Genomic DNA, 143,473 nt, shown 5'->3' on the forward strand with positions numbered 1-143,473 from the left:
TAGCTTCCTTGTAAAAGAAAGCCCACAATGGGTCATACAGCACATCTAGCATGACCACGCATATAACCCAACTTCTGCCAAAACTGTATTCTGGATAGGACCGACAGTCAGAGCACAAGCAGAGGCTTGTATGCTGCCTGTAATACAGCGGCTGTATTCTGTATTTCTGTAATACAGAAAGAACTGACACTTTGGGCTGCCGATCACCTCGCCCCAGTCCACTCGGGTGCCCTACCTGTCATTGCTGTCGCAGTTTAGGCAGGGCATTAAAAACAAGCAACAGATGCTCCCTTTTAACTCATCTCCCAAGGGAGAAAAGAATGAGACGGATTTATGGATTGAAAAGGAAAGTGTACTGTAATGAAATATTAACAGAAAAATAATACCAAGAAAAGACAACAGTAACAAGAAAACAAGGAAATATATACAATATATACACAATGCGGTATCAAGCTCCCAGGATGACCATCGCTTCACTGGCAGGCATGGGGAAAGTCCGAGACTGGAGTCAGCAACGGATGGAAACTGGAGTCCGGATCTGGTTGCACAAATGCATGAATCGGGATGAAAGGATGACAAACAGACAGAGGAGTCCTTGGATGCTGGATGTTGAAGGAAAGGTACTGACCCCTTTGATACCTCAAGCTTTTATACTGAGCATGATGAGGATGGGATGAAATACGCCAGTCAGATCCAGGTTACCAGTCCTGTCTGCCCTTCACCGTGGGTGCAACTCCTCTACGCTCTTCCGCTTCCGACCCCCCAACATGGCGCACACACAGTTACCTGACACAGGTTGTTACAGCAATAAGTATAAGCAAGAGCCTCTCCGCATAGCATCCCTGGGCATTAAGTGTAAATATAAGGTCTTAGCACTTTGGAAGCTGATACTACCTAAAAAATACGTCATTATCTTCAGAGAGTTCAGTTAGTTAGAAGAGACTTACCTGAAAAGTAGAATTACTGAAAGGAAAACTGGTTCTGTTGTACCTCAGACCAGCACACTCACACGTGGCTATACAACCTCACATTCACATAAAAAAAAAGTACCCAATTGTATTCATAGAGGCACCAGTCACATCTTCCCTTTAATACCACATGCCGAGCCACCTCCGTACAGTGCTCCTCTCGGCTCCCCTGCGTCACCCTGCACATCTCATCTCTCCGCATCTAAAAAGAGAAAAAAAAAAAACACATTACCCTGATGCAGAGCTATACCTTAATTCCAAAGATCTTGTTTCTACTTCGGAACACTGTTCAGTTAGAGCCAACTACAGCTTACCATCAAACAAACAAAAAAAAACCAGCCCACAAACATTACACCCCACACAAAGCAGCCTGAACATCTTTGAGATATTATCTCCTTCACTATCCATACACAGCCTCTCTGACTTGGCTCTGCTTATGCCAACACCCACTAATGAAACACCCACACACCCAACCTACTGAGAGCTAATCAATTCCAGATGACTACCCAACCTTTGCCTCAGCCTCAACAGATCCACATATTAACTATAGACTCTTGTCACTATTCTGCCTGCCCTGAGCTCTGCACACCTGGGCAGGGGGGTTCCAAGCCAGACGCACACACAATCACAGACCAAGACTACACAGAACACTAAAAACAACGCGCCTCAAGAATGAGAGAAAACTCCCAGCAAGAAGGATGACACCTGGATCGAAGTCACCATCAGGCAAGAAGACCTGGAGACCGTGGTGGCAATGTGAAGAGGCTCTATGGAAGCCCCTGAAACAAAGTGTAGAACCTCATCGTCTGTGATAAGAAGGGACTGTCAATGCCGATAAGATGTACACGCAGGAAGACTGGCTTCAAGACCTAAGAATAAAACGACGTAGTGAAGAAGCCCCAGTCGCGGAAGTGGGCCATCCGGAAACTTCCAAGACACAAGACCAATGCAAGCTTTAAGCTTCGAACGCAAGAAGACCAGCAGCCAAATGGTGCTATGCCCATGGGTGCAGGTGTTCGAGACCCTAGGGATGGCGCCTGAGGCACCATGCCATGCTCCTGGAGCTTAAAGACGACCTCGAGACCCAACAAAGGTCTAAGACAGAACACGGACCACACAAATGACACAACAACAGACACAGGCTGGATCCGTCCTGCCCGGGACGCACTACAATGCCAAACAGTAAGCCGCATCCCCTACGTGCCTAAAGGAAACGGCGCTCCAGCACAAACCTCTCCCTTATGCCAACTTCAAAGACACCTTTCTGCAATTCTCAACCTTGTCCCCTCTCGGGTGCCAGTCTCTCAACTTAGCTTGTCGAGGGCCAGGGGTCCGAATCCATCCTTGAGGCAGTCCACAGAAAACAGCCATCCAACATGTTCCTGCAGTCACCAGGTTCCTCCTCTTCCTCTGCAAGAGGAAAAGAAAAAACAAAGTAATCCCAAAGGCAGCCACAGCACCAGCAATAAGCATCCTGAGAGGAGATACCAACCTCTTCCACGACACCCTCAGCCTCATGAACGCCGAGGCATTCTGCTCGCCCGCTCAGCGCCAATTCCTGAGTCTGATGCTGCGGCAACAGTTATTCATGGCACCTAAGATACCAAGAAACACAACATTACCACTGTGCTACTGCCAAACCACCAGTCCCATGCTCCTCCTCAATACTATCCGGCTTGCCTTGAATGCAACAGCATAGGGCACACCAGGCTCCGACGACACCCGAACCCATCTGCAAAACCTGTCCAAGAAGGACTCATGAACCCAGCTCCCTTTTCTAGCCCTCCCCCAGTGCCAAAACTTTAGAAACCCCGTCTCTTCTCCCTGAGCTGTCAGGGAAGGAGCCCCACTTCTACCCCACAGCTCCCACCCTTTATTTGCCAGCCCGAACCCCCGGCATCAGACACTCCTCGGGAGCTGCTCTTCCCAGCCTCTCCCTGCGTCCCACCACCACCTCCTATCTTCTGTCTTCCCACAAACTCCGGGCTCTGCTACAGATCCACAGAGTCAGCGAAGCCCTGACCCGACCTACACCAGGAGCCTGACGCAAGCCACGAATGCTCCAGGGACACGGCGGAACACTACACACGGTGGGGGAAGGCAATGAGCTGCCCCACACCCTGAAAGACATTATACCTTACATCCCTGCTGCTTTCTTGAGACAAGATGCTCACCCAGTCCCTGCAAAGTAATCTCATCATCTGCCCAATTGAGATAAATTCTATTGGCGTCTTACCTGGGATAGGGCAAAGCTGGTGGAAAAAAAAACACCAAGAAAGTTCCATCTTCAATAGAGCCAGGGATTCCAGAAAAATGGCCATGCCTGGAAGAGAGAAAACCATACCCTTAAACGGTCTCACTGCCCCAAAATGCTCATTACAACGTGACTCACCTGAAAAACCACAAGGATGAAAAGTAGCATACAAGGCCGCTCTCTACTATATGTGCTGCCAAACCTCACCTGGTCCTGAAGGTCTTACCACCTCCAGCTTCTCACTTGTGATTCTCTAAATGGGATAACATCTCCACCCAAGGAGCTGAGCAGCCTCCAAAGCTGCAAGAGACTGAAGGACAGGCAGAGCTCTGACCCTGGAGACACCTGGCAGCAGAATGAGCTGCCCCAGCAGAGGCTGTGGTTTATATAGTCTGGGCCCCGCCCACCACACTTCCCACCATCCCCTGGGAAAGGGGCCTGGCTGACCTCCAGAAGGCATAGAACCTGCAAGAGGAGCAGCTGCTCCTTTCCTCACAGGCCTGAGAGGTACAGCATGCAAAACACCAAAACGGAGAAAGCGACCCTTAGAGGAAATGACAATACGTACTCTTTTATTACAACTACGTCAATTGTGTCAGCAACAGGGCCCGGTAGGTAAGTAAACTTAAACTTTTGCAGGGCATAGACAGAAAGAGAAAGACATCATCCTGACCTAAATAGGCAAGATCATTAAGCACAATAACAATATTTTTATCAAGACTCAGTGTGCTTTAGTTTCCTCGTAAGAGAAACCCCACGAGTCATACAGCATTTCTAGCTAGACAATGCATATAACCCGACTTCTGCCAGAACTGTGTTCTGGATCGGACCGACAGACAGTGCACAAGCAGAGGCTTGTACTCCGCCTGTAATGCAGTGGCTGAGAAAGAACCAAGGCTTGGGGCCGCCGCTTTCCTCGGCTGAGTCTGCTCCGGTGCCCTGTCTGTCATTGCTGTTGTGCCTTAGGCCATGCAGTAAAACAAGTGACACGTGCTCCCTTTTAACTTCTCTCCTGAGGCAGAAAAGAACAAGAGAGAGAGACTTAGGGACTGAAAGATAAACTGAACTGTAATGAAATCTTAACAGCAAAATAACACTGAGAAAAGACAACAGTAACAAGAAAACAATTAAATGTATACAGGACATACACATCCCGATACGGAACTCCCAGGATGACCGCTGCTTCACCGGCAGGCACGGGGAAAGTCTGGGACCGGACTCGGTGACAGACTGGAACCGGATTCCAGACCCGGTTGCATAAATGCACGGATCGGGGTCAAAGGACAATGAACAGACAGAGGAATCCTCAAAGGCCAGATGACAGGTACCAACCCCTTCGATCCCTCTGCTTTTATACTGAGCATGATAAGGATGGGATGCAATACCCCATCAGTCAGGTTCGGGTCACTGGTCCTGTCTTCTCTTCACCGTGGGTGCGACCCCTCTATGCTTTTCTGCTTCCGACAGGGCATATATAAAGGTTAGCTGCACTGTGCTGTTACAGCAATAAGTATAAGCAAGAGCCTCTCTGCACGGCATCCCTTCGCATTAAGTGCGAATACAAGGTCTTGGCGCTCTGAAGGTGGATACTACCTGAAAAATACGTCATTATTTTCAGAGAGTTCGGTTAGTTGTAAGAGACTTACCTGCAAAGTAAAGTGACTGAAAACAACACTCGTTCTGTTGTACATCACACCAGCACTTCTGCATATGGCTACATGAATAAGAGAAGTGGCCAAATGTATTCATGGAGCTGCCAGTCACATCTTCCCTTTAATACCTCAGGCTGACCCACCTTTGTCCTGCACTCCCATCAGCTCCCCTGCGTATCCCTGGCCACCTCATCTCTCTGCACCTGAAAAAAAAGCAACACACCAACATCAAACATTACCCTAATGCGTAGCAGTAGCTTAATTCCAAAGGTCGTCTTTCTACTTAGGAACCCTGTTCACATAAGTCCAACTACAGCCTGTCATCCAAAAAAGAGAAGCCTGCAAACATTACACCCCACACAAAGCAGGCTTACCATCTTTGAGATACTGTCCCCTTCACTAGCCACGAACACCCTCTCCAACTTGGCTCCGCTTATGCCAGCGCCCGCTAATGAAACACCCGTCCATGCAGCCTCTCGAGAGCTAATCAGTTCGAGACGACTGAGCAACGTTTGCCCGATTCTAGACAGATCCTCATATTCACTACAGACTCTCATCGTGATTCTGCCTACCCTGGATGCTACGCACCCAGGCAGGGCAGCCCCGAGCCAAACACACACAGACTGACTGTACACAGAACACTACAAACGACACGCCTCAAGGATGAGAGAAAACTCTCAGCAAGAAGGATGACACCAGGACCAAAGTCACCATCAGGCAAGACGACCTGTGGGACTGTGACAGTGACGATGTGAAGAGGCTCCACAGAACCCCCAGAAACAAAGTGTGGAACTCCACAGTTCCTGAGAAGGGATTGTCGAGCCTGACAAGATGGATGCGCAGGAAGCCTAGCTTCAAGACCTAAGAACATAAGGACGCAGGGAAGAAGTCCCAGTCACTGAAGTGGGCCATCCAGAAAGTTCCAAAATGCAAGACCGATGCACGCTTTAAGATGCTAATGCAAGAAGAGAGGCAGACAGTTGGTGCTACGCCCACAGGTGCAGGCGTTCGATACCATAAGGATGGCGCCCAATACGTATTCCGTGCTCCTGAAGCTTAAAGATGAGCTCGAGACCCAAAAAAAGGTCCAGGATGCAAGACACAGACAACACAAACAACACGACAACACACACAGGCTGGAACTACCCTGCCCAGGATGCGCTAACATCACACTGGTCAGTTAGCTACTTCATTTACCCACCCAAAGGAGACTGTGCCCAGAACAGCCCTCCCCACTACACTAACGTCAAAGACCCCATTACATAGTTGTCAGCCTTTGCCCCTCTCCGGTGCTGGTCTCTCAACTTAGCTTTTGGAGGGCTAGCATCTGATTCCATCCTTGACATAGTCCACAAAACACAACCATCCAATACATTCCTGCGGTCACCAGCTTACTCCTCTTCCTCTGCAAAAGGAAAAGAAAAAGTAATCACAAAAGCAGCCACAACACCAGCAATAAGCATCCCGAGAGGAGATGCCGACCTCCTCCACAAAACCCCTCAGCCTCCTGAACACTGACGCAGTCTGATTGCCTGCTCCACACCGATTCTAGAGTCGGATGCTGCAGCAACAGTTATTCACAGCACCTAAGATACCAACAAACACAATATTACCACTGCACTTCTGCCAAACCACCAGTCCCGTGCTCCTCCTCGATACTATCTGTCTTGCCTCAAATGCGAGAGCCTAGAGCAGACTAGATACCATTGACAACCAAACCCAGCTACAAAACTGTTTGAGAAAGACACATAAACCCACCTCCCTTTCCTAGCCATCCCCTAATGCCAAAACTTTAGAGACTCCCTCCATTTTCCTGAACTGTCAGGGAAGGAGGCCCACTGCTTCCCCACAACTCCTGCCCCCCATTTTCCAACTGCTCCTCGGGACCTGCTCTTCTGAGCCTGCCCTGTGTTTTGCAGGCACCTCCTGTCTTCTGCCTTCACAGAGACTCCAGGCTCTGCTACAGACCTGGAAAGCCAGGAAAACTATTACAGAACCTACCAGTAGCCTCCTGCAAGTTGCAAAAGGTTCAGGGCCACCGTGATACCCTGTGTGCTCTAGGGGGAAATGATGAGCCATCCCTACTGTTATATCCCTGCTGCCTTCTCAAAACAAATTTACTCAATATATAGATACATCTAAGACACTCACCCTAAATCCCACTCCCATATCTTGTAATGCACCCAATTAAGACTAATAAAAACACCAACTAACATAGCGTACATCAAAATTGGAAAAAAAATACAAAATTTTACCTTCAATGAAGTCAGAAATTATAGTAAAACACACATCACCTGCCATAAGCAAAAAAACCCCGACACATACTATTAAACCATTTAAACAAACTAAATGCTCCCTCCAAAACTAAAAATACAAAAAAAACCCCACAACATATAGCTACACTTTCTATAGCAACCACCCTTACATTGAAAAGTCTTACCTCTGATGTCTTACCTATACTAGTTTAAATGCTAAAACAAGCCTTCCCCAACAGCTGAACCAGCTCCAAAACAACACTTAAGAAGCTCCAGAGCCCTAACCCTAGAAAAGACCAGCAGCAGAATGAGCTCCTGACCTGAAGCTGTGGCTCATATACCCCAAGCCCCACCTGCGGCCCTCAGGCCCCACCCTTTACCCAGGGGACTGTGGGAAAGGTGGTGGGTGGGGCCAAACCCCAGAGGCATAAAAGCAGCTGAAGGTGCAGTAGGTGCTGTTATTCGCTTTAATTTTACTATCTATGAAGTAGTGAAGAGTAAGAATAACCCTTGCTAGAAAAAACATTATCTGCTCCTCCTTTGCAGCTACATCCATTGCATCAGCAATGTGTCCAGGTAAGCAATTTAATTATTTTTTTATGGAATGTAGATAGAAAAAATAAACATCAGACTTATCTCTATAGCCAAGTAGTTTATTCAATGCAATAACAACATTATCATTAAAACTTATGTACTTGAGTGTCCTTCAAAAAAAAAATACAAACCCAAACACAATATATTACTATGGGGTCATTCCTTATTTCTAGCCAGATCGTGTGTACTACCAAACTTCTGCCAGAACCCCTTTTTAGATGGGAGCAAATAACAAAATGGAATCTATAAGAAGATCCTCTCAAAAACATTTTCCTCTGTGAAATAAGTTATTTACTGTAAATTGCTGGCAATTTAAAGTCATATTGATAATCTCTTTTTGACTTTTTACTCAACAGCGCTACTTGAGTCCCAAAATACAGAAAGCAATAAAAAAGCATGGAAATACAAGTCATGTATTTCCTGAACCTGCATAAAGCACCCTAATTAACATCTAAGTAGCTAGAACAAAAACAAATAGTGAAAGGCAGCAAAAATCATTATAGCAGACATATTGATAGAAGTAGATGAAGGCTAAGAGGAGATCTGAGACTACGGTAGACATCTTTAGGAAGCCCAGTAGAAAGATAAAACACAGAAACCAAACACAAGGCTCAAGAGCACATAGATGACTTTGGAAAAAGTTCTCGCAGAAAGAGGTGTTATCGCATAGATTAGAGAGGTCCTGAAGGAGCCAGAGAAACTAAGTCTATCTTGGTATCCGATGAGATCAACAGGGAATTGAGCAAAGCGTGATTGTCCTCAGGGAACTGACTTTAGGCGCACCAAAATGAAGAAAGAACAGAAAGACTAGGGTTAACAGTTGCGAACTCGGGAAAGGTTCTGAAGAGAAAAAAGGGTGCAAAGTGCGCTCCAGAGCTAAAATGAGATTCTGGTGCGTAAGGGATTGTCATGGTTTTGGCTGGATTGGCCAATCAGAACAACAGATGGCCCTTCCCCCCTCTCTCCTCAGAGAGCAGAGGAAGAGAAAAGGAGATTTACGAGTTTAGAAAAAGAACTAAACTACTTCAATGAAAATAATAATAAATAAGAGAATAGTAAATAATAATAGAATAATAAAAATTAAAGAAAAAAGTATACAATATATATAAAACTGTATCCAGCTCCCAGGATGACGATTGCATCACCAGCAGACACAGGGAAAGTCCCAGACTGGAGTCAGCGATGGACAGGAGATGAATTCCACAACTAGAGTCAGGAGTGCTTGGATCGGGATCAAAGGCAGATGAACAGACAGGGTCCTCCTCAGATGTCGGCCATTGAAGGAAGAGCGAGCCAGAGCAGCATTGCCCCTTTGATCCCTCAGCTTTTATACTGAGTGTGATGCAGATGGGATAGAATACCCTGTTGGTCCGTTTTGGGTCACCTGTCCTCTCTGCTCCTCCCTGCAGGTGTGACCCCTCTATGCTTCTCCACTTCCAACCCTCTAATGGGGCAAGCAGCGAAGTTAGCTGACCATGGTTGTTATAGCAATAAGTATAAGCAAGAGCCTCTGTACGCACCATTCCTTGGTATAATCAGGTCTTATCACTCTGAGAGTGACCAGTGTCTGAACAATATGCTGTTATTTTCAGACTTTAGTCAGTTAGAAGAGGCCCAGCTAAAAAGTAAAATTACAAATCAGAAAATTGGTTCTGTTTTACCTCAAACCAGGACAGGGATGTCTCGCGAGAGCTTGGCGATGGTAGCGGATGAGTCCCCGCCCGAGAGACCGAATAAGCCTCACAGATAACAAGACAGAACTCTGAAGGGAATTTTGACAAAGTACAGATGACGTCAGGGGACAGAATAAAGACATCCTAAACATCAAAGGAGAAATTAAGGGTGCTCTGAAGAGCACAAAAAGCCAAAATCAAAAGGGAGCTGAAGTGCTGTGGAGTATAAGAAAGGACTCAGAAGACAAGGCTTTAAAAAGCGGAGGCGTTCTGAGGGGGTAGGGTAGGACAAAAGGCTCGGACACACAGCAAGGGCTTAGGAGCCTCAGGAGCGGGTATGGAAAAACTACAGATGAATGAGTGAGAGCAGAACTCAATGGAGACGCCCTCGATGGTAGGGAGAAAGATGAAGGGGTGCCACGTAGCAAAGAAACACGGGAGGCTCTGATGGAACAAAAGAGAGAGAAAGGGAGATAAAATGCTATGAGGAGCTGTGGAGTTCGAGAAAGGTCTCGGCAGGCTTAGTGAGGGTTAAAAAAAGGGACATTGAGGGGTGCTGATAGACAAAAGAAGGCTGGGGGGAGGAGTAGGAGGAACTCGGATGATCATCTGAGGGGAGTACGGATGTTCCCAGGTGGCTGGAGACGAAATACGGGAATCCTAGGTCACATAGAGAAACAAACGAGTGTGCTACATCTCAAAGATGGACCCACCTAAAATGCTACGAGATGCATGCCGGTCACTGGGAAACTCCCGAGGGGCATCGTGACTGGGAGAAGAAAAGTCCCAATGGAGCCAGAGAGACATAAAAATGACAGGGAATGTGATGATTAAATCTGGAGGGGATCTAGACTGAGTAAATGTTGCCTTGGAGGCCAGGGAACTAATAGCTGCACGGCTATAAGGAGGAGAGGACAGAAGAACAGGGTTGGGTGTCAAAGAACAGCCCAGAAGACCCTCCTGCCTACCAGTGACATTCAGACTGGAACCCCTTGCTTCCTAAACTCCTCCTCAGGGAGGAGTCTAGGTGCGGCTGGATCCAGTCTTAGCCTCCGACTGTAAAGAACGGTTCTGCACAGACTTGGTGTCTGTCACGGACTTGGTTTAATATGGCTCGAGCCGAGGGACCCCCTCAATACTTTTCCTGTGCTTTGTGAAGCCTCACAGTCTGTGACATAAGCTATTCGTGCCTGTCTTCACGTGAGAAGTGCGTGTCTCTTCTCCGATTGAATTGTTCAGCCCTTACATGTCCTCTTCGATGACTGGAGTTTTGATGCAAGTGCTTTTACCCTCTTACTTGGTTTTCTGATCTCTTCGTCCCATCTCGCACCTGTATCTCATCCTTCTGCTGACTCAGGATAGAAAGGTCCCTTTCTTAGTTTCCAAGAATTACAGTTCCCTTTCCTTTGATCATAACGGTCACTTAAATTTGTAATGTTAAGCATATGCTCTTCATTAATATTACTTATACAATTTCATTGTGTTAGTTAAGTTCCAATATATCAAATTCAAACACAACCACTATCCACCCTTCTTGGACTAAGGAGGCGTTCAGCCAAAGTTTGCTATGTTGCTAGGTTACATATTGTAGCCCAAGGCTCCGCAGGTCTAAGCAAAGCTTAGGTGTGTGACACTGTGCCACATATATGGACTTGGGAAGTCTTCTGAGGGAAGGAGAGAGGTGTGCGAAGTCCATGACAAAGCTGAATATGTGCTCATGGTAACCTCGGAGGCATCGATAGCTGTTGTGACATGATGAAAGGGTCCTGAATGGGCCATAGGGACGGAAGAAGGTACAGGGACACGAGGAGGAAAGTGGAGGGAGGGCAGTGGAATGGAGTGCAGATGTTCTCAGGAGGCTGGGGACCAAACAGAAGCATCCTAGATGGCACAGAGGGTGATAACATGGCTCTGAGGCACAAACACAGCTGAGGACGGGTTTCTGAGAGAAAGAGCTCAGACATAAAATTTTATAAGTCACAGGAATTAAGAAAATAAAAAAAAACCTGGAGAATAGAAATGGTGAACTCGAAACACTTAGAAAGAAAATAAAAAAGACAGAGGGCACTAAGGAAAGACAAGAAACAATTAAAGGCAGCAAAGGAGATAAGCGTAAACAGAAAATCTTAAAAGCGTCCATGATTAAAGGAGCAAGGAAACAAATTACAAAATAACAATGGCAAACTAAATCGGAGACGTAGAAAAAAAAATTAAAAAGCAACAGCATTAAAGACAGACAATAAATAATTTTAAAATGACAGCAAAGAGAACAAAGGTATACATAGCAAGAACACTGAAAAAGCGGTAGCCGGTAGAGTAAATAACGAGAAATATTCCAAAATAGGGACAGCGAACAAGGACAGATGTAGAAAGACCATTTTAAATGCAACAGCAGAAAGGAAAGACAAGCAATGATTCAATGAAAAGATAAGCCATAAAGACAACAAACAAGACAAAAAAAACCAAAATTTAAGAAGTGATGGGGATTGGGGAAACAAAGCAAAATAATTAGGAAACACGGACGGCAAACTGCAATGGAGATGTAGAAAGAAAATTCTAAAAAGCCTCTGCATTAAAGAAATAAGAAAACGGTTAAAAATATACCCAGTGCACCAGATAAAAATGGAAAAAAAAAAAACTTTTAAAAGCAAGGCTGATTGCACAAAGAAAGGAAAAAAATTAAAAACATAGCAAGAACGAAATAAATAAAAAAGTGTAAACGCAAAGGAGTACAAGACCGATACAGGACAGGCAAAAATTGGTACTGGCAGATTCATAAAAGTAGACAGAGAATTTTTAAAGCAAGGGGGTAAGAGAAAGACAGGAAAAATTAAAAGGTGAAAATGGCAAACTGGATAAAAGTTGATAGAAAGAAAATTTAAAAGACAAACAGATTAAGAAAACAGGGAGCAAAAAAAAAATAGGGTCAAACTGAATAAAGACAAAGAAACAAAACTGGAAAAGTAACGAAGTAGAGGACAAGCAAGAAGAATTAAAAAACACAGACAGGGATCTGGGTAAACGGAGACACACAAAAAGATTTGGAAAGCAACAGGGTACTGGCCATACAGGTAGGTAGCAAATTAAATAGCAGGAGGTGGAGTCGGACTGACAGCCGCAGAGAAAGGACACTGGAAGAGGGATGAGGGGTGGAGCAGAGGGAGTCACTAGAAATAGAGACAGGTTGCTGGGTAGAGGGAGACCTACAAATGCAATTTTCACAAGCAATAGCGAAGAAGGCAGTGTGGGAAGAATGAAATAATAGCGAATGGGGAGCTGGAAATGCAGAGGCACAGAAAGGAAATGGAGAAGGGGAGAAAGAACATGCTGGCATTAAGCAAAAGAGCAAAAAGCTTTGGGGAGCCAGAAGCCGGGACAAGCAAGGCAGCAGGCAGAGATAGAATCATAAGATCATAGAATTGCTGAGGTTGGAAGGGACCTTTAAGATCATCGAGTCCAACCTTTAACCTACCCTGACAAAAGCCACTTCTACACCATGTCCCTAAGTGCCCCATCTACCCTTTTTTTAAACACCTCCAGGGATGGTGAATCCACCACCTCCCTCAGCAGCCTATTCCAATGTTTAATAACCCTTTCAGTGAAAAAATGTTTCCTAACATCCAATCTAAACCTCCCCTGATGTAACTTGAACCCGTTTCCTCTCGTCCTATCACTTGTCACCAGGGAGAAGAGGTCAGCCCCCATCTCTCTACAACCTCCTTTCAGGTAGTTGTAGAGGGTGATAAGGTCTCCCCTCAGCCTCCTCTTCTCCAAGCTAAACAACCCCAGCTCCCTCAGTTGTTCTTCATAAGGTTTGTCTTCCAGACCCCTCACCAGCTTTGTGGCCCTTCTCTGGACACGCTCCAACACCTCAATGTCCCTCTTGTAGCGAGGGGCCCAAAACTGAACGAAGTACTCGAGGTGGGGCCTCACCAGTGCTGAGTACAAGGGGATGATCACTTCCCTAGATCAGAAGAGGCATGGCAGGGAAAGGCCTAGACATGAACAAGAGGGCACATGACTCACCCCAGCTCCTGGCATGTGTGGGAGACCTTCGCTGCTCACAGGCTTCTCTCTCTGTCCCTTCGTCCTCTGTGGTGCTGGCGGCCTGACCCTTGCCCACCTAGGAGCGGGCAGGGAGAAATGCTCTTGTCCCATGAGGCTCACATGCGCAGCCGACGAAGGCAGCGAGCTCCCGGTGCTCTGTGCTGGTGGGGCGCACTGTCAGGGATGGCTGGGAGGGATCCTTCCTCGCTGCGGGGACTGTCTGTTCCTAGCTGGAGGCACCTGCCTCTCAGAACCCCCTTCGTTTGACTCCTCAGCCAGCGCTGGCAGGCAGCTGTGCCCAGGCAGCCCACTTGGAAGGTAGAGGCCCTTGGCAAAGCAGACCTATCCCCAGGGCAGCCTTTCTTTTTAAGCCCTTGGCCCAGCCCATGCTCACCCCATGGGTCCCACCTAGGCTGCCTCAGCCCCAGCTGGAGCCTGCTGGGAAGAGGGGCCATTGCCAAAGCCCCACAGCACATCACCCCCTCCCCTGAGCCTCTCCCCGACCACCAGCTCTGCATCTTCCTCCTAGATGCTCTCCCTCCACTTTTAGGGGGAACGCTGTGTGACACACACCGCCCACCCCACAACAAGGTCTTGTTTTGACTTAGAAATGCCTTCCAGAGTAACACTACAACCTGCCGTTAAAAAAAAAAAAAACCACACACACAAAACCACAAACATTACACCCCACACAAAATGACTCTCAAACTGAGAAGATGTATGCGCAGGAAGCCTGGCTTCAAGGCCTAAGATCTTAAGGATGCAGGGAAGAAGTCCCAGTCACTGAAAATAGATGGCTAGAGAACAGAGCGCATTTAGAAACACACACACAGTGATTCAACAAAGGTAGCAGCCCACGTGACAGCGCTTCACCAGATTCCGCGGCCACGTACCCCGGGTTATTTACTGCCCATGGGCCAGGGTCAGACAAGCTGTCAGGGAGACCCTCCCCTTGAGTCATGAGGCTTGGAAAGGACCCCCTTGCTTTCTAAACTCCTTCTCGGAGAGGAGTCTAGGTGCGGCTGGATCCGATCCCTGCCCCGGCCTTGGGAACCGTTTCCCTCTAAAGGATTGTATCTGCTCCATCAATCCGTTCTATCACTCAGCTAAGATTGCAAAGTTCTGCATGCTATTAGTCACTTACCCCAGATTCTGCTGCGGCAAGGCATCTCTCAACCTCGAGGAGCAGAACCCTACATGAGCATCCCCGCTCAAGCGGAGGTGGTGGCGAACAGGCGGCTGCCGGGCAGGAAGGCTCCAAGGGCTCTTGTCCTGTCCACTAGTTGTAGAGGCAGCTAATTGACTTTTAGTCATATCAGCCTGGGAAAAAAAAAATATCTAAAGTCCCCACTCCAGACGGTGTGTTGAGTCTGTTTCCTGCGGGGAGGGGAGAAAAGGGGGAGGGGAGAAAAGGGGGTTGGGGGGGTGAGGGGGTGGGAAACGGGGGAGGAGGGCACCGCACCACCACACCGGTCAAACAAAGAACAACCAATTCGATAATTCACAATACAGTGCAGTACAATCCCAGACAGTCTAAAACAACAGTCGAAACAATGATAGACCAATGCAATGCAAGACATAACACGGGGCAGCACAAGGCAATACGCAGCCAAATTAAGAACAACCGATCAACACACCCACAATACAGTGCAGTCCTACGACAATGTTTACAGTGACCATCAAAACAATGATGGGGCAATGCAATGCATAACAATACAGGACGGTGTGATGGAACACACAACCGAAGAACTAATTCAGAAACTCACAATACAGTGCAGTACAATCCCAGACAATCTAAAATAACAAGCAAGACAACATCGTCAGGGCAATACAATGCAAGACAAAGTTATCCAGGGCGGTACAACGCCATACGCAATCAAATAAAGAACAGCCAAGGAAAGAATTCACAGTACAGTGCCATACAGTGGCAGACTATCTATCAGATGTCAGTCGAGACAACAACAGAGCAATACAACGCAAGGCATAACACGATATGGGGCACCGCAAGACACTGCACGGTCAAAGAAACAACCTATTAAAGAAGTCACAATACAGTGCAGTCCTGTGACAGAACGTATAAAATGACCTTCTAGACAATGACAGGGCAATACAACGCAAGACAAAACACGATACGGGGCAGTACAAGGCAAGACACACTCACATCAACCACCCCTTAAAAAAAACCCACAACACAGTGCGGTACCATGCCAGAATATATCACGTGGCACTCAGGACTATTATATGGCAATACAATGCCAAACACAACACAACACGGGGCAGTACAATGCAAAATGGAATTAAAGAAAAAACAACCTGTCAGAACCCCAACATACAGGGCAGCACTATCCCACGGAGCATCAGGTGGCGGTCGAGACAGTTACAGGACAACAGAATCCGAGACGTAACATTACACAGCGCAGTACAGTGCAATAGTCAGTCCAATATACAACCGACGAAGGGACCCACAATACTGTGCGTTACAACGCCAACAGATGTGAGACAGCAGGCAAGATAACGACAGAGCAATACAATGCACAACGTAAGACAATAGAGGACAGTATAATGCTAAGATGCATCAGATGGCAGTCAAAACAATGACGTGGCAACACGATTCGAGACCCAACACAAAGGCGGTAACACGGCAATACACGGTCAGAGAGAGAACACCCGGTAAAACCCCCACGATACAGATGGCTACTGTCCGAGAGCGTCTACAATGACAGTGAAGAGAACGACAGGGCAATACAATGCAAGATAGAACACCACACAGGGCACTACAATGCAATATGCAGCCAAATAAAGAACAAACGTTTAGAAAAACCGGAAGACCGAGCGGTACATACCGGAATGGTAGTCAGGGCGATTACAGGGCAATACAACGCAAGACAAAACACAACACGGGGCAGGGCGAGGCAATAGGTAGTCAGATAACGAACCGCCGATCGAAAACCCACAGACGAGTGTGCTGCAATCCCAGTCGCAGATGGCACTCGATAAAATGACTGAGCAATAGAATCCAAGACATAACATTATAGGGGGCAGTAGAATGCAATATGCAGTCAAACAGAGAACAACCCATTACAAAACTGACGAGACAGTGTACTACAATGCGAGAATATATCAGATATCAATCAAGATGGTTCCAGAGCAATACAATGCAAGACCTAACAGTATACCGGCCACTACAATCCGATACATGGTGAAATAACAAGAAAACGATTCTAGAACTGCACGGTATTGAGAATTTTTTAACACAATGGCTGAAATGACAATCCAAACAATGAAAGGGTAATACAACACAAGACATATCACTATGCGGGTCAGTACAACCCACTACCCGCTCAAATAAACAGCAAACAGATATAGGACTGCACGGGATTGAGAATTGTTTAAGAAATTCACAGTTAAATCAACAACAGCCAATTGTAGGACTGCAGCGGACTGTGAAATTTTTAAACACAAAGTCTAAAATCACAAACACGACAGTGACAGGACAATACAATGCGAGACGTAACAGCGTACATGGCAGTACAGTGCAATACACCGTCAAATAAAAAACAGCTGATGAAGGAAGTGACAATATGGTGGCGTACAATGGCAGAATAGATCAGATGACAGTCAAGACAACAACAGAGCGATACTGTGCAAGACATAACAACATACGGGGCAGTACGAGGCAATACACAGCCACATAAGAACCCATGAAAGACATCACAATACAGTCCAGTCCTAGGACAGAATCTCTGAAGTGATCGTCAAGACGAAAGGGCAATAACAATGCAAGACTTAACACCATACAGGGCCGGACAAGGCAATACGCGGTTGTGACAATCGGAGCAATTAACTTCACTCCTAAGAGAAAAGTAGAGAAACATTTAGAAACACACACACAGTGATTCAACAAAGGTAGCAGCCCACGTGACAGCGCTTCACCAGATTCCGTGGCCATGTACCCCGGATTATTTACTGCCTAGGGGCCACGGTCACACTATCTGTTAAGGAGACCCTCCCATTGAGTCACAAGGCTTGGAAAGGACCCCCTTGCTTTCTAAACTCCTCGGAGAGGAGTCTAGGTGCGGCTGGATCCGATCCTTGCCCTGGACTTGGGCAACCGTTTACCTCTAAAGGATTTTAGCTGCGCCATCAATCCGTTATATCGCTGAGCTAAATTGTAAAGTTTGGCATGCTATTAGTCACTTACCGATACTCTGTTACGGCATGGCATCTCTCAGCCTCGAAGAGCAGAACCTTAAGTGAGTGTCCCCGCTCCAGGGGAGATGCTGGCGAACAGGCCGCTGCCTTGCAAGAGAGCTCAAAGGGCTCTTGGTCTGTCCACTCGCTATATAGCAAACTAACTGACTTAGAGTGTTTTGACTCTGTTGCCAGCCATCCCACAAAGTTCAAGTGCCACTCATAGCAACTCCCGCTGGTTGTTATTGCTCGAGCAGCAGCCCGGGCGAAAAAGGGGGAAAAGGGGGGGGTCACATCGCAACAGTGGTCAAATAACAAACAACCCGTTAAAAATTTCACAATACAGTGCTGGAGACTAAAATAACTCGCAAGACAACGACAGGGCAATACAATGCAAGACCTAACGTTACACAGGGCAGTACAAGGCAACATAAAATCAAATAAAGAACAGCCAATCAAAGAATTGATGGTACAGTGCCATACAATGGTAGAATATATCAGAGGTCAGTCAACACAATGACAGAGCAATATAAGGCAAGACGTAACTCAATACGGGGCCCTACCAGGCGATACACAGTCAAAGAAACAACAGCCCATTAAAGAATTCACAATACAGTGCAGTCCTAGGACAGAATGTGTAACATGACTGTCAAGACAGTGACAGAGCAATACAATGCAAGACACAACACAATACGAGGCAGTAACAAGACAATACGCAGCCATACGAAGAACAACTGATTAAAAAACCCAGAATACATTGAAGTGTAATAGATCAGAAGGCAGTCAAGGCTAAAATGGGGCAATATAATGCCAGACGTAACACAATACAGGGCGGTACAAGGCAGTACACAGTCAAAAAACAACCACTTAAAAAACCCACAATACAGTGTGGTACGATGCCAGAATAGATCGCATAGCAGTCAAGAGCATGATAGGGCAACACGATGCAAAACCGATACTGAGCCAGGCGGAGCAATACTATTTCAAATACACAACAATATAATATGGAACCGAATTCTTACGCTTACGATGCAAGACAGTCTCAAATGGCAGTCAAGGAAATTACTGAGCGACGTAATGCAAAAACAGCACGCTGCCCGGCAATGCAATATATGGTCAGGTACAAAACAATCCGTTCCAGAAACAACATATCAAACTGTACAACTCCACAGTCTCAGATGGCAGTCAAGACATATACAGAGCAATACCATGCAAGACGTAACACAGTACAGGGCAATACGATAAAATACATAGGGTAACTTAAGAACCTGCAATACAGCGATTACAATGGCAGAGGGCCTGAGAAGGCAGTCGAGACGATTACGGGGCAATGCAACGCAAGACGAAACGCGATACGGGGCGGTACCCTGCAAAACCATCCCAGACGGCCATCGGGGAAATTACAGAGCGATATAATGCGAAAACAACGCCCTGCCCGACAACACAATATATGGTCACGTACAAAACAATCCGTTAAAGAAACAACATACGGAACAATACCGTGCGAGATGGTTTCAGATGGCAATTAAGGAAAATACAGGGTGATGCGATGGAAAACTGAAATAGCGCCAAACAATGCAATACAATTTCAAATACACAGCCTTCAAATACACAACAAAATACGTAAGGATACAATGCCAGAGTGTCTCACGTGACAGTCAAAACAGTGACAGACTGAAACGATTCAAGACGTACCGTGATACAGGGCAGAACAATGCAATACGCAGTCAAAGGAAGAACAAGAGAATAAAAAAAATCCACAATACCGTGCGGTACGATAACAGAATATATCGGACGGCTGGCAAGACAATGACAAAGCCATATGCTGCAAAACCAAAACACAGCCAGGTGACACAACAGAGGTTCAAATACACAACCATGCGATTCAAAACAAAATATGGAAGGTTACCATGCCTGATCATCTCAGATGGCAATCAAGACAATGACTAAGGGATACGACGCAAAACCGAGATACAGGCAGCCAAAGTGATACAACTTAAAGTACAGACTGATGCAATGCCAAACAAAATACAGAACTATACGATGCAACGCAGTCCGACGTGGCAGTCAAGACAATTACGGGGCGCTACGATGCGAAACCGATACGGTGTCGGGCAATGCAATACTATTTTGAATACACAAGACAACAGAAAACAAAAGATACATAAGCATACAATGCGAGACAGTCTCAGATAGCAGTCAAGGCAGTTACAGAGCAACACAACGCAAAAACAATACAGAGCCGGGCAATCCAATACAGTCAGATGCAGAACAATCCATCAAAGTAACAACATGGTGAACGGTACAACATGACAGTCTCAGATGGCTGTCAAGAAAATGACCGAGAAATACAGCACAAGACATAATGGAATACAGGCGTTACCATGCTAGACCATCTGAGACTGCAGACGAGAACACTACAGAGCAATACGATTCCAGGCTAAACACACACAAGGCAGTGTAATGCAAGATAGTTTCACATACGTTCAGGACAATTACCGCTCCACTTACATGCCTGAAGGGGACCGCTCCTGGACAGCCTGGAGTGCCACGCTAACTTTTAAATGCCTCGCTGCTATTTCCAACCCTACCCCCTCCCCTCCCTGAGGAAGCTCCGCCGCCGGTACCTCAACTTCGCTTTCTGAGAGCCGGGACTCTGGAGCCCTGCTCAACAAGAAAAAAAAGTTACCATGTATCAAATCGATTCATCCTGGAGTTGCTGGGTTTCCTCTTCATGACCTGCAAAAACAAACAAGGGAATCCCAATTTCCACAAAATGCTGCCATCAGGCACCATTGCGTCTGTCAACACTAACTTGTACTGCAATATCCCCCACATCAGATGCGCTGTACCCTTCTACTCACCTGCTCCACACAGATTCCGGATTCAGACTTTGTGGCACTCTGGTTCTGGCACCTAAGACACCTAGACACACAATATTACTGTTGAGCTTACGGGAGAGATACCACCCAAAACCCTAACATGTGCGAACCTATTACCACCTCCTGCTCCCTCACCTTGCCTGCCCATCCTCCCGAGGCGTGCAACCTGAAGGATTGCAAACCGCCTGTAAAACCCAACCAGCATGGGTTGCTTAAAACTTGCTCCATCTGAGGAAGATGCGATACTTCAGCCCACCCACCGCTGCTGACCTTGACTGACTCATCCCCATCCCCACACCCCATATCAGTCATTGCTTCAAGACTTCAAATTGAAAAGAACCAATACATATACTACTCAAAGCCACATCTTCTCTCTAATACCACATGCTGACTCACCTTCTTACATTGCTCCCCTCTCCTACGCTGCCCTGCCAAGCTTGTCCCGCTGCATCTGCAAGAACATCAGCGAAATCACCTTGAGGCAGAGCAATAAGGTCATAATAACAAAGTCTTGCACCTTTTTACAAATACCATCTAAGGTCCAAATACAACCTTACACAAAGAAAATGACAAAAAAAGTCCGCACGATAAGCAGCCATACCCTCTTCGACATGAACTCTTCTTCACTACTACTGTATTGCCTTTCCAACATGCCTCTGCTCTTCCCAAACAACAAAAATGCAAGAGCTATCCACACAACCTCCTGATGGCTACCCTGAGATGACTCTCACACCTTTGCCCCGATCTACAGGGATTCATATACTACATATAGACTCTCCACACAATTCCACCCACCCTGGATGCTACGCACCCAGGCAGGGCGGCCCCGAGCCAAACACTCACAGTTACAGACAGACGCTACAAAGAACGCTAAAAACAAAGTGCCTCAAAGACGAGAGAAAACTCTCAGCAAGAAGGATGACACCCGGATGGAAGTCACCGTCAGGCAAGAAGACCTGGAGACCATGATGGTGATGTGAAGAGGCTCTATGGAAGCCCCTGAAACAAAGTTTACAACGTCATCATCTGTGATAAGGAGGGAATGTCAAGACTGATAAGATGTATACGAAGGAAGCCTGGCTTCAAGGCCTAAGAATGTAACGACGCAGGGAAGAAATCCCAGTCGTGGAAGTGGGCCACCCGGAAACTTCCAAGACGGAAGACCGATACACGCTTTAAGCTTCTAATGCAAGAAGACCAGCAGTCGAATGGTGCTACACCCACAGGTCCGAGCGTTCGAGACCCTAAGGATGACGCCCAGCACGCCATGTCGTGCTCCTGGACCTTAAAGGTGACCTTGAGACCCAAAAAAGGTCTAAAACACAGAACACGGACCACATGAACAACACAACAACATGCACAGGCTGGAACTGCCCTGCCAGGGACACACTAGCATCATGACAAACAGTAAGCAACATCTTTTACCTGCCCAAAGGACACTGTGCCCCAGGACAGCCCCCCCCTACTACGCTAACATCAAAGATCCCATTTTGCAATTGTCCACCTCCACCCCTCTACAGCGCTTGACTGTCAACTAAGCTTTCGGAGGGCCGGGCATCTGAATCCTTCCTTGATGCAGTCCACAAAAAACAGCCACCCGATACATTCCCGCTGTCACCAGGTCCCTCCTCTTCCTCTGCAAAAGGAAAAGAAAAAGTAATCCCAAAGGCAGCCACAGCACCAGCAATAACCATCTTGAGAGGAGATACCAACCTCTTCCACACCACCCTCAGCCTCATGAACTCTGAGGCATTCTGCTTGGCTGCTCAGCGCTAATTCCAGAGTCTGACGCTGTGGCAACAGTTATTCACAGCACCTAAGATACCAAGAAACACAACATTAGCACCACACTTCTGCCAAACCACCAGTCCCGTGCCCCAGCTTGATACTATCTGGCTCGCCTCAAATGCAAGAGCCTAGAGCACACCAGGCTCCGACGACACCCAAACCCATCTGCAAAACCTGTCCGAGAAAAAATCGTGAACCCACCTCCCTTTCCTAGCCATGCCCTGAGGAGAAATAACTGGACTCCAGACGATCCAACGTGAATCAACAGAAGCCGTTTATTAAGCACAGATCATCATCTTTTATACCCTGTGTTGTAGCCGTACATGCCACTCGCTTATTTCTGATTAGCTAGTTACACTGTCCACGCGCTGTCCATGCAGTTCATTCACACATCAGATTGGTTACAAGAATTCGCATAGTAAATTGCTTAGTCATTAGCACAACATGTTTTCTACCTTCTCAGTTCCTGTTTTTCCCCATGTACTAATTCCATCTTCTACCACCTGTTTTGCCCTTAATCTAATCTCTCACAGTAGGGAGGCTGGCTCACGTAGCCATTTTCTCTCAGATACATTCCTACAATACCCCCTTTTTCTTCTTGAGCCGGACAGACCTTCTGCATGGCATTTTCTATCATGTCAGTCACTTTGTGGAGAACACACAGGGCTACCATAATCAATAATAATATAACCAACGATAGCATAAGCCCTTGCTTTAGTAAGTCTGATAACCATCCCGTTATACCCCATGAGCTTAACCAATCATCGAAACCATTTTTGACCACTTTTAATTTGGACATGTTATCCTTCAGATCCCATAACTGCTTATGAATGGATGATGAGTGGTCGGAAAGGTTCATACGATACATACCTTCAAAATCTCCACATCCATGACACTGAGCTAACAGCAAAAAATCAATAGCCGCTCGATTTTGCAACGTAGCATGCCGAATGCTATCAACATCAGTGAACAAGCTAGATATTATTTCAGTTGTAAGGTTTATCTGTTTACTTGCCCAACGCCCTATCTTATTCAACATATTTAATGCCGTTGCTGTTCCTAGCGAAGGAAGAACACTTAGCCCTATTCTTTGTCCAAGATTTGAAAATGTTATATGGTCATCACAGGATGGAGTGAAGGTATGAACTGTTCTCTTGGCTCTGTGTTTCCTGTGTGCTCTGCTCACTGTGTCTTTGGCCGTACGCAGGCCTCTGCTCGTAGATCTGCCACATCTCCCCCGTTTTTGTTTAACACCAGACCATTTATTAACAACGTCGCCATGACTTGTTCTTCTACTCGTTGTGACGCTCTTAGCGGGTTATATACTAAACACAATCAAAAACAGAATCAAAAAGAACCCTGCTAAGGCAATAAATACCCAGATTCCTAAATTTAGCCCAGAAAGCCAATTTCTTTGGATTTACCCACGAGAAATCCGTTTGTAATATTTCAAATACATTGCGGTTCATTAAGTCTTGAATCTTTAGTATTTGAGCTTTTAGCTGATCATGTAGAGGACGAATATTTTGTTGCAACAACATGTCAAAAGCACCTTGGAGATGGTGTTTAATAATTTCTCAGCCATGCAGCAACGTATCCCAGGGGAGAGATGTAACACAAAGTCTTTGAGAGTTGTACTCCCAATCACAATACAGAGAAAGACGTGGTTTTAATGCATTTTGCCCATTCCCTATCCATATTGCTGCTGTTTTATACCTTGCTCGTGTTAAATTTACACAATAAGATTGATTACAGTCTTGTATACTTGCATTTTGAGCCGAAGCAAACATACGGATGAGAAGTACAAATCATTACAGAATTTTCTTGCTTACAACTACTATTTGTTGCAGTATTGTCTGTGGTTAGCATGCACCCCCATTTAAGGTGCTTATAATACACGTTCGGTTGTTCAGGCCATTGAACAGTTCTTACAAAATGTCGCTCTACTGCTGTGGATGACAAAGACGACATGTTTAGAAAATTTAAAACATGAGTTGTTTTATACAATCACTCTTGAGGTGTCGTATCAATCATCATAGTTACTGGTTTTGAAAAGGTATGTGGCAAAAATACCCACTCTAATGCAGTCAGGCTCTTTGCGAGTGAATCATCCCACTGTCCTATCAGGGCGTAAAGTTGAAATTCTTGTAGGAAGGTGTTCAGTGCGTCTCGCAGCAGTACTAGACTATATCTTATCTTGCAACATGCTGTAATGCCTTCGGAGCTGTTGGGGTTGATGAACATAGAACTTACCGGGGGGGCAGGGGCAGACACAGTGCTTCAGGGCATCCCCTGTATCTTCAAAGTGTGCTCATGTCTCTCTCACCCTCACTCAGCTCATGTCTCTCTCCCCCTCTCTGACCCGAGACAGCCCCCTTGTATCCTGCACTGGATTGAGTGGAGAAGTACAGACTAGAGTCGCTGCATGCATGGCCAGTGCACGCAGCAAGTCCCACCAGACCCTCCTGCACTGGATTGAGTAGAAAAGTACAGGTTAGAGTCGCTGCACGCGTGGCCAGCGTATGCAGCGAGTCTCACCAAACTCATGATCCAGCTTTGCCAACAGCGGCTGTCTGATACGTGACTACATTGTTGTAATCCCTTCTTGTTATCTTCTTCTGTGAAGGTCAGGTTCTCATGGATACACACATGGTTTTTAGAGCAACATATTCTACAACTCGTACAAGGGTACGATGTAAAGCGGCACCTACAGCTAATCGTATAATGCTTATTAAACACGGCAAACAGCATACTAAACATAACAGACAAATTCCTTCCACACAGGCAATGAGTATAATTTGCTTCAACCAACCCCATCCCCAAGTCCATCCAGCAAAGAGATTTCACCCAGTGGCCTCCACAAGTTGCTGGTTCGGTCAGTGCAGTTCCTGCAACTGGGCATGGATGGACTTGGAGTGGTCACTTAGATTCATACAATAGAATCCTTTAAAATCTTGACAACCATGTCTGTGAGCTGAAAGCAAAAAATCAGTAGCAGTTCTGTTTTGCAGCGTCGCATATTAAATACTATCTACATCTAGCAATAACTCAGAAATAGCTGAACTAGTAGCATTGTTAAACTTATCCTTGGCAGCAAGAGTCCTTGTTATCAAGAATCCTTGGCAGCAAAAGAGTCCTTGTTAGCAAGAGCACATGCGGACTCCCTGTTCTTGCTGGTACTGTGCTTTGATCTTCTTCCACAACAGGCCAAGATTCTCAAGCAGCTGGATAAGGTGTCTGTGAGTCCATTACAGGCTTATGTCATCCAAATGTTTTTCTTGCCAGCACCCAAGACTGAATAACAATTGGTGTGATATATGTGTTTTCCTGCACACAGGTGTGAGTCCCTTGAGTGTATTTACAATCCTCTTTGCCGACCTTCCGTTGCTTTCCCGTAGTCCACCCCCTTGCTCAAGAGACCGCTTCTGCTGGGGTTCATTTTAGTCTCGCAGGGTATAACACAGAGCAATCTACTGAGGCATGCAATAACACATACACATATAGGAAAAAACCAAAAACATCTCTCTATGGTACTGCTTTGAATCAGGTGTCCTATTTCTCTTTTTCTGATGCTTTCTCATAATGCATATGGCATACTTTTGTGCCAACGTGGCACATTTCCCATCTAATTGTTCCTGTTTGGTTTTGTCTCCTTTACTTATTATTTCCCACAGTTTTTTCCCCAACAGCCTCCCATATTTCTGGTTTAAAAGCTGTCTGGGGCTCTGGTGCGAATCCGTTCTCTCTGCACCAGATTAACAACCTTCGGAGCATACGCTCATTGTATTTCACCCATCTCTTAGAGAGGATATGCAGGAGAAGTCTTAATATAGCCCCTTCTTCTTTTGTTACTTGTTGCCCCATCTCCTGCCCCGGCTGCTCACCTCTCTCTGGGTGCCCGTGGCCACGTTGTTTCTTTCCTCTATTCCAGATTGCCACCCAATCTGCCCAGTCTCAGTCCAGCTGAGCCATCCTCCAGCTGGTGGATCTCCTTCTGGGTCTTCCGCCCCTCGCGTTCCGTTGCTCAAGCCAAGCGCCGATCGGTATCACGTCGGGGTCACCATCTGAGGAGAAATAACTGGACTCCAGACGATCCAATGTGAATCAACAGAAGCCGTTTATTAAGCACAGATCATCTTTTATACCCTGTGTTGTAGCCGTACATGCCACTCGCTTATTTCTGATTAGCTAGTTACACTGTCCACGCGCTGTCCATGCAGTTCATTCACACATCAGATTGGTTACAAGAATTCGCATAGTAAATTGCTTAGTCATTAGCACAACATGTTTTCTACCTTCTCAGTTCCTGTTTTTCCCCATGTACTAATTCCATCTTCTACCACCTGTTTTGCCCTTAATCTAATCTCTCACAGTAGGGAGGCTGGCTCACGTAGCCATTTTCTCTCAGATACATTCCTACAATACCCGACTTCTGCCAGAACCACGTTCTGAATAGGACCGACAGACAGAGTGCAAGCAGAGGCTTGTGCACCACCTGTAATACAGCAGCTGAGAATGAACCAATGCTCTAGGTCGCCGCTCTCCTCGGCCAAGTCTCTTCCGGTGCCCTATCTGTCATTGCTGTTGCAGCTCAGGCTGGGCATTAAACCAAGTGACAGATATTCTCTTTTAACTTCTCTCCTGAGGAAGGAAAGAAAGAACATGAGGGAGACTTAGGAGCTGGAAAAGAAACTGAACTCTTTCATAATGAAATGTAAAGAGAAAAGTAATACCAAGGAGAGACAACAGGAAAAAATAAAATAGGTAAAATATATACACAACCCAGTATCGAGCTCCCAGGATGCCCATTGCTTCACCAGCAGGCACGGGCAAAGTCCAAGAACGGACTTGCCAATGGATTGGAACTGGATTCTGGATCTGGTTGCATGAATGCACAGATCGGGATTGAAGGATGTCAAACAGACAGCAGAGTCCTCGGACGCCAGCCGTTGAAGGAAAGGTACCGACCCCTTTGATCCATCTGCTTTTATACTGAGCATGATGATGATGGGATGCAATACCCCATCAGTCAGATCCCATCTACTCTTCACCATGGGTGCGACCCCTCTATGCTTTTCTGCTTCCAACCCATCAACAGGGCATACATAAAAGTTACCAGAGCTGCACTGTTACAGCAATAAGTATAAGCAAGAGCCTCTCCGCATAGCATCCCTGGGCATTAAGTGTAAATATATGCTCTTAGCAATCTGGAAGCGGATACTACCTGAAGACGTCATTATCGTCAGCCAGTTCAGTTAGTTGGAAGAGACTTACCTGAAAAGTAGAATTACTGAAAGGAAAACTGGTTCTGTTGTACCTCAGTCCAGCACAGTAGCACATGGCTACGCAACCTTACTTTCACATGAAAAGAAGTAGTGCCCAATTGTATTCATGGAGCCACCAGTCAGATCTTCCCTTTAATACCTCATGCCAAGCCACCTCCGTACGGCGCTCCTCTCGGTTCCCCTGAGTCACTCTGCCCATCTCATCCTTCTGCTTCTAAAAAAACCAAACAAACAATATCAAACATTACCCTAATGCGGAGCAGTAGCTTAATTCCAAAGATCTTCTTTCTACTTAGAAACACTGTTCAACTAGGGTCAACAGCAGCCTGCCATCAAAAAAAAAAAAAACCAGCCCACAAACATTACACCCCACACAAAGCAGCCTGAACATCTTTGAGATATTATCTCCTTCACTATCCATAAACAGCCTCTCTGACTTGGCTCTGCTTATGCCAACACCCACTAATGAAACACCCATGCACCCAACCTACTGAGAGCTAATCAATTCCAGATGACTACCCAACCTTTGCCTCAGTCTCAACAGATCCACATATTAACTATAGACTCTTGTCACTATTCTGCCTGCCTTGAGCTCTGCACACCTGGGCAGGGGGGTTCCGAGCCAGACACACACACACACAATCAGAGACCAAGACTACACAGAACACTAAAAACAACACGCCTCAAGAATGAGAGAAAACTCCCAGCAAGAAGGATGACACCTGGATTGAAGTCACCATCAGGCAAGAAGACCTGGAAACCACGGTGGTGAAGAGGCTCTATGGAAGCCCCTGAAACAAAGTTTACAACATCATCATCTGTGATAAGGAGGGACTGTCAAGACTGCTAAGATGTATGCGCAGGAAGACTGGCTTCAAGACCTAAGAATGTAATGATGTAGGGAAGAAGCCCCAGTCGCAGAAGTGGGCTGTCCTGAAGCTTCCAAGACACAAGACCGAAGCATGCTTTAAGCTTCGAACGCAAGAAGACCAGCAGCCGAATGGTGCTATGCGCAGGGGTGCAAGCATTCGAGACCCTAGGGAGGGTGCCTGAGGCGCCACGCTGTGCTTCTGGAGCTTAAAAGATGACCTCGCGACCCAAGAAAGGTCTAAGACGCAGAACATGGACCACACGAACAACATGACAACTGACACAGGCTGGAACTGCCCTGCCCGGGATGTGCTAGCATCACGCTGAACAGTAAGCCACATCCTTTACCTGCCCAAAGGAGACAGTGCCCCAGGAGAAGCCCTCGCCCCTACGCTAACTTCAAAGACCCCTTTCAGCAACTGTCAACCTCATCCCCTTGGCCCCTCTCGGGCACCAGTGTCTCAACTTAGCTTGTGGATGGCCAGGGGTCAGAAACCATCCTTGACACAATCCACAAAAAACAGCCATCTGATATCTTCCTGCAGTCATCAGCTTCCTCCTCTTCCTCTGCAAGGAAAAAAAAAAACATGAATCCCCAAAGCAACCACAGCATCAGCAATAAGCATCTTGAGAGGAGATGCCAACCTCTTCCACAATACCCACATCCTCCCAAACGCCATGGCCTTCCGCTCGCCTGCTCCACACTGATTCTGGAGGCTAAAGCTGCAGTGACAATTATTTATGGCACCTAAGATACCAAGAAACACAACATTACCAATGCGCTTATGTGAAATCACCAGTTCTGTGCTCATCCTCGCTACTATTGGGCTCACCTCAAATGTGAGAGACTAGAACAGACCAGATGTCATCAACGCCCAAACCCAACTGCAAAACTTGTCTAAGACAGAATCGTGAACCTGCCTCCCTTTCCCAGCCATCCCCCAGCGCCAAAACTTTAGAAACCCCTTCTCTTCTCCTGAGCCATCAAAGAAAGGACCCCACTTCTTCCTGACAGCTCCTGCCCTCCATTGGCTGGCTTGAGCCCCTGCATCAGTCATTCCTTGGGAGCTGCTCTTCCAAGCCCTGCCCTGTGTTCAGCAGTCACCTCCTATCTTGTGTATTACTACAGACTCCAGGCTCTGCTACAAATCCATGAAATCAGTGAAGCCCTGATATGATCTACCAGGGGCCTGCCACAAGCCAGAACAGCTCTAGGGCCACTATGATACTCTGCATACCACCAGGGAAGACAATGAGCTGTCCCATACCCTGGAAGGCAACATGCCTTACATCCCTACCGCTTCCTCAAAGTGCTAAAATACAATCTATATACACATACAAGACATTCATCTTAACTCCCACTCAATAATCTCATAACTGGACCAATTAAGGCTAATAAAAACAATTACTAAAAGAGTGTTGTACAAAACTAGAAAGAAAACAGAATTCTATCTTCAACAAAGTGAGGAATTACAGTAAGATGCACAGCACCTGGAATAACAAAAAAAAGACATACTATTAAACCACCTAGCCACACTAAACACTCATTGCAAAACCACTGTTCTGAAAAAAAAAAACACACAAGAAAAGTAACATACAAGTCCATTTTCTACTATACATGGCATTAAGCCTTACATTAGTTGAAAAGTCTTACCTCTAATTTCTTACCTATACTAGTCTTAATATTAAAAGAGAGCTACTGAAACAGCTGAAAAAGCTCCAATGCTGCACTTTACTCAACAAACCACAGACCCCCTCACCCTGGAAAAGCCCAGCAACACAATGAGCTCCTGACCCAACACTGTGGCTCATATACCCCGGGCCCCGCCCACTGCCCTTCCCACAATCCTCTGGGTAAAGGGCGGGGCCAACCCCACAGAAGCATAAAAGTGCCCAGAGGAGCAGCATGTTTTGTTATTTGCCTTAAGTTTACAATGTGTGAGGTGGCAAAGGAGAAGAGTGACCTTTACTGGAAGAAGAGATACCTGCTGTTTTACTACAACTCTATCTATTATATCAACAACATGACCAGGTAGGCAATTAGATTGGTTTTTTTGTGGAACATAGATAGAAAAAAAACACCACAATTTATGTACTGGAGTATCATTAAAAAAAAAAATGCCAGCATACTACTATGGGCTTATTCTTTGTTTCTAGTAAGACCATGTGTGTTACTGAGCTTCTGCCAGAACTGTATTCTGGATGGGACTGAATGACAAAACAGAATCAGATTCTATGAGAAAACATTCTCAACAATATCTTCCTCTGCAAAATAAGTTATTTACTCTAAATTAGCAGCAATTTTGAGTCATATAGATGATCTCTTTTTGACTTAATTAATCAACAGTGCTACTTCAGTCACAAAACACAGAAAGCAACAAAAAAGCATGGAAATATAAGTAATGTACCTGAAACTGCATAAAGTACGTTAATTAACGTCTAAGTAGCTAGAACAAAAATAAGTTGTAAAAGGCAACAAAAATAATCATGGCAGACATATTGATAAAAGTAGATAAAGGCTAAGAAAAGATCTGAGCCTATGACAGACATTGTTAGGGTACCAGATACAAAATAGAAACATAATATAATGCAGAAACCAAACAGACTGCTCTAGAGCACAGAGATGATTTTGGAAAAGGCTCTGGCAGAATGAGAGGCCTTGTCAGAGAGATTAGAGAGGTCCCGAAGGGGCCAGAGAAACCAAAGATGTCTTGGGATATGATGAGCTCAAAAGGGAATCAAGCAAAATATGGTTGCCCTCGGAACGGACTGCAAGTGCACCAAAAAGATGAGAGGACCAAAAGACTGATGGGGTTAATGGTTGCACACTCTGGAAAGGTTCTGAGGGGAAAAGAGGGGTTCAAAGTGCCCTCAGGGACTAAAATAGGGCTCTGGGGCATAGGGGATGTCTCATGAGAGCTCGGTGATGGGAGTGGGAGAGTACCAGTAAGCCTCAGAGATAACAAGGCAGAACTCTGAAGGGGATTTTGGCAAAGTACAGATGATGTTAGGGGGCTGGGGACAGAATGAAGGCATCCTAAACAGCAAAGAGGAAGTTAAGGGCACTTTGAAGAGCGCAAAAAAAAAAAAACCAAAATCAAAAGGGAGCTGAAGTGCTGACAGTGCTGTGGGGTATGAGAAAGGACTCGGAGGACACAGCTTTAGAAAGCAGGGGCATTATGAGGGGGCAGGGTAGGAAAAGAAGGCTCAGAGACGCAGCGAGGGCTTAGGAGTCTTGGGAGGGGGTCTGGGCAAACTACATGAATGAATGAGAGAGGAACTGAACGGAGATGCCCTTGATGGCAGAGAGAAACATGACGGGGTGCCATGTAGCAAAGAAAGACAAGAGGCTCTCAGGGAACAAGAGACATAGGGAGGTAAAATGCTAGGAGAGGCTGTGGAGTTTGAGGAAGGTCTTGGGAAGCTTAGTGAGGGTGGAGAGGCGTCGAGCGGGGCGGGTAGACAAAAGAAGGCTGGGGAGGACAAGGAGGAACTCGGATGATCATCTGAGGGGAGTATGGATGTTCCCATGCGGCTGGGGACTGAACATAGGAATCCTAGGTAGCATAGAGGAACAAATGACAGCTCTACGACTCAAAGATGGACCCACCTAAAATGCTACGAGATGGATGTGGAGGGCCAGGAAACTCCTGGGGGGCATCGTGACCAGGAGAAGAAAAGTCCCGATGGAGCCAGAGAGACAGAAAAATGATAGGAAGCATGATGATTAAATCCAGGGGGAATCTGAACTGAGTAAATGTTGCCTTGGAGGCCAGGGAACTAATAGAGGCAGGGCTAGAAGGAGAAGAAGACAGAAGAATGGGGCTGGGTGTTGAAGAAGAGCCCGGGAAGACCCTCCTGACAAGCAGTGAGGTTCAGACTGGACTCCCTTGCTTTCTAAACTCCTTCTCGGAGAGGAGTCTGGGTGCGGCTGGATCCAGTCTTAGCCTCCAACTGTAAAGGACAATTCAGACCTGGGTTCTGTCACAGAGTCGGTTTAATACAGCTTGAGCTGGGTACCTCGGAAGAGGGACCCCCTCAATATTTTTCCTGTGCTTTGTAAAGCCTCAAAATCTATGACATAAGCAGTTTGTGCCCCTGTTCACGTGACAAGCGTGTGTCTCATCTCTGATAAAATTGTTCAGCCATTACGTGTCCTCTTTGATGACTGGAGTTTTGGTGCAAATGCTTTTACCTTCTGACCTGGTTTTGTGACCTCTTTGTCACATCTGCACCTGTATTTTATCCTCCTTCTGCTGACTTGGGATAGCATGGTCCCTTTTTTCATTTCCAAGAATTAGAGTTCCCTTTCCTTTGATCATAACGGTCACCGTAGTTCATAATGTTAAGCATATAATCTTCCTTGATGTTACTTATACAATTTCATTGTGTTAGTTAAGTTACAATGTATCAAAGTAAAACAAAACTACTATCCATCCTTCTAGGACTAAGAAGGAGTTCAGCCAGTTTGCTATGTTGCTGGGTTACATCTTGCAGGTAACGCTTCGCCAGTCTAGGTGCTTATGCTAAGCAAAACTTCAGTGTCGGACACCGGCTCACAGATATGGAGTCGGGAAGCCTTCTGAGGGAAGGAGAGGGGTGTGCGAGGTCCACGACAAAGATGATGATGTACTGAGGGCAACCCTGAAGGCATCTATAGCGGTTGTGACACCATGAGAGGGGTTCTGAATGGGCCAGAGAGACCAAAGAAGGTACAGGGACATGAGGAGGAAGTCCGGGGGGGATTGCAACGGAGTACAGACGTCCTCAGGAGGCCGGGGACCAAATGGAAGCATCCTAGGTGGTGCAGAGGATGATAGGAGGGCTCTGAGGCACAAATAAACCTGAGGACGGGTTTCTGAGGGAAAGAGCTCAAACATAATTTTGTAAGTAACAGGGATTAAGAAAATAAGGAAAAAAATTAAAAAATAGAAACAGTGAACTCAAAACGTGTAGAAAGAAAATCAAAAACCAGAATGTGCTAAGGAACGACAAGAAATAATTAAAACTGAAGACGGCAAAGGAGATAAATGTAGACAGAAAATCTTAAGAGCATCCATGATTAAAGAAGCAAGGAAACAAATTACAAAATAACAATGGCAAACTAAATCGGAGATGTAGAAGGAAAAATTAAAAAGCAACAGCACTAAGGAAAGACAATAAATAATTTTAAAATGACAGCAAAGGGAACAAAAGTAGGCATAGTAAGAACAGTTAAAAAGTGCTAGCTGGTAGGGTAAATAAAGAGAAATATTACAAAATAGGGATGGCGAACAAAAACAGATGTAGAAAGAAATTTTTAAATGCGATGGCAGTAAGAAAAGACAAGAAATAATTAAAAGAAAAGATAAGCAATAAAGATAAACAGGATAAAAGTAAGGAATTTAAGAAGTGATGGGGACTGGGGAAACAAAAGGAAATAACTAGGAAATATGGAATGCAAAGTGTAATGGAGATGTAGAAAGAAAATTCTAAAAAGGCTCTGCATTAATGAAATAAAAAAATTAAAAATATACACAGTGAATGAGATAAAAGTGGACAGAAAGAACCTTTTAAAAGCAAGAGTGGTTATGGAAAGAAAGGAAAAAAAGATAAAAACATAGGGACAGCAAACTAAAAAATGTTTACAGGCAACGAAGTACAAAACCAATGCAGAACAAAGAAAAATCAGTATTGGCAGCTTCCTAAAAGTAGACAGAGAATTTTTAAAGTGAGGTGGTAAGAGAAAGGCAGGAAAAATTAAAAGGTGAGGATGGCAAACTGGATAAAAGTTGACATAGTAAGAAAATTTAAAAACCAAACAGATCAAGAAAAGAGGGAGAAAAAAAATAGGGTCAGCAACCTGAATAAATAAAGACAATGAAACAAAATTTTAAAAGTAACAAAGTAGAGGACAGGCAAAAAGAATTAAAAAACACAGACAGGGACCTGGGTAAGTGGAGACACAGAAAGAAAATTTGGAAAGCAACGGGGCACTGGCCATACAGGTAGTTAGAAAGTTAAATAGCAGGAGATAGAGTTGGACCAACAGCCACAGACAGAGGACAGTGGAAGAGGGATGGGGGGGTGGAGCAGAGGGAGTCACTGGAAATAGAGATGGGTCACTGGGTAGAGGGAGACCTACAAATGCAATTTTCACAAGCAATAGTGAAGAAGGCAGTGTGGGAAGAATGAAATAATAGCAGATAGGGAGCTGGGAAGGCAGAGGCACAGAAAGGAAATGGAGAAGGGGACGGAGTACAGGGTGGCATTGGCAGAAGAGCAAAAACTTTTGGGGAGCCAGAGTCTAGGACAGGCAAGGACACGGGCAGAGATCACGAGAAGCATGGCAGGGAAGGGCCTGGACACACATGAGAGGGCATGTGACTCACCACAGCTCCTGGCGCAGGTGGGAGACTTTATGGCCCAGAGGCATCTCTCTCTGCCCCTTGCTCCTCAGTGGTGCTGGCAGCCTGACCCTTGCCTGCCTAGGAGTCTGTGGTGGGTGCCTCGATGCTCTTCTCCCATGAGGCATCCCAGAGGCATGGTGGCTCACACATGCAGACGACAGAGGCAGCGAGCTCCTGGCGCTCTGTGCTGGTGGTGCGCTCCGTCAGGGATGGCTGGGAGGGATCCTTCCTTGCCGTGGGAACCGTCTGTGCCTTGCTGGAGGCACATGCCTGTGGAACCCACTTTGTGTCACTCTTCAGCCAGCTCCAGCAGGCAGCCATGGCCAGGCAGGCCCCTCAGCACAGCAGAGCCAGCTGCGACCTCAGCCTCACTGGCTGAACCTGAGCCTGGCCCAGCCCAGCCCATCCTCCCCTCATGGGTCTCACCTGGGCTGCCTCAGCCCCAGCTGGAGCCCACTGGGAAGAGAGGCCATTGCCAAAGCCCCACAGCACATCACCCCCTCCCCTGAGCCTGTCCCCAGCAATGAGCTCTGCACCCTGGGGGCAGCAAGTGCCTCCAGGGGCGCAGAGGAGGCAGGAAGTGTTTATTCCTTAACATGCCCAAGAAATCCCAGCAGTGAGTTGGCTACAAGGCTCAATGCCCAAAGGCGGCAGGACAGAGGGACAAAAGGGAAGAAAAAAGCAAAAAAACCACGAGAGATAGAGAAAAAAATGAGACAGATGGGGACCAGGGGAGAGAGGTGGAAGTAACCAGCAGGATAAGAAGAGACAACACACAGGAGCAGGGGAAAAGAAATATGGTCAAGAAATACAAAATAGAAACAGGGACCCTGGCAGAAGTACACATTGAAAGAAAATTTTGAGAAGCGACAGGGTACAAGAAACATAAGCAAAAAAATGACAGGCAGATGCAGAAAAAAAATGAAAAAAGTTACAGTGTGCTGAAAATAGAGGGGAGAATTGGGAATTATAGGCAGGGAGATGGCTAGGAGGAGATATAGACACAAAATTTTGAAAGGCATAGGATATGAGAATCCTACCGAAGACTTAAAAGATAGGTATGCAGAAGTGCATAGAAAGAGATCGAGGAAGAGAATTATGAAAAGCGACAGGGTACAAGAACATGGGAAATAAATTAAAATTAATTTGGGGAGACAGAGAGAGGGAAAAGTAGCAAGAAAATTTTAGAAACAAACTGGGTTCAACAAACCTAAGCAAGAATTTAAGAGAAAGGGATGGAAAGAGAGAAATAAAGTTTCAAAAGAAATTGGGTAAAAGAAACATAGTCAAGTATTAAAAGACAAGGACACAAAGCTTAATAGAAGTAATCTGTGGTGGATTGACCTTGGCTGGCCCCTGGGTACCCACCCAGCCTCTCTATCATTGCCCTTCCTCAAAAAGACAAGGGGAGAAGTTAAAATGAAAAAGCTTGTAGGTTGAGACAAGGACAAAGAGATCGCTCATAGTCACAAAAACAACAGACTCAACTTGGGGAAATTCACTTATTGTCAATCAAATAAGAAATAAGAACAAATTTTTAAAAAAAACACCTTCCCACCACCCCTCTCTTTTTCTGGGATCATCTTCACTCACGACTTCTCTACATCGTACCCCCAGACAATGGAGGTGTCAGGGAGTCAGGATTGTGGTCAGTTCATCTCACATTGTCTCTGCTGCTCCTTCCTCCTCGCACTCTTTTTCCGCTCCAACAGCGGGGCCGCCACGTGTTGCAGGGACTCTCTGCTCCACTCCTGGCCAGTGTTGCTGATGGGCTCAGCTTTGACCAGCGGCAGGTCCCTCTCTGAGCTGGCTGTGCCCAACATGGGGGGAGCTTCTGGTGTCTTCTCACAGAACCCACCCCTGCCCGCCACAACTCAGCCAGCAAAACCTTGTCACTTAAACCCAATGCAACAGCAATCTGCTACAGGGCAGAGAAGGGTGGGCGGTGAAAAAACAGGGAAAGGGAGCCACAGGGGAAAGAAAACAGCTATGGGCTACGGATCAGACAGGAGGAAGCAACAGGGAGCGAGACAGAGAGAGAACCATGAAGGCAAAAATTGGCTATGGGACAGATCTTTTAATACAATAACATCCTTTATATAATATAGTAGATAGAGGTTTTTATTTTGAACTCCTTTTTATATACATACACCCATATTTTTCAATATGTATAAAAATGAGAAATTGTTCTTTATTTCAATGCCTCATACCCATATATACAGGTTTTATTGTTTTTTTTAAACACACATTCCCCACATGAATTTTCAGGCATTTTTTGGGCTGTGAACTGCCTCTTTTAGGGGGAACCCCATGTGACACACGCACACCCTCAAAAAGGTCTCGTTTTGCCTTAGAAGTACCATCATCTGGAGTACAATTACAGCCTGACATTAAAAAAAAAAAAAAAAAAAAACAAACACACAACATACAAACACTACACCCCACACAAAGCAGCCTTAACATCTTCCTGATGCAGTCTGCTTCACTACTGCTGAACAGCCCCTCCCACATAGCTCCGCTCATCCCAAAACAACCCCATTAATTAAAGAGCTGCCCACACAACCTGCTGATGGCTACTTGATGGGAGTTGACTGTACCACCTTTGCCTCAACAATCTAGGTAGATCAACAAACTAACCATAGACTCCTATTGATGTTCCACCTACCCCAGAGTTTACATGACCGGGCAGAGCAGCTCCGAGCCAAACACACACAAGCACAGACCGACATTACACAGAACACTACAAACAATGCACCTCACAAATGAGGGAAAACTCTCAGCAAGAAGGATGACACCAACATAAGCGACTGTTGGGCAAGAAGACCTGCAAGACCACAATGGTGACACGAGAAGGCTCTAGGGAAACCCCAAGAAATGAGTACAATGTAATGGTCCGGGACAACAAGTGACTCAAACTGAGATGTACGTGCAGGAAGCCTGGCTCCAAGACCTAAGAACTTAAGGATGCAGGGAAGAAGTCCCAGTCACTGAAAATGGATGGCTAGAGAACAGAGCTGCTCATGCAGCCAGGAACAATGCTGCAGTTGAGGACCACTCAGAAACTTCCGAGATGCAAGGCCGATCCACTGTTTAAGCTTATAATGCAAGAAAAGTGGGGCCTGACTGGGGCAGTGCCAATGAGTTCTGGCATTCAAGACTCTTGGGATGGTGTCTGAAGTACAGGCTGTGCTCCTCAAGTGTAAAGAGAGCATCGAGACCCAAGGAAGGTTTAGGACACAGAAGACAGACCACACAAACAACACAACAGATGCAGGCTGGAACCACCCTGCCCGGCTCATGCTAGCATTGTGCTGAAGACTAACCCGCTCCCTTTACCTGCTCAAAGGGGATGGCTCCAGGACAGCCCTCTGCCCTTCTCTAACTTTAAGAGGCCTCCCTGCAAATCACAAACTTCTCCCTTTCCAGCCCCTCCCCAGCCCTGGCCACTCAACTTAGCTTTCAGAGCGCTGGAGGTCTTAAATCCGATGTCGACAGAAAAAAAAAAACAGCACATCGACTATCTGGGACATTCCTGTAGTCACCAGGTTCATCATCATCTACAATTAAAGAAAACCAAACAGTGACAGCAAGAAGTTTCAGAGAGGCCACCGCCAACCTCTTCCACAATTTCCCCTTCCTCAAAAGCGCAATGGGATTCCACTCACCTGCTCCTTCCAGAGTCAAATGCTGTGGCCATCATTGCTTGAGATACCAAGAAACAAAATTACTGTTGCACATGTGAGAAATCACCAGCCACAAGCTCCTCCTCACTGCTGCCTCGGCTCACCTCTAATGCTCACCCACTTCCAAAGATGGCTCACAGGGCACCTGCAAAACCAGAAGATAAATAATTAACCAGGTTGCCGTATAATACTTCGCTATTAAGACACCAATATAGCCCACAACCGCCTCACCTTCTCAGCACGCTCATCAGCATGCGGCTTAGTCCCTCTGAGCCTGCATCCTGCACCTGAAAAAAAAAAGCCAACCAAAAGACATATGCTGACATACTGCCCGACACCTCAGCCTGCCTACAGCCATTCCTGTCTCCTACTCCTTTACCCTGGCCTCTCGCCCACCTGCCCTCCATGGTTTTGGGCTGCTGCTTTGAGGCTTACAGACTACCTGTAAAACAGACACAAAGGACACTAAAAACTTCACCCACAATATAACATCTGAGAAGAATTGCTGCTTCAGCCCGCTATTCATTGACCACCTTGCCCGAGAGTCACATCCGGTGCCAATATCCTGCTTTACTCATCACTTCATACCTTCAAAATGAAAAAAAAAAAAAAAAAAAAAAACCACACCCACACCCCACCACCAAGCCATAATATAATGATATAGCCACCAGTCACATCTTCCCTCCAGCACCGTGAACTGACCCACCTTCTTACAGGGTCCCGCTTGCCTTCTCCATGACTCTTTGGTGCACATCTTGTCCCTCTGCATCTGAAAAAATTAGTAAACAAGTCACCCAGATGCTGATCAGTAGCTGAACAATTCCAGGGGTCTTGTTTCCATTTAGGAATATCATCTAGGCTCCAACTACAACCTGCCATTAAAAAAAATTGGACCCAACATTAATCCCCACACATACAAGCCTTAACACCTTCAATCTGCTTCACTACTGCCAAACAGGCCCTCCCAGGAGGCTCCAATCATCCCCATAACACACTATGGAAATGACTGTCCCTGCCAATGGCTGCTTGATCCCAGATGACTGTACAACCTTTGGCTAAACAGTCTTGGCAGATCAACATATTACCCATAGACTCTTATTGCTGTTCCACCTACCCCTGACTCTACACCCCCAGGCAGGGCAACTCCACGCCAAACACACCCACGTGCAGCCCAACACCACACAGCACTATAGACAACAACGTGACTCCAAGATGAGAGAAAACTCTCCACAAGAAGAATGACTTTCAGACAAGAGATGCTGTTGGGCAAGAAGACCAATGGCCACAGCACGGACGTGAGGAGGCTCTGTGGCAAAGTCATAAAAATCATAAAAGAGTCAAATGTAACAGCCCATTCCAAGAAGTTCCTGTCAAAATGGAGATGACATATGTGCAGGAAGCCTGGCTTCAAGACCTGAGAATGTAAGGATGCAGGGAAGAAATCCCAGTTCATAAAAGCAGATGGCTAGAGCTGCTATAGCTCAGAGAACAGAGCTGCTCATGCAGCCACGAACAATGCTGCAGAAGAGGACCATCTAGAAACTTCCAAGAGGCAAGTCCGATCTGCACTTTAAAATTGTTATGCAAGAAGTGCCCATTGGGTGCTCTGCCAATTAGCACAGGCATTCGAGACTCTACAGGGGCTGCCCAAGGCACATGCTGTGCCCCTTGAGTGCAAAGAGAAACGGGGATATCAAAACCTAAGGAAAGTCCAAGACACAGAAGACAGCACACAAACTACACAACAACAGACACAGGCCAGAACTGCCCTGCCAGCACACACTAGCTTTTTGCTGAAGAGTAACCCACTCCCTTTACCTACTCAGAGGACACTCCTCCTGGATAGCCTTCTGCTCTACCCTGACTTGAAAACTCCTCCCTGAAACTGTCAACCTTGGCCCCCCCTCCAGTGCCTGTGCCTCTACTTAGCTTTCAGACAGCCAGGGGTCTGAATTCATCCTTGACAAAAAACCCACAACAAACAGCTAACTGATGTGTTCCTGCAGTCACCAAGTTCCTCTTCAACTGTAAAACAAAAAGAAACCATGGCTCCAGCAGTGACCACCCTGATAGTAGAGGCCAACCTCTTCTACAGCACCCTCATCCTCAGAGGTGCCATGGCAATCCGCTCACCTGTTTCACGCCGATTCTAGAGTCAGAGGCTGCAGCAGCAATTATTTATGACATTTATGTGAATATGTAATATATAATATGTAATATATTTATGTCATATGTAAATATGAATATTTATGCATTTCTGTGAAATCACCAGTCCCATGCTCCTCCTCAATACTATCCAGCTCACCTCAAATGCAAGGGACTAGAACAGACCAGACCCTCTTGACACCCAAAATCCAAATGCAAAACCGATATGATAAAGACTGATGAACCTGCCTCCATTTCCTAGCCAACCCCCAGCACCAAAACTTTTAGAAACCTCTTCTCCTCAACTGTCAGGGAAGGACCCCCACTTCTTCTTGACAGCTCCCATTCTATATTTGCAACCCTGAAACCCCTGTGTCAGCCACTCCTCAGGAGCTGCTCTTCTGAGCCATGCCCTGTGTTCAGCAGGCACCTCCTATCTTCTGTCTTCCCACGGACTCTGGGCTCTGCTATAGACCCACAAAATAAGTAATGCCCTGACACAATCTACGAGGGGCCTGCTGCAAGCTGCAAAAACTCTAGGGACACCACGGCACTCTTTGGGCAATGGGGAAAGGTGATGAGCCATGCCATACCCTGAATGACACTATGCCTTACATCCCTGCTGCTTTCTTGAGAAGTGCTAAAGTACAATATGCAGATGCATACAAAATGCTCACCCTAACCCAAACAATATAATCTCATCATCAACCCAATTAAGAGAAACAAGATCAGCAACTCACACAGCATACTGCAAAACCAGTGGAAAAAACCTCTGGCCCATCTTCAATAAAGTTAGGAATTCTAGGAAAATGCAGCACTCCTAGAATACAGGAAAGCACACTATTAAACCATCTGGGCATCCCCTAAACACTCATCACAAAGTTACTGACCTGAAAAAAAGGAAACAAAAAAGCTGCATACCAGTCAACTTTCTACTATACAGGTGGCAGGATATGTACTGGTCCTGAAGGTCTTAGCTCAGCCTTCTTACCTCTGCCTCCCTAAACACCAAAACATGCCTGCCCCAAAGCTGCAGACAAGTGAAGGACCAGCAGAGCACCAACCCCAGAGGAGCCCAGCAGCAGAACAAGCTCCTGAGCCGAGCCTGTGGCTCATACACCCCGGGCCCCGCCCACTGCCATCGGGCCCCGCCCACCGCCCTTCCCACAGTCCCCTGGAGAAAGGGGCGGGGCCAACCCCCCCCCCCGAAGACAAAGAGGTGGCCACAGGGGTAGGAGCTCCTTTTCTTATGCCTTAAGTTCCCAGCAGGCAAAGCAACAGTCATTTTTATTTCTATTGGGCACTTGCCTCTGGTGATTCTCTTACCGCTTTTGTTTAAGTTCTGTCTACTTGTTGCTGTAGAGAAGAGAGTTCTGCAGGCGTCACTTTATTTTTGCGATCTTCAGATATTTTTGTGGTTAATTGGTAATCATGTTTTATGGTTTTAGAAGAGTGCTGGAAGCAGGTGATTTCCAGAAGACTGATGAGCACTTCCTGGATCCTAGAGGACTAAATCGCCATGGAGACGCGTGTCGCCAGACTGCGGGATGTCCTGGAGGACTTAAAGTGCCATAGAGAGGCGCGTCAGTGGACTGAGGGGCGTAGTGGAGAACTAAAGTGCCATGGAGAGGCATGTCGGCTGACTGAGGGGCGTCCTGGAGGATTAAAGTGCCATAGGGAGGCGCGTGGGAGGACTGAGAGGGTTCCTGGAGGACTAAAGTGCTATAGAGACGAGCGTGGGAGGACTGAGCGGGCACTTCTGGGCTCCTGGAGGACTAAAGTGCCGTGGAGACGAGCGTCAGCCGACTGAGGGGCGTCCTGGAGGACTAAAGTGCCATAGAGAGGCGCGTCGGCTGACTGAGCGCCGTCCTGGAGGACTAAAGTGCCATAGAGAGGCGCGTCGGCTGACTGAGGGGCGTCCTGGAGGATTAAAGTGCCATAGAGAGGCGCGTCGGCTGACTGAGCGGCGTCCTGGAGGACTAAAGTGCCATAGAGAGGCGCGTCGGCTGACTGAGCGGCGTCCTGGAGGACCAAAGTGCCATAGAGAGGCGCGTCGGCTGACTGCGCGGCGTCCTGGAGGACCAAAGTGCCATAGAGAGGCGCGTCGGCTGACTGCGCGGCGTCCTGGAGGACCAAAGTGCCATAGAGAGGCGCGTCGGCTGACTGCGCGGCGTCCTGGAGGACCAAAGTGCCATAGAGAGGCGCGTCGGCTGACTGAGCGCCGTCCTGGAGGACCAAAGTGCCATAGAGAGGCGCGTCGGCTGACTGCGCGGCGTCCTGGAGGACCAAAGTGCCATAGAGAGGCGCGTCGGCTGACTGAGCGCCGTCCTGGAGGACCAAAGTGCCATAGAGAGGCGCGTCGGCAGACTGAGCGCCGTCCTGGAGGACCAAAGTGCCATAGAGAGGCGCGTCGGCTGACTGAGGGGCGTCCTGGAGGACCAAAGTGCCATAGAGAGGCGCGTCGGCTGACTGAGCGCCGTCCTGGAGGACCAAAGTGCCATAGAGAGGCGCGTCGGCTGACTGCGCGGCGTCCTGGAGGACTAAAGTGCCATAGAGAGGCGCGTCGGCTGACTGCGCGGCGTCCTGGAGGACTAAAGTGCCATAGAGAGGCGCGTCGGCTGACTGCGCGGCGTCCTGGAGGACTAAAGTGCCATAGAGAGGCGCGTCGGCTGACTGCGCGGCGTCTTGGAGGACTAAAGTGCCATAGAGAGGCGCGTCGGCTGACTGCGCGGCATCCTGGAGGACTAAAGTGCCATAGAGAGGCGCGTCGGCTGACTGAGCGGCACCTCGGAGGACTAAAGTGCCATAGAGAGGCGCGTCGGCTGACTGCGCGGCGTCCTGGAGGACTAAAGTGCCATAGAGAGGCGCGTCGGCTGACTGAGCGGCACCTCGGAGGACTAAAGTGCCATAGAGAGGCGCGTCGGCGGACTGAGGGGCTATGGAAATGGACAGCAGGAGAACTGCCGGGCACAGACGGGGGCGCGGTAACGCGTAATAGCCGCCACTGGAGCGCCGACGGCCGCTCTCGACGCCGGGCGGGCTGCACCGATCGCGCTCCAGGTGGCGCGGAGCTCGACGGAGTCCCGGCGGTCCTGGTTCGCCCTCCGGCCGCCGCGCTCTCGAGACCGGCGCCGGAACGGCCCCCGCGAAGCCGCGCATGCGCACGAGCTGCGGAACCAACGCACAGCGCCGCCGGGGCGGGTCCAAGGCGAGCCGGAGGCGCGGCCACAGCGCACGGAGGAGCGCACACCTGCAGGACCAGCCTTCAGCCGCCGGGCGGCAGCACCCCTTAGTTATTTACACATTATCTATTTAGGGAATTTGTATCACCTGTTATACTTATGTAGAAAATCTGCTTAGATTTTAACATTTATGATACAGAATATCTATTTAGACTGTCTGCTTACACATCTATTTTTACACTAATATCTTTTTATAAATACATTTTTTAAAATATTTTTATTTCTAGGATCTTTTATATAACACAAGCACAGAATCATAGAATCCTTAGACATAGAGGTTTTTATTTTGAAGTTATTTTACATACATAATATTATTTCTCAGTATATATATTTCTCATATATAAATGAGAGATTGTTCTCTATTTCAGTGCCTCATGCCCATAGTTACAGGTTTTCACATTTTTTTAACGCATTCCAAGATTTTCAGACGTTTTGGGGCTGTGAACCACCTCGTTTGGGAGACCCAAACCCCAGTGATGTTGCAGTGTCCCAAATGACACCATCACCCCCCGAGACACACACACAGACAGACACCCTTCTATTCCCCCCCAAAAAAGCCCCAAAACGCCCAGACCCAGGGCTGGCCCCTTCCCCTCGGGGCGAGGGGCTCCGCCACCGGCTGCAAACCTGGCCTGGGGCATCTCTCGAGCAGCACGAGACACCTACAACGAGGCACCTGGAAAACAAAAATCCCCAGTTATAGCTCAGTATCTTAAAAAATAGCCCGGAAGAGAGTAGAGGAATTCCATCAGAGGGACAGGACAGGAGCTGAGCTACAGGAGGATTCTGGGGAAACAGCTCAGCTCCAAACACAGCACAGCCTGCAAAAGCCAGCGCCAGCTCAACTCTTGAAGTCAGGATTAAAGCTAACCGATGCCATTTTGAACACGTTCTTAGCGTAACAGTAAGCCTTCTCACTGGTGTTGGGAAATGCCTTGTCCCTTCCCTTTCGGTGAAAAGGTGTGCGTTAGGTTTATATACACCGAATAAAAATACTTACGCTATAAAAGTATTTGACTTTCTTCAGGCACTGATTTCACTTCCACAGCTGGGAATTGATACCATAACACTATCTCTCTCCAAAATACATAGTTATAATTGGACTACAAGGTTTTTTGTGTGCTACGCAACGAGGAGGGACATCTGGCCAGCAGCACTGCCTGAGAGAGATGCTACTGGGCTGCTGAGGAAACACGCCACTGAAAGCCAGACAGAAATAAAGTACTTTAGAGCATGCTGTGTAAATATCAGGGGTAAAAAAATCCGTTACATTCAGTTCCCTCTTTTTAAAGCTTTAGAGCAAATACCTGGGGCACCTTGTGGCACTTCATCTCTCTTTCCCTCTCTCTCATCCCATCCGAGCCCCCATTGGTCTCTGCTCCGCAGCTCCTTTATCCTCCTCTCTGCATCCAGGGGGTCCCCGCTCGCTTCCTCGCTCATCTCTCCTTTGCCGAGATGCTGTCAGGCTCCAGCGCTCCCAGAGCATCTGGCAGGAGCTGGTGTCCCCTGGGAGGGGGAAGCAGGTGTAATGGGGGTCCCAGTGGGATGTGGGGGGTACCGGGGGGGACTCCAATGGATCCCAGAGGGTTCTGGGGTGTCCTGGGGGGGACTCAGGGGATTCTGGTGTGTTCTGGGGGGTGTGTGTGGGAGGGTCCCAGGGGGAATGTGGGGGGTTCCAGAAGGCTCCAGGGAGTCTTGGGGGAACACGACAGGTCCCAGGGGGATCCTGGAGGGCCCTGGGGGGGCTCTCAGGGGGTGGGGTCCCAGAGGGACGTGGCAGATACCAGCAGGTGCTCCAGGGGGTCCCAGAGGGCTCTGGCGTGTCCTGGGGGGCTCCAGGGGGGATCTGTGGGGTCCTGGAGGGGGTGTGGGAAGGTCCTAGAGGGGTCCTGGGGGGGAATGTGGGGGATCCCAGAAGACTCCAGGGAACCCTGGGGGGAACATGAGAGGTCATAGATGGTCCCAGATAGTCCCAGAGGCGTCCTGGGATAAGATGAAGCAGGACATCCCACAGAGCTCTTGTGGGGGGGGCAGGGTGTCCCAGGAGATTCTAGGGGGTCTCAGGGGGATCCTGGGGGGGGTGGGGGATCCCAGAGGGTATCAGAGAGCTCCGGAGGGGTCCCAGCATCCCCATACCTGTGACATGGACGGCGACGGCACAGGCCCCCAAGGAACAACTGGTGAGGGGGCAGCCTGCGCTGGGGGGGGGAAACATGCCAGTGATGGGGGACACTCCCTTGAAGATCCTGGGGGGGTGTGAGAGGGTCCCAGGGCATCCTAGACGGCTCTAAGGGAGTTCTCCGGTGGCGTGGGGGCTCCCAGGGGCACGTGGGGCATGCCATGGAGGAGTCCAGGAGCTCCCAGTGGGGAATGGGGGGTCCCAGGAGGGTCCTAGCGGGCTCTGGGGTGTCCTGAGGGGGTGTGGATGGGTCCCAGGGGGAAGGTGAGAGGGTTTCAGGGTGCTCCAGGGAGTCCCGGGGGTGAATGTGGGGGTTCCCAGGCCCCAGAGAGTCCTGGGGGAATATGAGGGGTCCATGGGGTCCTGGAGGGCTCCGGAGGAAAGGTGCAGGAGGGTCCCAGGAGGCTCCAGGGGATCCTGGAAGGCACTGGGGGCGCTCTCGGGAGGTGCGGGGGGTCCCAACAGGATGTGAGGGGTAGTGGTGGGGGCGCTCCAGGGGGATCCTAGAAGTCTCTGGGGCGTCCTGGCAGCAATGTGTGGAGTGCCGGAGAGGGTGTGTGAGGGTCCCAGGGGGCTACAGGGAGTGCTGGGGGAATGTGGGGAGTCCCATGAGGGTCCCAGAGAGTCCTGAGGGAAGACAAAGGGTCCCAGGGGGTCCTGGAGGACTCTGAGGGGCTCTCATGGGGTTGGGGGGAGGTCGCAGAAGCGTCCCAGGGGGATGTGGGCGATACCAGGGGTGGGCTCCAGTGGGTCCCAGAGCGCTCTGGGGGGCTCCAGGGGATCCTGGAAGGCTTGGAGGGGTCCCAGAAGTTTCCAGGGAGCCCTGGGGGGAACATGAGGGAAACCAGAAGATCCTGGGAGGCTCTCCGGGGGTGCAGGGGGTCCCACAGGGATGTGGGGGGTACCGGGGGAGCTCTCAGAAGGCTCTGTGGGGCCCGGGGGGGCTCAAGGAGGTCCTGAAGGGTGCGGAGAAGGGTCCCAGGGGTCCTGGAGGCCTCTGGGGGGCTCTCAAGGGGTAAGAGGGTGCTCCTACGACAGTCCAGGGGGACATGGGGGGTACTGGGGAGGAGCTCCAGGGGGTCCCAGAGGGCTCTGGCGTGTCCTGGGGGGCTCCAGGGGGGATCTGTGGGGTCCTGGAGGGGGTGTGGGAAGGTCCTAGAGGGGTCCTGCGGGGGAATGTGGGGGATCCCAGAAGGCTCCAGGGAACCCTGGGGGGAACATGAGAGGTCCTAGACGGTCCCAGATAGTCCCAGAAGCGTCCTGGGAAAAGATGAAGCAGGACATCCCGCAGAGCTCTTGTGGGGGCAGCAGGGGTACCAGAAGATTCTAGGGGGTCTCAGGGGGATCCTGGGGGGGTTGGGGGATCCCAGGGGATATCAGAGGGCTCTGGGGGGTCCCAGACTGTCTCAGAGAGCTCCGGAGGGGTCCCAGCATCCCCATACCTGTGACATGGATGGCGACGGCACAGGCCCCTGAGGAACAACTGGTGAGGGGGCAGCCTGCGCTGGGGGGGGAAACATGCCAGTCATGGGGGACATTCCCTTGAAGTCAAAGACAATGACCTCGAAGAAGGTGCTGAGCCTCTCGCAGACCTTCCAGTACAGCTCACTGTACGACTCCTTGTCCTGCAGGATGGGACAGAGTGGAGGGTCACGGGGACCCCCAAACACTGGAGAATGCCTCGACCTTCCCCTTCCACCCCCAGCCCTGCTCCCCATCACCCCTCAGCCTGTACCCCTCTCCCCCTCACAGCCCCTCTCCAACTCAGCAGCCACTTCAGGCCACAGCCCCCTTCCCCAAACTCAGGGCTCCCCCAGCACAGTCACCCACCCACCCAGCCACCCCCTCAGACCTTCCCGTTTGCCCCCAATACACTTTCAGGACCCCCGTCCCCACTGTCCGGGCCCCCTCAGCCCCCCTGTTCCCCCAGCCCCCCTCAAGGTCCCCCCTCACCCCTCGGGGCCCCCTCGGCCCCCCAGGTCCCCCTCAGTCCCCTCACTCCCCCCCATAGTTCCCCCTTCCCCAGAAAGTCCCTTCAGCCCCCCCCATCATCCCTTATTCCCCATCGGGGACCCCTCGGCACCCCGCAGCCCCTCTCAAGGCCTCCCCATTACCCTCAGGACCCCTGCCTCACCCCAGCCACTCCCCAGGGACAACTCAGCGCCCCCGTTCCCGCTCAGAACACCCGTGTCCCCCCACCACCCCTCGGGGTCCCCCCAGCCCCTCCGCTCCCCACAGCTTCCCTCAAGTCCGACCTTCAGCCCCCACAATCCCCTGGGGGATCCCCCCGAGCCCCACCAATTATCCCTCAGGGTCCCCTCAAGCCCCCCACCGCTGCCTGCCACGTTCCCCACCGCCCTCGGCTCACCTTCACGCAATCCAGCTACCTCATAACGCGTTCACGGGGGCCAAGCAGGGCAGACCAGACCGAGCGGCCACGCCAACCAAGCTGTGCGGCACCACGGGCGGTGCACACGCAGTACACCCCTACGGCACAAAGCGTCGCGCATGCGCAGTGCAGCCGTACGGCACTGGGGGCGCGCATGCGCAATATAGCTGTACGGCGGAAAGCATCGCGCATGCGCAGTGCATCCATACGGCACTAGGGAGCGCCATGCGCCGTACAGTTTACGGCACTAGGGGGCGCACATGTGCAGTGCAGCTGTACGGTGAAACGTCGCGCATGCGCAGTGCAGCTGTACAGCACTAGGGAGCGCACATGCGCAGTACAGCTACGGCGGAAACGTCGCGCATGCGCAGTGCAGGTCTACGGCACAGGGGGCGCGCATGCGCCTTACAGCTGTATGGCGCAGAGCGTCGCGCATGCGTGGTACAGCCCCACTGCACTAGGCGCGCGCATGCCAGTACAGCTTTACGGCACTAGGGGGCGCGCATTCTCTTGCCACTTTTGATTTCTACCCAGTTGTTGCTGTGGAGAAGAGTTATGCGGGGGTCACTTTATTTTTGTGATCTTCAGATATTTTTGTGTTTAACTATTAATCGTGTTTTATGGTTTCGGAAGAGTGCTAAAAGCATATGATTTCCAGAAGACTGACAAGCATTTACGGCCTCCTGGAGCGCTAAAGTGCCATAGAGACGCACATTGGAGGACTGAGAGAGCACTTCCGGCCCCCTGGAAGACTAAAGTGCTATCGAGACACGCATCGGAGGACTGAGGGGGCACTTCCAGGGCCCTGAAGGACCGCCTTGCCATGGAGATGGACACCCGTAAAACTGACGGCGCAGTAACGCCTAACAGCCGATACTGCACCGCATACGGCCGCTCTGGAGGCCGGCCGGGCGGCACCGAACACGCTCCAGGTAGCGCGGATCTCGCCGGAGTCCCAGCGGTCTTGGATCGCCCTCTGGCTGCCGCTCTCTGGAGACTCTCACCGCACCGGCCTCCGCGACGACGCGCACGAGCTGCGGCAGCAACGCACAGCGCCACCGCGGGCGGGGACCACGGCGCGCCGAGGGCGTGGCCACTGCGCGCGGGAGGCCGGGCCATAGCGCACGCGCCCCTCCTGGGAGGAACCCCACATAACCCCCACATCCCCCACTCACCTGCTCCTCCGCCGACCCATCGCATCCCTGCCCCGGTGATGTCACAGTGTCCCCAATAACACCATCGCCCCGCAGACACACACACACACACACACACACACGTTTCCCCTTTTTTTATTCCCCCCCAAAAGAGGAACACAACGCCCAGACCCAGGGCTGGCCCCTTCCCCTCAGTGGGGCTCCGCCACCAGCTGCAAACCTGGGCTGGGGCATCTCTCGAGCAGCACGAGACACCTACAACGAGGCACCTGGAAAACAAAAATCCCCAGTTAGAGTTCAGCGTGCTAAAAAAGTAACGCAGAAGAGAAGAGAGTAGAGGAATTCCCTCAGACCGAGGGACGGGACAGCAGCTGAGCTACAGGAGGATTCTAGAGAAACGCCTCAGCTCCAAATAAAGCACAGCCTTCTAAAGCCAGCGCCAGCTCAACTCTTAAAGTCAGGATTAAGGCTAATCGATGCCATTTGAAACACATTCTTAGCGTAAAGGCAAACCCTCCGGCTGGCGCTGGGAAATGCCTGGCCCCTTCCTCCCAGCACGGCCGCAGGGAGATCCATCACCCTGCATGCAGGGCGGCAGGACCGAGCTGGGCCATAACCAGAATCCATGCTGACGGAGCCACCGCCGCAGCTACAGCCCTCGCGCTGCTGCCGCCGCTCACCTCGCTCGCAGGGTCGATGCAGCTAAGGGGGACGGGTCAAACCCTGAAGAGCCAAAGAAGCAATAAAGAAAAAAGCTCAGTCATTTGCTCCATGCTGAAAGGGTGTGCCTATGTTTATATACGCTCTTTAAAAATAGTCTAAAAGTATTTCACTTTCCTGTGGCACTAGTTCAACTTGCACCGCTGTGAACTGATACCATTAAACTACCGCTCTCCAAAATACACAGTTGTCATTTGACTGCAGGTTTTTTTGGGTGTTACACAAGGAGGAGGGACATCTGGCCAGCAGCACTGCTCGACAGAGATGCTACCAGGGAAACATGCCACTGAAAGCCAGACAGAAATAAAGTACCTCAGAGCACTCTGTCATAATGGCGGGGAAAACCCGGTAACATTCAGTCGCCTCTCTTTTTAAACCTTTAGAACCGACACCTAAACGGTTCGCTCCGCCTCATAAAGTGTATGCTACAGCTATTGGGCAGTTGCGCTTTAAACAATGCGAGTCAGTGGGTAAATTATACAACGTTACCTTTTTTGGTTTTTAAGTTTAATTTTGCATAGAAAAATCAGCAACATAAAACCCCCAAATGGTTTTACTTTTGAGGGTCGGGGGGGGAAATCAAATCCCTGGTGCCGCAATCCATCAGGCTACCAAAAAGCACCGGCAGATGGGCGAATGCTTTTGGCCGCATGACATGCTCCGGAACAGACCTTACGTTGTTTTTAGTGTTTTCTTGAAATATTTCATACAAAAACTATAGAAGGAGAGCTGACAAAGCCTTCCTGTTAACTTCAAAGTCCACACTTAGGAAAAAAGCATATGCGCATCGCAGACGTACCTCATACTCACAGAGCACTCCAGATCCTTTCTGTCTGTCCTGCACTGTCACGGCACAACAAAAGGGCAACCACGGAGAAACGCTGCCAGTTGACATTCTGCTGAGAGAGGGGAAAAAAACCAAAACAAAATAAAACTTTGAGCACAAAGCTGGGTAGGAATCTAAAACTTCCTTCTTTCGCGAAGGTTTGCAAAGACTACGGCTGAGTGGAGGAAAAAGTATTCGACACCCTCTCTGGCACAGTTGTTGATACGGGTTACTAGATCTTTGCATTTTTTTGACAACCCTGACTTTTTTGACTCACTGGCAGATTTAGTTGCACTAGAGCCACTTTCCCAGGTACCCTGGGGCTCTTAAGTCGCTTTCCTGGAGACTTCATCCTCAAAAACACCTTATTTCTCTCTCCCAGGGCTGGGACAAAAACACCAAACCTCCAGCGACTGCTCCCACACCAAAGGTGCCAGGAGGCAAAGTGGTGGCTTGTCCTCGCTGTCCCTTGGCAGAGCTTTCATCGCCCCAAAAAACCTTGGGGCTCCACGCTTTCCTGGGGAATTCATCCATTCCCCCCCCCCCCAAAAAAAAAAAAATTTTTTTTCCCGTGCGGGGAATAATTTTTCCCTTCTGTCCGCACTCAGGCAACTCCCCGGGCTGACGGAAAACACACACCACTGAAAGCCAGACAGAAATGCAGAACTTCAGGGGATGCAAAGTATCAGAGGAAAATAGCCCGTTACATTCAGTCACCTCTCATTTTAAACAAGTACGACAAATACCTAACTGCTTCCGTACGCCTTATAAAACATACGCCACAGCTATTCGGCAGTGGCAGGTTAAACAACGTGAGTCAGTTTGTAAGTTATACAACTGTAGCTTTTTTTTTTTTAAAAAAAGTTTCATTTAGCATAGAAAAATCAGCGAGATAAGAGATCCCCCCCAAAATGGTTTTACTCTCGAGGGTTGGGGTGAAAATCAAATCCCTGGTGCCGCGATCCATCAGGGTACCAAAAAGCACCAGCAGATGGGCGAATGCTTTTGGCCGTGCTGAACACGCGGAGGAACAGGGTTTTATGACGTCTCAACTGTAACAACCGAGAACACAAATGCCAGCAAAGACAGCACAAAGTCTCGGTGCTCGTGACTTCTCCTGCCCAGCGCTTCATCTGTGACGACCTGCTCTGATGAGAACTTCACAGAAAGGCAACTGCTTTGAGCGAGAAACGTTTCCATTTAGGAAAATCTCTTTCCAGCCAACGTCAAAATGACACACCGTAGGTTATGGACAAAGGACATGATGGAAGCAACAACTCACCAAAACCACATCAGGACTCGCCGTCACTAGTTACGACGCTGCTGGTGCTTCATGGGAACGCCTGGAAAACATGCAGAAGCGAGACACCGCTTTGTCCCAGTTTGTCCACGTCTCTCCTTTGACCTCGATCGCCTTTAGGACAGATGCCAGTATCTCAGTAAGGTTTCTCGACTCCTGTTATAAGATAACCTAAAGACTTATTGACTGAAAAAGCATAAAGCTTTTATCGTGAACACAGAATCTGCTTCTCCTGAACATCTGAACTCTTACGAACAGTTTCTTCCCCCTTTTAGTACACAGGTTTTTTCACGGCATCGCTTAACGGTAAGCACACAGAAAGAGAAGACTGTGCTTTCAGGAAGAGAAAATAAACGCAGGGAAGCAAGCCTTGCATGGGCGTAACATGCTCCGGAACAGACCCTATACTCTTTTTAGTGTTTTCTTAAACTATTTCATACAAAAACCATAGAAGGAGAGCCGACAAAGCCTTCACATTTACTTCAAAGTCCAAACTACAAGGACCTTCCGTTCCTTCCCGGTATCACCAGCACTTTTACGCAGGCGAGTCGCTTCATCGCTCCTCTAAAATTATTCAAACGAAAGCTGTAGCCACAAAAGAGGAGTGACAAAGAAACGGAGACGTCGGGTAGCAAGAGAGCTCGGCAGGCTGACACCTGAGGTCAACAGTGCACTCTGTTTTTGAAAGCACACGCACCCCCACCCCAGAAAACAAGCAGACAGACAAAAACCCCAGGGCTTCATGTCTTTTCTGGCTGCCGGAGCTCATCCCTGTCTCAGCGTATCATCTCATCAGAGCACCAAGCGCAGGCAATCTGCAGCCCAAGGACATTTGCATGTGACAAATACATGTTCAGAAATAGCCTGGATCTCTAAGAGCGGTGTCATTTTTCTGGCTGAAGAATCGTAACTCAATTTTAGTCTCTGGCACGGTCCGGAGGAAACTAATGAACTTTTAAACATAACCTCTCCCTGGTGACAAAAAAACGTGTTAGAGACTGAAAAAGAAACTAAGGATGATTCAGAGCTCCCACCCATGAGGAAGCTGCGGGGACATTAGCGAAAGGGAAGACCGACAGCAGCAACATCCAGTGAAGTTTGGCTTTCATTCTGACCACGTACTTAAGAGACCCTCCAAGTCCACACCTCAAGTCCTAGGAAGGACCAGTCCTCTCCTGGAATGACAAACTTTTTCTGCTTAAAAGTCCAAGACTGGAGGCTCCATGGAACAATGCAGACTGAGCCACAGAAAAACACACCCTCCACAGTCAAGCAACAATAATAAAAAAGAATAAAAATCAAGCAACGCATCGGCTTCCATCACATTTCAGTCGGTACATTTCTACTGGCACCTAGGTGCTCAAACATGAACTAGACTGACACCACAGACTAGCCCAAATTGAGTTACACGTAGGAAAAGAAAAGGCTATTTCCCACTTGCCCCTGGAACCAATAGGAACACACAGAAGAGAAACACTTGACCCTAACAAAGGTAACAGGCAGCTCTTAATTTATCCCAGCTGAAAGTTCAGGCTTTGACCCCAAAGGAAACCATTCATAACTACCAAGGGCCCTGCTCAGGCAGGAGGCACACTCTGTTCATTGCAACTCCTCCTCAGCTTCTCTGCGCTGGCAGCAAATGTGCCTTTTCTGCGGCTTTGATGGGGAGTATCTGTAGCGTCCCTGAACTCGCAAATGTTTCTCCCCGCTCCCCCAGCCCAGTGTGTGCCGTTACCTGAGCAGCAAGAGGAATCAGCCATGCGGGATTCTCTTGCCATGCCGCAGAAGGTGATCCTGGGAAAAGAGGAGGCGAGAAATAAGCCCCCTGGTTTGTCCCACCCAGCCAACGGGGATGAGCCGGGGGACCCCCCGCACCCCACCTCTGCCCTTGGGAGTGGGGCCAGGACGGACCCTCCGCACAGAGAGAGAGGGCCTGGCATGGATTTCATCTCAAGCCCTCTCCCTGAGCCCAAAGCCACACAACTCCCCCTCTTTCTGAGCCCCCAAACCAGACACGTGAGCCCATTTGCCAGTCCCAGAAGGAGGAGACCTGGTCTCTGTGTGGGGCCCCAAACCAGCCCCCGCTCTCCGCTTCCTCCCCGCCTCTGCAGTCCCCCTGGGCGACGCTGAGGGAGCACAGCCACCCCACAGCCTGGCACCCTGAGGACCCACAGGCACTTTGGGGGAGGGGGAGCACTGGGGACCTATGGGGGGGCCGACCCTGTGTCCCTGTGGGGCAGCACCGGCACGGCCCAGGCACAACTTTCTTACTGCCCTGCCGGGCTTTATTTCTCTGGCATCGCCGGCACCACACCCCAAACCCCCCAGGCCAAAGGGACCCTGTGGGGTCTGTGGATATTGTCTACCTAGACTTTCAAAAAGCATTTGGCACTGTTCCCCATAGAATTCTCATGGAAAAACTGGCTGTTCATGGCCTGGATGAGCATACGATCTCCTGGATCAAGCACTGGCTGGATGGGCAGTCCCAAAGAGTGGTGGTCAATGGAGTTAAATCCAGCTGGCGGCCGGTCACAAGTGATGTTCTTCACGGCTCAGTGTTGGGACCATTTCTGTTTAACATCTTTATTGATGATCTTGATAAAGACATAGAGTGTATCATCAGCAAGTTTGCAGATGACACGAAGCTAAGCGGGAGTGTTGATCTGCATGAGGACAGGGAGGCTCTACAGAGAGACTTGGATAGATTGGATCAACAGGCCAATGCTAACGGAATGAGCTTTAACAAGGCCAAGTACCAGGTCCTGCACTTGGGCCACAACAACCCCATGCAGCGCTACAGGCTTGGGGAAGTGTGGCTGGAGAGCTGCCTGGCAGAAAAGGACCTGGGGCTTCTAATTGACAAGCGCCTGAACATGAGCCAGCAGTGTGCCCAGTGCCATCCTGGCTTGTATTAGAAATGGTGTGACCAGCAGAAGCAGGGAGGTGACTGTCCCCCTGTACTCAGCACTGGTGAGGCCACACCTTGAGTATTGTGTCCAGTTTTGGGCACCTCAATACAAGGGAGATATCGAGGTGCTGGAGCGAGTGCAGAGGAGGGCAACGAAGCTGGTGAAGGGCCTGGAGAATAAATCTTATAAGGAGCGATGGAAGGAGATGGGACTGTTTAGTTTGAGGAAGAGGAGGCTGAGGGGAGACCTCCTCACTCTCTACAACTACTTGAAAGGACATTGTAGAGAGGTTGGTGCTGGTCTCTTCTCACAGGTAATTAGCAATAGAACAAGAGGGAATGGCTTCAAGCTGCAACGGGGAGGTTTAGACTGGACATTAGGAAAAAGGTCTCCACAGAAAGAGTGGTTAGACACTGGAATAGGCTGCCTCCTGACTGGAGGTGGTGCAGTCACCATCCCTGAATGTGTTTAAGAGTCATTTAGACGTGGTGTTAGGGGATATGGTGTAGGGGAGAACTTTGTAGAGTGGGGTTGATGGTTGGACTCGATGATCCCAAGCGTCTTTTCCAATCTAAATGATTCTATGACCCCGCGGGGAGCCGGGCCCAACCACCTCCCTCCGACCCGACAATGTCCCCCCCCAGGCCCTCTGTTTGCCTAGCCCCGCACAGGGCCCTCCCAGTCCGTATCCCCCCCATCACCCCTCGTGTCCGCCTTAGGGGTCCCCCGCAGCCCCCCGCTCACCTTCACGCGGTCCAGCTGCCTCACGACATGCTCGCGGGGGCCCCGCGGGCCCGGACCGATTGAGCGCGCGCGCCCGCCCGCCGGGCCCCGCTTTCCGCCCAGACCACGTGCCTCCGACTTCGAGCCGACCGCCATTTTCCCCCGGCCGCCTCCGCTTCTGGAGCACTCAGGACGGGCCGGGCCCGTCCCGCCCCGCCCCGCCCACGGCGCACGCCCATGGGTCACCGCCCCGCCGCCCGCCCCCACCTTCTTGGGCCGCGCCGCTCCGTTGGCCCGTCGCCGCCGTCAATCCTCAGCGCGCCCCACCTCCGGCGGGGCGATCCGACCAATGGAAGCGCAGCGAGACGATCCGACCAATGGGAGCGCGGTGCCCGCACTCTGATTGGCCCACCCTCGCGCCCATCCGCCCGGGAGCGGTTGCCATGGTGAAGACGCCCCGCCGGCGGGGAATTCACCCAAACCCGGCTTTTTCTCCTTAAAAACTTTATAGAGTTGTGTACGACAGCAGGAAATAAACCCGCGGCGTGCCCCCCCCGCAGCGCTCCCTGGGGTCCAGCACTTCGCGGGCGAGCTGGGCTCCCGCAGCTCGGAGGGAGGAACCGACCGCTGCGGCTGTATGTGGGCCTGCACCTGCGCGGCGGGGCGGCAGGCCGTGTCGGGGAGGGCCGGGAGGCGGGGTCAAGGGGAGCGGGAGGCGGAGCTGAGGGGGACGGAAGAGGAGGGCGGAGAGGCGGGGCCGAGGGGGCAGCAGGCCTCTCTCCAGATGCAGTACCGGCTTTTGGTCGAAAAGTGGTGAGCTGGGACGACCAGTACCCCCAGTGCACAGCGGTGCTGCGCTGGCTGCCGTGTCCTTGCGGCCACAATCCGCTACCGCAGGCGAGAGGCCGCGGTGCGGTGCTGCGGGCTGTGGGGCGCGCATGCGCACTTACAGTGCTGTATCTACACACACACACACTTAGAGAATACAGATTATCTATTTAGACTTCTGTAGAACATCTGGTACGAGTTAGATCTATTTAGACTTCAATATTAACAGTTACTATATAGAACGTCTAATTAGACTAGCTATCTGTTTAGACATATATTTTGACACTTGAATAGCTCTTTATAAATAAATGTTTCGAAAATCTTTTTGCAGTCTAAACTCCTTTATATCATATAGAATCAGAGCATCTTTAGAGAGAGAGGTTTTTATTTTGAACTAATTTTAGATACAGAAATGAATATTATTTTTCAATAGCTATAAAAAGGAGAGCTCGTTCTCTATTTCAGTGCTGTGCACCCAGACTTAACAGGTTTTAACATTTTTTAACCACACCGCGCCCCACCCCCGTCGAGGCGATCCGACCAATAGTAATGCGGCAAGACGATCCGACCAATGGGAGCGCGGCACCCACGCTCTGATTGGTCCGTCCTCCCGCCTATCCGCCCGGGAGCGGTTGCCATGGTGAAGACGCCCCGTCGGGGGCGGGGCGGCCGTCGCCGTGGCAACGGGGCCGGGCGGCCGTGCCCGCCGGCGGAGAATTCACCCAAACCCGGCTTTTTCTCCTTAAAACCTTTATAGAGTTGCGTGCGACAGCACGAAATAAACCCGTGGCGTGGACCCCCGCAGCGCTTCCTGGGGTCCGGTATTTCGAGGGCGGGCCGGGCCCAGCCGCCCCGCTCCGAGCCCAGCGCGGCCCGGCCTCCCCCCGCCCCAACAGCCCCCGGCCCTGGCGGCGGCAGCAACCGGGGCCCTTCCCCGCCCCTGCGGGCACCGGGACCCTCCCGCCGCCGCCGGAGCCCCCGGGCCGCCGTTGCCCGACCCGCGCTGGGAACAGCCCGGCCCCAGCGAGGAGCAGCTGAGCCAGGCGGGGCCGCCCCTGCTCCCCCCGGCCGGGCACGGGCTCGGTCCCGAAACCCCCGCAGCGACGCCGGGGCAGCGCTCGGCCCGGGGCCGCTGCCGCCCTCGCCGACCCCAGCAGGGCAGAGCCCGGACCCACCCACCGAGGCTCCGGCCAGGGGATCCCACAGCGCGGCTCCCGCGGCCGCAGCGGAACGGAACTCCGCCACCAGCCTCGCCGCGGCTCTGCTGGGCACCGCGGGCAGCCCGGCCCCGCCCCGCGCCGCCCGTAATTGGCAGCGCAGCGGGGAGGGGGACAGAGGGGTAAAAACCTGCTGTGCTTTGGGCTAGGCTGGGCACTGAACAAACGAGAGCTGCTCTCTTTAACCTCTCTCCCCTCCCAGAAGATAAGGGAGACAGAATAACAAAGACAGAGCATTATGGGTCGAGAAGAAACTAAACTACTTTAATGAAATATTATCAGTAAACATAAAATATGATCATAGTAATAAGGAAAAAAAGGAAAAAATACAATATATGCAAAACCAGCATCACAGTCCTCCTTGGACAGCAGCCATTGAAGGAAGAGGCTGACCCGTTGGTCTCTCAGCTTTTATACTGAGCACGATGCCCATGGGATGCAATACCCCTGTGGTCAGCTTTGGGTCACCTCTGCCTTCGTCGGCCCCCACTGAGTACCTCCCTACCAGCAGCTACCTGCACCTGCCCCAGGCCCCTCAGATCAACCCCCACCACTCCTATGTATCTCCCCTGTGCTTTACCCCCAGCCCTGCCCTACACATGCCCTCAGGCCTGCCCCATAACCCCCCCTCGCAGCACCTCCCAGCCCTACCCCATACATCCCCATGGCATTTGGCCTTACTGAACCTCACACCATTGGCCTTGTCTCATTGATCCAGCCTGTCCAGGTTCCTCTGTAGAGCCTTCCTACTCTCCAGCAGATCAACGCTCCTGCCCACCTCGGTGTCCTCTGCAAACTGACTGAGGGTGCACTCGATCCCCTTCTCCGGGTCATCAATAGAGACATTAAACAGAACCAGCCCCAGCACCAAGCCATGGGAAACACCACTGTGACTGGCCACCAACTGGACTGAACTCCATTCACCACCACATACGCCCATCCACGCCCCGGGCAGCCAGTTTCTCCAGGAGAATGCTGTGGGAAACTGTGCCAAAGGCTTTACTAAAGTCTACGTAGACAACATCCACAGCCTTCCCCTCTTCCGAGCTCTTCAACTCAGCTGTACTTACTCTAAAAAGTAAGTACTGCATATAGTTCATATGCATATATGATAAAACAAAAGAAACTAGAAACAACAAAAGCAAAGCTAAGCCAAATACAGTCAATGGTACCTACAGGGTAGGAATGGATCACTTAATCCTCAGTGCTGCCCTTGGGAGACAAAACCAACAAGCAGTTTCTAACAGAAGTTACTTTAGTCCAGGCTGTAACTCCGTCTTCTGTAGAAGTTTCTGGCAATATCATCGTTTCCCTTAATTGACTCTAATGTCATGTTATATGAGATTAAAGTATATTCAAGGGCTAGCTTGCTGCTGTCGGCACAGCATTTGGGTTTTTTCTGAGGTAATGGGCCAGGCTTTGGGGAGGGTTCTGGAGTTGGTCAAAGTTAGGGCAGAGTATGGAACGTTTCAGTGTTGGGGCTGGGTGTGGGATCACTGAGGGCTTTGTACAGGATTTATAGATGGCTTCAGAACTTTTAGGGGCTGTTTTGGTGGCTGGGGGAGAAGCATGCAAGGCGGAAGGACGGGAGTTGCCTCAGGGGGTCAGGGTAAGAGTTCCATCCCAGAAGGTCCTACAGGTGGCTGCCTGGGCAGGGAGGGTGCCCTGGGAGACCCAGTGCTACAGGCAGCTCATGTGGGGCACAAGGGGCTGGGGGAGGCTCAGAGAGGCACCCGTGGTCCCTGAGGGGTGGCAGGGAGGCCTCCAGGCACCTGAAGCTGGGTGGAGGAATCCATTTTAGCCTGTCTTCCTGCTTCCCCAGTAACAGCTCTCTGGTAGCTCTCTTAGAGTTGCATTTATCATGCCCAACTCAAAATATCCTTAAATCTGTTCCACCCACCTGTTTCAAACTTCCTTGCAACTTACCAGCAGCCTCGGGCCAGTGTGACCCAGCAGCATCATCCTGCTCCAGGACCTGCCCTGCTCCCATGTGCATCTCCCGGGGGCTGAGCGCACACACCAGCGGCTGCCAAGATGCCACCAGGGCCCTCAGGGCAGGACACGGCCCGGCAAAGCCTCCCCTCATTGTGCTCCCGGCAGCGTGTGCGTCGCGGCCCCTGCTGTGCCACCTCCAGCAACCAGGAGACATCCACAGCTACTGCAGCATCTTGCTTGCCTCAGCAATGTCTGTGGGCCCCTGGCATCCACGGGGAGCTGAACCGTGCCAGAACAGGCTCGTGAGGCACCAACAGCACAGGAGAAGATGCTGAGGTAGTGGCTGCGAGAAACAGGCAGAAAAGGGCACCCTCGCAGCACCGCACCAGTCCGGCCCTGGCACATGCAATGCAGCGACTCACACATACGGTGCTGGAGATGACTGTACCTGCCACCGGACCGCAGGAGCAGTGAGCCACTGGCTCTGCCTGGTGGCCATTGAGGGAGAGCCATGCCGGGAGAGCCATGCCCAGCATCGTGCCACAGGGCACCGAGGAAAGCACTTCTTCACAGCTTTGGACAGAAAAAGCCAATGTCAAAGTAGCATTGCTTTTGGAGGAGGGATTGTAGAAGCTCAAGTTTTATATAAAACCAAAGAAAAATAAGCCCTTGGTACAAATAAGTAACAAAATTCACGTAATAGACAACTGTGTTATTTATCTACAATAGTCAACAATACAAAGAAATTAGATATAAAAGGTTTCTTGGTCGAAAGCTTACTGTGCATTTGGAACATCTATCCCTTTATCATAAGAGTAATCAAATAGAAAGAAAGTAAGTGTAAAGCTTTCCAGCTTTCAAGAGCTGCCATGATCATAAAAATGAATAAAAACCCCCAAACTATCAAGTTCGTTCTCCAGAACAGATATTTGAATAAAACAAAGACTTATGAAAAAAAAAACAACTATGCTCCAGCAACAATCATATTTGCTATAGGGAGCATCAGGATAAAAAAAAAATGCAGCAGATATTTAAACCTTTCCTTACATTACCTGTATGTTTTGAAGAAGTTTGTCTCTGGGAGAAGTGATATCAGTTTGCAGATACTATCTAAGGAAACAGAAAGAGGCAGGGGAAAAAAGAAATATCTCACAGACGGGATAATTTTGTATTCACTGTACTGTGCAGTGACCGAGAAAAATGTTCCTGAAGATGAAAAACAAACTCCCTCCCCAGAGTGCGCCCTGAAGCCTGAACATCACCAGGAAATATTTATACCCCTGGGTTTTCCCCCTGGCTCTGATGTTCTCAGTTGGTATTTCTCTGAGGGAGAGGGAGGCTCTCATGAAGATACTTCATGCTGCCATGCTCTGAGAAGTCAGAAACAACATGATTGTCCCCCCTCAGCAACCACTTCGTAGTTAAGAGTCCTTCAATTCCCACTGGTCCACGTGCATGGATACGAGAAGTACTAATTCCCACTTCAGCACCTGCAGGAAACACACAAGATAAAGGCAGTTAGTCCTCAGAACATGGTCACTTCATACTACGCAGTTTTGCACCTTTATGTAAAAACAGCTGCCTGCCTTTCAACGACCCGTCTTTCTCTGCTCCTCGCCAAATGCCAGAAGTTATGTTTGCCTGTTCTGATTTAAAAGCTAGAGAAACTTAACTATTACATTATAAATTGTAATGTTTATACTTCTGGCTGTTACAGAGTTACTTTTACAGAGAAAGATGCAAGACAGGTATCTCTTAGACTTGTTTCCTAAGGGTTTAATTTTTTATTTAAAAAAAAAAGCGCTAAATTAGTCAAGCCTTTTTTTATCATTTTGAGGAGATATTGCAAGACCCTAACTCGAATTTTTTAATCACATAGAACACTGAATGTTCCAGCTGACACAGTAATAACCTGTTATAGAGATTTCCGATTTTCTGCCTCAGGAAAGAATGCTTCCCTTGACTTCTGCAATTCACAGCAGGCGCACCTGTTTGTTAAAGCAACTGATACTCAGTTTGGTTCCTGCCTTTCATTCCTCAACACTGCAGGGCTGGCACACTGGGCAGAGCTGTCTGCCCAGCAGGAACAAAGCATGGCATTCTTCACAGCATCATTAGAAAGATAAACAAAAGAAACACTGTTCACCGGTTTCACACCCTGTGTTGCATTGTTCTATCGTTACATGCAATGCAACATACTTTATTCTGATTGAATAGCGCTTCCAAGGATCCAAAACATCTTTGCTCCCTTCTGCTAAATTAATCTACACAGTCTGTATAGCAGTATTAGCTAGTTCTGGCAGAAAAGAATTATCAAACTATCTGCTGTTTCACATGGATGAAAGGTCTAGGCTCCAACTTTTGCTACTTTACCTTTCCTGAAAACCTTACATTAGACAGTAAGATCAGAGACTAATCCTATCTTCCAGGATTCAGACTGCTATGCTTTTCTCACAAGAGCAAATCACATCCCTGCAGTGTTTTCTCTCTTACCAAGTCCAAATCTATAGCCGTCAGAGAATCGGGTACTGGCATTCCAGAAAACACAAGCACTGTCCACATGCTGGAGGAAGAACTCTGCTGTTTTCTCTGGGAAAGAGGCAGAGAGAAAAATAAAATCCAGTACATACAGAACGATCATGCACTCCAATAAACATAACATAATGCAGTGAACAGATAGAACAATACCACTCTCACATGCACCTTACCAGACAGTGTTTAAACAGCCTGTGCTAAGACATGTTCATTTACACCTTCTTCCCAGTATGCTTACGAAGTAGACACAGCTGCAAATGCTACAAGTAGCTTGCAAAGATAAGAAGAATGGAAAAAGATGTCTAATTCTAAATACATCCAGTCTAGAACCTGCAAATGGGGATAGGTGTATGACTGGGGAGAAAGAACAGCTTCCCCAAATATTATTTTGCTGTCAAACTGAGAACATTAAACTACAGAGTCAGCTCTCCGTTAGCCTCAAACATGGAATTATTCTAGATAATGAAAAATCCTAAACTAAATTGCTATTGGAGCTAAAATTTGGGAAATGCAATGCAGAAATACCACACGGAATCAGTTTAACACAGAACATGCAAGACCTGAGCAAGCTCAAGCAGAGATATGCAAGTCTTAGTCCTCTGGAGTACCCAGTTCTCTTTAAGGCTGTGAGCTGCAGGTCAGTCGCCCTCAGCAACAAGATGAACACTGAACATCAGCTCTATTTCCAGTACACTCCCCAGCAAATCACTAGTGCACCAGGTCCTGTGGCAGTAGGTCATGGTACCAAATGCATGCCTTTTAGTGACGCTCATTTAAGCTCGGCAGGCAGTACAGAAACAGAGGCCTGCTTGACTCACACACTGATCAACCGCAGCCGAACACTACCTCACTGCGGCTGATTCTCGGCAGTTCCAGGCTGGGTCTGAGGGTCAGCCTTTGGCTGGGCGCAGCTCTAGCCAGGCTGTGACTCAGCAGTGCTCAAACTGCGGGCAGTACAGGTGCTCGGGATGGGAGCTGCACAAAGGAGCACAAGTTCACAACTAAGAGGCAAGTAACTGGGAATTGAGATAAATGTAGCTTTTATACTAGGGATGCAGAAGTGGGAAGTAAAGGACTGGGAGAGATAGGGGGAAATCATCTGTGGTCCTTGCTTGCAAGATATAAAAATGACACAGGAAGACAAAGTGGATAAAGTACGATCTTCCCTACAATCCCTATTCCCTCCAATGAGTTACTATAGAAGCTCACCTCATCAGCCTTTAGAGGCCTAAGGACAACTCCAGGATGCAGGAGGTGTTCCTGCAAACCCCTCTGATGCAGCATGTCTGCACAACACAGGAACACAAAGCAATCTGCCTGGCAAGAGCACATGCATCAGCCATTGGCCAATTGCTGGAGCACATTCCTTAACGTCCCGGAATAAGGGCCACACAATACGTTTTTCCTGAGCTAAACAGGACTGTAGGCACATTTAGTTCATAGGCCTCCAGCTGGCTATGCCTACTACAGACCCAAGAGAAGAATAACTACTGCAATACACTAACACCAAGAATTGTCAGTCAAACCAAACCAGTAGCTTAAAGAAGCAGATGGATCACTAACCATTCTCTGTGATGATAACATCTGTATGAGAACTTCCATACTTGTGGATGTGTTCAACAGCCTCTTGGACACTGTCCACCACCTCAATGCAGCACTCCAGGTCCCCATATTCTGTGCGGAGAGATTTCACCTCTGAAGGGCTGAACGTCAAGTAAGACGCAAACTTTGGGCCAGCGTGAATCTTCACCTGCAATACCAGAAACATTTTGTGCTGCTGACCATACCAATGCCTTCCAGGTGAAACTGAGGCTTCTTGTACTCTTTCTGGGATGGTGTTATTTTTCTTCATAGCAGTCCCTATGGTGCTATGTTTGGACTTGTGATTCAAACAGTGACGAACATACACTGATGTTTTGGCTGTTGCTGAACAGCGCTCGCACAGCATCAAGGCTTTTCTCTTTTTCTCCCACTCTGTACCCCCAGCAAGAAGGCTGGGAGTGTGCAGGAAGCTAGGAGGGGACCCAACCACGGCGGCTGACCCAAATTGATCATATAATGCCATATAACGTCATGTACAACAACACAAATGGAGGGAAGGGGTTTTTTGAAGAAGGGAGGCATTGCTCAGAGAGTGGCTGAGCACTGGTCTACTTGTTGCAGATAGTGAGTAATTAGCGTTGCCTCCCTTGTGTGGGTTTTTGGGGTTGTTTTTTTGTTTGGCGTTTCCCCCCCCCTGTTTTTTTTCCTCTTTTTCCCCTTTCATCTTCCTCTTTCCTTCACTTATCAAATTATCTTTCTTTCATCCCACGAGGTTCCTTGCTTTTGCTCCTCTTATTCTTGCCCCGGTCCCACTTGGGGCAGGGGAGAGTGAATAGAGCGCCTGGATGGTGCTCAGCTGCTGACTGGGGTTAACCCACAACATCTGTGGATCAAATGTTCACTGCATGCAGCATAACAAAAACAAGCCTACACTTTGGGAAATTTAGCAGACCTGTGAACTAGCGACAAGGTACAATAGCTGACATGCTAGGCTGGCTACCTACCATGACATACTCCTAGTTCAGGACTCATTTCAAATTATTTAAAGTAACAGCATCACAAAGTCACCAGGCAGGAGGACAGTACAACACTAGTACTGGGAAAACAGCTAAAATATTGCAGCCAGCCCTTAAGCCAAATGACTTAAGATCTTGAATGGCTTTTATTTTGCTTTTATTTTGTAAACTGACACCAGCCCTCTCTGAAGCATGTTTCAGACACAAAACTCACACAGGTATTTTTCATTTGTTATAAAGATGATCTAGCAGATTATCAACCTCTGCGTTTAATCATAGCACTGGAGACAGCTAAACAATGAGAGGTAATTTAGAACTGATACAGCAGAGAAATCCCCATGCAAATGAAACACAGGAATTTTTGACAAGACAAACATAAATGGGAAATAAGGCACAAGTCTGCAAAATTTGAAATGTTTTAAGAAGGTTATCTGTAAAATGGCATTTTCTTGTGCAACTGCAAATTACTTTAATTGCATAATCCTGCCAAATATTTGCATGTGTCTTGTTGTCAGGTCAGATTAGACAGAGGTAACATCCTCCCCACTGCATTAGGATCTGAGTGGGTGGTGTTGGAAATGCACTAGTCTTCACGTTCCTCCCATCCAAAATCCAGAGATCTGCCTTTCACTCTACCCTTCCCAAGAAACAAAACAAGACATGAAAAAATCCATTAAGTGAGGACTTGCTCCTGATTACCTATCAACTTCTTTTACTGTGACCTTTTCAACATCAACACGACCTCTCTATTTTACCTGCATTAATCATTGCCTGTACCCTCTATTTGCCAAATACAAACTGCTGTGTGAAAATCCTCAACTTATGTGCAATTCACACTACCTCATGGATATTTCTCTCCCTATGCATCTCTGCTACCTTTACTGACAAAGTATTACCCATGTCAAGACAATTAATTAGTATACTCGCCTTTCGCTGTTCCTTTGACATGCTAGAAGAGAAAATGGGTGGGGATAAAGGGCATGCAGGATGAAATGTTTAAAAAAAATGTTGATGAAGCAGATTCAGAAAGGAGAAAAGCTGAAAGGGAATTCACTTGGGCAAGAAGCTAAATTAATACATTCAAGAAGAGGCTTTGCATCTGGGAGGTTAATGGCAATTAAGTCAGAATCAAGAAGGGTAGAGAAAGGGTTGCATATATGCTCTTCTAAGACAGAATATGATTTTTTTTCCCTATGTAAAAGGAAGTATTTATATCCCAATAATGGCACATAGCTGTCCTGAAGAAGCTGCTTTCAGATCATTTCTACAGGAAAAACTTGGGGTTATGTGGAGAAGCAAAGAAAGTTCTCCATAAGTTCATTTACATGTACCGAGAGACAAATGGATAACTTGTGTTATGCCATCATAAAACTAAACAGGGCTACACCAGCTAGACCAAATGCTTCTAAAAGCGTTAGAAAAAAAAAAAAACAACAACAAAACAAAAGTATGAGTGACTAACCTGTTCTACTCTCAACATGTCTATGATCTGATCAAACAACGGGGTTCTCAGCAAGTCTCGATGAATTAAGAGAGTTTCCAGAGCATTACAGGCAGCAGGATATTCACACTTTGAGTCTCTGACTGAGGTTTAAGAGTAGATAATTGGTTACGTAACATTTACAACAAAGATTTTCAACAGCACATGAATTATCAATTATGATAACCATATCACATACTCCAAATATGAAGTTCAGTTACACCCATGAGATTCAAGTCACCCTCTCCCAGCTTACTTATTCGTGTGACCTTCTCAACGCTGGCATCTGTGTCCACATATACATGACAGATCCCTTCGCTGTGTCCCATCACTGGGATTCCCTTAGCAGCTTTCTGGATATTCCTGACTAGCTGCGATGAACCACGTGGAATGATTAGATCTATCAGCTTATCCAAACGGCAGAGATCTTCCACTTCTTCTCTTGTGTTCACCTGTGATAGTTGCAATACAAACAGTCTATGGTTTGAACTCCCAAGTTCTGCCCATACTTTTTATGCATACCATAGCAAAGAATTGTTGATTTAATTCTAGGCACTTACTAGTTGCACTGCGTCTTTGACTCCGTGAAGGGAGAGTGCTTCTTGTGTCAGATGATGAAGGATTTGATTGCTATGTGCTGCCTCTTTTCCTCCTTTAAGCAGTAAGCCATTTCCACTAGCAATGGCCAAAGCAGAAACCTGTCAGAAAATAAATTATTTAAGGAAAAAAAAAAAAAAAGGGGGGGTGGGCGGAAAAGTAATCTATCTTTTCTGTTGGAATAACAACCACAAAATAGATTAGGAACAGTATTTTTAAACCTGTCAATTTACTCAATGTTAATCTACAGTTATCATTTTATGTCACCAAAAATCATTATAAGTAACAGCACATTTAACTCCAGAAATGAGATGTGTTAGTGTTTCAGGAACAAACTTGAGTTTTCAGGGTACTAGTGCCAGGGGAAAACTGCAGTGGACACATCAGAGAAAACCCTGGGTACAGGCTCTGCTATGAATTGGGTAGCTGCATGGGCAATCACCCCAAGGAGAATAATTTTAAGTGCAAGAACTCTTGACCCTAATCACTCTGGCAGAAAGTGTCTAATGAGTTCTTCCTATGAGCAGGAAGAACATTTTCATTGTGCTGCCTAAAACAGGAGTCATAAATAGACACCACTAGCCATAAGTGTGGGAAAAAAGCCTTCTAGACAATACACCCAGCATCACCTGTTATCACTTTGCTTTCACATTTATAACCAGGAAGAATGACTGGCATTGTTGCCTTTCTGTTTAAGGAGCCAGATTTCACCCATTTAAGTCCAGCAACACAACATTTCAAAAAAAAAAAAAATGCTCCAAAGAAGCCACCGTTTATTGGAAGTTAGATAAAAAATTACTTCTGCTGTTGAAAACATATACCCAATTTGCTCAATCTCCAGACATTCATTCCTATTACTGTTTTTGCCACTAAACTGAAAACCTCTTTAACAGAGGGGTGGTAGTTTTTTTATTGTTTGTTTCAGCTTTTTGTTCTTTTCTACCTAGGAGTATGTCAGACATGATAAAGCGTTCTTCCCAGACTTATTTTACTTTTGTACCCCTTTTTGTCTTCCTCACTCCAATCCCATTCACAGTGGCCTCGCAATTCGTCTGCCTATTTGAAAAAAAATAGCACATGCTCCTTTAGAAAATAAAATCACTCCCTCTCCAGAACCTTTTAGAATGAACAAATTAAGCATGTGACAACAATCACAATATTTGATGTTGTATCTCATCCTGATGTCAGCAATTTGAAAAGAATATTGAAATGTAAGAAATACTTCGGAAAAATACACTGAAGTATTATAGTCTAAGAAGCCTGTCTTACATAAATATTTTGTGTCTTTAACTTATAAAACTAGACACTAAAAAGCAGTCTGATTGTATTTTGAAAGTATCTTGTAAGCATCTGCCTCTCCAGAGGTCAGTACCACAAGGGAACGCTAAACAAATAAGCTTATTCAAATAAAGAATTCTGCTCTGCAGGCATAAGATTAAAAGAAAGGTTATGAACTGATTTGAAAAAAGTGAAAAGCAAAAAAATTATCAAGAATTAAGACACAAAAATAAAAAAGTGTTGTGATTAAAAGTAGAACAGAAGATAAAGGGTTTCAAAACAGTTCAGTTCCTTCAAAGGACATGTAGAGCATGACTATACTTCTCAGAGCAACAACTGGATTTTATGGAATCTATAGGAATTAGCCTGTGAAGGATGCTCACAGTTTGGCCTTGTAAATATTGGTGGCAAACATGCTATTTGTATATGCTCGTTGGAAGCTTATTAAATCTTAACTGGTAATCTGCAATAGTTTCACCTTTACTGCAGCTCAAGACTGAACTCTGCATAAGCTATCTCCAGGGAGCAAATCGAGTATGCTCTCTTTCAGGACAAAGTCAAATTTCCTCTGTAATTCCTTACCCGAACAAGCATGAGATGCAGTAGTAAACTAAGAGGAGGGAATTGCTCCCCTGCACTCAGAGACCATCCTACTATCAGCTACAGCATGGGACAGAAACCATGCAATTCAAACACGGAGGTATCAAAGATGAACCTCTGAAGCTGCATCAGAGAACCCGGATGAGAATATGTGAGCAGGAGGCTGACAGAAAGAAAAGCAACTACCAAGACAAGCTATTCCAAGTCTGTAAAATAAAGGGGGGGGGGGGGGAAGCCAGCAAGAGTCAGTCAGGTGTAAGTTTAGAGATAAGACAAAGGGGAGGAGAAAGAAGGAGACATGAGCTACACAAGGCAAGAGACCAGGGTTAAAGTCCAGGCAGACAGACTAGAATTCAACCAGGAAACATACTGGTTATCTATGAAGAACAGACCTAGCAGCAAGGAGCTAATAATGGTAGACAAGGGAGACTAGTGCCTTTTCATTTCATGGGAACTTTGCCTAGAGCATACTCCCTTTCAGTATGAAATGGGGACCACTCACAAAATTCAGGCATGAAGTACCAAGCTACCCACTGTCCGAGTCTCACTTCGAAGTCTTTTGAAGTGCCTGTACCCATCACTTTTTCCTCAAACACCTACTCACATATCAAAGAATTCCTCAATCAATCTTCCTAGAGACCTAATGTTAATTGTAGGAAATGTGTTGATAATTCTTTTTTGTTTGTTTTCCTTTAAAAATATACTACGGTTACTCAGTAAAGTAGTTGGGAGTTAGAAACTATGATCAAGGTTGCCTCTGCAACATTAGTTTGCCCCCGTATTTTCATGCATTATAACAGCATTTACTCAGAGCAATATTCCCACACAGCACTGCAGATGAAGGTGTTTGCCTTTAAGATGCCTGCCTTATTCCTGGAACAAGATAAATGACATTCACTTACAGTACACTGTTCAAGATTTTCACTACCCTTTCCAGCAACTTCAGTACTTCAGAACTTAGAACACCATTCTTCTTCATACCCACCTCACTACAACTGAGTAAAAGCTATCATTCTGCCCCACTGTAGGCAAGCAGTATCAGTACAGGACAGACCACTCAAAGCCTGGAACTTCTGTGCTTTCTGTATTCAGCCTTTTTTTAATTTATTTTTTTTATCATGTATTCCTAACAGTTACAGCTAATTACTAGCATCTGTATTAAACAGTTCCTGTTCAACCCCAGCCTGCAGTTCAGCTGTATGCAGCATGGACAGATAAAACAAGTGCTCATTGGTAGGAGTCCCCAAGCTGTGAGTTCGGCACTGAACACACATTCATAAAACACATGCAGGAACTGCACGATCTGAATGTAAGATAACTCCTTCCATATGTCAAGGTGGGTTAAAAAAAAAACAAAACAAAACAAAAAAAAACAACCAAAAAAACAAACCCCCAACAAAACAGCCCTGTATAACTGAACAGTGCAGAAGCAAGTCCTGAGATTATCTCTGCAGGAAAAATAGGGATGCCAACAAAATCAACTTTAGAAGAATCCAAGAATCCAAGTCTTGTCCTTTAAGACAAGACTTCTTGCAGCCTCCCAGTTGCTCACCAATAGAAACACTCTTTCTTTTGTCATCAAAGAATTCCCAACAGTGTAATCTGCCCTCCTTACACACCTGTGGAAGACAGTCAGGACGGGACTCAAAGATGACGAGAAGGACGCCAATAGGCACCGTCACCTGCTCCAAATCCAGGTCTTTCGCTATTCGTGTTCGTCGAATTACACGGCCGACACTGTCCTGTGAGGATGCTGCAATCTGACGCAGACCAATAGCCAAGCTGTTCAGCTTTGATGTAGACAGACTTAGACGTTTCAACAAAGGAAGTGCCAATCTCCCTAAAAGAAAGAAAAAATTGTGCTAGAGACAGATTGGTCTGTCTAGCCTCATGCAAAAGCAACTTTAGTGGTGAACCTAAGGAAAATTCAGGCATTTACATGCCCTATCAAAAAACCTACCCGAGATGAAAAATGCAAAGCATTAAGTCTGGTAGCCACAATAAAACCACTCAAATGTGGCAATGATTTTACACACCACCACATTTTCATTTAATGTGGTTTAAGTGATTTGTATATGAAAAAACATCAACATCCATACATAAGGTTTATCCTATTTCAGGTACTGCTATATGTCTGAATTTCTTACACATTTCTACCCTTGCACTAATTCTAGAAGATTCAGGCAGTAATTTCATCTTTCTGTTTTACAGATAGAAATCCCAAAGCACAGACACACACATAGTGTTTCTGTTTAAGAAAGACTGGGCAAGAACTGCCTGAATTTTTTAATCTGAACACGTTCAAACAGTAAGTTAACCCAGCAATGTACCTTCAAGTACTCTGGTCAAGTAAAAAAAGGGTTCCCTGGCGTCTTCCACAAAGTATTACAATTCATGATGTGTTATTTTCATACATTTGCTATCCCTGTACGTACACATCCCAATCTCAACTTCTCAATGAATGCATCAATCTAACATAGAAGAATGGGTTTAATCCAAGCCACCTAAAGAGAACCTTCCTCAATCAGAAGGGGACAAGGTTCTTTTCGGAGAGCACCAGTTTAAGCATAGAGATGACAGACTTCCCCTCAGAAGCCAAACATTATCTTAACCAGCACAGAAAATACTCACATTAAGCATGACAGTAACAGACATCATGTTTGTTATGTTCCATTTCTAAAGTGAGCCTCCTTTGGCAAAATGGGAGCACTAATTTTTACTTTTTTTATAATATACTGCTTAGTGTTTTGCAAGGCCTCAGTATCTTCTCTGATGAAGGCATCTGTTTTATGTAATTAAGGAAGCTGCAGCTGTTTACACTGACAAGCTCTCAAGGTCCAGTATTCGCTAATCTGTGACAGCCATACAACCCAATCCCACATGACAGAAGATTCTAGTTCTGCTCACTTCCTTCGAAGCCCAAAGAGGTTCAAGACAACAGGATTACCGTGGAAGGACTTAAAATATTACCTTTACTTTCAGCCTCTTCTAAGTCCTTTTTGTTTGCCAAGAGAATTTCTTCTCTCTGGTCAGTTAGTAAATCAGCAAGACGATAAATAATCTCTGCTCTCTGAAAGAGAAAACAGTTTCTGAACTGACTTCTTACACAAAGCCTGTGCTATTTGACATCTGGTTCATTTCAGTCCACTTATGTTGACCACAGTCTCTCACTGTCTTGACCCCCCAAATACTTGCAGCCAGCTGATTTTTCCAGCCTGCATCACATTAAAAAACAAGGCTGAACACTGCTTCAATCTTTACTTTCTTTTTATCATCTTGCTTTCCCATGCCCAGTCTTCTTCACCAAACTCACAAAGTTCTTCCTTTAAGACCACCTTGTCTTCCTCACAAGAGATGCCACATTTTACCTACCCAGCTGCAGACGAGTAATTGATTGTCTACAGCTCCTCTTTTGCATACACTACACACAGAAGTGAACGGAGCAGGTTATTCCAGGCAATTCTTCAGCAGCTCTGATCACAATTCATTTCTGTGTGATATCCAACACTATTACAATTTTTATAAACCCCACATGAAAGCATATATTACCTCATAGCCCTAAGGTACATTATCTTTCTGCTTTTCTCATCTCTTTAAGCATGCTACAATCCAAATGATGGATCTGGCACGCAAATAATAGATTCTTGTCCCAGGGGGCCCATTTTTGCTATAAATCCACGTTGTAAAACTTGCCACACATTCACAAGATTAACAAGTGAGGCCATACTGTTCTGTCACCTGTTCAGGCTGTAGAGCCGCCAGGGCCCTGCCACCAGCTCGTGCCATTTCACCTTGCTGCTCTACTGTAGGACCTGCAAAAAAAGCCAAAAATATGCCATGCAGACAAAGTAACTGCACATATGGAAGTGAACAATAGCCCTTCCATCTTCTGGTTCTCTGCTCAAAGCAGGAAAGGAGGTACAGAGTCTCAAACAGACATATTCAAGAAACCTGTTGTATGCTAGAACGGGAAAATCTGTACCTGACACAAAGTACTGTTATGGTCCCCAAACATAAAGAGTCATCAGAGAGATTCTGTAAGGTCACCATCTCTGAGGCAAGTGTGCACCATGTATCAAAAAGACCTGACAAAGGCAAAAGCTAAGTCTCAGGACACGGTAGCCTACCGAAAGAAAGGAGGCAAACTTTGAAAAGTTTAAGTATCCACCTGAGGAAAAAAGACAGGATTATAAAATAGCATGGGAATGTACAAACAATGATGGAAGCCAAAATCCAATCTAAGTAATAGCTTGCAGAATTGCTTTCCTTCTGTCTCTCCCCGTGTGCATTTTAAAAGGGATCCTATAGAAGAAAGGTGGGATTTTTCTTCTTTTCTGTCAGGACCTCAAAGAATCTGTCTCAAACTGAAATTACATGGAACAGGTTACTTCTGTTTCTATTTCAAAACAAGTCACCAGGTTCAGGCAGCATTTCCCCAAAGGGTTCTTAAGTAGCTCATGGATAAACTAAGTCATGATTTTAAACTCTCCTGAAATTGCCTGTAAAGCAGATGACTTGAAGGTGAGAAATATGACCCAGCTTCCATTTAAGAAGAGTCCCATGGAAATTGCCAGAGCAGGAATTCCAATGTTATGGAAAATATCAAAAGATATAGCGGGAAGTATAAGAAAAGAACTTCTGGACATGTGATTAATGGGATTTATTTAAGAAGTGTTAAAACAGCGTTTTAAAGCGAAGTCATACTTTACAAAGTATGGTGTATTTTGGTCTTGATAAAAGTGACATGTATGTAAGCAAATATAGTCGGCTTTAAAAAGTTACTTGAATTTCCAAATTTTGTTCTTTGGAAAATAGAAGACAAAGAGAGGACTGGAGTAAATACTTGCCACAATAGCAGAAGAGTGTCAGTAAAATTCCACAGGGATATTCGCCATTTGCCATATCTGTAAGTGACTCAGAATGGGGTCACAAGACGAAAAGCTTTACTGCTGATACAAATTTATTATGGTGAGACTAACTGGAAAATGTAACTATCACACTTTTTCCTAGAAAGTAGCTTTCAGAGGAGGACACCAAGTTGAACACAATCCAGTGGCACGCCCTTGCCGCAAACATGGCCAACGGTGTCCTGGGCTGCCTTGCGAGGAGTGCTGGAGCAGGTCGAGGGAGGGGACCCTCCCCCTCTGCTCAGCACTGGTGAGGCCACACCTGGAGTGCTGTGCCCAGCGCTGGGCTCCCCGGTACCAGAGAGACACAGACACTGCAGAGAGAGTCCAACAAAGAGGATGAAGGGACTGGAGCACCTCTCATATGAGGAAAGGCTGACAGAGCCGGGACTGTTTAGCCTGGAGAAGGCGGCTCAGGGGGGATCTCATTAGTAAGTACAAATACCTGAAGAGAGGGTGTAAAGAAGATGGAGACAGGCTTTTTTCAGTGGTGCCTAGTGGCAGGATAGAGGCAATGGACACGAACTGAAACACGGGAGGTGCCTCCCATCTGGAAGGACTTTTGCATTGTGAGGATGATCAAGCACTGGCACAGGTTGTCCAGGGAGGTTGTGGAGCCTCCATTCTTTGAGATACTTAAAAGCTGTCTGGACAGTCCTGGGCAACCTGCTTGAGCAGAGGGTAGGACCAGATGACCCTGCTGTCTGTCATACTGTCCCTTCAAACCTCAGGCATTCGGCAATTCTGCAATTTCCTCTGCAGCCAAGTTACTAAGCCATGAAACAGCAAATGAAATTCAAATCAGATAATCATGAAGCAATGTAGAGGGGAAGAGGAAAAATCAGACCTCAGTATTGTAACAAACAATACTACACAAACATCATCTCAGTGAACATAAACATCAAAAAGCAAATTACATGTTTGGAACTATTAGAAAAGGCATAGAGAACAGAAAACACCATCAGTCTTATCAAAACTCAGTTAATCCTGCCATTATAAATTAAAGCTTCATTTGCATGTTGAACACTATGTGAAATTTTGTTTTTTGCCCATCTCAAAAGGGCTACAATACAATGAAAACAATTTCAAACAAGAGAAACGGGGATGACCAAGTTTTCGGAACAGCTTCAGTAATGTCTAAGACCAAACCTCTTGCACACAGAAAAGAGATGGTGAGAGGAAAGACGATGTCTCACATCTTCAAAGTTGAACGGGGGCTGGTTGCCCATACAGGCAGCAGGGTCATCAAATTAAGCTATCAGGAAGAAAATTCAAAATGTCCCCCAACCCCAAATTAAAGCAAGCAGTTCTTCATTTAGTTTTAGCTCCAGAGTTTACAGAGTATCCAGCTAAGGCTCTTGACTATCATGACATAGAGCCCTGTGGATGCTAAGTCTTTACACGGGTTCAAAGGATGATTTGACAAATTCATACAAGAAATTCATTGAAGATTATTATATGCAAAGTATCACTCCATATTTGTCCTATTCTGCTACGGTCACAGATCTTTGGTCTGACTTCCTCCAGCGATTGTTACACTGTCCCAGCAATGCAGTGGCAGGAAAATATTCTTACCTACAATACTAGAAGACCAAGTCCTAAAAGGAATTTATGATAAAAAATAAAACTATTTTTGCTAAGATAGTGTTTACTATCTTAGTTCAGCAGCACATTCTATGTCCACATTTTCACGCTGAAATTGTCCATCCTCGATGATAACCCCTAGGACTAAAAATGGTAAAAATTCTACTCACTGCATTCTTCAAATGCAAGTCTGATGCTGCATTTTATCAGCTGGAGGGAACCAGAGCAGAGGATTCAACATTTTCTACTCCTACTTTAGGAAATGCCTTTCAAAATCCGTTCTTCAAGCAGGGTATGGTTTCCCAGTTATCATACAGGTCTAGCCAAATTTTAATTCTAACCTTTCAGGAAATGTCTACAACTCTCAATGTACACATTACTTCTGTACTCACCTGCAGGTTTTACCTCTGAAAAAAAAGTTCCAACTTTCTTCCCTTCCACAATATCTGTGATGACATGACCCGAGATCTTTGGGTGGGTTCCATTTGCAATCACTACAGACGTGCCTCCTTGGAGGGCCCACAGAGCTGCTTTCACCTACAGAAAAGGATAGAGGCAGTTCCAGGAAACTCACTTGTTATTTGAATCACCACTCTCAAACAGACTTCCTGCTCCACTTTGATCTCCAGATTGACCACTTACGCTTTCAAAGAGCATTCAACACACCTCTGGAACTTCCATAATGTAGCATTGAATGAGATCACTTATTTTCACTTTACCTCCCCTTTCTTAACTAGCTGCCACTTTATAAGCGTACTTCAACTTTTCCTAAAAGCCTATTTTTTTCATGACTTCAGCAAGAGCACTTTGGTCCTATGTTCTTTTTCACCATTACTTTATGTTGCAAGTTCTTCTTACTGTTTGAAGAAACCCAAATTTCATTTTTGAAAAGATTCTGTTGCCATTTTCCCTGACATTGATTAGCCATCAATAACTAACCCACTTTAAGTGACCACGTGATATTACTTGTACTGCTGAGCACTATTCTTGCTCAGGTCCTAGCCGTTACCATATAATGTTAAAATATTGATCAATACCTTTAAGCTGTCTGATTTGCTCCCTTAAAGTTTGATCAGCCAAAGCACTCCTCATGGGTCTGCTTAAGATGCAGAGGTATTCTCATTGTTTCTAACCCCTTGGTGAAGCTATGAAGTTTGCTGAAGAGTTACTCAGGTTTCCACATATTTTTACCTGCTTTGCTCACATTTCCTGGTCATGTTCTCATCGGATTTTTTATTTATTTGCTTCTACTTTTTGCTTGGGAATACACCTATTGTCTTAATAGTTGCTTCTTTCAGTAGGCTCTATTTGAAGACTTTGCACTTCTTCAGTTTTTAATTGTATGCGTTTTATTTGGTATTCTTCCCCCTTTTTGTAGTTATTTTGGAGGAGGATTCTGTAAATATAGCATTTAGGAGTCATCTTCAAAGGTCAGGACCACAGCATACTAAGCAATGTATGGAAGCAACACACATAAGATCTAAGGCAAGAAGCAAGTCTGAAACACGAACAATCTGATGTCCACAGGCTGGGTACTGAAATCAGTGATACTACCAGATCACCTGTGTGCCAAAGGCTGACACGGAGGGTGGGTGGGTGGGTAGTCAGGCACGATAATCAACAAGAGCTCTATGAAATTCAGGGGCTGTATCTCTGTAGGCATTGCCCTAATATCAAGGGCAACACGAGTTCCCTTTCTAACTTCAGTGTTGGCATAATGAAGTTTCCTTAGTCCTTCTACAGAATGTTAAGCTTACAGCAGGGTCAGCTTATTAGTAAAGGTCCTTTGAAATCTCCACGTAGTCCTAAGATTAACCTAGGCAATTCAATGATTCTTTCCACACACTTGAGTCATTGTTTAAGGCATCACAACATGATTTCTCTAAAATTTCCCCTCCTTCAACATTTCACTGGTTCATGTCAAAATACAAAAACACAAACCCAAATTCCAGATGTTACCTGCTGAAGAGGTATTGCCTGTGGTCTCCTTCGCTTCTTTTCCCAATCAAGGTATGGGCAGCATTATTCCACCACTATATTTAACTACATGTCATTTATTTTACTGCAAAAGCTTCTCTGCTTCCTCGATTAGGTATTACAGTCCATATTCACTGGGAGACAACACCTGTCAGATATGCCTATCACATCAAACTCTTGACTACCACAAGACCATCAACTGCTCCATTTTTGGTCAAGTTTCATGCTGATAATAAAGGTTTGCACCTAGAGCTACCATCTGTTTATTCTATTATCGATGTTACAGTTTTCAAAAAATATCGCCCAATTCTCAACTGTAACAAATTTTTGTTTCAACAGCAGCATTGACATTTGCCTCTATGTGACAGGATTAAAGATACCAAATATCTCTAACAGATTATTATTTTTACAAGTACTCTCTGACCTCGGCAGCTTTCCCCTCAATACCCAGAACTGTTTAAACTATTCCAGAGGCCAGACGAAGGGAAAGTTGTTTCTAAACAAGCTCTGTACATCCCATAGTTACAAAATCATTACACTCAAATTCCTCCTCCTTTTGCCACCTTCCCATCCGTGCTCTGATACTGAAGTATGCCTTATTTGATTCTTCAGAAAAGGAAATAAAACATAAGATAACTGGTGAAGAATTTCACTTTGGTCTTTCCCTGCTTAGTCAAAATCTACTTCAGTTTTTACAGATAACCTTCCAAAAGGGTCTTTAGGAAACCCGCACCAATTAGTACTATTGTAGTGCATATGCCAGCACCATGAGAGACATATGCTAAAGTCTCACACCACCACCACGTTTACGCACTCAGCAATGAATACTGAGGATGTCCGACTGTACACGGCACTGAAAACCACGGGCCCTCCTACTCATCTTGGATTCAAGAACTAAAGTACCTTGGTCACCATCTATACATCCTTCAGAAGCAAACAGCACATGTACAAACTCAGAAAAGAGAGGTATCGAATCAGATTCAAGTGACAGGGATTACCAAAGTCTTTGGATTATCACGTGAGAAAGAAGTGAGGACTGACTCTTATTTGAATTTAAAACATCAACTTAATACAGTTCCAAATTTCATATTTTTAAAACTACTGGAATGTAATTCATTAGTTGCTCTTTTCAATTCACATGGACCTAAGAAAGAGAGAAACTAAAGCAATCCATACACCATTCCAGGGTACTCACAGAATAGCTGAGGCTGGAAAGGATCTCTGGAGATCATATAGCCCAACCACCTGCTCAAAGGAGGGTCAGCTAGAGCAAGTTACTCAAGACACCATCCAGTCAGGTTTTGAACATCTCCAAATGTGGAGATTCCACAAGCTCTCTCAGCAACCTGCTCCAGCAACCTCACTGTAAAATTCTTACACTTCAATTTAATTTCTTGTATTTCAGCCTGTGCCCATTGCCTCTTGTCTGTTCCCTGGATACCACTCAGAAGAGTCTGTCTCTGTCTTCTCTACACCTTCCATTCAAGTATTTATACACAAATCTTTTCTTCTCCGGGGTAGACAGTCCTGGCTCTCAGCCCCTCCTAGTGTGACAAATGCTCTGATTCTTTAATCATATTCATGGCTCTCCATTGGGATTCACTGTAGTACACCATGTCCTTCCTGTACCACGGTGCCCAGGACCAGACACAACTCTACAGATATGGTCTCATTAATGCTGAGTAGGGGGAAATAATCGTTTCCCTCAACCTGCTGGCCAAACCCAGAATGTTGTTGGCCTACTTTGCCCAAAGTGCAAATCATACCATGGTTTGGGTTGGAAGGGACTTTAAAGATCATTTCGTTCCACCCCCCTGCCCAGGGCAGGGACACCTCCCACTAGACCAGGTTGCTCAAAGCCCCATCCAACTTGGTCCTGAATACCTCCAGGGATGGGGCAGCCACAGCTTCTCTGGGCAACCTGGGCCGGCATCTCACCACCCTCACAGGAAACAATTTCTTCCTAATACCTAATCTAAATCTCCCCTCTTTCAGTATAAAACCATTACCCCTTGTCCTATCACTACAGTCCCTCACAGAGTCCCTCCCCGTTTCTCCTGTAGGCCCGCTTCAGGTACTGGAAGGCTGCTATAAGGTCTCCCCAGAGCCTTCTTTTCTCCAGGCTGAACAACCCCAACTCTCTCAGCCTGTCTTCATAGCAGAGGTGCTCCAGCCCTCTGATCATCTTCATGGCCTCCCCTGGCCCTGCTCCAACAGGTCTATATCCTTACTGTGCTAGAGGACTCCAGAGCTGGACACAGTACTCCATGTGGGGTCTCACGAGAGAGAGATTCTACCCCTCTACCCTCTAGAGGGGTAGAATCACCTACATATTGCTGGCTCACGTTCCACTTCATGTCTACCAGGACCACTATGTCCTTTTTTCAGTGAATCTGCATTCCAGCCAGTCAACTCACCAGCCCACACCAGTGAACGGAGTTGTTCCTCTCTAGGGGTAGGACCCAGCATTTCCCATCATTGAGCTCCATAAAGTTCCTGTCTGCCCATTCCTGCAACCTGTCAAGATCCATCATCTATCTCCCTTTCCCACATCTCCCTTTCCTTCCCAATAACAAAGCATATGTTCCAGATTTCTACCTTGGCTTCCATGCCTCCCATTCCCACCCGGGACTTGGTTCCAAATGTTACAGATTGCTGGTCTCCTGGGTAGAATATGTCAATGAGCTTTGCATCATCAGATCCCGGAGGGCTGTCAAAGAGTCCTAAAATAAAAAATAAAAATCTGTCAGGTATATACCCTCACCTCCAAAGCTCATCCATGAAAAAAGACCAAAAAAAACCCAACAAAACCCATAAGGCTGAAAAGATGTATTGCACTTTACAGGATTGAAAACTGTCAGTGAACCCTGCTTTTTGTGGGACCGAAAGCATGAAACACTTAACAGGCAGACTCGAGAAGTACAGCTTTATTGAAAGCATAATGAATAACACACTGAAACCCCACATGCTAAATATCAGCATGCAAGCTGGGAGGTAGTGACATTTGGTTGAGGTTAGAGAGACAGTTTACAGCTTTTATATGTTCAAAATCAAGGCTCACATATACAAGCCCACAACCGAACAGGCAAAGGATAGTCCCCCTCACCAAAATTTCAGATTATATTCTTCAATGCTGGGTGGTACAGTGAAAAACTGGGCAATTCAGAAATATGTAAAAAGGGTAATTATCAAATTCCGCTAAGAAGGAACACAACACTACAGAGACGTACTCTTATTAATTTTTTTTAAAAATCTGGTCATTTTATGTAACTATGTTTGCAGTTGAATGACACTTCAGTTTACCCAACACGATAAACCTAAACTCTACCACCACACTTCCCAGATATTCTATGTGAACAAATACTGGCGTTACAATCTAGAGAGCACAAGTACAGACTATCTGTGTCCTTCCTTGATAGCTTGGGAGGGAGAAGACACACACCTTCCCATAAACAAGATGTCACATTGAATGAGTAAGTTTGGAGGATGGGGGTGTTGGGTGTTAATTTTTTTTTTACAAGTTGTTTTGACTATTGTTTTTATGAGTTGTTCTCAGACAGATATTTCAACTAGAATCAACCATGAAATCCAGCTGAATCTGCTAAAATAAACTGTGTTTACGGAAAGGCACCTCCTTCCTCCTCAGGGCCTACAGTGTCTGACAAAGTCCAGGATTCACTGAAAGAAACACATCTGGAGAAGATGAAAAGACTATGTGACTTGGGTGATGCGGACTGCACTCATCTGGAACTCCACCCACTACCTTCCTCTCTCTAGAAAAGGAATTTCAACATCCATAGGTGACAGCAACTCAGCTCAAGACTAGAGCATTGTAAGCCAAATGTCTGGGAGACAGAAAAAGCTAGCAAATTCCAGGTATGTGGAAGGCAATGACCAGGACTTGTAATGCACCTGTAATTCACTGAAAGACAGAACCTGCTGCCAGAAGAAACAAACTATTGAACAGTATTAGGTTTGCACTCCTCATTTGAAACACACACCCTTTATCCTGCATATTACTCATGACTGTATCATACAATTCTGAGAAGCTAACGGAAGTACTACAGTACATATCATAGAATCATAAAATGGTTTAGGTTGGAAGGGACCTTAAAGACCATCTAGTTCCAAACCCCCTGGCCGGGCCACGGACACCTCCCACTAGAACAGGTTGCTCAAAGCCCCATCCAACTTGGTCCTGAATACCTCCAGGGATGGGGCAGCCACAGCTTCTCTGGGCAACCTGGGCCAGGGTCTCACCGCCTTTCGAGCACAGAACTTCTTCCTAATATCTAATCTAGATCTCCCCTCTTTCAGTTTAAAACCATTACCCCTTGTCCTATCAGTACCCTCTCTGATACGGTATTCTGGGCTCTGGAACAAGTCTCAAGCTCACACGCATTCTCACCCACCCAGATTCAACAGCGTGGCAGACAGAGTCTTTGGCTTATACATCAGGACTGGATATATGCCTTAAGGAGTTATGTGGTACGTTGTAATTGTTCCTGTAAAATATATGAACTAAAACCCAAATACAGTAATACCTAGTTGGTTTGACTATCTGATGTACTTCGATAAAACAAGAAAGTAAAGAAATGACTCACAAACCTTCTACATCTGAGAGAACGATCAGGAGATCAGTTTTCATTTCCACAGCCAGCCGTGCTGCCAGACTGTCGTTATCCTTCACACTAATCACCTGCAATGCACATACATATCAGCAGCACTGAAAAGCAGGAGGAACTAGGAAATATTTCATTGCAACATATAAAAGCAAGCTCTCTCAGCACTACCAAATCCTTCTGAGCTATTTTGTTGACACCCACTGGAAACTTGGTGATCTCTGTGTGAAAATACACACATTTTTGGAATGCAGTAAAGCAGTATCTTTACTGTGACAAGCAGTGCGATCAGTACCTGTGTCCTCCACCTTGCTGCAGTGACAGAACAAGAGGTACTGACCCTGCTTTAAGTGGGGGTGCTGCACCAGATGACCTGCAGAAGTCCCTTCCAACTTCAACTATTCAGTGAAAACCAAATTGGACATGCTTGCTTGTGGCAGAGCAGACGTCATCTGCCCTGCTTTCACCCCACAGCACTGTATCATGTCAGAAACAGCCAGGTCAGCATAGTCTTCCACTACCCTCTGTCCACATTACCAGTTTTGTATGCCTGTTTCCCTGCTGCAGGCTTTAGAGGTCCCCAATTATTAGTGTATTACACGTTAGTGCGGTACCCAAGCAGGACCCAACCCCCTTGCAATACTTTACCCACATTTACCCCCTGCAGATCACTGTTTGGCTCTGGAGGTGGAACAACAGCATCATTAGTGTTAATTATAGGGACAATATTCATTCTTAAAAGCTCGTGCAATGTTCCATTTAAGTTCCGACGCTTCTGTTCATCATGGAAATCTAGGTTGGTGACTAAAATCTGAAAGGAGGAAAAAAAATAAATATACTTAGCCTACCACTTTTCACAAGAACATCGTAAACATACGTATTAACGTATCATAACAGATCAGTCATGCCCTTCGGGACACTAAAGAAACATAAGCCACATTTAAAAGATAAAGAATACAAGCAAGAAAGATTACTGAAGACACTACCTTTCCTGTTTTCCCTCCCACTGTACTGTTTCTGCTGCTGCAAGCAAAGGGATGCTTTCTCTCAAGACTTCTCTTCAACTCTAGAACCCACTTGCTTTTCTGAAAGAATGTTGGTCTTAAAGCTCCCTGCATGCAAACACCACCCCTTTGTTTTGGGATTTTAAGACACACAAAAAACCTCAATGTCTGCTCTGATGAGAAGATTTTTTCATTTTTACTCTGCTATTGGACATTTGAGAACCAAGCAAACAACTCCACCACACAAATGTTAGAATAGCACTTGCAATCAATGTGTACACTGACGTTTTTGGCATGGGCAGTTAATTCTTTTAAATCAAAGGACTGACAGTTGTCTGCAGACTTGAACAAGATTATAATCCAGCACAATTTATAGTGATTACTAGCTATACTGTAAACACTTTAGTGATATCAGCTATACTACATAACAGGAAGAAGTTTCTCCAAGCGAGACTTCATATTAGGCTCCTAAATTCATAACAAGTATCTGAACAAGTGAGGCCTTACACTTGATGCAATACTGTATTCTCAGAGTATTTAAAATAAGTAAAGTGTGTTTAAGTTCAACTAATACAGTTGCAGCATTCAGTACATGTAGAAGACCCAAGCTAGGGATACCATCACGCAGAAGTTAGAAAGGTTCGAGGAGAAGATGGAAAGCAAGTTCTGAAGTTTGGACATACACTTGTGTCAGCTTTACAGAACGTGTGGCAGCTCAGCCACCTGTGATTTTTAAACCCTCACTTTGGATCACCAACTTTAGCTTTTGTGAAGAGCTCAGACCAGAGCTTGACCAGACCTCACCCTGTACATAAGAGCAGGACACAAATGAACTCCAAAAAGAAAAAGCATATTTCCTTCACCTTGACAACAGATAACTCCATTTCAGAAATACTTAGAAAGGCACTCCTGTGTAAGCCACCATTCGTGCTACAATAAGCCCCAAAAGTAGGATGGCAATGGAAGTGCAAGGCTATAGTAAAAGATCGCAGCATATAAAACGTGGAAAAATTCAAAGAACAATTCGATCACTGCCTGAAGTAGTCAGTCTAGGAAAGAAAGAATCCCTTACTTGAGCTGCACAGATGCTGTACTGTGTAAACATAGCCTCATACAGAGCCATTAGTCCACTCTGGCCAGCTGCTGCACAGGCTCGGGCCTCCAAGACTGGAATCGCCTACAGAGATAAACAGCTGTCAGGCAGTGACTTGAGCAGGTAATACCCAACATTCAAGGAAAAGCAGGAGTGCTGCCAGACACTCACCATATCTTTCAGCTGATTCTGGCCTGAATGAAGCGCTTGCCTCACACTCTGAGAAAGCAAGATCTCATGACGCAACCGCTGCTTCCCAAAAGCTACAGCACCACTGGTGACAATCATCATCTCTCGGCCCTGATTTTGCAGCATTGACACCTGTAAGTACAGAACATAAGAAACAGGGCCTGGAGTATGATCACTGCTAGAATGACAGACAGTTCTGGCTATTTTAGACAACCTTATGCTCACCAGTTCTTGCTGATGCAAGTGTTTCACTTTATCCACAAATGCGCAAAGCAAGGCAACCGCTCTCTATGATACTCCTGTGCACCTTCCCAGCCACTTCAGAGCTATGCAAAGGGCTGCATGCAATCTATAGCTCCTACTAAACTTTCTTTTCACGATACCAGTTTTTTATGAGAGTCATGCTTGAATTTTCACAATACATATTACTTGGTAACACTTCTGTACCCCTTGCCCCTCCACCTCCGTTGCTACAGATAAGGAAAGATATGAAAAAGCTGTGAAGTAGCAGCTCTACCTTCCACCAACCTTCTTACTCACCATCCATTCCCAAAGCTGCTATCATACAGCAACTTCGTATTCTAGAAGTGAAGAAGCTAACTCTGATAGTACAGCTTTTAATTGCCTCTTCCTTACATATATCAGGCCAGACTCCTTTCAAAGCTCTAAAGCTAGATGTCTTACATGAATTTAATTTATTACGTTAACTTTACTTCCCAGAGAAGACATGTCCAATCGCCCCCAAAGTCATAATTTCATTTTGGGGAACCAATCCATGGGTTGATCCCATCAGTTTTTCCCACAAGTAATGAGGTTTCAAGCTTTCTCCTGGAGGAAATCTGCAAAGGCTCAGGTAATCAAGAAGGGTCTACTCACAAGGGACTTCACAAACTTCAGTGTCACCTTCTCATGAGATCCAAGTAATGCCCCAGTCATGTCTTACCTACTGCATAAAAATCTGTGTGCAAATCTCTCCCTCTATACTGGGTCTGACCAAGATGGAGTTAACTTTCTTCACAGGGGCCCATATGGTGCTTTGTTTTGGATTTCAGGACTAAAACAGTGTTGATAACGTTCTGATGTTTTGCCTGTTGCTAAATAGTGCTTGCACAGCATCAAAGCCTTCTCTTTTTCCCATTATGTCCCATCACAGCAGGTAGACTAGGGACTGGGCAAGAAGTTTGCAAAGGACACATTTGGGACAGCTGACATGAACTGGCCAAAGGGACATTCCATGCCATAAAACATCATGCTCAGTCATAAAACCGGGGTAGCAGAATACGAAAGGGCAGGGAGTTGTCTTCCAAGACAGCCATCACTTGGGGACTAGCTGGGCATCGGTCTGCTCGTGCAAGGTAGGGAGTGACCGCCTTAGCATCACTTGTTTCTCTTCCCCTTTCCTTCACTTATTAAACTGTCTTTATTTCCATCCATGAGTTTTCTTACTTCTTGCTCTTCTTATTTTTTTTCCCCCAATCTGACTGGTGGTGGGGCAGAGGTGTGGGGAGCGAACAAGCAATTGCGTGGGTGCTTAGCTGCTGGTCGAGGTCAACCCACCACACCTTCAAACATCAATTTACTGAGTTACCTGGTTTATGCTACCACAGCACAGGGGGATGAAAAAGGGAAAGGACAAGACATTGCTTTACAGGGCCATCACTGTTTTATGAGCTTTTCCTACAATCTTCTGTGCCATCCAACAGTCACCAAGTACCTGAAGTTAAAACAAATATTGCACTTCAGTCACAGAATTACCTGCTCTACAATAGATGCCAGCCTCCCAAGGGCCAAGCCACACTCATCCCCTCGAGTCACAACAGCACTACCTAGCTTCACCACTATCCGCTTGGCATGCTTCAGCTCACTGCGGTGCGCAAACGATTTCCCGTGTGCACGGCTGAGCGGCATGGTGATAAATGGGATGTTGCTCCAACAACGGACGGATTCGTTCCTTAGTCTTTGGTTATGGCGAGGGAGATCTGTGGTTAAAGAAAGAAAACAAGAAAGAAAAACACAGTTTTAACTGTCTCATTCAAACTTCAAGCCTTTAAAGACTGGGAATGAGAAGCTAGCTTTCAAGTCACCAAAATAAAGTGAGAACTGATAATATCTGAGCAGCACTAACCAATCCTAAGGTATATAAGGCAGCATCTCATGTGTCACAGAGCTCTAACTCTGGGAATCTAGAAGACCAAACTGAAAAACACTGTAAAAGAGCTCACATCAGAAATGCTAGTTTTAAAAACAATCTCCTTTGCCTTGCCTCACTAAATACAGCTAGAGAGTTTTCCTGCCTGTGCTAGTGCAGAAAGCTTGACGGTTAGGAAATAAAAGACATGCAGCTTTTACAACCACTCTAAGTCAGGTATTTTTGCATGTTGCTCAACTTGGGGCAACAGAAGGGGAATGACGGACATATGAACTGGAAGTCACCTTCCTACAGGATAAATAGGTGTTGGAGGGAGAAGCGATAATCACAGTATTACTCAGGTAAGACACAAGACACATAAGGCTGGCACTTCGCCCAAGTCAATGAGCTATGGAACGTTTCTCAGGAAAATCTTTGTTTTCAAAATGCCTGCAAAGGACATTAAGACCACTATCAGCACAGCAGGTTAAAGAGAATAATGACTATCAAGGTACAAACAAAAGGAATAGTCTGGATCCTTTCTAATTGACAAAGAGGTGGACCGAAACACATAAAATCCCAAAATCAAGCTGAAGGAACGAAGGCAGATGGAAACCACTTCCAACATATTTCACATGAAGTTTTGCAGAGCCACAGAGAATTGTGTCTGAAGGAGTTCTCTTGCAGATAAGAAGTCCAAGTGTGTTAACTGGATAACTGATATAATACGGATAAGAAATATTAATTGAAAAGAACTTGAAACCATATTTCCTTATCCTCCACCTAGTTCTTCTTGTATTACTATTCAGAAACTGCAGCAAACCAGGTCAACTTAGACAGTCTCAAAAATACCAGTATAGCAAAAAAGAGCGAGAATACGTCTGTTGTAATTACAGAAGAAATGGCTACTGACATAACACTCTGAGACCAGAAGTGCAACTTAGTCAAAAGATGGCACACATTCATGGAAAAATTATGGAGATCTTACTGGACGCTATCGAAAGGCATTTAAAGAACAATGCAATAATCAAGCACAGTCATTATGGGTTCACAAAGGGAAAGTCCTGTTTAACTAATTTGATATCCTTCTACGATAAGGTTCCTTGCCCCATGGATGAAGGGAAGGTGGTGGATGTAGTTTTTCTGGATTTCAGTGAGGCTTTTGATACTGTTCCTCACAGCATCCTTCTGGAGAAATTGTCCAACTGTAAGATAGGCAGGTTCATGGCATGCTGGGTGAAGAACTGACTGGACAGCAGGGCTCAAGGAGCTGTAGTGAATGGGGCTACATCTGGCTGGCGACCAGTCACCAGCAGTGTTCCTCAGGGTTCAATCTAGGGCCAGTTCAGTTCAATGTATTTATCGATGACCTGGATGCAGGAGCTGACTGCACCGTTAGCAAGTTTGGCTAGAGCTTCAGGATTTAGAAGGTTCCAAGAAGACAGCTGTTGAGGGATAACCAGTATCTGAAAAGGAACCACTTATTTTTTCAGAAAAACAAGGTAAAAGACAATGGTTCTAGAACAAACAGAGAATTTACTTCATGTCCACTAAAGTCCTAATTGCTAACCTAACAGGGAACATCTGTTTACAGGGCAGCCATGTACTTACACTCAGGTTTCCTGCAAGCATCTTTCCACTTTTATCTAATCTGAATAAATTTGAGCTTCACACCTTGCTTTACTCAAGACATCTGTGGGCTGAAAATGCAGATGGGGAGTAGGCATAATCAGATTTTGTTTTCTAGGAAAGCACGAGGCTGAAATAAAAAACTTTTACAATAGCAGTACTTTCACAACTGCTTTTTTTGCTTGAAATGCACGTCAGAACGAAAAATACACTCTCACACATCCATCTGAATATTATTGAGTTAAGGGAAAAAGTAACATTAAGAAAGTACAGCTTCAACTGCAGCTCACTCTACAGGTTGTAACTGTTGAATGATGTTAATGAGGTGATTTCCCTTTCAACACAGGAAAGAGCATAGGCATGCCCAGACACATACTGGCCAACATTATTAGAAATGTGTGCTTTCTCTCATACATACATAAACGGGAAATGGCTGTGATGGCATGTGGCGACAACACAAAGCACCGTCCAGGGGAATGGACAAGAGGGCTCAGAGCAGCTCGACACAACATTTTGAGATGTCTTCTGCAAATCGAGGATATCTGTAAGTTAAAAGGAAAGGAGGGAGGAAAACTGGTTAAATATCAGTGAATTTCCACCTATAAGTTACTCCTCACCCACGACCCCCCCTCAACTCCTCTTTGTCCTGTACAGTCCTAAGGCAGTTTCCTTGTGCAAGAGACAGACAGCCTACTCTCTGTTTTGCAGAATTCTCAGGCTGTGACTTAGAAGAACTGAAGGCCCCTTCTCCCTTCCTGTTGGCAGAAGATAATTAGTAAAGATCTAGAACAAAACATGGTTCCTCAAGAAGGGAAGAGACTAGTAGCGAGTGTACCAACAATGGGGAAAAGCCCTAACTTTGTCCACAGATAAGCCTGGAAGAAAAAAAAGAAAAAAAAAAAAAAAAAAGATAGAGAGGTTGCATCATCCAGACCCCACAACAGAGCACCTACTATACTTCTCGTGAATCTCAGCCCTATTCAATATAGAAGATATGCTGATTCACTTTTCCCTGAGTACTACACCAAAGGACAAGATGTTAACCATGATTACGATTAAGGACATGAATTTACAAGGTATTTGGCATTAGTTTACCTTAACTGAACTTGTAAACACCCAGGATTCTTGTAACTCAAAATTCACCACTACAAGTACCCAGCAAACAAGGGATACACAATTAGCGATTTCCTATGGCAGGTCTAGTGGAAGTAATGCACCTAGTATCATAAAGGAAACAAAGGAGATTAACAAAAATCCAGTTCTACCAGACAGTGCTTAAGCCATGAAACCTCTCCTTCCCCTTTTACAAAATTTTGCTTCCTTTACTTGCTTTCAATCCATCCCTCTGCACCACTGGAATAGAGCAAACAACACTGAACGGGCTGTGGTAGGGAGAAGGTACTGAAGGGAGGACAAGGAGAGCTCATAGTAACTACACTGGAAAAAGGCTATTACAAATATAACGACAATTATAGCACCTGGCAGTTCTGGCATACATGTACCTGAACACTTGAAGCTGCTTCATTACCCTGCATCAGTGTATTGTTGTTATACTTCATTATAACCCTTACTTCTACATATACACCTCTACGTAACACAAGGCACCCACCAGCAGATAACAGTTCTCCTGTTTTGTCTAGTAAAGATTACGCAGCATGGCATTTTAACAATATTAATCTGCAATACTGCTCCAGTTCTGTATTTAATCAGAAATGGCAGTCTTGACCACTGCCAGCAGAAGGCAGACAAAGGACTTGGAGCAGATGTTACAACTGAGCAAGTAGTCCAAGTCTTCTCCTCATAACCGGGCAAGCTTAAAGGAGCTGGTGAACAGTACCAACTAGACATTCTGTCTTTGAACCCTTACGAGGCACCTCATGGACCTGCCTCTGGGGGCCACAACAATTCCCGCTGTTCATGTGTCTGTCTATTTGACCCTTCCACCTTGAAGTTCACCCTGGCATCTACTGTCAGCCATCATCTTCCCAGTAGGACCTTAATTATGTCTCAGAGGGATGTGCAAAGTCCAGCAGCTCCTGACAACCTGGACTGGCAAACAGCAGGTCCTTTAACCAGAACCCCTTCCACCACAATTATCCCGAGTGGGACTGCCTGCTCCTCTTCAGCTCCCTTACAGTCTCCCTCCCTTAGGGAACAGAACCAGGCACTCTACCTGAAGTTACACCCCCAGACACTTCCTATTACAACCTCTCCTGTCAGGCCTTCAACTCCCACTACAGTAATACTCTTCACCTGGTGTTGCACTATCACTGGAACACAGACCCATACTAGCTAGATCAAGCTGTGCTGTCTCCTTGGTTGCTCCTACTGATCTGCCAGAGAACCACTGCACGTTCTCACTACAGGGCTGCTGGCAACTAAAAGCAACCTCACCCTTCTGGAAGACTGGCTCTCGCTTCCCTTTGCCAGAGACAGCTTTGCTAAGAGCGAGCAGACTGCGAGGAGTGAGAAGTGGCAGACAGTACAGGTCTTTTGAAAGAAAAAGATTAGAAAGAAATACCACGTTTTTGAAACTAGCTTGTGAGAAAAGGCAAGGAGACTGAGTTAACAAGGAGACAGAAATTTTAAAGCAGCAGCAGACATCAAGAAAAGAAAGAGAGATGTGAAATGGGAACGATGCTGCCAGAAAGCACAGACAGAGAACAGGACACACTGTACATTACAAGCTTTCTTTCAGGCTAGTCCGAGGCTGCAGAACAACTTTCTCTCCTCGCACTCAATCAAGGACTTAAAGTTAATTTCAATCCTCCTTTTCCATTCCACTCCCATTTCCATACCTGGAATGGTTCTGGCCTTCAGTAACAATCCAAAAACAGGTACAGAATTTAAAATTATGTACAAAAAAAACCAACCAACCAAAAAAAAAAAACACAAATTAAAAACTTCTGCCTTACTTGGAGGGGAGGAAGCCATAAAAAGAAATGCAAAATGCATTATTCAGGTATTTCTCCAAGACTCTAGCATCACCTTAAAAAATTTTTTTTTCACTACCAGGAAAACCTACTCCTTTCAAACTAGTCTCCAAACCTGACTTTTAAAAACATAATTATCCTATCATCTCTTTAAATAATAAAAGTTATCCTTATATTATCACTCATAGAAAGCAATACTATTGGCTAGTTTGCATGAATTTATTATCTTCATAACAGCTGTTAAGTAGCACAGTGCATTTAGATTCTGTTCCAGATCTGTGTAAAGAGACTTACACTGAGACCAAGCAATCAGAGGTCTCAAATACTAAAACTGATGCCTTTAAACAACAATCTATAACACTGATTTTTCAGTCTGTTGTCTGCAGGCCCACGGGATGTCTACAATTATTTGCAATGAGTTGATAAAATAAAACTAAGTAAACTTTTTTTCAGTTTTATATATAAAGGCCAGTATTTCAGCCAAGCGTTAGGACATTCCACACGTGAAAAAAACCTGGAAACCAAACTCCTATAGAAAGGGCTATACTGTACTACACTTAAGCAACTACGCAGAGATAAATCAAGTTCCAAGGAAAGGCACACAATTTTAATGAAATAAGTCTTTACCATAACACAAATAAGTCCCCTGTACCACTCAGGGGGGATAGTTATTTAAACAGCTTAGTTACCTTACCAACTAAAATTTTTTAAAGAGAAAAAAAAAGTCTACAATTCTTAGTGCAAGCTCAAAACCAATAAACCTTCCCAGAGGGAAACCAGTTCAGAAGAACTGACTCAAAGAAAGAAAAGCTTCAAACAAGTTGCCTTTAGCGCAGCCGGCGAGCAGCTGTTGCCCAGCTCCGGCAGAGGCTGCACAGGAGCGCGGCCGGTTCGGAGCCACGCGTCCCAGCCCCGAGCCGCCCCAGGCTCACGGCAGCAACGGCGGCACGGCCCCCGCGGCGGGGGGAACGGCTGCCACCGGCCTGCCCGAACCGCCCGAAGGACCTCAGGGACAGCACTGGATCAGGTCTGGGCTGTCCCGTTTGTCGCACCCTGCCTACGGCGCTACGCGGCGGCAGCAGCGCCGGGCCAGGCCCGGCCGTGCAGCAGCAGAGCCCACGCGAGCGCGGCGGGGAAGCCGAGCTCAGCACGACGCGGCGGCGGACAGATTACTTGTTACGCGCGGATCGGCGACACCCGCGGGCGCCGCTCACTTCCCCAGCACCCGGGCCCAGCCGCCGCTCCCCTCCCCGCTGCTCCGCCAGGCGCTGAGGCGATCCTGGCCGCTGAGGCGATGCCGGCCCGGGCGGGGCGGGGCGAGCGCGCTGCCGCCGCCGCGGACCAGCTGACCCGCCGCAGCCAATCCCGGCCGCCCGCCGCGCGGCTGCTTCAGCGCCGCCATGGCGGGCCGGCTGCGGGCCCCGTCCCGCCGCCGCCCCAGCGGATGATGTAACTCTGCTCCACGTTGCAGCACAAAATCCAGGGCCCGACAGGTTACGGCAGTAACAGCTGTTTTCTGTCTGGTCCCAGACTAGTCCAGACAGCCCTACCCACAGCCGGCCTCCCTGCCCCGTCTGATGTAGGCAGCGGATGACAGGGATCTGCAGCCAAACCTCTGAGAGCTGCTTCACCTCCTTCGGCCCTTCACCTCCTTCGTTTCCTCCACCGTAGCCAAAACCCCTCCACAAGGGCAAGATTCCTGGCTTTGCTCTTCATTTACTTCCCATATCCCATTTGTGTTCGTTTCTAAATTAAGAGAATATTAGAATTTTTTAGGTTGGAAAAGACCTTTAAGACCATTGAGTCCAACCCTAAGCCTAACACCGCCAAGCCCTCCACTAAACTACATCCCCAAGTGCCACATCTACACTTTTAAATCCCTCCAGGGATGGCGACTCCACCACTGCCCTGGGCAGCCTCTTCCAATGCTTGACAACCCTTTCCATGAAGAAATTGTTCCCAATATCCATCCTAAACCTCCCCTGGCACAACTGGAGGCCATTTCCCCTTGTCCCATGGCCTGTTCCTTGGGAGAAGGGCCCGACCCCCCCTGGCTGCCCCCTCCTTTCAGGGAGCTGTAGAGAGCGAGAAGGTCTCCCCTCAGCCCCCTTTTCTCCAGGCTGAACACCCCCAGCTCCCTCAGCCGCTCCTCACCAGACTTGTGCTCCAGACCCCTCACCAGCTCCGTTGCCCTTCTCTGGACACGCTCCGGCCCCTCGGGGTCTGTCTTGTGGTGAGGGGCCCAAAACTGGACACAGCCCTCGAGGTGGGGCCTCACCAGTGCCCAGTACAGGGGGTCAGTCACTGCCCCAGTCCTTATGGCCACACTGTTCCTGACACAGGCCAGGATGCTGGTGGCCTTCTTGGCCACCTGGGCACACTGCTGGCTCATATGCAGACAACACTCCCAGGTCCTTTCCTGTGGGGCAGCTCTCCAGCCGCTCTTCCCCAAGCCTGTAGCGTTGCTTGGGGTTGGTGTGACCCAAGTGCAGGACCCAGCACTTGGCCTTGTTGAACCTCACACCACTGGCCTTGGCCCATCGATCCAGCCTGTCCAGATGCCTCTACAGAGCCTTCCTACCCTCCAGCAGATCAACGCTCCCGCCCAACTTGGTGTCCCTCTGCAAGCACTCTTATCACTGCAAGAAGTACCAACCATAAATCTACAGTTTCTCATCCTCAAAGACACTAAAAATTCATAATAGTTCTTCAGTTCAACTCAGATACTAGTTATACTGTCTTCTGTTTGTAACCATTCTACCACTGTTATATTCCTATTTTCCTATTAGAATTCAAACAAATCCCAACAGCACTTTCATGTTGTTACAAGACAGTATTTGGGATTTTGTTTGATTTGTGGGATATTTTTGTTTGTTTGGGGGTTGTTTATTTTGTGGGGTTTTTTGTTGTTTTGTTTTTTACATTTTTAACGCATCACCTTCTGGGACCAGGAAACAATCTTCTCTGAAGAGAAAGCCAAAACCATGACAGAAAGTCTCACGACTGTGGAGAAAACCTCATGAAGAGTGAACAATATTGAAGTGGTAGGGGCAGGGTTCAAGACACTTGCAAAAACCTCAATGTCTCAAGAATTAGTAGAAGACCCAACTCACAATTATCTGACATTAAGATTTCACTCTCTCCAAAAGAGGGAAAACAAAGCAACCCCAAAACCTCCCCCAAAATACCCTTATGGTCATCACTTTGTAGAAGACCATCTGGAGATCTCCACTTCACCAGAAGCGGAATTTGTTTTAATCATCATAGCACACGTAAGTCCTGCTCTCCCCTCCACCCCGCTCCCAATTATTAGCAAAGATAATCCTGATGTGTATAACTGCAGAATAAAGACAACGCGAAGACCAGAATGTTGGCCACTCACAAAAAAGACAGGACAGTCATTAAAGACACATCACAGCAGCTGATTTTTTTATGTTAAGCCAAACCTTCATTTTGATTTTTAAACACCTAACAAAAAACAAGAGTGCCCTCATTTTAGGCTTACCTGGCCAACTTTTAGCAGGTGCAACTTATTTGAACTGTGCTTCCAAATAAAATGCAACAGGTTCCCCTCAACACCTGCAGGTAATGAGAAGCTGCTTTTCTTTTTCAGACACTGAAATAGAGGAAGAATTGGTAAGAGAAAATGAACAGAAACCAAATCAGTATTTTCATTTGCCACTTGAAAGCAGCAGTTTTTATGGAAGCATCATAGAATCATAGAATCTTCATGGTTGGAAAGGACCTTTGAGATCATCGAGTCCAACCAAACAACGTACAACCTCTGACACTAGAGCATGCCCTGAAGTGCCACATCTAGACCTTTCTTAAACACCTCTAGGGATGGTGACTCAGCCCCCTCCCTGGGCAGGCTGTTCCAGTGCCTGACCACTCTGTCAGTAAAGTAATTCCTCCTAATATCTAACCTAAACCTCCCCTGCCGCAGCTTCAGACCATTTTCTCTGGTCCTGTCATTCTTCACCTGGGAGAAGAGCCCAACCCCCACCTCTCTGCACCCTCCTTTCAGGGAGTTGTAGAGGGCAATGAGGTCTCCCCTCAGCCTCCTCTTCTCCAAGCTAAACATGCCCAGCTCCCTCAGCCTCTCCTCATATGCCCTGGTCTCCAGACCCCTCACCAGCCTGGTAGCTCTCCTCTGGACACGCTCCAGCACCTCAATGTCCCTCTTGTACAGCGGGGCCCAGAACTGAACACAGCACTCGAGGTGAGGCCTCACCAGTGCCCAGTACAGAGGCACCATCATTTCCCTGCTCCTGCTGGCCACGCTGTTCCTGATACAAGCCAGAATGCTGTTGGCCTTCTTGGCCACCTGGGCACACTGCTGGCTCATGTTAAGCTGGCCGTCCACCAGCACCCGCAGGTCCTTTTCTGCCGGGCAGCTTTCCAGCCACTTCCCCAAGCCTGTAGCATTGCTTGGGGTTGTTGTGACCAAAATGCAGGACCCGGCACTTGGCCTTATTAAACCTCCTACAGTTGGCCTTGGCCAATCGATCCAGCCTGTCCAGGTCCCCCTGTAGAGCCTTCCTACCCTCAAGCAGATCAACACTCCCACCTAGTTTGGTGTCATCTGCAAACTTACTGAGGGTGCACTCAATCCCCTCATCCAGATCGTTGATAAAGATATTAAACAAAACTGGCCCCAAAACTGAGCCCTGAGGGACACCACTGGTGACCGGCTGCCAAGAGGATTTCACCCCATTAATCACAACTCTCTGGGCACGGCCATCCAGCCAGTTTTTAACCCAGCGAAGAGTACACTTATCTATGTCATGATTCGCCAGCTTCTCCAGGAGAATGCTATGGGGGACGGTGTCAAAGGCCTTACCAAAGTCCAGATAGACAACGTCCACAGTCTTCCCCACATCCAGAAGGCAGGTCACATGGTCATAGAAAGAGATCAGGTTGGTTAAGCAGGACCTCCCTTTCCTAAACCCATGCTGGCTGGCCCTGAGCCCTTGGCTGTCCTGCACTTGCCGTGAGAGCTCACTCAAGATGATCCTCTCCATGATCTTTCCTGGTACCGAGGTCAGGCTGATGGGCCTGTAGTTTCCTGGATCCTACTTCCGACCCTTCTTGTAGATGGGCGTCACATTAGCCTCCGTCCAGTCATCTGGTACCTCCCCATGTTAATGGCAAGGAATCCTAGATTTCCTACCTGGAAGGCAGTAATTTACCTCGGCGTACAGCAAGCATAGTAGGAAGCGAGCAATGGAGAACTGTGGTTTTGGTGAACATCCTGAGTAATCTTAAAGAGAGTTCCATCTTCAAGAAAAAGCATGGAACCATCCTGAAGGTATTAACAATCTGTGCAGGCAGACATGCTACAGTCCACCTACAGTCCTAGGCACAATTGCAACAAACATAGGGGGATCTCTGTCCAAAGACCTTTTTCTCCCCACCTAATGAAAAACAATCACACAGAGAAGCTGCTTTAATCAAGATTACTAAGTGAGGAACATAAGGACACAGATTAATTTAATCAAGCGCTAGTCCTCACTAAGAAACCTCATGATAGGGTTATCTGGCATCTTTCAAGCATTTCATTCCTCCTAACATTATCTCTCTATTCTTGCTTGCATCAAATACGGCTACTTTCTTGTACCACCAGTATTCAGCACTGAGCAACAAAACATCAGGTTCCACCAGCTGTTAAGAATAAAGATGACAGAACAGGCATCCCAGTTCTGTTCCAGTTTCCCTACAGCCATCAAATGAAGGTTGCACAAATGCCAAAGATCATTCAGTAAAAGCAGTGGAGACTGAATAAAAATTTTGTAATAACTACGGTTAGTAGAGTGACAATAGTGCCACTAAGTGACAAGATGCACATCAAGAACCTGGGCACATGTTCATATCCAGGAGAAACTGTAGTCAGGGAAATGCAAGGATAGAATGAAAAGAAGTTTGAAAAATGTAGACTGAAGTCAGCACTCGTTTAATATTTCAGGAGAAAGACTGACTTCTACATTTAGTACCCTGGGTGTCAGCCTCTCTTCCAGTACCAATTACAGAAACGTTAGTTGCACTTTTTCGCCCTACTAATTTTTTTTTTATTCTTACCCTCCCTATCCAAAGCCCCATTGTGGTACCTCTTCAACAACGGCCTTTTGCCAACAGTTAAGCCAGCCAGCAACAACTTCCTAAGAAAAACTAGGGAATATTCACCAACTGTAGGATTTATTTCTAAGCCCCTGTCCTATCATTTCTCCAAGAAGAGCACTAACCAAAACAACATTCATCAGCATCTCACTCTCAGGGAACCGTGCATGCTCAGCTCAGCACTCCCTCTGGTTCCGTATTTTTAAGCCATTTGCCCTTACCTACCTTTCCTTTTTTAATTCTCTGCCCTCACAATGCGTTTCCCTATTCTTTTGGGGTTGGGGAGAAAAAAAGACAGCATTCAGTTTCTATAAAGGATAAGCTGACACACAAATCCTAATGAGGAAAATAAGAAATAAAATAAAACACATCAGTAGAACAGCAGCCTGTCAGATGTCCAGATAAAGCACATAGGCAGGACAAGAAAACAATTAAAACTACCTGAACTACTCTCCTGGTCTCCAGCTTTGTGTGGCTCTGGGGCTGTTCACCTTCTCCACACAACTCATGACTCCACAGACTTGCAGAGCACCCCCCCTCATTCCTCTCCCTGCTGCGATGCTCAAGTTGCCGCTACACAATTCTAGCACCAGAAGTGCACCAGTTTTGCCACCCCTCCTGCTCAAAGCTGCACTTCCCACCCCCCTCCAAAAAACAGCTTGATCATGGCGATATCCTGGTCAGAGACCAACTGACCCACCTGTCTGTACCGTCATCTGAGTACTACTGAGGGAAGCACAGCAACCCCTTAGAGGACACTGCCACAAATACATCAGTCTACGATGCCCTTGCTCTCCTTACATCAAGGCTGTTTCATATACACAATCATTTCCATTGCTTTTCCTCCACCTCCCCGATTATCCTAAAAAGAGTACATTGTATTGCCCAAGGAAGAGTCCAGAACTGCACAGAGTACTCAAGTTTGGACAAAGCAAGGATTTCTATAAAGGCATGATAGGGTCTTTTATTCTGTACTTCACTCCTTACCTGATAATTTCTACCATTCTATTTTCGCTATACCTTGAAGTGACTTTTCAGAGTATCACCCATGGTGACTCTCAGATGTTTTCTTCCCTGGATGCTGCAGAAAAACATAAAAATACCATTGCTTTCATATTCCTACTAACACAACATAGAACAAGAGCAGCTGAAAAATGACTGGAGCTAAGCCTGAAAGATGCTCACTCTGCTATTGAGTACGCTTCTTATAACAAACCTGGCGAAGAGTAGCTTAGAAGAGGAAGGCAGTCCAGCAACAAGCAAATCAATCAGTAAAGCAGTTAACAAAAATTATTCACTGACACAAATACAAAAAAGGTAACATACTTTCTAAAGTGACTAAATATAAATATTTTACTATAGAACAGGGAAAAAAGCTTTATTTTTTATGTTTTATAAATCGCTTCTCAGTGTCATCAAGAGCAAATCTGGTAAGAAGGTAAACACTTCCAAGAATTCATAATTTTTTAGGTAAAGAGTCAGCACAGGTGTAAGCATTTATGGAACCATGTTAGTTATTTTTCGTTGAAGAAAATACAACTGTTCTTGACTTCATAGTACAGAGACACTTGCCAAAGGCTCTTGGAAAACCACAAAAGCTTTGCTCATTAAGCCTCCTTTATCTACAGTTTTATTACTTCTTTCAGAGAGCTATCTGGTTTCTTAAAAAAACCCTCTAATCTGATCCTGCGATATCTCCTGTGAAGAAACACTAAGCGAACACCATGGGCTTATCACCGAGAGCTGGGTCAAAACCCAGGAAATAACTTTTATGTGTCACACGAGTGTCAGGAGGGATTAAGTATCTTCTTTGGGGACGAAGAAGTCTTGTCAGCAGACACAAGAGACGAGCAAGGCACACGGGATCTCCGGAGGAAGCAGCTCTGCGCCCACCGCGCCAGCCCGAGGACGAGGAGCGCAGCTCGTACCGAGCAGCCCCTGCTGGCGGGGCCCAGACCGCAGCCCGGCTCCGCCGCGGCTCAGGAACACCCCAGGGCGGCAGCACCCCAAGGCAGCAGCACGGCGGCGGGTTCAGGATTTCGCTCGCTCCGGCTCCTCCCCACGGAGCCCCCGTTCCTCGCAGCAGCCGCTCCCGCTCCTCCAGCTGCGGGAGGAGAACCGGCAGCGACCGCTCCCACGTTCGGCGCGGCGCGGCGCACCGCAGCGCCGGCGGGAGGCGGGGCGGGGCGCGGCGCGGGGCGGGGCGGGGCGCGGGGCGGCCCCGCGACCCCCCTAGGTGGCCGCACCAGGGGCTGCCGCAGCCCGCACTCACCCGCCCCACTTCCCCGCGTCCCTTCTGGCCGGGTCCCGCCCCGCCCCGCCCCGGAAGCGCGGCGCGCGCGGGCCAGGGCCCGGCCGGAGCTCTGTCGGGCGGCGTGCGGCGGCAGCAGCTTGCCAGGACCCTTCCTGCCGGGGCTCCTGCCGGCGGTGCTCCGGCACGGGAGGGTGCCCGGGCCAACGAGTGCCAGGTGGGCCGGGCCCGCAGGGAGGAGGCAGAAGGCGCATTCCGGTACAACCGGGCGCGATGGCGGGACGCCAGCTCGGGCCGCGGCGGGTCCTGTCGAGCTGCGGCGCCGGTCAGCGGTCTGTTGTAACGAGCTGCGGGCCGGGGCGGGACGCGGCCGGGGGGAGCGTGTCGTGTCCGTCCCGTCCCCCTACCCCCGGCGGGTCCTCGACAGGGCACCCGTGAAGCGACGCGCCGGGGATCCCGGTGCCGGGGTCCCGTGAGGCGCTGTGGGCGTGTAGCGGGATCGGGTTTATGCGTTCTTACAAGAACTGTTTCTTAAGGTACACGGGCACACAGTAGCCCCCGGCAAAGCTGAGCCAGACGAAGGCAGCAAGTGTGTAAGGCACCTCACCTTTCGCTACAAACCCCAGTTGTAAACAGTGGCTAAAACTTGGCAAATTTAACAGCGGCTCATGTACTTTGCGCTGAAGGAAATGGAAGCACGCTAAGGAGCTTACGGGAATTTGTAAGATTTCTTCTTCGGCTTTTTCTTTGCATTTTACATATGTTCTTACATTATAGAAGGGGGGTATGATTTCAGAATATTTCATTTCAGAAATTTACATGTTATTTCTGTTTGCTGGGTGGGGGGAGGAATCAATGATGAAAGCGAGAAGTGGCACCCCGAAGCAGAGCTTCTCGGACAGCAGGAATGGAAACGCTCGCTGCTGTTTGCTTCCAGCACAACAACCTGACGACCTCCCAGAGAAATCTTAAGAGCTGGGTGGGCAGGCTAATTCACATCACTACTAACAGTGCACTTGTCAAGTTTTTGTAACTCTGTTCCTACCTTGTAATCCAAAATTGCATCTTTCACTTGGACAGTATAAAAATAGACTTACTGCCTCAAAACAGGACGTATTCGAAGGACAGTTCCAGGTGGAATGCTGTCAGCAGACAAATGACACAGCATTTGGAGATGGAGTATAAATACCCCATTCTGCACATCTGACACGTAAGGCTGCTTGTGTGTGACAATGGCATACTGTTGCCTGGTATTCAGTTGCAACAGATGCCATTTAAGTTCAGACAGTAGGGAAAAACATGACATGACAAAGTAGACACTGAAATAAACTGTCATAGGAAGCCGCAGACTCTAACCGCCATCTGTGTGGTATGGCACAGCTGGAACTGAGCATGCCTCAGACCAGATTATGGATGAGGCTCCCTCCAGCTCCATTTCCTGCAATAAGGAAAAAATGTGTGCTAGAAAATAGCGCATAATGGAGGGTAGGGATACGACAGAGAATTGTAATAGTAAGATGATGCATTCTTACAGCGTTTCCATGTATTTGCTGCTCACAGAATGAAAATCTCTGTAGTCACCTAATTGAATTATCTCAATAATGCGGAAAACAGAGATGCCAGATCCTTTTCAGTCAAGCCATATCCTGACACACTTGGCATCGTGACATCTGGCAAGTTTCTCCAACTAAGCATTTGTTCAGTTCAGTTACTGTCACCTCTAAATTAATTTCCTGGATTCTACAAATGAGGAGCATAAGAGAACACGTGGCATATGCTACAAATGTGTTTTGCTAAAAGCTTTGCAAAGATACTACAGGCACAGTTGAGAAGCCACATGTGTCTGAACCCAAAGCTTGTCGCTGTACTGGCACCTCCAGCCATAGGTAACACTAGAACGCCTGCGTGTGCAGACGGGCTTCCATGGGCTTTCAATGGAAGCAGCAGGTATTTGCATGGAATTCTTTCCAAGCCAATAAACCATGCAAGCAATCAGAAAGTTAAATGTGTGAAGTTACTCCATAATCTGCATGCTTTAGATGGGTCATGGTTTTGTTTTATTCAGGTTATCTCCTCTGATATCCTGACTAATTACAATATTTTCAGTTTATTTTTGCACTGCTCTGTTAACGTTTGTAATGAGGGAGAGCAATAAAGTTGCCATACATAATATACATACAAAAGCAACAAATACATTTTGTTAAAGGTAGGCCAGATTTCTCTGGTTTTCTTGCCTATTATTGATTCCATCTGAAGAATTGCAGATAAGTAATACATCCTTTGCTAAAAAAATAAACCGTAGTCCAACGACTTAATGGAATGATTGAGCAGATTTCCTTAGCCTGTGTGATGCAGTGGGGCAGACTAGATAATTAGAACATCACCTACAACTTCAAACACAACAAACTTACATTCTGGTCCCAGAGGCTGAGCCAGAAGTAAGGTAGTGCAGTAAGCTTCCGTCTTATGATACATCTACAAATTCTTCCTAAAATAATTGAATTTTTTTTTCTTTAGGACTGTTCACAACTCACTCTCATGTGCTGCCTAGAATTTCAGTGGTGATCATTATCAGTCCGGTTCCTGTCTGGACCCAAAGAGAATGTTTCTTTTCTAGGAAAAAACATATTTGGGCCTGTTCCTTCAAGGAAAAAAAAAATCAGGAAGATCTTGACAAACAACTAAAACTCAATTCTGTTTCAGAGGATGGGACACTTACAATTACTTTGCTTTGTGTAACACTATTGCTAATGTAAACAGCTACTAAAACAAGAATTTCAATTGAATATCTGTATTTGAAAAGACATAGAAAAATAAGAGTCAAAAACTGTCACGGAGGCATGGTTGTCATGTATCAAGAATGCGTTAAAGGTGACTGGCAGACATGTCTACTCATAAAATTCACGTCACCTGTGAGGGCTCCTGTATTGTAAATGTTCATTTAGTTCCACGTAGAAAAATCAGGTGCTTCTCCAATAGGAAGATGACTGAACGCAGCTCCAAAATGCTTGGATTGAACTTTGCTCCTCTCTCCATACTCGTGGTTTAGAAAGGACTCATGGTTTCTGGGAACATGGAACGTTCATTTTAACATCCTCCTTGTTATTTGTTAATGCAACGTCTCTTGATCCCTCCATCTCTCACGTGTTTCACTGCAGCAAGGTTCACAGATGGGGCATGTGGAGAATAGGGGCATTAGAGGACACAGGGCAGAAGCTACGTCACGTGGCTTAATCCAAGACCAAAAGGCACACAGATATCACAGGCACAGTACGGGAACCTGAGGAGAAAAGTCTATGATCTGGATCATATTCTGAATGTATCAATTCACCTACTGAACTTTCAGTACAGGCCTCGTCTACATGACTTTTCAGAAGCAGAGAATACTAGCGATTATTAGAATCAAGAAGAAACAGACAGCCAGATAATCTCTATAACTTCTTTCCAAATTCAGTGCCACCTTGAATGGGAAAAAAATGTCAAATGGGAGTTTCCAGTGCATTTGGGGCTGGCCTCGTGGAGGTTCTGGCCATTCCGTCATGTCAGTGAAGGTAACGACAGTTGTCAGAGGTACCGTGCTTCTGCTTGGGAACTGTAACAAGAAGGAAAGCACAAAGAGTTTAGCAAGCCTAGTACAAAAGATAGCTCTGTCCTTCATTTGCTAATGTAGACCCACTGCAGATGACTGGCAAGCAAGATGTCTTTAGGATGGCATAAGTTTTAAGTGTTCCAGATACATTTTTTAGTGGAGTAATTCCTCTTTCCCAAAATTGATACCTAGCAGATAAATCAAGGGCACAGGTCTTGGGGAAGATCAGCAGCTACTGTGCATTGTATGTTACAGATCTCCAGAATGGAAGCCGTGACTCATGCTCTGCTAGAGAAAGCTGCCTATTCAGAGGACAGACCTATCAGCTAGTTGGTAATAGGAACAGAAGCAAAGATAGCTTTATTTTTTGTAAAATTATATATTCTATGTAAGATAAGATTACCTGGCCCTTTGAACAGGTGACTGCTGCCACAAACAGACAGCACTGCTAGAAGATTTGATCCTTTCAATAAAATATCAACAAAATAAAGCAGGGACCCAATACAACAATGAATTTATTCACTCATGGTTTAGGATATTGTTTCAGAAAGGAGACAAATTGGGAGGTAAAGATGGAACAAGGGACTGAATTTCAAAGGCCTCAGTTCCTTTCTGTTTCAACAGAATGCTGTAAGACAACATACTTCTCAAGCTATGTGGAGCTTGAGCTGGTGGCCAGCTTGGGCTGATTTAAGACCATGCTTCTGCCAGAAGAGCAACCTCGCTCCCTGCCCTGGCTCTGCACGCTAACCTCGAGAGGGGATCTACTGGCAGCATAACCTTCTGCGCGTGTATATGTGAAATCACCACCTCATTCACTTCCCTGGAAACAATCTGGAAGGTTGCCTTTAGAGCAGAGTTGTGCAGGAAGCATTCAAAAAGCTCCAAGACAGAATTCATGACTCTTAAGAGAAAAATACTGAGACTCCTGTTGGGGAATTTTCATGGTACCTCGAGGCAAATTTAAAATACTTTTGTGCTTAAATATAAAAGAAAAATGTAATGAACAATGCATTGGGCAAAGTCCTACCACCATACATGGTTCTACATGGAGTTTGCAAAGATGCATCATAAGCAGATACACCTGCACCAGCACCAATACTGAGAGCGTCAGCATGGGGCACCTCAGCCTGGCTGTGGGTCCATCCGCCAGCCCAGCTCTGCTGCCCAAAGGTGGCCCCTGAGCTCCAGGATGGCTACAAGACAAGGCTGAGGCTGTTTCTTATCGCTTCACTCCCTTGCAAGGAGTCTGTCCATGGCATTCCCGCTTCCAGCCAGTTAACGCCTTCCTGCAGTCGGGCCCTCTTGCTCTCCGTGCCACAAGGTACCACTGCTGTGCAGTTACAAGTAGAATTTCCCCTTCACTCCTGATGGATCTAAGTTCTGCTATCAATGAGTAAACACACAGTAGGACAATCGCCTTAGTCAACAAGAAGCCTCAAAATTATTGTGGCTTTGTGTCTGGACCTTCAAAATCTGCCTTAAAATCAGAGAGATTAGTGGGGGAAAAAAGCCCCATACACAACAGCTGGGTGAAGGCAGCCACAAGCACCTCCCAGCATGCTCCTCTACAGCTCTACATCATTTAAGACTGTTTTGTCTTTTCAGGAAGTCCAAATACAACTGTGACCAGATATTGTGGAGGGTTGTAGAAAATGGGATGTCTTTCCTGTGTTCTGCATTTTCTGGTCCATCGCTAAGGCAACTCCCCAGTGACACTGTGTGGTCTAAAGGAAAAAGGTTTTCTGTAAAGAACGGATAGTTCTCAGATAGAGGATCTGTAGGCTAAAACTGGGAAGTGACATAATTTAAAGTAATATACAGCAGGCATTGGCAATCTCACTGGTATGCTTACAAACAGCTGCAATTCTTAGCTGCTGGGTACGGTACTAACTGGTACCCTTGCCAAAATGTCTTTACTAACAGTCCTAATTTGTGAATTGCCACTGATGAAGTCGGTACTAGTTTAACGGTGTGTTTTTTCTTGCTGCCAGAAACTTCATAGAATCATAGAATTGTCAGGGTTGGAAGAGACCTTAAAGATCATCCAGTTCCAACCCCCTGCCATGGGCAGGGACACCTCCCACTAGATCAGGTTGCTCCAAGCCCCGTCCAGCCTGGCCTTAAAAACTTCCAGGGATGGGGCTTCCACCACCTCTCTGGGCAACATGTTCCAGTGTCTCACCACCCTCATGGTGAAGAACTTCTTCCTAACGTCCAGTCTGAATCGACCCATCTCTAGTTTTAATCCATTCCCTCTAGTCCTACCATGACCCGACATCCTAAAAAGTCCCTCCCCAGCTTTCTTGTAGGCCCCCTTAAGATACTGGTAGGCCACTGTAAGGTCTCCTCGGAGCCTTCTTTTCTCCAGACGGAACAACCCCAACTCTCTCAGTCTGTCCTCATAGGAGAGGTGCTCCAGCCCTCTGATCATCCTCGTGGCCCTTCTCTGGACACGCTCCAGCACGTCCATATCTCTCTTGTAGTAAGGGCTCCAGAACTGGACACAGTACTCCAGGTGGGGTCTCACGAGAGTGGAGTAGAAGGGGAGAATCACCTCCCTCGACCTGCTGGCCACGTTTCTCCTGATGCAGCCCAGGATACGATTGGCTTTCTGGGCTGCTAGTGCACACTGACGGCTCATGTGGAGCCTCTCGTCCACCAGCACCCCCAAGTCCTTTTCTTCAGGGCTGCTCTCAAGCCAGTCACCGCCCAGCCTATATCGGTGCTTGGGATTGCCCCGACCCAGATGGAGGACCTTGCACCTTGTCTTGTTGAACTTCATGAGGTTGGCACGGGCCCACCTCTCCAGCCTGTCAAGGTCCCTCTGGATGGCATTGTGGAATAATTACTAAACTGGCTAAAAATACAAAAGTACAGCACTGTTGACACATTAAGGAAAAGTATAAAATCAAGAGGCTTCTGAGGTAGAAAATAGCCGCAGCTGGCATGAAGAATACAACACCTGTGGTTCCCTGCTAAGGATGCTTGTGAAGCTACATGAGGTACGGGGCGGGATGCCATTATTCCGTGGCTTTACCTTATGATGTATAGCAGATACGGGAATGGGATAATACCATGAAACAGACAATTAGCTGCCCGCTCGATACTCAGAGCCAATATTTTGTCAAATTTTGATGAAATGCTGTCCTTTGTGTGAACTTTGCTCATTATAATGTCATTATAATACCAAAATACACCTCCATCCCAAAGGCTACCCGCCTCCAAGGTGCGACCACTCCGTCTTGAGTCTGTGCCCTGAATTTCTCGTAAACTATACCTTTAATTGTGAAGCGAGAGAATTTTACACCAATCATAATAAAAGGATGTATGATTAAAGTCACTCAAACTCCACCTTGAAGATAACAAATAGTATAAAAATAGCCCGAGAGAGGGGGGATACCCGGGGAAGACACCATCGCGAAGAACTCCATCACTGATTTCTGGGATCAGTCGACGGGCTGAGCCTTTCTTCCCCCCCATAGGGATGCGTTTGGGTAAGACTTAGATCATACCAAGTGCTTTCTCGGGAAACTTAGAAATTTCTCTAGAGAATCTCTTTCCTACATTTATAGCCAGGCTGTATCGTTTATAACTTTGTCGGGCGTTTTGTATGTGTCACAATACTTCCATTTGCACGTGCTTTGCAGACAGTGTATTTATCACCGGCAATCCTAAGAACCTACACACCTGTTGTTTAAATAAACTGCACTGTTTCAGTAGCTGGTCGTTTCGGTTTCTCACTGAACGTGACCAAAGACTGGAGAGTGGCCATGCTAGTTCATGAGCACGACGAGACTGAAGGTGCAGTCCACTATTAGTGTATCCAAATCATAATAGTTTAATAGCATGGCAGGACGTTCCTCCTCAGCGCAACAGGTGCCGTACTCGAGACTGCCCGGCGACTACCCCATCTTCCTGGGTGCCGTTATTTAACAGGTACAGTGCTCTGCAGAGGAACCTGGATGATGATGAGCACAATATTTCTCCTACCTTGGAGGCGTCAGCAAGGTCTAGTCTGACCTCCCCCCGCATCAAAAACTCCGTGGTAAAGAAGACGTGTCCTTGTCATAGGTGACTCACTACTGAAGGGAGCGGAAGGCCCAATATGCAGGCCAGACCCGGTACGTAGGGAGGTCTGCTGCCTCCCTGGGGCCCAGGTCAAGGACATGAAGAGGATGCTTCCTTCCCTGGTATGACCCTCAAGACTACTACCCACTTTTGCTCTTTCAGGTAGGCAGCGATGAGGTAACAAGAAGTCGTCCAAGGGCAATGAAGAAAGATTTCAAGACCCTGGGACGCCTGGTCAAGGGATTGGGAGCACGAGTTGTGTTCTCGTCTATCCCCCCAGTTGCGGGGTATGATGAGGGGGTAAATAGGAGGAGCCAGCAGATCAATGCCTGGCTTTGAGCTTGATGCCGCTGGCAGGACTTTGGGTTCTTTGATCATGGCCTGATCTACAAATCACCTGGCCTGCTGCTAACAGGCAGGAATACCTTGACTTCCAGGGGACAAAGAGTTCTAGGACAAGAGTTATCAGGGCTCACTGAGAGGGCTTTAAACTAGATTTGAAGCGGGGGGGGGACGGTACTGGGCTTGCTGGTGAGGTGCCAGGGCATAGTTGCTCAGCACTTGTGGGCCAGTGTTTCTGAAAGTATTCAGTATTCAGTATTTCTGAAAGCCAGAAGGCACACCACATCTCAAGGGTCAAAACTACACACACAACTCCCTCTCTGAAATGCTTATACACCAATGCACGTGGCATGGGGAATAAGCAGGAAGAGCTGGAGATCTGTGTGCAGTTGCAGAGCCACAATCTCATTGCAATTACTGAGACGTGGTGGGACAACTCGCATGACTGGAATGCTGTCACGGATGGCTACGTCCTTTTCAGGAAAGACAGATCAGGGAGGCGTGGTGGTGGCATTGCACTCTATGTGAGAGAGCATTTGGAATGCATTGAGCTCTCACTAGGGGCAGATGAAGAGAGAGCTGAGAGCTTGTGGGTAAGGATTAAGGGGCAGGCAAATATGAGGGATGCTGTTGTCATGTTTATTACAGGCCACCTGATCAGGATGGGGAAGCTGATGAGGCTTTCTACAGACAACTGAAGGTAGCCTCGCAATCGCAGGCCTTGGTTCTCATGGGGGACTTCAATCACCCCAATATCTGCTGGGAAGACCACACAGCCAGGCATGCACAGTCCAGGAGGCTCCTCCAGTGCATTGATGACAACTTTTTGACACAGGTGGTACAGGAGCCAAGAAGGAGAGGAGCACTCCTGGACCTGGTACTTACAAACACAGAGGGACTGGTGGAGGACATTAAGGTTGGGGGCACCCTAGGTTGTAGTGATCACGGAATGATAGAGTTCAGGATCATGGGTACTACGCATAAAACAACAAGAAGTAAAATTACAACCTTGGATTTCAGGAGGGCTAACTTTGACCTCTTCAAGAAACTGCTTGGAGAGATCCCATGGGCTAGGGCTCTGGAAGGCAAAGAGACTCAAGAGAGTTGGTTGATATTCAAAGACCACTTCCTGCAAGCTCAGGATCGGTGCATCCCTAAGAGAAAGAAATCGGCCAAGGGACGCAGGAGACCTGCATGGTTGAGCAGAGAGCTTCAGAAAAAGCTCAAGTGGAAGAAGGAAGTTTACAGTAAGTGGAAGAAGGAACTGACCCCTTGGGAGGATTATAAGAATGCTGCCAGAGCGTGCAGGGATGACATGAGGAAAGCCAAGGCCGCCTTGGAATTAAACCTGGCTAGGGATGTCAAGCTCAACAGGAAGGGCTTCTTGGAGTATATTGGAAGCAAAAGGAAGACCAGAGAAGTTGTGGGCCCACTGTTGAATGAGACAGGAGCCATGGTGACGGAGGATGCGGAGAAGGCGGCGTTACTGAATGCCGGCTTTGCTTCAGTCTTTACTGCTCGGCCCAGCCCTCAGGAGTCCCAGGCATTGGGGGAAGTAACGGGGAAAGAAGATGACTTCCCTTGGGTTGAGGAGGATCGAGTGAGGGATCAATTAGATATTCACAAGTCCATGGGCCCCAATGGGATGCACCCGAGAGTGCTGAGGGAGCTGGCGGAAGTCATTGCCGGGCCGCTCTCCATCATCTTTGAAAGGTCCTGGAGAACAGGCGAGGTGCCTGAGGACTAGAGGAAAGCCAATGTCACTCCAGTCTTCAAAAAAGGCAAGAAGGAGGAGCCGGGGAACTACAGGCCGGTCAGCCTCACCTCCATCCCTGGAAAGATGACGGAACAGCTCGTTCTGGGCGTCATCTCAAGGCATGTGGACGAAAAGAAAGCTATCAGAAGTACTCAACATGGATTCATCAAGGGGAAATCATGTCTGACTAATCTGATAGCCTTCTATGATGGCATGACTGGATGGATAGATGAGGGGAGGGCGATAGATGTGGTCTACCTTGACTTCAGCAAGGCATTCGACACAGTCTCCCACAGCATCCTCATAGGGAAGCTTAGGAAGAGGGGGCTTGATGAATGGACAGTGAGGTGGATAGATAACTGGTTGAAAGACAGAGCTCAGAGGGTGGTGATTAGGGGCACAGAGTCCAGTTGGAGGTCAGTGACGAGTGGTGTTCCCCAGGGGTCAGTACTGGGTCCAGTCCTCTTCAATATATTCATCAATGACCTGGATGAGGGGATAAAGTGCACCCTCAGCAAGTTTGCTGATGACGCAAAGCTGGGGGGGGTGGCTGACACACTGGAAGGCTGTGCCGCCATCCAGAGAGACCTGGACAGGTTGGAGATCTGGGCAAAGAGGAACCTTATGAAATTCAGTAAGGGCAAGCGTAGGGCGCTGCACCTGGGGAGGAACAACCCCCTGCACCAGGACAGGTTGGGGCTGACCTGCTGGAGAGCAGCTCTGTGGAAAGAGACCTGGGAGTCCTGGTGGACAACAGGATGGCCATGATCCAGCACTGTGCCCTTGTGGCCAAGAAGGCCAATGGCATCCTGGGGGGCATCAAGAAGAGCGTGGCCAGCAGGTGGAGGGAGGTCATCCTCCCACTCTGCTCTGCCTTGGTGAGGCCGCACCTGGAGTACTGTGTCCAGTTCTGGGCTCCCCGGTTCAAGAGGGACAGGGAACTGCTGGAGAGGGGACAGCAAAGGGCTACCAAGATGATTAGGGGGCTGGAACACCTCTCTTATGAAGAAAGGCTGAGGGCTTTGGGTCTCTTCAGTCTGGAAAAAAGACGGCTGAGGGGGGACCTTATCAACACTTATAAATACTTAAAGGGGGGGTGTCAGGAGGATGGGGCCAGGCTCTTTTCAGTGGTGCCCAGCAATGGGACAAGAGGTAATGGGCACAAACTTGAGCATAGGAAGTTCCACCTAAACATGAGGAGGAGCTTCTTTCCTGTGAGGGTGGCAGAGCCCTGGCACAGGCTGCCCAGAGAGGTGGTGGAGTCTCCAACTCTGGAGATATCCCAAACCCGCCTGGATGTGTTCCTGTGCAACTGCTCTGGGTGACCCTGCTCTGGCAGGGGGTTGGACTAGATGATCTCCAGAGGTCCCTTCCAACCCTGTGATTCTATGAATACATATTAATCGTAATTGGACTGATAGCGCTGAATTGGGCATCACTCAGAATTTAAAGCTAGCCGCACCTGGCCTCCCACCTCGGTGAGGAGTGTTAGAATGCAAGGGCGTTTATTTTCTGCCAAAACTGCTTTGCCCCTTTTCACACAACAGGCATCCCTTCCCTCCAGTGTGTCAGCCGCCCCACACAGCTTGGTGTCATCGGCAAACTTGCTGAGGGTGCACTCTATGCTGCTGTCCATGTTGCTGACGAAGATGTTAAACAAGACCAGTCCTGAACTTGCTTTCTTATCATTTGCTTTGCAATATACCTTACAGCTCTAAAGTAATCAGTTGCTCAAGCAGATGATATCTGAATCCCATAGCTCCTCCTTGACTCATCCTTACGGAGGGATATGCACCCTGTACTTTTTCTAGGAATGCAAGTCTCCCTCCTCAGGCAGAAGTTTTGTTAATGGAGCCCCATAACAGCTCAGATATAGAAAATATCTTCGTGGGGTGGGGATATCCGTTTGCCTCAGGGAAACATGTGTTTTACTAGGTGAACATTTTCCTATCATGTTCTTTTCATGTATGTTGCAAGAAGGGAGGACGAAGAGGTACCATGAGACACATCCAAACAAGTGATGTAAAATCTCATTTAGACTGAGTCTGAAGTTCAAAGAGTAACAACAGATCAGACAGACATTCGCCATGTCATTCTTACTGCTATGAGAATGCCATGGGCAGGTGTCAGCTGCTCCCCCTAAAGCCCTTGCAGAGAAGTATAAGCCTTGAAATGTATGTGCTGCCCAAAAGCCTTTTTGAGGTCAGGAATCCAGCCTTGCACCAAAATGGGATCCACTGACACATGCTTTACAGAGACTGTTCTCCTTTTCGGACCTGTTAGCTCCGCCTTCCTGCTGACATCATAGAACAATTTGAGTTGGACGGGACCTTTAAAAGCCATCTAGTCCAAGCCCCCTGCAATGAGCAGGGACATCTTCAACTAGATCAGGTTGCTCAGAGCCCCGTCCAACCTGACCTGGAATGTTTCCATCACGTAATCTTCTCTTAGAAACCTGCTTTCTGGCTTTGAACCTTTCCCCCCTAATCCTTCACATCTGCTGCCATCAGCATTAGCCTCTTCCTCAGCTACTTGTTGGTAATTTCAGAACCCCTACAGGAATAGAAATACCTTCTTGCACAGATTATCAGCATGCTGTGGAGTCTATGCAGTAGAAATGGACTCAAATTCCATACCAAGGCTTTAAGAGACAACTAGATAAACATGTAGTTATTGAATGTTTGTTATGACAACTTTATACTGAGCATAATAAAAAGTTTAAAGTTTGAGTCCATAAGTGGCAGAAGGTGGTTTGGGGTTGGAAAGATGGTAGCTCTTCCAGGTACCTGTCCTCAACTGTCCTCAACTGATTGAGGACAGTACTGATAAGACCATAAACCCACCTCCCTCTATGGAGCTGTTAAATAGAACTCTTGCCATTGCAGCCAGACCACTGCTAAAGTTCAGTAAATCTCAGCTCAGTAATATTAAGGCCATATGACTCCTCGGTTCTTAAATAACCCATGAATCCCACTTAATTACCTCTGTATGTGAGGGAGGGATTTTAAATTCCATACCTTCAGGGGGCGACACTGATAAAAGTACCGTGCACCCAGGATTTGAGCTTGTGGGTTGGACAGGAGGCCCACCTTTGTCCACAGTATCTGTATCTCCAGGGTCACGGGAACCACGCAACAGGAAGTGCAATTCACAGCCTGAAAAAACATACACCAAACATCTTAATATAGTATTTTAAAGGTGAAAAAGGACCATTATGGTCAAAGTCTACTATTTTGGATAGCGTAGGTCACAGAACCTGAATCAGTCACTTCAGCACTAACCCCATAACTTCTGGCCAGCTCAACCACCCATTTTAGAGCTATTATCCATCTCGTCATCTCCTTTCCAAACAGAATTTGTCTCAGCTCTACAACTTGGATTTTGTATTCTATTAGGCCATCTCCTGACAGATTAATAATTATTAAAATAGAATTTCCCTCCTCCATAACTGCTTGGATCACAAAGTTTTACCCTTTTTAGGTAATATATAAATACCCCTAGAAAATCAGAAAGGATTATAATAATAAAAGCATGAAATTAATAGGAAGTAACCAGGTAGTATTAGTTCCAGAAGGCTGTCTGAACCCTAGGTAATATAATGCTGGATTCAGTATTAAACTCTTTTGCCCATTTATATAGCAGGAACAGGATTTAAGAGATATTAAATCTCTCAGGTTTTGGTTGGTTTTTTTTTTAAGTAAGTATCCTAATAATATGAATGACCGCTTATGGCATTAAGACTCCTGAAAGTCAGTGGATTATCACACAAAGAAAGTAAGTTCAGACGAACAAGCTGGTTCTTTTTTTTCCCATGCCCACGCTTCCCCAAGGCAACACAAACACATGAAAGGAAAAATATTCACAAATGGTCTTTTTGCATTCATATTACCTGCACACTGCAGTTCTGAATCAGAATGGCCGTCCACTCTTCTGCCTGGGTCAAATGAGCGCTGCCAGTTATAGCAAGGTCCTCTGCTCTGTTCATCCCCTGAAGAGCCTTGTTTAACTTCTGCTGGATGTAACTACAGTCACTTTCTTCCAGTATTGGGGACAGGCTGGAAATGAGAAAATAACAGCTTTGACAAAGTGATTTCAAGGGCAGGAAAAAACTGCCATCAACATCCTTCCTTTGTAATGAGTACTTCTTCTGCTCTTGTAATGAGTTAACAGAATCACTATGGATGTATTGGTATTAAATGGGTGCAGTTTCAATCCTCTCTGCAATGAGAAGGGAGAAGAACAACACATCAGAGTAACACACAATAAGGAAAACTGACAGCTATTTAGCCACCTTTCACATCAGTGGTCATATGCCTGCCCTGTCAGCAACAAAAGAATGACCCAAATCATCAAAACAATCACTTTTTAAGGTTCCAATACACTCCTCAAATACAAACTACTCTCGCCCAAGATGCGTTGCTAGACTACAACCTCAAAATGTCCCAGAAGATCTTCGCAATGTGCAGTTTGTTCTAAAGGTCCACCATCTCTGATACTAAGTCTTCTTAGGAGTATATGAAAGTATACGAAATATATGAGTATATGTAAGATCTGTAGAGGTTCATTGGTGACCTCCGTGAAGGACCTGGCTCCACAGCAGTGCGTGAGAGACTTTGGAAAAATGTGCTGAGTGAGTCCACACCTTCCAAACATGTCAGGAAGGGTGACTGCAGTGTGTTGTTACCTGAGCTTGCAGCCTGTCCTTGTATTTCTTCCAAATTGTACTGTGTGTCTGAGGAACTGTGAGCAACTTCCATCACCTTCGCTCTGTAAAATGCTCATCTGACAGACTGCAAGTCAAGAAGCCAAACAAAAGCATGAACAGACAATACAGGACACCAAACTTGCATTTAACAATCCTCTCGCCGCACATTCCTCCTTATCCTTATCACAGGACTGCAATTCAGTGGTGACCAAAAGGCCTGCTGATGGCTGCAGAGTACCAGAAGTCAATAAACCCAGTGATGAATAAGACCTGAGAGCAGAAAAAGGATACATGCTGCATGGCACCACTGTTTGCAATCAACAGTGGTGCTCCAGTGATATAGCCAGGGTTTCCGCTTCTAGGCAACATATGAGAAAGAGTCCTGGTCTACAAACAGGCAAAGGGAAGACAGAAAGGAAGAGGAAAACATTAGCACCGATAAGATCCGTTCATCTCAGAAGATCAAATTCACATTCTGAAAAATATAAACGTAACCCATTTTTTGAATGACTGAATATTATGCACTACTAAAATCTCTATTATTTGTTTCCAAATTCTCTTTCTTACCTACCAAGTTCTTCTGCAGGACAGGCGGTAAAAAATTAAATGCCAGTATCCTGAAATGTAGATACTACCAGAACGGTTCTTGAGACAACACATTCCTATTGCTCAGCATTTGTCTCTAAGGAAGTGAAGATATCGGTCTGGGCAATTCTACGGATGATCTGCAGAACAAACCCTGCCTTGACCCCGATTCCGAGTAGCAGATTCCACTTCTAAATTGTTTTATGGGGAGAGCCTCTGGGGATAACTTCAGCAAGGCTGCGCTGCACACTTACCAACCTCTGAGGTCACCACTTATCCTATTTCACATTGCCTCTATGGGACAAGGTTTTATGAACTGCAACACACATTAGTACTTCCCAGATTTCCACCCCTTCCACAGTAACTCTTTTTCCTGCTGCACAGGCAGAGTTAAATAAGTACCTGAAATAAATTTAGCGACTTTGTTCACAAACACTGAACACCTCAGATACAGCACCAGCTCCAACCCTCCCTTCACAAAACCTTCCTGGTGAACCTGATCTCATCCTCTCTCCTTCTCCCCCCACCAAAACAAACCCCAAACCAAATCAAAACAGTGGCAAAAAATAGTCAGATTAAAACCAATAAACCCCTTCAAACATGTGCAGTGCAAGACTACATGCTTGCACTGAGACTCATTTTTTCTACTAACATGATCTACTTGAGCCCAGAGCAGTGTCCCCTGCTTCCTTTGACCATCATCTGTGTCCCAGGGTTCTGGCACTACCATACCACAGTGACACTGCTCTTATATTTTCACATCTCATCTGTACCAAACTGGTCACAAACGACAGACTACAAACTCAGCAAGAGCCTAGGGAGGAAGGGGGCACTGACCCAGAAGTGCAAAGTGAAGTGCTGCTGCAGAGAGGATCCTGAGTTCCCAGAGATGTTGCTCACTTTGAACCGGACAGAAACACTCTGAATCCCATGTGTGCCACCGAATTCTATCTCATATATCACCTGAAAGTCCAATTCAGAGAAGAATCAGAGGCAGAGTCAGGTAACAGGGCAATGACTTTAAGTTGGTGCTGAGCTGACCAAAGGAAAGAAGACTCAGGTACCTCCGAAACAACGTTGATACACATGTTGTCTTTCATGTGGGGAGCTCCAGGTGGTGTGGTTGTGCTGACCTTTACCTGGAGACAGTAAGCATATTAACAATTAGCAAGTCTTTAAAAGGAGTCTGCCTTTCTTACTCTTTCCAGTCAAGTCAGATTTACCTTCCTGCTGTAGCAGTCATCTGTGAACACATCACCCTGCTCCAGATGCCCAATTTTTTCTAAGAAAACAAGCTACCTCCCTGACTCCAGCCCTGTCTATGCCCATTCATTTAAAAGTACATCTTTCCTTAAATCCCTATTTTTTATCTATAATGTCACACTTTTGTCAAAAAAAGTCTTGTTTCAGACACAGAACATTCCCATTCCCCCAAGTTTCCAACCCAAAGGTATTTCTACGAATGTCTAACGTTCCAGATATTTCATTTCAGAAGCAGATGCTATTTTTAGTGACAATAGAACTGACCTTCATGGACTGCACAATGGTGTCCTTAACTGGGACCTGGGGAAAACAAACAAACCAACATACAACACCAAAAAACCAACCGATTTTCTGGGTTTGCAAGCGCCTAAAGTCATGAAACCATCACTAAATAGAGCCTACATATTATATTGAGAAAAATTACTTTGTTTATTCCAGATGCGTAAAACTTGTCATCAATTTGTGATCTAGAAATCACAGACATAATCCACAGAAAGCATTTTTAGAACATCAGAAGACAAATTTTATTCTTGGCTCTGCTGATGACCTGCAGAATGCAGATACTTCAAAATATCAGCATCTTTGATCCATTCATGGAGCTTCCCCTTCTGGAATCAAATAATTACTTCAGCTTCCATTTAAGAAAAAATTAAATTTTGGCCACAGTGACAAAGAAATCTCTGAAAACATGAGTTAAATTTGATCAACAGAAGATTCTCTACTATGCTTATGTAGCTTTAGATTTCCAATATAAGGGTAAACTGAGTCATTAGCCTTAATAAGGTGTTAACATTTACACTGCCATTTTATCTTGGAACACCAGAGAAACTCTAGAAGGCAAGAGGAGATATTTTCACGTTAACATTCAGCAAGACCAGCATGATGAACCCAGAACAATAATTCGGTTATTTTGAAATTGTCAGGATAAATTATGGAGAAATTGATATGGAATTCAATCTATGCATGTAAATAAAGCTAATATTGATAATTGGCTTTCAGTATGATTTTAGAGATAACACATTGTATAAAACAAATCCTCATTTTTTACTAAGAACATGCATTGCTTGGTTGATCAGGTTGATGAAACAGATACAAATACTTTGATAAACAGGCTGTTTAAAATGCAAGAGACTTCTAGTTAAACCATTACAACTATGAAGTATCAATAAAGTACCTGTTAAATGCATTAAGAATTTGCTAGTAACTGAAATTTATTGGAAAGTAGTTTCAATTGAGGTATTATGACTAACCATGACATTTCTAACAGGATTTCCAGCAAGAAAGCCTTAACAACTGGGAAATCAGGGATGACATACCAGATGACCTTTAGTTTTCCAGTTAGCTGAAGTTGCAATGGAAAGCCAAGCAAATAAGACATTGAGCAAAAGGAAGAAATATGACATGCACCTTTAGCACAGTGAAGTCACGGTAGTAGGAGGCAGCATCTAGGGCAGGGTCAGTAACGCAGCTCTTGCTCAAGTTGGCAAAAATCCGAGTACAGCTTGTGCTTTTACTGTCCAGGAAGCCTGAGTTAGGACAGGACAACAGATAAAACAGAAGCAAACCACCCTAAGAAATTCTTCCCCCTTTACTAACCAGCAGGATTTCCATCAACACAAAGTCCACTGGCTCCCATTTTTACTGGCTGTCTAAGCGTGCTCAGTACAGATGATGAATCAAAGTAGATGAGGATTGGATCTCCAGCCTGAAAAGACAATTTGGACAAATCACAGACAAAATGACTGTGGAATACTAAGGCCAAGAGCAAGGTGATGACATCAACAGGGCACAGAGGCAAATTTATACTTCTTCTTAGTGTACACCTGGTTTTGCCTAAAGGGTTGTCCAAACTTTTAAATACAAGAAAACTAATCAGGAACTTTTTACACAATTAGGAATGAAAAGAACTGAGAGATAATATGGGCTATAGGTAGAAAAATAAGAATCTTTCAATCTGTTCTCATTCGATCTCATTACAGCCAGCTTTAGTAAAAATGTATCTGCAAACTATTGCTATTTTCTTTCAACTCACCCGGTAAAAGGCAGAGAATGATGGCTGGACTTGTGAGGGTGCTAAGAAAGAGTATCTGCCATATTTCTGTAAGAACTTCAAAAAATCAGATTCTTTGATATCCTGTGGCTGTTGGAAATAGTTCAGCTTTGCTAAAGGTTGAAAAGAGAAAAAAAAAAAGCCAATATCAAATTACTAGAAAAGACAGATCTAAGTAAATATCATGACAATATTTTTGAAAGGAACAAGTTCAGTAATTATAAGCTAGGTAGTGCCTTGTATGAATTAATCCATAGTAACACTGCTAACAGGCTAATATGAGCTATGAATAGGATGATATCATGAGCAGTTTGTACTGTTTCATGGGAAACAAGTGTTAATACACAAATGTGACTGTCCAAAAAGCATGAAAACGGCCAAAGACAATGATCTTAATATGTGCTCTAATTTCTGTGAGATGCCCAAATTAGACACACGTGACATTTTAATGACAAAACACTACCAATATGTGAGTCTACTAAAAGCAACATGAAATGGATTCAAATTAAGGTTGGTAAAAATCAAAGTAAGTAGGAACAGGGAATAGGCATCCTAAAAACCCCAGACCTCCTATTGGTATCCCACAGTGATGCCCCCCTGACCCAGTGGTATTCAGTATGGTTACAATGTTATAATGTATTAAATTATTGCTGCTAAAACACTAAGTCATAAAATGGCAAATTATTAAGGACATACTATGTAAACGCATCCTAATGGACTTGTTTGAACAATAAATTTTTAAATACATCCAAATAAAATGCCTTACAAGGTTGGAGGACTACAGATCATACCGACAATAGAAGTGAGTGGAGTACCCTCGATTACAGCAGTACCAAAAAGAATTCACGTAGTCCAGTAGGTTGGGGGGGGCGAGGGGGGAGAAAAAAAAATAAAAAGAACTTAAACTCTCAATGTAATTCTGCTGTTCAAGGGCAGAGCAGATGCTCAATGTACACAGCAGCAGACAGAAATAAAAGCTGTTTTATATCCGAATACAGCATCAGTCAAGCAGTCAATATTTTAAGATGATAAAGGCCGAAGGAGTATTAAGTTCCTGCAAGGTTCACAAAAATAGGTGCGCAGAGCAGCTTTGTTATTATTCACTGAAGGGTATAATCTTTAGACTGAAAAAACATTGGTAGTTGTGCTACTCACAACCATTTATTTTCTTTGGAACGCAGTTTTTTATGTGCTCTTCTATTATCAAACCTGAATACTTGCTAACGCAGATTAACAACATTACATGAGGCAAAATATACCTGAAAACTGGAAGAAAAGGCCTTCTCCAGCAAAACTTAAGTTTTCAGAGAAAAGACATATATAACTTGTTCATAGTGTAGTTTTCTCAAGAAAGCATGCTAGCTACTAAAGGCTATTTAATCTCGTAGAAAAAGGCAAAACAGAATTTCAGACAATTTAATTTGTCTGAAACCAGACAAACTTTAAAAAAACCCACCCAAAACAGGAGTCAGGCTCGTGGATAATGATTCTTGTAACTTTAAAACACACTCATATTAGTTCTTCCACTGATTTCTAAGTGGAAATACCAGTGATACCCTGCAAAGACTAAAGACAAAGTTGTTATCTTGAGGAGCTCTTATGTGAAACAGTAATGCTTCTAAAAGTACTTTAAGTATTTTTAAAATATCCAGTATTTCCAATTGTCCCTGAAAACTGATCTCTTCTTAGTTAACTAATTGTCAGTTGGATCAGCAAGACTGCCTGACTCAGCCAGCTACATGATCATTAGACAGAAGGAGCTGTTAGGGATGTGGTGAGCAGTCACACTGCTCCACTTAGTATCAATACAGTCTAAAATCAGTTAAAGAAATATTTGAAACTCCACACTTAGCACAAGACAGTGAAAAGGCACTGGGAAAAACTGCAAAAGGAAGAAAGGGCCACAGAGGGCACAAAAGAAAGAGAAGACTGGGTGTGATGAGCTATCAGGGTTAGAGGAACACCACAGTTGTAACAGCTGTCAGATGGAGAACAATGGTATGAAACCGTAGAAAAATAAAGGAATTGAAGGATGGCAATAGTCAGAAAAACAGACAAGAAAGATGACTGGGTGAAGCAGAGGCTGTTTTACACTTCAGGAAAGACAGCTGAAATGGAGTACCGCAGTCAAGAAAGAACAAGGATGGTCATGGAAAGAGCCATTAGTGACAAGCAGAGGAAGAAAAAGCCTGCATCTTTTAGAAGCATCATAAAGAAGTATTAGTAAAACTCGAACACTGCTCTGGTATCTGCTAGCAATGGTTTCAATGAGGTGAAGTCCCCTTGTGCATCACAATCTCTTTGACACTGGCCTCGATAATTCATTAGGTTCAGAGCCTGTTCCCACTTGGCTTCTCCAGGAGGCCCTCTGGAACTGGCTTGACTATATTATTTCTGTCAGTGATAGCTCATGTCACCATCCATCCTGGAAAGCCTTCTTCCACAATCAGTTGATGAGAACATATGTGTTTCTGTATTTCCTTGAGGAAGGCCAACAGGGAGAAGGCTGTTTCTACCAGAAAACTTTATCATCCTTCAGGTGATCCCAAATAAAGTATTTCCCAGATGTTCTTGCAACAACAAGTACAGAAAAGGAAAAGGCCATGTAAGCAGTGAATTCTATTGTTCCCAGGTGTGCTACACCTAACGCACATGTGCAATTAAATGTTTAGGGCTTGTTCAGTGGGCCTAATCATGTGATAGATATGGGGCCCAAATATTAACTGGCCAGAAAAATATGGTGCCATCAATCTGGACACAGATGGTCCTTCCTTTGGATGAGATTACAAATTCTGAAACCTTCTAATCCTATTTTTATGATGCTATGGGTGGTGTGGGAAAAGGATAAAATTTATCTACTTCGAAGTTATACGCCAGAATACCCAGAAGCCTGAGGGCACTTCCAGATGTGGTTAAACCCTCATTGAAATTTATCTTTACTCTGAGACCTACTGAAAATTGGAATGGGTGAAGTTCTAGCACTACTACTTATCACACTACAAACTATGAGGCTCTCACTGTTTCTTTGCTCTACCCTGTATGCAAAACGTTCAGGCAACATCTCTGAAGAGCTGAAAGGAGGAGTAGATAATAGGAAGCTAACCCTGTTTTGACTAGTTGTTGGACCAGTTAACCTTCGTCCCTCCCAACCTAAAACGTTCTATGAGTCAGGTCCAAAGTAGATGGGACTGTAGGTCAAAACTCCCAGGCAAAAGACTCAAAAAGAGAAAATGGTAAGTGTTCAAATGTGAGACCCTAGTGAATTGCAATGAACAATGTGGAAAGCAGAAAGAGAAAAAAGTGTTAATGGCATGAGGGTGTATGATTACTAGAGAAAAATCACCACCAGCAGTAAGAAAGTGTGAAGATAAGCATATGACATAATAAGAAATAATCTAAGATATGATAAGAAATCACTTTCTGAAAAGGATAATAGTGGTATATTTCAAATACCAACCCTTATTTGCTGCTCTAAGCACAAGGTATCTCAGATATAGAAGCAACTAACAAAGGCTGATTTGTTTTTAGTCAGACCCAACCCTTAAATTGAGTGCAATGACCTTTTTTTTGTTTGTCTTTGGTGATGGAAACCTGCTTCACCATGGTCTCTCTGGAACTATAACAGCCCAAACAATTAGAATCATAGAATCTTCATGGTTGGAAAGGACCCTTTGAGATCAAGTCCAACCATACACACACAAAAATCCCCTACAATCTCTCCCACTAGAGCATGCCCTGAAATGCCAAATCTACACGTTTCTTAAATACCTCTAGGGATGGTGACTCAACAACTGTAACATTCAAGTTTAAAAAATGACTCCCTGAGCAGAGGCAATCTATGAATTAAACGTGTGGAAAGAAAGGTTACTTACAGTCCTCCAGCTGCACACAGAACAGATCAGGCCCACCAGGGACAGCAACAGTGGCGGTGGGGTATGGGGTGTTACTCCTGAACACCAGCGACTTTTCCACACACACTCGACTCACAGACCTGCAAAGACAAGTCCCATCCCCCCAGTAAAACATTAAAGAGACTATTCTTGCAAAATTTCAAATTTTACATTACTAAATGCCAGCAACAGAACACAGTATTACTTTTCATCAGCTTACATGAGTTATTGTACAATTTGCGTTGATAAACAATTAGAGAAAGCCTCTCTTGTCATTGCAGTAACTCTGTGGATACTATTTGTGTACTTAGAAATCACTCTGAAATTCCCTGCAAGAGGAAGTGCTAAAGAAACTCAGCGTTTGTGTATTGCAGCTCCTCTCGATTTTCCTCACAACTGCGACCTGCAGACAGATTTCACCCACAGATTTTACTCTACACACAGCTGAAACCTCCATTCCCAGCGACGGCACCCCGCAGCGCGTCACTGCTTTACTGTCCCCCATCGTATACTAAAGTCCTTTTTCCCGAGACAGGACTCCTTCGTTCCCGCCGCCAACAGCCCCCCACGGCCCCGCCAGGCCCCGCTCTGCCGGGGCCGCCACAGAGCCGGCCCGTCCCCGGCCCACCTTTTACCGCCGGGGGTGCCGGCCGGGGTACCGGGGGTGCCCGGAGAACCGGGCAGGGTGCCAGGCGGGGTGCCAGGGATACCGGGGGTATCGGGCAGGGTGCTGGGCGGGGTACCGGGGGCGCCAGGGATACCGGGGGTACCGGGCGGGCTGCCAGGCGGGGTGCCGGGGGTAGCGGGGGTGCCAGACGGGGTAGCGGGGGTATCGGGCGGGGTGCCGGGGGTATCGGGCGGGGTGCCAGGCGGGGTGCCGGGGGCATCGGGCGGGGTGCCAGGCGGGGTAGCGGGGGTATCGGGCGGGGTGCCGGGGGTGCCGGCGGCCAGCCGCGCCAGCAGCAGGGCCAGCAAAAGCCCCCCAGCCCCCGCCATGGCGTCACGGCCGCGCCAAAGGACGCGGCCCGCCGAGCCACCGGGGGCGGGGCGCATGCGCGGCGCTGTGCCGGGGGCCGGGCTCGCCGGCCGTGCTCGGCGGCTGCCGGCGGAAAGGCTTCAGGCGCCGGGTAGCCGGCGGGGGGTTTTGTGTTGTGGGGTTCGCGGGGGGAATGGGAGCGGCGGTGTTCCCGCTGGGCAGGTGGCTGCCGCTCCCGGAGCTGGGCGGACCTTCCCCAGGAACAGCTGCTCCTTCTTCTCCTCGTGGGGACGCCCTGGAGACTCAGTTTCTGTGTCTCCACGACACCCTCTCACCGTCAGATCGCACCGGCCAGCGTTAGCGCGGTCGCCGGTCCCGCGGGGCCCAGGGTTTGCGCGGCAGATCCCGCGGTTCGTCCCGGGTACCCAGGGCCTGAAGGAGCCGCTCGCCCGCTGCAGGCCCAGGGGGAGCGGGCGGTTTGCCCGGGGCCCGGGTGCCGCCCGGGGCGGGCCGACCCTGGCTCCGGGCCCCCGGCGCAGCGGGCGAGGGTCTGCGGCGGGGGCTGAGCGGCCCTGCAGGGGCTGCGGGCGGGGGGTGAGGGGTTGAGGTGAGGTGTGAGGGACTGGGCGGTGCCGCACCGCCCTGCAGGGCCCACCACGGGCACGTCTTCCAAAGTTAAACGGCAGGTTTGCTGCATACTTCACGTTTTAAAGATGCAAATCTTGGTATGCTGTTTCTCTGGTAGAATTAAATCTTCTGCTATGGTTATATGGTGCTTAATTTGTTGGGGTTTGCTTTTCTATAGTACTATGTTTAAAAGAGTTAATTTCGGGTAACTGTACCACAGAATCAGAATGTGTTGGGTTGGAAGGGACCTTGAAAGGTCATCTAGGCCAAGCCCCCTGCAGTAAGCAGGGACATCTTCAACTAGATCAGAAGATCTAGAAACTATAGATATAGCATATCAGATATAGATACTATATGTTAACTAGAATTTATCAAATGTTAATTTATTCATATGGTGGCATAATGATTGCCTTAGAGCAGTTGTGTGTAATGTTCAACATGAGATATCCTATTCTGCTATCATTTACATGATAATTTAAGTCACTAAGTAATCTCTTTTTGCCGTTCATCATTTGGCAGCTAGGCAGCAGAGCTGCCTAGAGAGAAACACAGTATTTCAGTAATTCTAGACTTTTCATTACAAGCATTTCTGCATGGTGGTCCTGATGGGAGAAGGATTCTTAATTTCAACATCATGAAAATTTTTCTCAAACAAATGCCAGAGCTTAGTTAAAACCACACAGAACTAATTCCTGGCAGCCTTTGGCTTGGAAAGTTAAATTTTTAAAATTTGAAATATTTTTGGGGGTACTTTTTTTGAGGTTCTTTTTCATGCAATATTTAGTTAAAGACTGAAACTCACTGGCACAATATAATATAGATAAAAGTCTGCATGTGTTAAAAGAGTCAAATAAGGCAAGTTCATGACAGAAAGCATGTCAAAGGTTGGTGGTCATGAGCTGTTGGAAGTTTAGGGCGTTCCTTTCTGAGGAAATACCGCAATACCCTGTTCTAAACTCTTATTTAGCTTGCTGCTGTTCATCAAAGGAACCCTAACTGCCCAGAGTTATGATCTGATATAGTTACGTTCTTATGCTGCTCAGTAAGTACTAGATTTTCATTAGAAGCGGAGATGGAGAAGAGAGGCGTTAAGCCATTATTTTTTTGGCAATAAGTAGTGACAGCACAACCAACAGATGCATTGTGTCATTGGGTGTTTCTTTATGATCTGCTGTCCCCTGCTCTCCCTAAAATACTTCACTCCTCAGTAGATTTACTTCTCCAGTTATGAGCGCTTTCTAGGAACATATGACACAAATTAAAATCCAAATAGTTTGTTTTAAGCTCTTATTCAGAGAATTAATAATGGAAATAATTTAATAGGAGTTACCGGTTTGTGATCAATTTCTAAACAAAAAGAATAAGATGCATAGCATCTATAGATAATACTACTTCCAGTTTGTCTAAATCTCTTTGCTGCCTAGAAATTTTGTTTCTCCCCTTGGTTTCTCATATTATGTGCGTTCATGGCTTTATGTTACCGTGCAGCGTGGGCTTAAACAGGACATGTCTAGCCTCCTCAGAGCCACACACAGGGCGGCATCCGCCACACGGGGAGGGCACTTGGCCTGAGGCTCCCGAGGTACTGGGCGCAGAGCAGGAAGAAAGGCGAGAAAACGTTACAGGAAACCATTTTTGTTCTCTCTCTTACATGTTAAAAAAATGCACCACAGAAGAGCCCCTCTGAGAAGGATAAACTTGTAGTGCGTGAAACGAGGCGTTTGACTCTGGACACCAGAGCACGGAGGAGACGGGAAGCGATTACGATAGAACAGTCAGTGCCTGCGGAGCAAACCCGTGACTGGTTTGAGGCCTGTGCTGTCTCTCGTTCTCGCTGGACTCGGGCCGCCATCCCGTACCGGGGCGGGGCCATCGGTCCCTCCGCCGGGGGGGCGGCGGGGCTGTTGTGGGAGCGCTGCCGGGATACGCGCGCGGCGGTAACGGCAGCCGGGCGGCGGCGAAGGAGGGCGGCGGCGGAGAAGGGGGCCCGAGACACCCTCCGCAGCCCGTCTCCCGTCCGCAGGGGAAGGTCTCGGGAGGCCCCGTTGGAAAAGGCCCCCGCAGCCCCCGCGGCTGCCGCGGTGCGGGCGGCGGGATGGATCCGTCCGTGAGGGAGCGGCTGTGGGCCGCGCAGAGCCGCCGCGGTAAGGGCGGGCCGGGCCGCGGAGTGCCGCCCCTCGCTAAAATAAGTGCAATAAAGATCGCGCTTTGAATGCGAAAACGATTTGATCTTGTTTTGTTTCTGAATCTATAGAAAACTTGTTCTGTCTCTGAATGCTTTAAATGTGCTTCTCAGCTGTGAAAAGAAGTAACTGCTATGTGGTCTTAATTTATTCTAGTTTTCTTCCAGTCAGGGTTACTTCATACAAAAGCTTTGAGGATCAAATCTCTGTCAGCAGAAAGAGTGCTGTTGAGTTCAGGGCACTGCGAATCAGGCCGTCTAAGTAGTTCACTTTCTTGTGTGCTAACGTTAGTGATTTTAAATCCCCAGAGAGTTGTTAATTCTTCATCTTACAACTGTGGCTGACTTTGAACAACATTTGTTTGACATAATTTTCCTTAATTTATTTCTGTAAAGGCTAAATAGGGTGCCATACAGTTGATTTGCAGTAACGCAATCATGTCTGTCAGTCCACCTTGAAGCATAAATTATCTGATACGAGCTTTATTCCTTTTTTATTTCAGATGTTCAGGCTTTGAAGAATGCTTATGAGTTGATCAAATCAGCCAGTCAGGGAAAATCTGCACTTGACTCATCAGATAACTTCAGCACCGACTTATATGTTTTATGTGCTGAACAGGCATTTCAGGTTTGTAATTCAGGCAGTTTATCTGTAGTGAATAAAAACATTTATATGACACGTTGTATTTACAGTTGTTAAAGTTATTACTTAAAAATACTCCTAGAAGTACCTGTGAAAAATATTTCACGCTTCTGTTTTTGGAGAGCAATTTTTTAAGGATGCATTTTCAGTTAAGGCTCGGCCTCTAAATTATCACTTCTTTATAATCAGTCAGCAAACTGTGGTTTCTGAAGTTTGTAATTAGACCAAAATGTGCAAGGTATACCGTAGTAGTATAAAATAGTTGACATGCCTGTGTTTTCTCATTATGGAAAACTTAATGTTAGCAACTTGGTTATGACTGAAAAAAATGTGTTTGTGAACAGTCCCTACTGGGCAAAAGAAGAAGAGGCGGCATGCTGAATTATGAAAGATTGTGCTAACTGAGCTGACTTCTATAAAACGTGGTAGAGGTTCTTAATTTTGAAGTATTTTTTAATTTTCAATCCATTGACACAAGTGATTTGATTTCAAGCAGAGTTTCTAATAAAGTTTTTGTTTCCAGGCTGCAAGCCACTCAAATTCTATCTGTTGTCTGAAAATTGAGGTGCAGCACTGGCATCCATACAAAATTCTGCGGGCTAATATCTGTCCTTTTAAAAAGACTTTCTACTAAGAATTTTGCTTTTATGTTAACAATGGCTATTAAAAAAGGAAACATTTTTTTGTATACTGTAAGGGGTTCTATGACTGACTGACTCAGGAGCTTTGTTAAATAAAGGAGCTATTTTTCTATACATTTGTAATGACAAAAGTCTAGCTTTAAATTTTAGGAAATCGTACCAGATCTTATATGCGGCTTTATGGAATATTGTTTGCATACTGGTGTACAGTTGGATGTTGCACTTTGAGTAGGCATGCGTTCTTAAAAACTAACAATTCTTAATTAAGTATCTTGTATTTTTTAAATATCAAAATGCTTTTTTTGGTCTTAGCTGGGATATCTGGAAATGAGCAGTGACTGTCTACAGATGTATTTTAAAGGAAGATTTCCTGTGAACCAGTTTCTTGGCAGAGCGTATTTGTGCCAAGGCCAGTTGCACACTCCACTCTCCACAGATAATTTGGTGAGAAATTATGAAGGTTGCTTTTTTTTTTTTTTTTTTGGTGTGTGTATGGTTGGACTCGATGATCTCAAAGGTCCTTTCCAACCATGAAGATTCTATGATTCTATGATTATAATAAGCCAATTTTTAAGAGTATTTCTTCCTAGGTTTTTATGCATTGCTTTCAGTCATTTAAAATACACAAGGGTAATCATGACTGTGGGAAAAATCAAAGGAAAATATATTGGGAGTAAACAAAATTTAACAGCTGAATTAGACTAATATTGCAATACTTTGAGGAGGAAAAAAGAATGCTTGCAAAATTTTTCAGACGGTTGATTGTTTTAAAGTAAGCCTTTTCACTTTTTACATCAATATGATACTTTCAGACCAAATGTAAAACTGGTAAAACAATTACCGGTTTTGTTCAGGATCACAGTAAGCATTTTGCAGAATCGTGGGAAATGGAGGACTAAAGGCACCCTCGGAAAGGCTGTACAGTTTGTTTCTCTTGTGTGGCAATGTGCTTCCACCACAGGAACCTTTGCACGTACTACATTGGATGTGGCTTTTTGAAGTGAAAGATGAAGCTTTCTGGTAGCCACTCAGCAGGATGCTTCTGCTTCTAAAAGCTTCTGTGTGTTAACATTTGGTGATAACCGTGTTCGTACACAATGAGCAGTTTTTACCTCCTGCTGAACTGAAAATGGAGCGGGATCTGTTTCTGTATTTAGTATTTCACTTGTCCTCATACTGTGGTCAGTCAGCTTTGCCAATTTGTCAGTGATATCTCAGCCCCTAAAATGGCCTTAATGTTTGTGTTTACAAGTTTTCCTGGCAGATATTGCTGTAGTTTCTTTGAGTAATGTGTTTGAATTAGCTTTCAAGCTGGAATCCTTTCCCTATGATGTTATCTGTACTACCTCTGCTTTCTCTTAGCGCATGTGCAGAACAGCTGGTCAGTGGTCCCTTTAGAACTTTGTACACATTTGAAAAATATTCTCTAATGTCCAGTTAGCCTTTTATACTGCTAAATTAAACAGACTATTCGGTGATGTTTTCTAAATCTCAGCCAAATTTTTCTGTTTTCCTCTTGACTCTTGCTAACTTTTTAGAAGTTAAGAACCATCCCAGTATGCGCAATCCAGACTTGGTTCCCCTGTGCCGTGTGTTCTAAATGTTCTTTTAAGATACACTTTGTATCAGTTGTAAAGTTTTTTCCACTGCTGTGTTCATTTATGGAAATAGGAGTGGCACATCATCTCATGCTGTATGACTAGTAATCATCATTCATTTAGAAAACATAAATTTGTCCTTATTTTGGTTTCCATCCCAAGGAATCCTTGTTGGCTGATTAAGATGCTTATAGGCCAAGTGCAACTTTTCTGCTTTAGTATCTAATACATCTCAGACTCTTAATTCTAGTTTTCTCTTTATCTAGGCGGTTCCCACTCATTGCTCAGTAGCCTTCTTATGCCAGTCCCAGAGTCCAGTAAATCAGTCCCAGCTCTCTTGGAGTTTTCAGTTACTCTGTTCTGTCTCATTATAGAGAGACCTCTGGTGTCATCCCCTTCCTGCCCATCCAGTCCCACCTCTGCTTTGCCATTTCCACTGCATCTTTCTCTTAGGCTTTCAAAAATCCCTTTTTATGACCCATCCATCTTCTTTACATCCTCCGTTCAGGTATTTGTACTTACTAATGAGATCCCCCCTGAGCCGCCTTCTCCAGGCTAAACAGTCCCGGCTCTGTCAGCCTTTCCTCATATGAGAGGTGCTCCAGTCCCTTCATCCTCTTTGTTGGACTCTCTCTGCAGTGTCTGTGTCTCTCTGGTACCGGGGAGCCCAGCGCTGGGCACAGCACTCCAGGTGTGGCCTCACCAGTGCTGAGCAGAGGGGGAGGGTCCCCTCCCTCGACCTGCTCCAGCACTCCTCGCAAGGCAGCCCAGGACACCGTTGGCCATGTTTGCGGCAAGGGCGTGCCACTGGATTGTGTTCAACTTGGTGTCCTCCTCTGAAAGCTGCTTCCCAGGTGCTTTAATGACAAAGAGCATGCCTGACACACCATTCAGTCGGCAAATTCTTGCTGGAGCTTTTCTGAAGAAAATAATACCTCAAGTATTTTAATAGGACAAACCAATATTGCTTTTTTCCCTGGCTTTGCTCTTGGATGTTTCTGAGATTTATCTGCTGAATATGCAGCTTTGCAGTTTTGGAAAATTTCAGTCATGATAATTAAAGTTTGGCAGAAGTGAAAGAAATTGAAAACATAGTCTTAAAATTTGACATCAGGAAAACATAGTGATGGGCAATGCCACCAATTTTTAGTTATTCTGTTTCTATGGCAGCAACTTATTATGGCAGCATGTTTTATTTGAGATTGGTCTGAAAATAAAAATTATGAGATGTGAGTGTTTTGAAATAGGAAAAATGTACTGGTTTATAAAAGCCATGTTCAGATTGCATCAACAATTCTGTTGTTCTGTTCTAGGAAGAGTTTGAAAAGTTTGTGCTGTTTTTCATGAAGGCAATAGATTTTGCCACCCATGACCGAAGGTAGGCCCTAGTGGAAGGATTAACTCTTTAAATCTCAGGAAATGTTACTGAGTTAGGTTTTCATAGTTGTTTGTCTCACTTTTTCACTGGGTAGTCTGGAGTTGTGTTTTTTGGTTGGTTTTTTTTGGTTGGTTTTTTTTTTTTTCTTTTGTGGATTTTCCTTCTGTTTTGTTACTGTACTTCTATAACTGCTGTCCATGCTGCAACAATATAGGAATACTGAACAGTCTTAAACAGATGGGATGAATCAACCTATTTAAGGCTGGTAGATACCTGAGAATTTCTTCCACTTTTATATTTACGCTCAGTAGGAGAGCACCATGTTAGCTTATTTTAAGTGGTTAATTACTGGGTAGAGAATATTTGCAAGAGTTATTGCATTCCTCTTGTGCTGTACTTGTGTTCTCAGTTCTTAGTCAGGATTGGTTCTTATCTAAACACATAGACAAAGTTCCAGTTTTGCTTCTTAGAAGTGTCTTAAAATACTCTATAATTTTATGTTTATCTAAGACCATGAAATACTAAGTTCTTGATTTTTGTTTTTCAGATATTATTTTTTGGTATATAATGCCTCAGTTCTTTATTGGCAACTTGTGAGGCCATATCTTAAGCCTGGATTCCGCTGTTGTCTTATTCCCAGCCTTTCTCAGATTGTTAAAGCGTTAAACCAAACTGAAGACCAAGACAATGAATGGAGAGCAGAACTCATGATGTAAGTTTAATTATATTTTTCTCACACGGGCATTTTGTAGTCCCCTTGTACGTGTGGCTGCCACCTGAGGTAGTCTTTAATAAAGTATATCTCATTGGTAACACTGTACGGGCATTTATTGTTATTGTTAGGGGCGGACATGCTGGGAAGCAGCTCTGAGGAGAAGGACCTGGGGGTCCCGGTAGACAGCAAATTATCCATGAGCCAGCAGTGTGCCCTTGTCGCCAAGAAGGCCAATGGCATCCTGGGCTGCATAGGGAAGACTGTGGCCAGTAGGTCGAGGGAGGTCATTCTTCCCCTCTACTCTGCACTGGTGAGGCCACAACTGGAGTACTGTGTCCAGTTTTGGGCTCCCCAGTTCAAGAGGGACAGGGAACTGCTGGAGCGAGTCCAGCGTAGGGCAACCAAGATGATTATGGGACTGGAGCACCTCCCTTATGAGGAAAGGCTGAAAGAGCTGGGACTCTTTAGCCTGGAGAAGAGAAGGTTGAGGGGGGACCTGATTAATATTTACAAGTATCTAAAGGGTGGGTTCAAGGAGGACGGAGCCAGGCTCTTTTCAATGGTTCCCAGTGACAGGACAAGGGGCAATGGGCACAAGCTAGAACATAGGAAGTTCCGTTCAAATACACGGAAAAACTTCTTTACAGTGAGGGTGACAGAGCCCTGGAACAGGCTGCCCAGGGAGGTTGTGGAGTCCCCTTCTCTGGAGATTTTCAAGACCCGCCTGGATGCAGTCCTGAGGGATGTGCTTTAGGCAATCGTGCTCTAGCAGGGGAGTTGGACTAGATGATCTCTAGAGGTCCCTTCCAACTCTGACGATTCCGTGATTCTGTGATTGTGGAAAGCTTAATTCGTAACTGTTAAAAGATATATAAATGTACACTTAACATAAAAGGTGCTTCATTTTAATATTTACTTTGAGGTTAAAATTTTAGCGGCAGAGCCAGTTAGGCCCTAGGTCTGATCTGAAGTATCAGTCATTTTGGACGTAGTGTTTGAGTGGTGCTTACGTGCAGTCCTTTTAAGTGAGGAGAAAGACAAACTCCCATTTTCTTTAAGAACTATTTTCTTCAGGTAAAGAAACATAACTTATCCTATCTGGAGATATAGCATATACCTTAAGATTGCAAGGCAATTCAGGTGGGAAGGGACCTCCTAGGGTGGGTAATCCAACCTCATGTTCCAAGCCAGATCAGTTTTGGGGTCAGGCTCAGGATTTTATCTCCTCAGGTCTGGAAGCCATCAAGGATGGAGACCACACAGCCTCTCTTGAGCTTAGCAGCTCTGCTCGACTGTCTTCAGGGGGAGAAAGTTTTTCTTTATTACCACTATGAAGCTCTTTTATTTCAATGTACACCTGTTGTCACTTGTCTTCCTGCCATGTGCCTTAGTAAAGAGCCTGGATCCATCTTCTCGGTGACGTGCCTCCGTGATCTACGTGTGCTCCTTTTGGTATAGACCAGGATGCTGTTGGGCGCCTTTGGTTCAGAGCTCGCTGCTGGTCAGGTGGCTGTTCACCAGGACCCCAGGTCCTCTTCTGTAGATCTGCTTTACTGAATTTTTTGAATGCTTTCACCAGACACAAGGCCTGGGAGACCTTTCTAGTGAAGACTGAGGCAAAGGCGGCATTGAGTCTCAGCTCTCATCTTTTAATTTAAAGATTGTAAGGAATACCGAAAGTTAGAAGGCAGATATTTTTATAGTACCTGATTCTGCTAGTAAATTTATTTGTTGGTGGTAATTTTAGTTTTAGAACTGAACTGAATGTTTTTTTGCCTAAGCAAGATTAAAATGTAAGTCAAAAAAACCCTACAATCAACCCAGTGTGCTACCGGTACTGTTATACACATTTGCATTATTACAATTATTTGAAAATAATTGGTAATAAATGGTGTATCAATATCAATGTATTACTACTCATACATTTCCTGAGTAAAGCTGGAGCATAAACCTTGAGATATCTCTACTGAGAGAAACAGTTTTATGTGCAAAATGAAGACTGTCCATGTAATTTTTCAAGGTCAGACAGCCTTTTCTCGGAGATGTTTTTGTCTGCTGTTCTACAGACCATTTCCAGTTCCTGTTATGCTTCTGCCACAGTTTTTTCCTTTCTCTTTGTGAACATTTCTGTTTCTGTGGTCTGTGGCTGATGGTTTATTGCTCTGTAGCGTTTTCTTTATAAGCTGAAACTGGAGGGATATAAAAAAATTAAGTAACAAAACATTCCAAAGGGTATGGTAAAGGTTATCTGGAATACCATGCATGCAGTTTTTTTATAATAAACATACTCTTGCTGAGGTATTGGGGGGAACTAGCAAGTGCACACAATGTGTTTGTGTTATGAAACTAATGGTAGCATTTATTTTTTTCTTACATTTGTATTTATATTTTGAGTAATTTTTATTATTGTTGTTAATTTATTTCATGGAATCACAGGCTCTTTTTCAGTTAAATGAGATAAAATATTGAAAATCCAGTCTATATGTTGCAGTTCCCAACATAAATAGTTTTCGTTTGCTAGATGGCTTTGAAATACTAGCCTTTCTAGTAGTTAAGAGAGAGTCTTAGAATACATCTCACGGAAATGTTTTTCTCATGCAACTTCAAATAATTAATCATCTTAATTCCAGGTGTCCTGTTGAGAAAAGTTTTCACAAAAGTCTCCTTTTCCAAGATTATTTTTGCAATCTGCATTAAATGTATGTTAACAGATGTATATCTCTGGAAGAAAAAAAAAGACACAGAGGATCTCTTTCATGTTGAGTCAATGCTTTATAGCACTAATTGCTTGTACTGCATTTAGGAGTGGTACCTTGGATGTAAGGAGTCTCTTGAAAAAATATAAATGAGAATTATTTTAGAAAGCATTAATAAATATTTAATACAAATATTTATTTGATCTGCAGAAATTTACTCGAGTGCTTCCTTGATGCTTCAAAACTGAAAGAAGCAAAAGAGTTTTCATCTGCTGCAACAAGCTTTATTAAGGAAAATGTTCCAGATAAATATGCTCAAATATTTTCTCTAATGGTAATGCTGTAAAATATTTTAAACTCCCATAAGACAGGAGCTTTCTCTACATTTAATAAGGTCACAGATATAATTGTTAAATGTGTTGTTTCCTTAATTTAAATTTTTTGAGCTACCAAATGATACAGTAGATATGCAGAAATTTTTACAATTTGTATATTTTTGGTACTATGAGCTAAAGAGTCCCCTGCTGCTCTGTGTTATTTTAATACAACATAATATCATCAAGACAACTGTAGCTAATGCTAAAAATTCTGTTTGGGAATAATGACTATTAACACAGAAGGTGTAGTGGGTGCAACTTAACCTGCCTTATGCCATTGAGGGCATATTTACCATCTCTGTTCAATTTTCTCATGCTGATAAATACTTAAATGACCCAACTTGAACCCTATAAATAGTTCTGGGAATCGGAGCATATGACAATAGTTCACATTTCTTACAAGCCCTTAATTTGGGAAATAAGAGGGTGAAGATGAATGTGGCAAAAGCAGAAATAGGCAAATAAAACTTGGAAGTTGCATGCAGTCATATTTTCTTTCATTCTGCTACAACATCTGTTGTCTTTTTCTGTCTACTCCCAATCCCTGCATTTCAAGAGCGTATGTTTAGAATATAAAGTTCTCTAACATTTGAATTAAGAGAACCAAGCCTCAGCTAAAAAGTGAGGTAGTTCTTTGGGAATGTAGGGAATCCTGCGTAGTACAGATATTCTGAGGTGAAAGAATTTAAGAGACTGAAAGACATTTTTGTATCCAACAGATTGCGGTTCAGTATACAAACTTTCAGAGGTGCAATATTAATGAAGCAAAAACATTTAGGCAAGGTCAGAATGACTTTTGTATTTTTTAGAGGCAATGTTGAGCAAAGCTATTTGACCACGGCCTTAAACAGAAGAATAAAGTAGTTCTAAAATTTCATTTGGGCTGTGTGCCTCAGCAGGGCTACACAAGTATGATCCACACTGCTGAGCGCTTTACTAACAGCATACTTCAGTCCTGCAAAACTTACTCTTCGGTACAGCTTTAGTAATGGGTATTGATTGCTACGGGCAGTCAGTGTGAGAGAGTCAGAAGGAATGATGTGCACATTTAATGTGTAATGCTACAGTTAAATTGAAGTAACTACAGTTTATTGTAATTTCTTCATAATATTTTTTGTTATATATAATTTATAGTTACAGGTAAATTTGCATAGGGCTCATTTCTCAAAGCTGGATGAGGTGATTTCAGAATGAATGCTATCAAAAGGTGTTATTAAAAATGCATTAATTAGAATTCTGACTCAGATGTTAGTTGCACGTTTAGATTTCTGCTTATAGTTCTGGTCCTTGCTATGTGAAGATTAGTATAGCTCTACTAGGTGAACTTTGTGGTATCTATGCAGAACAACACAGATTATCGTAGTAGCCTTCACTGCCCTTAAAGTCCATGAAAAAGCCTACAGTCAACAAACCTGCTTTATTTTAGCTGTGTTGAGTGTCTGTCCTTAGTTTGCGTATTTAGTCAATTAATAATGAAATTTTTGTTTTATAGGTATATCACAAACTAATGGATGTTTCCCAGGTAGAGAAGGAAATAGAAAATTCCATCCATTTTTCAATTATTTATAAAATGCAGATGTTAAAATTGTAAGTATTAAAAATGTATCCTTCCACTTGTACTTTGATGCTTGGTATTACGCAAGTATTAGTTTCTTAAAAGGAAAACCATAGTGACAGTTTGGGTAGTAACTGTCAGGCCTGCCTAGAGAACAGCCTCAGCTAAAAAGTGAGATAGTTCTTTGGGAATGTAGGGAATACTGTATAGTACAGATATTCTGAGGTGAAAGAATTTAAGAGACTGAAAGACATTTTTGTATCCAATAAATTGTGGTTTGGTGCACAAATAGTGTATAAGAGAGTAAAGATCAAGTGGGGAAATCACACCTAAAATATAACGCATGAATCGCAAGGGTGGGAAGCATAATACTGTTTAAACTTTTTAAATTTTGAAGGCATAAAACAGTTTTGAAAATTAGACTTCATAACAAAATCAAATTTTTTTTTCAATGTCTCAGCACTTCTGCATTTTAAAGGTATTAATTATTTTCGTAGTGGATTAATTCATGTTGACATTATAGGAAAGTTGTGCACACTGTTTCTCTCTGCTTCTGGAATAAAATTTACCATCTGAAATATTAATTCTTATGCTGGAAAGTTCTTTTTGCTTCATATCTAGCTGTCTCTGAGTAACTTGCTTGGCCTACTGAAGTAGCTTTTGTTGACTTTGTTTTTAGAAGTTTTTTTCTTTGGTATTTCAAAATCCAGGTATCCCACTGGTACGTTGGACTAGGAGCCATCCGTTCTAAAGTTAGGAGAGTTACTTCAAATTTTTAATGCAATAACATTTCTTGTGAAAAATTATGATGAATTCCTAATATATTGCAGGCAGTGGGACACAAATGAATTTCCAAGCGATGCTACCGCAAATCTGAATTCTGTATACGTACTCTTGAGACAATACGATGTGCCTCCAGCATCTGTTCTCAGTATGAAGTGAGTTTTACTTGTCGTAGCCCCATGAAAGTTGATGCTGAAGCTGATCCTGCTTCCACTGAAGTCTGTCAAAATTCCCGTTGACCTTGAAGAGAGTGAACTTGTACTTCGTTATAACAGTTTGTGTTGTGTTAACGCTTAGGTCATCTTAAACAAGACAAAGGTCCTGTTAGGCTTTATTAAAGTACCCAAGCTTAAGTATCATCTTCCATGTATCTGTTTATATAACATGATTAAATCTTTCAATAACCCTTTCTTGTTGATAACATGAGATTTTTAAAAGGTTGTAGAATTGACAACCGCTTTTCAGACTTTAGTTTATTTATAGCATTTCTTGGGGCCCTTCCCAATTCTTCAACATAATTTTGAAATGCAGATTAAACTGAACTCTCTATTCCGGTACTTATATCATAGCAGTTACATATAGAAGTAATACTACATTTTTACTTGTTAAGGTCAATCAGTTTTCTTTCACGATATTCAGGTATCTCTTTACTTCTATCCCAGACAGTACGCTATGCTCATTTGGTTACTTACAGAGATCCAAACATTGAGAACACAGTCTCCTAGTGTGTGCATTCTGTGTTCTTAGCTCCTAAATAATTGACTGATGGATTTGACTGTTTTTTGTGTGTCAGACTGCATTGTATTTACAGAATTACCTGCAATCTTTGTTTGTTATTTCCCCATCTTTGTGCTGCACAGATTTCGTTCTGTATTTTTTATGATCTTCAGGAACAGTTTGTGCAAGAATACAGTAGAAGTATACTAATTATTTTCCATAAACAGATGAAATTTTGTATTTTTCATGTAGCCAACTTTAATCTTTTTTACACTACTAATCTATGATTACTAGTATAATCACATGTCCTCTAATATTCAGATGACTTCAAGGTTTTCAGGTATACTGCACAAAGCTACTTTCATATAGTGTTTTTCTAATTCCATAAAAGAGCAATATCATATTCTCTGAAGCAATGTTTTTCTATTTTTTTGAAGGATTCCTTTGATTCTGGAACTAGCTCGTTTTTCTATGAAAGCAAACTGCATTAAGCTTGCATATGATTGTATACTTGATTTGAAGAGAGCTGGGATTACTGTAAGTATTGATATTAATTACAGTTGATTTTATTTTTTTACACCCCTCTTCCCGCCATGTAATTGTACTTTAAAAATAATAGTGAAGTTCTGGGATCTTCTGTCCATCTCTGTATTGTTTGTGTATTCATTACTATAAATAATTACTTGGATAAGTGATCGATTCCTAAACTAGAGAGAAGATGTAAGGTCAGAAAGTAAGTTATAGGTAGAATAGGGTGCAGTTAGTTTTGGCAAATAAATGTTGACTATAAATTTTTGCCTATATTTTTAAAATGTTACCTGTGGAACAATTTGACTGGAAGTTAAATACTGCCTGCAGGTTTTGAAGATTTAACCAGTTTACCCATTGAGACTATAACTGGTCACCAGGATGTAAGCTCTAAAAGCAGTTAACGTTACACTCACCAACTTTAGTCTTTATGAGTAAAATATCAACCTTGCCAAACAGTGTATGAATTCTAATTTTGATAGGAGAAAACGGAGCATTTGTCTGGAGTGCAGTTAGGGGACTGATGGGAGCAGGAGTTCAGAAAAGCTCTCCAAAAAAAAGCCCCAAAGTTGTGACCTTTTCTGGAAAGCAGTATAGTTCTGTCATTGGAGTGAGAAATCCAGAGACGTTGCGCCACAAACTGCACTCCCTAATCCTTTCATTTGCCTGAGTCTTTCCTTATAGTGTTTATTCCTATACATTTCCCATTTTCCTTTAGTAGGAATGATTAATTTTCCAGCAAACTATTATTTGATTTTTTTATTACTAATATTTGATAATTTTTACTCTTCTGTAATTTTATTATAATGTTACTGTAGGGGTATTCTTAGATTAAAATTTTCTGTGGTCTCCCTAATAACTGGTCTTTCAATGTGTATGCCCGTATTGATGCTTATGTCCAGCTGGCTCTGAGATTTGTTTTTTCTGTTCCTTCCCTGTTGTCATGGTTTAACCCCAGCCGGCAACTGAACACCATGCAGCCACTCACACAGTCCCCCTCCAGTAGGATGGGGGAGAGAATTCAGAGGGTGAAAGTGAGAAAACTCATGGGTTGAGATAAAAACAGTTTAATAATTAAAAAGAAATAACAACAACAACAACGATAATAATAGTAATGATGTAAGTAAAAGAGGAGGAAAAAACCACAGAAAAATAAAACCCAAGAAAAGATAAGTGATGTAAATGAAAACAATTGCTCACCACCAACTGACTGATGCCCAGCCAGTCCCCAAGCAATGTGTGTTCCCCTCCTCAACCTTGCCCCCCAGTTTTATTGCTGAGCAGGACATCCTGTGTCTGGAATGTTCCGGCCGTGTCCCCTCCTACCTTGCTCCGCAGCCCCAGCCCATTGCTGGTGGGGTGAGATGAGGAGCAGAACAGCCCTTGGTGCTGCGCAAGCGCTGCTCAGGAATAACCAGCACATCCCTGCTTTAGCAGCACTGTTTGCAGCACAGATCCAAAACATAGCCCCACACTGGCTGCCACCAAGAAAACTAACTCTATCCCATCCGAAATAAGTGCACCCGTTGAGAAACAGAACTGTTCATCATCGTATTCAAAAAATTAATATATTTTTCAGATAAAAAAATGTATGAAAAAGTGCCTGGTTGTGCTGTGAGCCCCATGAGTAAGTTTTTAGTTATCTGAAATGCGCATGTAAGGAAACACGTGACAAATACCGCCAAACAAATTTCAAAACGCATTTCCAAATTTCTATTCTAATGATTCTACTCTGAGTTAATTGTAATGTAAATTTTACATATCCTCACTGAAATTTTTGAATTCCAAGTGTCTGCTTCAGGCCCATTTTTTCTGAAAATTTCCCACAAGTCTAAAATCATACACAGTTCCATAGCATTCCACTGGAACATGTGTTCAGATCCCCTAGATCAAAGATTCACGTGGATTTAGTTTGAGTATTTGTATAAGGCAGTAATACCAGGTATCCCTTCTGCGGCACCTTCTATTTCAACCATCCCTTCTCCTTAGAGTTAGTGGGCTTTGAGGTGACCATCTTCTGATTGCCCAGCGTCGCTTTGGCAGTGGCCTCTTCATGCTGTAGTGAGAGACATCTACATTGAGTTCTAGTTCCTTGTATTTTGCCATGTACTGACAGATTTCTCAGCCATAACACGGATTCCATCTCTCTATGTATTTGTCATTACATGGTAGTGGCAGTTCTGCATTCATCTGTGTTTTTCAAGATCTCATCTGTTTTCCAGTCATGGGGATGTTAAATTAGCAAAGGTCATGCTTAGTGATTTGATAGTAGTTCATAATGAAGGATGAAAGGAGGTGCTGTCTGGCTTTCCCAGCTGCACCATATGAAACCGAATACAAAGTATCTTAGATGATCCATATGTATAATTTGCATGATGTAATAGCCAGATCTTTCCTGAGGTGTTAAAAATCTAACCTCTTTTTTCACTTAAAAGTTGCACTGTCCATCAAGATGAATCCTTTTGGTCTTGACTGGCTCTTGTTTATTCCAACCATTTACCTTTTTAATAACATTAGTGAGCAAGAATCTACCAGAACTGAAATCCAATTACAGTATAGGAAAAATCAAGTGTCCACTGGTTTTCTTATTGCAAAGTCTGGCAATGAACAATTTTAAAAATCCTAGTTGTTATTTTGCAGCTTTGGCTTAGTAAGAAGTGACTGCTGTTCAAACAACAAACTCTGGTCCCTTTTTTTTTTTGTTTCAGTTAATTAGCCTAGTACAGTGGGATTTTCAGTAAGAAAGTACAGTGCTGTATTAGTGTAATTGCATAGGTTTAATCTTCATAGTGTTCCTTTATAATTATTAAAATTAGTATTTGGTATATTAATATTTCATAGGAGCAAGGGAAACTTATTGAAATAGAATGCCTGGAATATGAATATGAAATAAAAAAAATTGGCACTAAAATTGGGACTTACACCAAAGGAGTTGTTGAGGTATGTTCTTTACCATTAACTTTGAGAGAAAAGCAAAAGTTTTAATTTGTTAACTGTGGAAAATTGCGTTGGATTTATGTGTCTGAGTTACACTGTACTATTAAGAAATTCTTTTAAACTTTATATTCTTTCTTATTGGGCTGCCAAGAGGAAAACAGGGAAAAATAAACAACAGTTGAATGTTTCTCCCTTAAGTCTTCTGTCTGACTGTAGAGGTTCATAATGTACTACTTTCCAGGAGTAAAGATAGTAGTGTTGAGGCATGCAAAAGTAACGCTCTTCTTGTTTTCATACGTTACATTTATGGGAGGTGTTTTCATAGAATATCTCGAGTTGGAAGGGACCCGTAAGGATCATCGAGTCCAACTCAATTATTATTCCATGTTATGGGCGATCTCATACGAATTCTTGTGTTGGAGAAATGCAGATTATTGCTGATAAATTGTCACACTGGGGACGATTTTCTTAGATTTCTGTAGTCAGTTGGCTCAGTTATAATCAGACCATGAAAAGTAGAAGCCTAAATTGTTAATATTATCAATGGGATTAGACAGATGCCTACAACGAGCAATTTAGAGTAGCTATTGGAGGCACCTAAAGTTCCTAAAATGGGAAGTATGAATGTGCTTCTTAGAAATTGATAGTGTTAGTGCATAAACTTACTCCTATCTATGACTTTTATCATTTTGGAATTCAGAAATTCCATTCACCTTTTGAAAAAAAATCACAAATCCCTCATAATATAAAACACTACTAATACTGCTTAAATACAAAATAGGATATTTAAATATTTAGGTATTTCTAAATAGTCCTACCACAGTGTATGCAGTTGGAGAGGTTTTTTGTTTGATTTTTTTTTTTAATCACATGACCTCTAAAAAGAAAATAATCAGCAGGTGTCTGTTACTTAGGTACGGATTTGCTTTTAGATTTAATAGGAACCAAGTTTAGTTGCCCGTATGGCAAATCCCATTCATAATATTTCTAGTTTTCCTCTCCTACACTGCATTTGTAGCTTAGTATAAAAGAAAAAAAGCGCTAAGCCTTCTGAATTCACAAATATTTCACAATTATCAATTTCTGTTTATCATAAGAAAGGGGAATAGCTGATAGACTTCTGTCTGAAATATGTAGTAGCAACATGGAGTGCCTAAAAGAAATACTCCTTATTTATCAATGCCTCTTGAAAAAAAAATTATTAATTATTTAAAAAAAAAATATTTTTAAAAAAAAAGTTTCTGAAGTCTGCTGGCTGAGGCACTTCTTTCTATTGGAAACAGCCCTAAGATTAAAATTTGGAGGAATGTGTAAGTATTCATGTTCATTAAATGCAATATATGGTAATTAATTTTTCACTTGTGTAGGCTCAACTGGAATTGATAAAAAATCTTGAGTTAACCTTAAAACGCGCAGTTCAATTGGGAGATCCTGATGTGATTCAGGTTGTTTGTACAACCCAGTGGAATCTGTGCTTACCGCTACTACAACACAATTTGCATCAGCATCTGCGAAAGCCATTGATATCAGTTGCTGATGTCCTTGAAGAGATTGACAGGTAACTTTCTACACTCTGTTCTTTTTTATTTGTTACTTTGAAAGATCTGATGACTGAGCATCAGACTCATTTAAAAGCTCAATCTCTACGATGTCAAGTGTCTTTGAAAATTTTCCACTAGCTTGTAATAAATTAAGGGCTGCATATTGCTTATTGCATGTGCATATTGCATATTGGTCCAGCTTTGGCTGGACCTCAGGAAAAAAAGGAAGGCTTACATTCTCTGGAAAAGGGGCTTAGCAACTTATGAGGATTATCAAGATATAACAAAGCTATGCAGGGGGAAGATTAGAAGGGCCAAAGCTCAATCAGAACTCAGCTTGGCCACTGCAGTTAAAGACAACAAGAAGAGATTTTTCCAGTATATCAACAGAAAAAGGAAAACTAGGGAAAATATAGGTCCACTGATGAATGAGACGGGTGCCCTAGTGGTGGAAGACACAGAGAAGGCAGAGTTACTGAATGCCTTCTTTTCTTCGCTCTTCACTGATAAAGCCGTCCCTCACGCATCCCATACCCTGGAGGCAAGGGGGAAGGTCTGGAGAGAGGAAGATTTTCCCTTAGTTGAGGAGGAGTGGGTCAGAGACCACTGGCCAAGCTGGACATTCATAAATCCATGGGCCCTGACGGGATGCACCCGCGAGTGCTGAGAGAGCTGGCAGATGTTATCACTAGACCGCTCTCCATTGTCTTTGCAAGGTCATGGGGAACAGGAGAGGTGCCTGAGGACTGGAGAAAGGCTGACATCACTCCAATCTTCAAAAAAGGCAAGAAGGAGGACCCAGGGAACTACAGGCCGGTTAGTCTCACCTCTGTCCCTGGGAAGGTAATGGAGCGACTCATTCTGGATGTCGTCTCCAAACACATAGAGGAACAGGAAGTTATTGGAAGTGGTCAGCATGGATTTACCAAGGGCAAATCATGCCTGACCAATCTGATAGCTTTCTATGATGTTATAACGGGTTGGCTGGATGAGGGGAGAGCCGTAGATGTCATCTACCTTGACCTTAGCAAGGCTTTTGACACTGTCTCCCATAACATCCTCATTAGGAAGCTGAGGAAGTATGGGCTAGACGAGGTGACAGTGAGGTGGATCGAGAGCTGGCTGAGTGACAGAACTCAGAGGGTTGTGATCAGTGGCACAGAGTCCAGTTGGAGGCCTGTAACGAGTGGTGTCCCTCAGGGGTCAATACTTGGACCAATTTTGTTCAATATATTCATTAATGACCTAGATGAGGGGACAGAGTGTATCCTCAGCAAGTTTGCTGATGATACCAAGCTGGGAGGGGTGGCCGACACTCCAGAGGGCCGTGCTGCCATCCAGCGTGACCTGGACAGGCTGGAGAGCTGGGCAGAGAAGAACCAAATGACGTTCAACAAAAGCAAGTGTAGGGTCCTGCACCTGGGAAGGAAGAATGCCAAACACCAGTATATGTTAGGGGCGGACATGCTGGGAAGCAGCTCTGAGGAGAAGGACCTGGGGGTCCTGGTAGACAGCAAATTATCCATGAGCCAGCAGTGTGCCCTTGTCGCCAAGTCCTGGGCTGCATAGGGAAGACTGTGGCCAGTAGGTCGAGGGAGGTCATTCTCCCCCTCTACTCTGCACTGGTGAGGCCACAACTGGAGTACTGTGTCCAGTTTTGGGCTCCCCAGTTCAAGAGGGACAGGGAACTGCTGGAGCGAGTCCAGCGTAGGGCAACCAAGATGATTATGGGACTGGAGCACCTCCCT

At 45.7% G+C, this 143,473-nt stretch overlaps 3 protein-coding genes and 3 long non-coding RNA genes across 19 annotated transcripts in view; 1 reads left to right on the top strand and 5 right to left on the bottom strand.

Annotated features, from left to right (window-relative positions):
- Positions 1-38,524: 38,524 nt before the first annotated feature.
- LOC134509394 (uncharacterized) lies at positions 38,525-42,201 on the bottom strand. Of its 2 annotated transcripts, none has more exons than XR_010069331.1 (4): positions 42,003-42,201; positions 39,238-39,300; positions 38,763-38,818; positions 38,525-38,676 (listed from the first exon to the last, which is right to left on the bottom strand). It is a non-coding gene; the product is annotated as an uncharacterized LOC134509394 (long non-coding RNA). The 2 variants fall into 2 exon arrangements; XR_010069332.1 differs by lacking the exon at positions 42,003-42,201 and adding an exon at positions 41,668-41,793.
- Positions 42,202-44,202: 2,001 nt separating this feature from the next.
- On the bottom strand, positions 44,203-48,603 carry LOC134509393 (uncharacterized). Of its 2 annotated transcripts, XR_010069330.1 has the most exons (4): positions 48,466-48,603; positions 47,540-47,722; positions 44,919-45,424; positions 44,203-44,594 (listed from the first exon to the last, which is right to left on the bottom strand). It is a non-coding gene; the product is annotated as an uncharacterized LOC134509393 (long non-coding RNA). The 2 variants fall into 2 exon arrangements; XR_010069329.1 differs by having other exon boundaries at positions 44,203-45,424.
- Positions 48,604-49,772: 1,169 nt separating this feature from the next.
- On the bottom strand, positions 49,773-56,729 carry LOC134509395 (uncharacterized). 3 transcript variants are annotated; one of them, XR_010069335.1, is made up of 6 exons: positions 56,386-56,729; positions 54,222-54,280; positions 52,469-52,600; positions 51,160-51,256; positions 50,321-50,363; positions 49,773-49,909 (listed from the first exon to the last, which is right to left on the bottom strand). It is a non-coding gene; the product is annotated as an uncharacterized LOC134509395 (long non-coding RNA). The 3 variants fall into 3 exon arrangements; XR_010069333.1 differs by lacking the exon at positions 56,386-56,729 and adding an exon at positions 56,140-56,331; XR_010069334.1 differs by lacking the exon at positions 56,386-56,729 and adding an exon at positions 56,140-56,331 and having other exon boundaries at positions 51,160-51,259.
- Positions 56,730-58,828: 2,099 nt separating this feature from the next.
- On the bottom strand, positions 58,829-92,521 carry ALDH18A1 (aldehyde dehydrogenase 18 family member A1). Of its 5 annotated transcripts, XR_010069328.1 has the most exons (20): positions 92,386-92,520; positions 89,375-89,496; positions 88,698-88,821; positions 86,278-86,501; positions 84,505-84,654; positions 84,313-84,417; positions 82,889-83,047; positions 82,223-82,313; positions 80,213-80,337; positions 76,030-76,174; positions 72,885-72,958; positions 72,117-72,216; positions 70,766-70,986; positions 67,232-67,369; positions 66,928-67,123; positions 66,654-66,775; positions 64,197-64,383; positions 62,592-62,687; positions 60,090-61,588; positions 58,829-59,455 (listed from the first exon to the last, which is right to left on the bottom strand). XR_010069328.1 is itself a non-coding variant. In XM_063321896.1 (19 exons), the coding sequence occupies exons 3-19, from the start codon at positions 88,789-88,791 to the stop codon at positions 61,407-61,409; spliced, it is 2,403 nt and encodes an 800-aa protein (XP_063177966.1). In that variant the 5' UTR covers positions 88,792-88,821; positions 89,375-89,496; positions 92,386-92,520; the 3' UTR covers positions 58,829-61,406. The 5 variants fall into 5 exon arrangements, 4 of the variants coding, with proteins under 4 accessions (XP_063177966.1, XP_063177964.1, XP_063177965.1 ...); XM_063321896.1 differs by having other exon boundaries at positions 58,829-61,588; positions 82,895-83,047; XM_063321894.1 differs by having other exon boundaries at positions 58,829-61,588.
- Positions 92,522-99,573: 7,052 nt separating this feature from the next.
- TCTN3 (tectonic family member 3) lies at positions 99,574-122,890 on the bottom strand. 6 transcript variants are annotated; one of them, XM_063321899.1, is made up of 13 exons: positions 122,460-122,890; positions 121,814-121,932; positions 117,924-118,054; positions 117,488-117,596; positions 117,299-117,417; positions 116,156-116,191; positions 115,693-115,767; positions 115,466-115,591; positions 114,335-114,430; positions 114,023-114,120; positions 113,228-113,393; positions 112,428-112,493; positions 99,574-103,172 (listed from the first exon to the last, which is right to left on the bottom strand). In XM_063321899.1, exons 1-13 carry the CDS (start codon positions 122,882-122,884, stop codon positions 102,951-102,953), a joined length of 1,788 nt encoding a protein of 595 aa, XP_063177969.1. In that variant the 5' UTR covers positions 122,885-122,890; the 3' UTR covers positions 99,574-102,950. The 6 variants fall into 6 exon arrangements, with proteins under 6 accessions (XP_063177969.1, XP_063177968.1, XP_063177970.1 ...); XM_063321898.1 differs by having other exon boundaries at positions 112,356-112,493; positions 122,460-122,888; XM_063321900.1 differs by lacking the exon at positions 122,460-122,890 and adding an exon at positions 122,052-122,449 and having other exon boundaries at positions 101,519-103,172; positions 112,356-112,493.
- Positions 122,891-125,338: 2,448 nt separating this feature from the next.
- Positions 125,339-143,473, top strand: part of LOC134509396 (cilia- and flagella-associated protein 46-like) — a gene marked incomplete at its 3' end in the record, with an annotated part of 48,368 nt that continues 30,233 nt past the window's right edge. The window contains exons 1-11 of the mRNA XM_063321905.1: positions 125,339-125,578; positions 126,120-126,244; positions 127,213-127,344; positions 129,812-129,876; positions 130,424-130,588; positions 133,498-133,621; positions 135,157-135,251; positions 136,050-136,157; positions 137,157-137,256; positions 140,089-140,187; positions 141,552-141,742. Of these exons, the coding sequence (XP_063177975.1) occupies positions 125,530-125,578; positions 126,120-126,244; positions 127,213-127,344; positions 129,812-129,876; positions 130,424-130,588; positions 133,498-133,621; positions 135,157-135,251; positions 136,050-136,157; positions 137,157-137,256; positions 140,089-140,187; positions 141,552-141,742 (1,253 nt within the window). The remainder of the gene's footprint in view (positions 125,579-126,119; positions 126,245-127,212; positions 127,345-129,811; positions 129,877-130,423; positions 130,589-133,497; positions 133,622-135,156; positions 135,252-136,049; positions 136,158-137,156; positions 137,257-140,088; positions 140,188-141,551; positions 141,743-143,473) is intronic.

The sequence above is a fragment of the Chroicocephalus ridibundus genome, unplaced genomic scaffold, assembly GCF_963924245.1.
Source record: "Chroicocephalus ridibundus unplaced genomic scaffold, bChrRid1.1 SCAFFOLD_228, whole genome shotgun sequence".
NCBI classification, from domain to species: Eukaryota; Metazoa; Chordata; class Aves; order Charadriiformes; family Laridae; genus Chroicocephalus; species Chroicocephalus ridibundus.

What these genes read in the sequence shown, in the direction of transcription:
- TCTN3 (XM_063321898.1), bottom strand. Translation starts at nt 122,884, where the DNA reads ATGCGCCCCGCCCCCGGTGGCTCGGCGGGCCGCGTCCTTTGGCGCGGC. An exon ending in GGCACCCCCGGCGGTAAAAG is followed by an intron (nt 121,933 to 122,459) that starts GTGGGCCGGGGA and finishes TTGTCTTTGCAG; the next exon opens with GTCTGTGAGTCGAGTGTGTG. An exon ending in TGTTGATGGAAATCCTGCTG is followed by an intron (nt 117,418 to 117,487) that starts GTTAGTAAAGGG and finishes GTCCTAACTCAG; the next exon opens with GCTTCCTGGACAGTAAAAGC.
- ALDH18A1 (XM_063321895.1), bottom strand. Translation starts at nt 88,791, where the DNA reads ATGTTGTGTCGAGCTGCTCTGAGCCCTCTTGTCCATTCCCCTGGACGG. An exon ending in TGAGAAGGTCACACGAATAA is followed by an intron (nt 66,776 to 66,927) that starts GTAAGCTGGGAG and finishes CTTAAACCTCAG; the next exon opens with TCAGAGACTCAAAGTGTGAA. An exon ending in CGGCTATAGATTTGGACTTG is followed by an intron (nt 61,589 to 62,591) that starts GTAAGAGAGAAA and finishes TGTTTCCTGCAG; the next exon opens with GTGCTGAAGTGGGAATTAGT.